Genomic DNA, 144,179 nt, shown 5'->3' with positions numbered 1-144,179 from the left:
CTCGATACCCACATCTAGGACATAAATCAGAATAATAATTAGAAGGGAGGATCGGAGGGAGGGGCATGAAGTCACAAACACTTAAGATAACAAACTTATCTTCATTTCTTGCCCATCCAAACAAAAAAGCCTTTGACTTCATACCTCAAGCTGAAACCTCACAAATAATACCATAAACTTAAATGCTTTTTGGTTTACAGACATTTTAAACGGGATGAAAAAATTGACTTTTTATTATTATATTATATACTATACTTAAGTCTAGAAAAGATTTATGACCTTTTTTAATAGCCATGTAAAAGGACATATATCACATCATGGAGCTTATATCACGATGTGCATATTGCATTGTGATGTACCCAACCCTAACATCTAGTAATAGTAGTAATATTGTTTTTTTTGCGCAGCATCTGAATGAAGTGAACCGGATCCTGAAGAAGGTCTTCCTGATCTTCCCTCACTTCTGCCTGGGCCGAGGACTCATCGACATGGCCAAGAACCAGGCCATCGCCGACGCCTTCAACAGACTCGGTACAACTGCTGATCATGTCAAACTGTCTCCAGCTGGTTATACTTGCTTTAAAAGAACAGGACATACAGTTTGTAGAAGGGCTCAAGAGATAAAGAAGGTCTTCCTGATCTTTCAACCTTCTGCTTGGGCCGAAGACTCAATTAAATTAAATTACATTTATTTTTGTAACGCCCAAAATTACAACAGTTGTTGCCTCGAGGGCCAACAGTGAAAAACAGATGTTCATGGGGACAGTGAAGGTGAGATCAGACTCCCTCGGACGGTGGAGCTGGACACACTCAAGAGGAGATCCAGTTCTTTGAGGCAGATGAAGAACCGTTCATATGGAGTAGAGACAGTTGAGGAGCATCTGGATCCACAGGTCATCGATGCCTGTTCCACTCACGGAGAGGACGTGGGAGAAGAAGAAGGAAAAGTAATGATCAGATTTGCAAGAGAAATTAAATATTGAATATTGTTTGATATTAAAAGTAGTCAGAGGATAGTGCTCACTCTGCCAGCATAGTTGCTCCTAGGACGGTTAGTTTTAACCAATAACGAAAAAATGTCACAAGTTAATTCGGCCAAACCTGAGAACGCGCCATAGCAACCGCCTTGGTAACCGATGCTTTAACCGCTGTCACAAAATCAGTGACGTCAGACCAGTAACATGCTCTCATTGTTCTCGTTAAAGAGGCCGGAGAGTAGGATTTTAAATTTGATTCTAAACTCGACAGGAGCCAGTGAAGAGACTCCAGCACCTGCGTAATGTGCTCTCTTCTTTTAGTTCCTGCATATCATATTTTCTTATAATATTTTGTACACTGGGGAGGTTTCTAAAAGTGGAGATTGTAGAGAAGGCACAAGTTTTAATTGTGGACATATTTTCACTTGGTGAAAAAGAGGAGGGTTGGTCCCAAGAGGAAAGAAAGAAGTGTTTCCCATTTTTGAAATATCATAAACTACCAGTGTGTGGGCCCCTGGCTGTGTGAGTGCGTGAAAAGCTACTTTAATCAATATATAGAATGTTTAGACCGTGAGGCACAAATATGGACACTGGCTACACGGCTAAAATGAAACTATACTTAACATTCAAATAAAAACGTATGATAAACATCGATGTACTAAAGAAAAGGTGGATGTGTGTTTCAGGAGCCAAGCCACAGCTGAACCCTCTGGACTGGGACTTTGTGGGAAAGAACATGTTTGCGATGGCGGCTGAGGGACTCTTCTTCTTCATCTTCACCATCCTGCTGCAGTACAAGTTCTTCATCTGTTTCAGGTCAGCTTCAGTGTACTACCAAGTGTCTCCTAAAGCTGACATGTACTGAGTGTCCTTGTGCTCTTCAGGCCGTGGTGGTGGTGGTGGTCTGAGGTGGAGCTGCCTCCCCTGGGCCCAGAAGATGAGGACGTCTCCAGGGAGAGGGAAAGGATTAAGGCTGGGAAAGCTCAGAATGACACGCTCACCATGATCGACCTCAGCAAGGTACTCACAAGTGGTGGTACTCACTGGTGGTGGTACTCACTGGTGGTGGTACTCACTGGTGGTGGTACTCACAAGTGGTGGTACTCACTGGTGGTGGTACTCACTGGTGGTGGTACTCACTGGTGGTGGTACTCACTGGTGGTGGTACTCACAAGTGGTGGCTGGTGCATTATGGGCGATGGGGAGGCGCCCCTCTTATCAATCATGTAGATTTGTACAATTATACTAACATTAACATTGGGAATGTTACCACGGCTACATAACTGCTTCACTAATACATGAATGTGTCTGTCAACAGTACATTTCACAAAAACACAGCCTTCTTTGTTAGTTTCTGCTTTTAAACTCTGGGCCCCATTCAAACACTATTAAACAAACTCTCCAATCAAATCTTAAAGGAATTATAGAGGATTTTTGGCATGTAATCTGAGTCTCATTTCCTCGTGGCTTTGAAGGCTGAGTTGTTCTCCCACATGTCAATCATTCCTTGCGTCCTACTGCACACCTGCAGCCTACAGTTCCCAGGACAGCAGCAGGTTTCTCTGGCTGTGCATGTGTGGTTGGTGCGGTGTGTTTTTAGCGAGTTCCTTCAGTTACAGAACAAACATGACGACAGAGAAAGACTGTGCTTCAGCTCAGAAGAGACGTAACTCTGTGGAGACGAGAGATGATGCGGCGATCTGTTGTGCTAATGAACAAACGCACGTGTAGCAGCAAGGCTGTTGGGAGGCGGCCTCTCTGGAAGAACAGGAGGGTGGGGTTGATGCGCATTTTTAAAAAAGGTCGCTTGAGTTCTCAAATCGGCCAAAAATCTTCAATTATTCCTTTAAGATAATACGTCCTGATTCACCTTTCAGAATGTCTCTCAGTGATGTGCATGAGCTATTTATTATTTTACAGCCCATTTATGAACGTGTTACTCCTCTGCAGCTCACACTGTGCTGTTAACACCTGAGCGGCTACAAACTCCTGCTCCAGCTCCAGAATCACATGAAAACACAGACAAACAAAAGAAACAGCTTCAATAACGTCTGACAGGAGGTGAAAGAGATTTGTTTTTGTACTAGGAGAGTTTTGATGAACTTTTACTGTAAGAACCAGACGTTATGGGATTTTGCTGTTGTAGCATTGTTATGAGCTCATCTAATTCCCTGCTCAATAAAAATATCAGGACAGTCTGCGATGGCTTTGACTAAGATGTATTCTTGGACAATCAACTTTCAACAGAGAAAATAAGAATAACACAAACAATGGACTGAGCTTTCAGCAAATTACGCCTCGTGCAGTTCATCTCCCTCCAGCACCTCCAGATATCAATTAGTCCTATATTTTTCTTATATATATATATATATATATATATATATATATATATATATTCACGATTCAAGAACACTCCAGCGTAGATACATTGATTCCAATAATGTCAAGGTCCCTCCCTTGAAATAAGGGAATAAAGGGACGATGTCACATTGCTCAGGATCTTGCAGCTGTGAAAGCTGATGCCTCATCCATGTGCTATTTTTATTTTACCATCCAGTTTGAGCCTCAGTGTAGGGGGTTTAGCAAGCACATCAAGTCTATCCATGGCCTAGCACCAAAGTATATCTCTGAAATGTTACTGGCACATGAACCATCTATGAGGACCTCAGGGACCGGCCGGTGCCCGGGGTCAGGACCTAACATGGGGAATTAACATTTCAGTTTTACACAGTTGTTTGCGCTTCAAGGCAACTGCTCCATTTTGGGCATTAAAAAAATGTATTCAATTGAATAATTCTGGAACAATCTTCCTGAAGAAGTGACAGGTCTTTACTCTGAAAATCTTAAAATCTAGACTAAAACAGTTCTGTGCGTGAATGAAAGGATTTTTACCTGCACTCTTCTCTTTTGAAGTACATTTTATAATGACTATTTGAAATGTTCTATCTGTTTTTATTGCTTTGAATTTCTTGCATTGCCTCATGTCATTTTAAAATGTACAATTCCTTTGCATAAGTATCCAAAAGTATTTCAAAAGCAAGTCTTAGTTTATTTTTGTTTTTGCTTATTTAAATGGTCCCTTCTTTGCACTTTGCATTTTGAATCCTTTAGTTCATGTATTTCATGCCTTTTGCAGGTTTATAAAATGGGAAAGAAGCCTGCGGTGGATCGCCTGTGCTTGGGAATCCCACGTGGCGAGGTGAGACTTCTACAGTGTTCAGACTTTGCTGGTCCAGTACAGATCCTGAAGCTTCTGTTCTTCAGTGTTTCGGGCTCCTGGGGGTGAACGGAGCGGGGAAGACCTCCACCTTCCGGATGTTGACAGGAGACACAGCCATTACATCTGGAGAAGCCTTCCTTGACCAGCACAGGTATGAGGGCGGGGCCAGGGCGGGGCCAGCCCGTCACTCCCATCAAACACGTGTTGACAAATGTCTAATGTCATTGGTTTGGACATCCTTCTGAGTTTTCTAAAGTATTTGTCCTGTAGAAGAGCAGGGACAGGGAGCATGTGATCATGTGACTGTGAATGATCGCTGGAGCCAGGGCGGAGCTAATGTCAGGACTGGGGAGTGGAGTCATGAATTGATAATAATATTACATCGAAAGGCACCAGAATTCAGGACATTGTTGTTCAAAAGAAATTAATAAACGTGTAAAGCAGGAGTCTCCAACCTTTTTGCCCGTGTGAGCTACTTTCAGTAGAACAAAACAGAGGAAGTAGAAACCTCTGGGAGAACCACAGAGACGGAGAAATCACACTCCTTCAAAGGGAGATAGATAGATAGATAGATAGATATATATATATATATATATATATATATATATATTCATGTGCTAAAATGTGCACAAAAGTATTTGATCTAGTATTTGATTGTGTGACTTTGAATGATAATGAACATGTTCTCATTTGCAGTGTGCAGAGTGAGATGGAGCGGGTGCACCAGCTGATGGGCTACTGTCCTCAGTTTGATGCCATCAGTGACCTGCTGACAGGGCGGGAGCACCTGGAGCTGTACGCCCGGCTCCGGGGCGTGCACGAGGAGCAGGTGCCCAAGGTACGCACTCTACTTCCACTTCTACTGCAAACTACTATCATCATGAAGAATGTAACACATGTGGAGGGAAAGGGCCACATTACAAGAACCAATCAGTCTCATAACAATATTTGACATGCTGCTCAAATAAAGGGTCTACAGCAGGCGTGCCCAGTGTGTCAATCACAATCTACCAAAGACCTGTCTGTTTTTACTTTGAAGCCTGTTTTTAGTTTATAGTGAGAGCTCGACAGCAGCACGAGTGGACTGAGAGCTACAATCAGCATCTTATTATTTTGCCGCTTCCATGACTTTCAGCAAGAACACAACACCACTGTAGGCTCTACGCAGTGTTCCCATCCGCCTGCCACAGCTTCAATTGGCTGGACGAGTATGACATCCCCACATACACTCACTTCACCCTGGAGCATCTCAGACTCATTTAACAAGCTTATTACATGGTTATTGGCCCTCAGACCCCGGCAGAAGACGTTACAATTATGGACCTGCCATAATAGAATAGAATAAAAACTGATCCTTAAAACCAGGAAGTGGAAGAGGCTGAACTTACGGGAATGGAACGGCAGCGATGCTGTGACCTCATGATGAAGATGTCTTTGATGCTGTCACTGAGGCTCATGTGACCGTTTCTGCAACTGCTCCTGTCTATGCTCCTGTCACTGCTCTTGTCACTGCTCCTGTCTATGCTCCTGTCACTGAGGCTCCTGTGACCGTTTCTGCAACTGCTCCTGTCACTGAGGCTCATGTGACCGTTTCTGCAACTGCTCCTGTCTATGCTCCTGTCACTGCTCTTGTCACTGCTCCTGTCTATGCTCCTGTCACTGAGGCTCCTGTGACCGTTTCTGCAACTGCTCCTGTCACTGAGGCTCCTGTGACCGTTTCTGCAACTGCTCCTGTCTATGCTCCTGTCACTGCTCCTGTCTATGCTCCTGTCTATGCTCCTGTCACTGCTCCTCTCACTGCTCCTGTCTATGCTCCTGTCTATGCTCCTGCTCCTGTCTATGCTCCTGTCTATGCTCCTGTCTATGCTCCTGTCACTGCTCCTGTCTATACTTCTGTTACTGCTCCTGTCTATGCTCCTGTCTATGCTCCTGTCACTGCTCCTGTCTATACTTCTGTTACTGCTCCTGTCTGTACTCCTCTCACTGCTCCTGTCTGTGCTCCTCTCACTGCTCCTGTCCATGCTCCTGTCACTGCTCCTGTCTGTGCTCCTCTCACTGCTCCTGTCCATGCTCCTGTCACTGCTCCTGTCTGTATGCAGGTGGCAGACTGGGGCATCAGAAAGCTGGGCCTGCTGCAGTACTCGGAGCGAGAGGCCGGGGGCTACAGCGGAGGCAACAAGAGGAAACTGTCCACCGCCATCTCCCTCATCGGATCTCCTCCCGTCATCTTCCTGGTGAGTCTAATAATACTGGACATGAGACACTTAAGACATGTTAGATTACATGCACCCTGTAGTCCTCTGTAGCACCCTGTAGTCTTCTGTAGCACCCTGTAGCACCCTGTAGTCCTCTGTAGCACCCTGTAGTCTTCTGTAGCACCCTGTAGCACCCTGTTGTCCTCTGTAGCACCCTGTAGTCCTCTGTAGCACCCTGTAGTCCTATGTAGCACCCTGTAGTCCTCTGTAGCACCCTGTAGCACCCTGTAGTCCTCTGTAGCACCCTGTAGCACCCTGTAGTCCTCTGTAGCACCCTGTAGTCCTCTGTAGCTCCCTGTAGTCCTCTGTAGCACCCTGTAGTCCTCTGTAGCACCCTGTAGTCCTCTGTAGCTCCCTGTAGTCCTCTGTAGCACCCTGTAGTCCTCTGTTGCACCCTGTAGTCCTCTGTAGGACCCTGTAGTCCTCTGTAGCACCCTGTAGTCCTCTGTAGCTCCCTGTAGTCCTCTGTAGCACCCTGTAGTCCTCTGTAGCACCCTGTAGTCCTCTGTAGGACCCTGTAGTCCTCTGTAGCACCGTGTAGTCCTCTGTAGGCAAGGCAAGGCAAGTCAAGTTTATTTGTAGAGCACATTTCATACACAGGGCAATTCAATGTGCTTCACAGCAGGAACAATGCATTAAAGAAATTACAGAAACAGAAATACAATAAAGTTAACTAAATAAAAAATAAAAAAAACACCTAGCCACAAAGGGTAACGTGTTTTCGGAGTGCAACTCCTTTTTAAATCATTTTTAAATCAGTCCAACTGATTGTACATACTTTTATACGTCCAACGTGTTTCGGAGTCCAACTCCCTTTTAAATCAGTCCAACTGATTGTCTAAGCTAATGAAATCACAAACATAAAAGAGAAGAGTGCAAAGAAAAATCCTTTCAGTCATATGTGCAGCTAAACAAAACTGTTTTTAGCTTAGATTTGAACATTGTCAGAGTAGAAGCCTGTCTCACATCTTCAGGAAGACTGTTCCAGATTTTAGCTGCAGAAAACTGAAACGCAGATTCCCCATGTTTTGTCCTGACTCTGGGCACCAGCAGGAGGCCGGTCCATGTTTAGTCCTGACTCTGGGCACCAGCCGGAGGCCGGTCCGAGGTCCTCAGAGTCCGAGATGGTTCATATGGCACTAACATATCCAAGATGTACTTTGGTGCTAGGCCATGGAGAGACTTGTACACAAGCAGAGCTGCTTTAAAGTCTATTCTTTGAGCCACAGGGAGCCAGCGCAGAGACCTGAGAACAGGACTAATGTGATGGTACTTCCTGGTTCTGGTCAGGACCCGAGCAGCAGCGTTCTGGATGTACTGCAGCTGTTTTACAGCTCGTTTGGAGAGAACAGGCCGTTACAATCTAATCTACTGGAGACAAACGCATGGATAAGTCTCTCTAAATCTGGTTTAGTTAATGTTTTTTAGATGGTAAAAGGCTGCTGATGTTATTGATTTGATGTGGCTATTAAAGTTCAAGTCTGAGTCCATTATTACCCCCAGATTTCTAACTTGGTTTGTAGGTTTTAGAGCGAGACTCTGGAGGTGACCGCTAACACTTTCTCTTTGTTTCTGTGGCCAAAAACGATTATTTCAGTCTTGTCTGAGTTCAGCTGGAGAAAGTTGTTTTGCATCCACAAACTGATCTGTTGGATGCAGTGACAGAGTGAATCTACTGGTCCATATTCACCTGCCGACAGTGAAACATAGATCTGAGTGTCGTCTGCATAATTGTGATAGGACACATTTTCACTGCGTATCAACTGACCTAATGGCAGCATGTAGAGGGTGAACAGAGGGCACTCCACAGGTGTTGTCCTCTGTAGCACCTTGTAGTCCTCTGTAGCACCGTGTAGTCCTCTGTAGCACCCTGTAGTCCTCTGTAGCACCCTGTAGTCCTCTGTAGCACACAAAAGTGTCTCCCAAATTCTTATTCTAGTCTGATCTGACTTGGTGTCCCGCCCTCTCTAGGACGAGCCCACCACGGGAATGGACCCAAAGGCCAAGAGGTTTCTTTGGAACTGCATCCTGAGCGTGACCAGAGAAGGACGCGCTGTGGTGCTCACCTCCCACAGGTAGGGGGCGCTCTGTGGGGGCGCTCTGTTCTTCATGTTCTCCTTTTCCACGTGTTCACACAGGGTTCTCTCCATGTGTCCAGCATGGAGGAGTGTGAGGCCCTGTGCTCCAGGATGGCTATCATGGTCAACGGACGCTTCCGCTGTCTGGGCTCAGTCCAGCATCTGAAGAACAGGTGACTGTGACACTCCCCCTTTTACTCCCCCGAGCTCCCTCCCTCACTCTCTCCCTCACTCTCTCCCTCACACTCCTCCTCACTCTCCCCCTCACTCTCTCCCTCACACTCCCCCTCACTCTCCCCCTCACACTCCCCCTCACTCTCCCCCTCACTCTCTCCCCCACACTCCCCCTCACTCTCCCCCTCACTCTCTCCCTCACACTCCCCCTCACTCTCCCCCTCACTCTCTCCCTCACACTCCCCCTCACTCTCTCCCTCACACTCCCCCTCACTCTCCCCCTCACTCTCCCCCTCACACTCCCCCTCACTCTCTCCCTCACACTCCCCCTCACTCTCTCCCTCACATTCCCCCTCACACTCCCCCTCACTCTCTCCCTCACACTCCCCCTCACTCTCTCCCTCACACTCCCCCTCACTCTCCCCCTCAATCTCCCCCTCACTCTCCCCCTCACACTCCCCCTCACTCTCTCCCTCACTCTCCCCCTCAATCTCCCCCTCACTCTCCCCCTCACTCTCCCCCTCACTCTCTCCCTCACTCTCTCCCTCACTCTCCCCCTCACTCTCCCCCTCACACTCCCCCTAACTCTCCCCCTCACTCTGTGTGGATACAATGAAGTGTACCTGGTCTTTAAACCTCTGTGTGTGACTCATTACAGCCTGTTGTGTTGTTGTGTTGTTGTGTCAGGTTTGGTGACGGTTACACCATCGTCCTGCGCCTGGTGGAGTTCACCCCGGCCCAGGACCAGTGTCCTGTGGACAGGTACATGAGGACGTGCTTCCCCCACATCCAGCTGACGGAGCGGCACCAGAACGTGCTGCAGTATCAGATGCCCTCCCACGCATGCTGTCTGGCTCAGGTCTTCCACACACTGTCCAACAACTACGAGGAGCTGGGCATCCAGGACTTCTCTGTGTCTCAGACCACTCTAGACCAGGTGAGCAGCTTCAGCATCACACAAGCTTCAGCAAGAAATAGAACAGCCATAATTAGGATTTTTGAGGCCAATTATTAAAGCCAGCTTCATATTTTGCTAGTGAAGTTTTTCCCCGATGCAGGCGTGGCTTAGGGAGTGTGGGACATGTCCGGTCGAGTTGAAGGCCGGTCCATGAGCGACCTCAAACACCTTTGTATAGTATAACATATATCGATTGCCCTGAATATGATTTTTTTCAAAATTTTTTTTATCATATTTCCTCGTGGCGTGGATAAATCATTTGTCCTGCCACGTATCAATCATAAAACGCACCTATCGCTCACCTGCAGCCGCGTCAGGCTCGTCCCCACGTTTCCGCGTGCCTAAGCGCATGGTTCTATCATAATATAGTTCCCTCAGTGTACGGGGCAAAATGAAGACGGAGAAAGACAGTTCGACCTGACGCAGAAGTGGACAGAAATCTACGGGAGACGAGCGATGCGATGCGCTCCGTTGCGCTAATAAACAAACGCACGTGTGTGTTGTATCAGTCCGCACGGGGGAGTGCGCATGCGCACTTCCGCCTGCGTTCTCAAATCGCCGAAAAATCGTCCATACTGCCTTTAAGTGGATTAGAACGGCACCGACGCACATCAATAGAACACACTTGTTTTAGCGCTAAAGTTTATTTAAATCAAACTCACATCGCTGTTTCCAACAGTTATTACAGTTATTACAGTTATTAGTTATTGCAGTTATTACAGTTATTAGTTATTACAGCTATTACAGTTATTACAGTTATTACAGCTATTACAGCTATTACAGTTATTACAGTTATTACAGTTATTGCAGTTACTGCAGTTATTACAGTTATTACAGCATTACAGTTATTACAGTTATTGCAGTATTACAGTTATTACAGTTATTACAACTATTACAGTTATTACAGTTATTGCAGTTATTACAGATTACAGTTATTACAGCTATTACAGCTATTGCAGTTATTGCAGTTATTACAGTTATTACAGTTATTGCAGTTATTGCGGTTATTGCTGTTATTGCAGTTATTAGTTATTGCAGTTATTGCAGTTATTACAGTTATTACAGCTATTAGTTATTACAGTTATTACAGTTATTGCAGTTATTACAGCTATTACAGTTATTACAGTTATTGCAGTTATTACAGTTATTACAGCTATTACAGCTATTACAGTTATTGCAGTTATTACAGTTATTGCAGTTATTGCAGTTATTACAGTTATTACAGTTATTGCAGTTATTACAGTTATTACAGTTATTGCAGTTATTGCAGTTGTTAGTTATTGCAGTTATTATAGCTATTACAGTTATTACAGTTATTACAGTTATTGCAGTTATTACAGTTATTACAGTTATTGCAGTGGTTGCAGTTGTTACAGTTGTTGCAGTTATTACAGTTATTGCAGTTATTACAGTTATTACAGTATTTGCAGTTATTGCAGTTATTGCAGTTATTACAGTTATTACAGCTATTACAGTTATTACAGTTATTGCAGTTACTGCAGTTATTACAGTTATTACAGCATTACAGTTATTACAGTTATTACAGTTATTGCAGTATTACAGTTATTACAGTTATTACAACTATTACAGTTATTACAGTTATTGACGTTATTGCAGTTATTAGTTATTGCAGTTATTACAGCTATAACAGTTATTACAGTTATTGCAGTTATTGCAGTTATTGCAGTTATGACAGTTATTGCAGTTGTTACAGTTGTTGCAGTTGTTACAGTTGTTGCAGTTATTACAGTTATTACAGTTATTGCAGTTATTACAGTTATTACAGTATTTGCAGTTATTGCAGTTATTGCAGTTATTACAGTTATTACAGCTATTACAGTTATTACAGTTATTGCAGTTACTGCAGTTATTACAGTTATTACAGCATTACAGTTATTACAGTTATTACAGTTATTGCAGTATTACAGTTATTACAGTTATTACAACTATTACAGTTATTACAGTTATTGCCGTTATTGCAGTTATTACAGCTATTACAGCTATTGCAGTTATTGCAGTTGTTACAGTTGTTGCAGTTATTACAGTTATTGCAGTTATTGCAGTTATTACAGTTATTGCAGTTATTGCAGTTATTACAGTATTTGCAGTTATTGCAGTTATTGCAGTTATTGCAGTTATTGCGGTTATTGCGGTTATTGCAGTTATTGCAGTTATTGCAGTTATTACAGTTATTACAGCTATTAGTTATTACAGTTATTACAGTTATTGCAGTTATTACAGCTATTACAGTTATTACAGTTATTGCAGTTATTGCAGTTATTACAGTTATTACAGTTGTTGCAGTTGTTGCAGTTATTACAGTTATTGCAGTTATTGCAGTTATTGCAGTTATTAGTTATTGCAGTTATTAGTTATTGCAGTTATTAGTTATTGCAGTTATTACAGCTATTACAGTTATTACAGTTATTACAGTTATTGCAGTTATTGCAGTTATTAGTTATTGCAGTTATTACAGCTATTACAGTTATTACAGTTATTACAGTTATTGCAGTTATTACAGTTATTACAGTTATTGCAGTTATTGCAGTTATTGCAGTTGTTACAGTTGTTGCAGTTGTTACAGTTGTTGCAGTTATTACAGTTATTGCAGTTATTACAGTTATTACAGTATTTGCAGAAATTGCAGTTATTACAGTTATTACAGCTATTACAGTTATTACAGTTATTGCAGTTACTGCAGTTATTAGTTATTACAGCATTACAGTTATTACAATTATTACCGTTATTGCAGTATTACAGTTATTACAGTTATTACAACTATTACAGTTATTACAGTTATTGCAGTTATTACAGTTATTACAGTATTTGCAGTTATTGCAGTTATTGCGGTTATTGCGGTTATTGCAGTTATTAGTTATTGCAGTTATTACAGTTATTACAGCTATTAGTTATTACAGTTATTACAGTTATTACAGCTATTACAGTTATTACAGTTATTGCAGTTATTACAGCTATTACAGTTATTACAGTTATTACAGTTATTAGTTATTGCAGCTATTGCAGTTGTTGCAGTTGTTGCAGTTGTTGCAGTTGTTGCAGTTGTTGCAGTTATTAGTTATTACAGTTATTACAGTTATTAAAATTATTGCAGTTATTACAGTTATTAAAATTATTGCTGTTATTACAGTTATTGCAGTTATTACAGTTATTGCAGTTATTGCAGTTATTACAGCTATTACAGCTATTACAGCTATTGCAGTTGTTGCAGTTGTTGCAGTTGTTGCAGTTGTTACAGTTGTTACAGTTATTACTCAGCTACAAAATACTGGTTATAATGAGTTTTTCAAAATGTGCATCTGAAAGTTTATTTCTCTTTGGCCTACAACATGCGACATGCAACATACAACATACAAAACATGCAACATACAAAACATGCAACATACAAAACATGCAACATACAAAACATGCAACATACAAAACATGCAACATACAAAACATGCAACATGCAACATTGCGGCATGCAAAACATGCAACATGCAACATACAAAACATGCAACATGCAAAACATGTAACATGCAACATACAAAACATTCAACATTGCGGCATGCGACATGCAACATGCAGCATGCAAAACATGCAACATGCAACATACAAAACATGCGACATACAAAACATGCAACATACAAAACATGCGACATGCAGCATGCAAAACATGCAACATGCAACATACAAAACATGCAACATACAAAACATGCAACATACAAAACATGCAACATACAAAACATACGCAACATGCAACATACAAAACATACGCAACATGCAACATACAAAACATACGCAACATGCAACATACAAAACATACGCAACATGCAACATACAAAACATATGCAACATGCATACCATATGCAACATGCAACATACAAAACATGCAACATTAAAAACATGCAACATACAAAACATGCAACATTGCGACCTGCAGCATGCAAAACATGCAACATACAAAACATATGCAACATGCAACATACAAAACATACGCAACATGCAACATACAAAACATACGCAACATGCAACATTCAAAACATACGCAACATGCAACACATGCGGCATGCAACATGCAGCATACAAAACATATGCAAAATGCAACACATGCAACATGCAAAACATGCTGCATGAAACATACAAAACATGCAACATATGCAACATGCAAAACATATGCAACATGCAAAACATGCAAAACATGCTGCATGAAACATACAAAACATGCAACATGCAACATATGCAACATGCAAAACTAATGCAACATGCAAAACATATGCAACATGCAAAACATATGCAACATGCAAAACATATGCAACATGCAACACATGCAGCATGTTTGCTTCTCTGCTCGCCATGTGCGTGTTTGTAGTGGATCCTGTGAAGCTGGAATTATCAAAAGAGACCACGAGAATGGACTGTTGAGCAAGCTTTATTCGAGAGTTATTTGGCGCTCAGACCCCGGGGGAAGACGTTGCAATCATGGGCACTCCATGATCTATTTGTATTAGATGTCTCCCCCCGGAGCCTGGAGACTGGTGGTGGTAGATGTTAAGAGGAGGTAGAGGATGAGGGGAATGTAGAGGAGGAGCTGGGGAGGTGGTGGGTCGCAGTACGGTTTGAGCGGCCGAGCCATCAGCCTGAGGGCTTAAATGTGACCGCCTGGTGCCGATTGGAGCGGGGAGGAGTCACTTGAGAGCGTTGATTGGGGATGAGGAGCAGGTGCGAGGGCCATGATGCAGACGCCCCCTGACCTTTCACCCTGCTTCTTTGGCCAGGAAAAACTGCATAACCTCTTTGGGATAAGCGCAGAAACCTGGGAGAGTCCATGGTGAAGTGAGGGATCTGACTCTCACAGACGGACAGGCGGGCGCCCGCTTGAGTGCGATGATGGCGCTGGGGAGAGGGGTCCTTCCATGGTGGCCTTGATGTAGATGGGTGGAGTTAGGTCTTCCAGGCTGAATTTACGCAGGCTTCATTTCAGAACTATTTCACCCTGAGAGACTCAGACTGAAAGGATCATTTATCAAGCTTTATTACGGCGCTCACATCCCGGCAGAAGATATTGCTTTTGGGCGCTCCATAATCTGTATTAGATGTCTCCCCCCAAAACCCCCCGAGCCTCACGTCCACCCAGCCCCCTCCTCACACCAGCGAGGGACAGCACCCTCCTCACATCAGGGACAGCCCCCTCCTCACATCAGGGACAGCCCCCTCCTCACATCAGTGAGGGACAGCCCCCTCCTCACATCAGGGACAGCCCCCTCTTCACACCAGCGAGGGACAGCCCCCTCCTCATATCAGGGACAGCCCCCTCCATCAGGGACAGCCCCCTCCTCACATCAGGGACAGCCCCCTTCATCAGGGACAGCCCCCTCCTCACATCAGGGACAGCCCCCTTCATCAGGGACAGCCCCCTCCTCACATCAGGGACAGCCCCCTCCTCACACCAGCGAGGGACAGCCCCCTCCTCACATCAGGGACAGCCCCCTCCTCACATCAGGGACAGCCCCCTCCTCACACCAGTGAGGGACAGCCCCCTCCTCACATCAGGGACAGCCCCCTTCATCAGGGACAGCCCCCTCCTCACATCAGGGACAGCCCCCTCCTCACACCAGCGAGGGACAGCCCCCTCCTCACATCAGGGACAGCCCCCTCCTCACATCAGGGACAGCCCCCTCCTCACACCAGTGAGGGACAGCCCCCTCCTCACATCAGGGACAGCCCCCTCCTCACACCAGTGAGGGACAGCCCCCTCCTCACATCAGGGACAGCCCCCTCCTCACACCAGTGAGGGACAGCCCCCTCCTCACATCAGGGACAGCCCCCTCCTCACATGAGCGAGGCCTTTGTCCACTTTATCCCTCATAAGTGTCCAGCAGGTCGTTATTGACCCAGAATGTCAGAAAATTGAACATTTTAATTAATACACATAACATGTAATTGGCCTAAATATAAAATAACATGTTAATAGTTATATATAAGCCTAATTAGACCTAATTGAATAATAACAACACACATCTTTTAGCTTGTTGTAAATTTAAGTGCAGAGTTTTCAGCCTAAAACCTTCATTTTGAAGGGGAGGGGCTAAAGGGAAGGGTCAAGGGGGAGGAGTCAAAATGAGGATTGGGATTGGGCCTTAGAAGTCTCAGAACTTAATTACTCATTATTATTTGATTTTTTATTGTTTGATTTTTTGAACAGTTTTGAGAAATGCTCACGGACGACATTGTTTCATTTGTTAATTTCAAGATTCATTTCAGCATCTGAACTCATAATAAGCATTAGAGTCTAAACGAACGGCTTTTACACAGAATAAGAACCCATGGAAACAAAGGGACATTTAGTTCTGCAGAGGACATTGTATTACCCCAGAGACCGTTGCCTTGGTAACCCTTGGACCCTTGGAGCCTTGTAACAAAATACAAACTTTGTTGTTTTTTATCCTCCAGGTTTTTGTCAACTTCGCCAAAGATCAGACGGACGAGGACTGTCTCACCGATGTGGTTTTGTCCAATGGGACGCCCCGGATTGCTCCCGAGGCCCCGCCCACCGTGACCTTGCCACAGGCCCGTCCCACTTGCATGAGCCTGCCCATTCTAAACTCACAGCCGCCGGTCACGCCCCCTCCTCGCATCAAGACCCCTCAGAAACCCGCAAAGTCCAAGAGCCCAGACCGAGCGGAGCCGGGACGGGGAACCGCCCTGATCCCAGTGTCCCGCCCAGAGTCCAGCCCAGAGTCCCGCCCAGAGTCCAGCGGTGAAGACAGCTCCAGCGACCAGCAGGAGGGGCCCGCTCAGACCCGGAGGAAACCACGGACAAAACGCTCCCCCAAAGACCCCACCAAAGACCCCACCACACTCTTCTCTGTGGGCCCCAGATCCAGGGAGAGTTCACTCTAGACAATGTAAACCAAAGGCTGGATTGAGTCAGTCGGTCGGGTGTCGCTACATCTAGGTTTGATTCAGCTTCAACTTGAAAAGATTAAGAAATGTGAAGACTTGTATCTCAGGAGGTTCTGTTACTGCAGTGGTTCTGTTACTGCAGTGGTTCTGTTACTGCTGAGGTTCTGTTACTGCAGTGGTTCTGTTACTGCTGTGGTTCTGTTACTGCTGTGGTTCTGTTACTGCAGTGGTTCTGTTACTGCTGTGGTTCTGTTACTGCAGTGGTTCTGTTACTGCTGAGGTTCTGTTACTGCAGTGGTTCTGTTACTGCTGTGGTTCTGTTACTGCTGTGGTTCTGTTTGTCACGACTACAACAGGTCGACTCAGGACGACTCATTCAACTTAAATGTATTTCTTAAAATTATGCAAATTCTCTCTCAGAACAGCTAAATCTTCCTGTTTGTAATTGATGACATCACCGAGCGACCACTGGGCCAAAACTATAAACTAATCGAATGTCACAAATACAAATATGAGCACTTTTATTTTGTTGAATTATTGTAAATAGCTACTTTATTGTTGTAAAAATATAGATTATATTTGCAACAGGTTTAATTACATCAAATAAAGTCAAAGTTGGAAAATCGTACTTTAAAGTGACGTTTGACAGAAGTTACATAAAGTGCCTCCAAACGTGTTGGAAATGTTCACTTTGAAAACTGTTACAAAATATCAGCTGTCGATGCATTTGGAATCACTCTTGCATATATTTATTTTATTATTTGCATAAATGTGTCGATGACGTGAAGCCATAACATTTATAGTTATGAAGATAGAAAGCTTGAAATGGATATATTTCCACAATATGTGGAGTACTGTAACTTAAAGATATTTATGTTGTTATTGTCCACAGATCATGAGGGCCCCTGGTAAAGATGGGTCGGGGCCCCTATCTTTAGACCTTGATGCTTGTTCTGTCGGAGCTGATGTTATTGTGACGGTGTCATTGTTCTGTAGGACGAAGGACAGTGATATTTACTGTGCACGATTGAATAAAGACAAACTGTTTCTTTATTTCTTGTGAATAATTTACAGAAATTCCTCAACAGCACGAATCTGAAAAATAGAAAATCAAACCATGTTATTGCTCACGTCTCATTGGCTGAATATGAGTCCATGACTGTAAACATCACTCACACATGTGGTGCCACAGTTCTCTGTCATTGGTTCAAACACTATCACCATATATGGACTGGCACCTCCCACTCCAGCCTCCAGCGGCCAAGTCCCGCCTCTTCTTGCTAGCATTAAAGTGGGGAATGCTATCGCTAACTCCGGGGCCAAAATACGGCCCCGGTTCTGAGCTCAAAGACGATCCTTAACTTAACTTAATCAAACCAGTTTAAAGAGAAATGTGCTCTGTAGCGTAATGTGATGTAGTGTTGTGCCCTCACTATTCCAATAGGGGGCGCTACATGCATGTCAACTACAGGCTTCCAGGCCGGTGGCTCTCACGTCCCATCTGATGAAGACACTGGAGCGGCTGGTCCTGGACCACCTCCGCTCCACCGTGAGCTCAGCCATGGACCCGCTGCAGTTTGCATATCGGCCTGGCATCGGAGTGGAGGACGCCGTCATCTCCCTGCTGCACCGCTCTCTCTCTCACCTGTAGTCTGGGGGACCTGCAGTGTGGGGGACCTGCAGTGTGGGGGACCTGCAGTGTGGGGGGCCTGCAGTGTGGGGGGGCTGCAGTGTGGGGGCGCCCCAGGGCACTGTCCTCGCGCCCTTTCTCTTCACCCTCTACACTGCAGACTTCAGACATGACACGGACAGCTGTGTCCTGCAGAAGTTCTCTGACCACTCTGCCATCATCGGACTCATCACGGACGACGATGATGTGGAGGGCAGGGGACTGACGCAGGACTTTGTGGACTGGTGTCAGCGGAACCAGCTCCTCATCAACGCGGGGAAGACCAAGGAGATGGTGGTGGACTTCCATAGACGCCACTCTATTGCCCCCTCACCAGTGAACATCCAGGGACGGGACATTGAGAGAGTGAACTCATACAAGTACCTGGGTGTTCATCTGAACCACAAACTGGACTGGAACACAGACGCACTGTACAGGAAGAGCCAGAGTCGGCTCTACCTCCTGAGGAGACTCAGGTCTTTTGGAGTGACAGGGCCACTCCAAAAGCTGGACAAAGTCATCAAAAAGTCCAGCTCCGTCCTGGGCTGTGCTCTGGACTCGGTGCAGGAGGTGGGGGACAGAAGGGTCCTGGCTAGATTCACATCTATGCTTGACCATGAGTGTCGCCCCCTGCAGGACACTCTGTCCGCTCTGGAGAGCAGCTTCAGTGACAGACTGATCCACCCTCGCTGTGTGAAGGGAAAGTTCAGGAAAATGTAGAATATTATTGTGCTTATTATGCAATCTAGATACACATATAATTTTGAGGAGGAAATGGTTAAATAATCATAAATATCACTAAAATAGACTCATTAATGTAAAACCCAACATGAGGAGCCTGTTCAACTCTTTAAGTTCAGCCACGACTCTGTAAAACTGATCAACTTTGTGGACGACACCACCCTCATCGCCATGACATCGCCATGACATCGCCATAACATCACCATGACGACACCACCCTCATCGCCATGACGACACCACCCTCATCGCCATGACGACATCACCCTCATCGCCATGACATTGCCATGACATTGCCATGACGACACCACCCTCATCGCCATGACATCGCCATGACATCGCCATGACGACACCACCCTCATCAAGAGGAGGGAGGTGGAGCGGCTGGTGTCCTGGTGCAGCAGTAACAACCTGGAGAAGACAGTGGAGATGATCGTGGACTTCAGGAAAGTCAAAGCCCCCCAGCCCCCCCTCACCATCACAGACTCCCCCATTTCCACTGTGGACTCCCTCCACTTCCTCTGCTCCACCATCACCAGGACCTCAAGTGGGAGCCACCATCACCAGGACCTCAAGTGGGAGCCACCATCACCAGGACCTCAAGTGCCTCAAGTGGAGCCACCATCACCAGGACCTCAAGTGGGAGCCACCATCACTAGGACCTCAAGTGGGAGCCACCATCACTAGGACCTCAAGTGGAGCCACCATCACCAGGACCTCAAGTGGAGCCACCATCACTAGGACCTCAAGTGGAGCCACCATCACCAGGACCTCAAGTGGGAGCCACCATCACTAGGACCTCAAGTGGAGCCACCATCACCAGGACCTCAAGTGGGAGCCACCATCACTAGGACCTCAAGTGGGAGCCACCATCACTAGGACCTCAAGTGGAGCCACCATCACTAGGACCTCAAGTGGGAGCCACCATCACTAGGACCTCAAGTGGAGCCACCATCACTAGGACCTCAAGTGGGAGCCACCATCACTAGGACCTCAAGTGGAGCCACCATCACCAGGACCTCAAGTGGGAGCCACCATCACTAGGACCTCAAGTGGAGCCACCATCACCAGGACCTCAAGTGGGAGCCACCATCACCAGGACCTCAAGTGGAGCCACCATCAGCTCCTCATCAAGAAGGACCAGCAGAGGATGTACTTCCTGCAGCAGCTGAGGAAAGACAAGATGATGATGGTGCAGTTCTATCCTCACACAGGCCATCCTCACACTGCCACGCCCCAATCCTCCACCTTTTATTTCACATACTGATGGTTCTGTGGAGCTATTGCGCATTCTCCTCTCCTTTGCTTTACAAACATAAGCATTATTGTGTACTGACATTTTCAATACTCAGGGGCAAAGACCTAAAATAAATGATGTCCCTCTCCTCAAGATGAGTCACTGGGAGTTTGTCAAAGTATAAAGTGTAAACTCGTTCAACTTTCAGAGATTTGGTGACTTTATCATTGGAATAACACGGGAGGTTTTGTCATCGCTATGGTTACGTCGTAAGAATATAACATGGGCCTCATTACTATTTTGATCTCACTTCAAGTAGGTTTAGGGCAAGTTAAACAGCTCATTCAAATTTGACCTAAATTTGACCTAAATTTGACGACTTTTTATGTGCAAATCGCAGCAAATTTAATATTTGAGATTCATTTTGTGGCTTTGCAATGTTTGTATAATGTTTAAAAGCTTAAGACAAAAACAGAGAAGACAACAGCGTCTCTCTTGGACAAATGTCCATCTCCAGTGGAGACTTTACAGAACCTCTGGCAGCAGATTATTCTCTGTAGTAGTATTTACCAGATATGTAATATTCTTGAGTAATGAATAACACATTGTGCCTTTGGGTGAACTTTGAGTTGATGTCGAAAACAATGCTTTATCTTTAGCTCTGACCTCTGACCTCAGGGTCATGAACCAAAGCGTTTAGATATCACATGTGAGTAAACACAACTGACACAGCAATAATTTATTCAATGTATAAAGGTAAAGATGATAAATTACAAGGAACATTTCCACACACAGACACTAGTGGTGAAAAGGAGGAACTGAGGAGGCTGAGGAGGTGATGCTAATGCTGCTGGTGAATGTCTTTCATTATCTGCCTCAAACTTCTCTTTCTAATCAATGAGACTCTAATTAAATCCATTCATGACGTGTGCTTAATGTTCACAGCTTCAAACTGGGCTGTGCTGGTTTTAAGGTTCTGACTTTCACAGAATCAATTTGCCAATCAAAAAGTAAAAAAGAAAGTTAAAAAAAAAACATAAAATATTGCTGTAAATATTCCAAAAAATATATATATATACATAGATACAAATATAAAGACATGTCTCTGGACTTCTCCTGACTCTGTGTCTTAAACTGTAGGATTATTTCACATTGTTTATTCCATTTTATATATATATACTATATATATATATATATATATATATATATATATATATATATATATATATATATATATATATATATATACGAAACAGCCTCTACACAAGAGGCTTTATCAGCACAGAAGAAATACAAGTTCAGGACCTCAGAGTGCCGTGCATCTCCACCTTGAAGCCTCTAATCACTCGTTTGAAGACGGTGAGGTGAAGGTTTTAAGCAGGGAGAAAAGATGGTTTGAAAGAGGAGTCGAGGAAGCTATTTTTGTTAAAAAAGAAAGACCTTCTTTAAACAGAAATGGAGGGCTAAGGTTTAATCTTCCTGTTATTTATAATGGGTTACTGAACCCCTGGAAAGGTAGAGGACCAGGACCAGGACATTTAGATGCTAATCAGGTACTCAGGGTGGTTGAGCCAGGGTCTCACAAAGACAAAGAGGATTCTAATAGCCCATTAAGATTCTGAATAGGCTAGCTTGGTAGATACAAGGGGGAGTTTCTGTTGAAACAAACAACTCTTTCTACTTCAGGAAGGCTCCTCCCAATGGGCGGGTCTTACCACAGAACAGTATTAATATCGGAGTTCTCGACCTAAATTCTGTTATTGACAATGACTCTTGGATGAGAGTCGAAACGTCTATTTTTTCAAACTGAGTCCAGATGACTACAACTGAAGCTTTTTCTAATATATATATATATATATATGTGCATGTGATATATTTTCTGTTGGAATATTATGCAACACTGAAGCAGCTTTATTGACCACACAGTGACCAGCAGTGACCACACAGTGACCACACAGTGACGTGACCACACAGTGACCACACAGTGACCTCACAGTGACGTGACCAGCAGTGACCAGCAGTGACCACACAGTGACCACACAGTGACCACACAGTGACGTGACCACACAGTGACCACACAGTGACCACACAGTGACGTGACCACACAGTGACCAGCAGTGACCAGCAGTGACCACACAGTGACCTCACAGTGACCACACAGTGACCACACAGTGACGTGACCACACAGTGACCAGCAGTGACCAGCAGTGACCACACAGTGACCACACAGTGACCACACAGTGACCTCACAGTGACCACACAGTGACCACACAGTGACCAGCAGTGACCAGCAGTGACCACACAGTGACGTGACCACACAGTGACCACACAGTGACCACACAGTGACGTGACCACACAGTGACCAGCAGTGACCAGCAGTGACCAGCAGTGATCACACAGTGACCACACAGTGACCACACAGTGACCACACAGTGACCAGCAGTGACCAGCAGTGACCACACAGTGACGTGACCACACAGTGACCACACAGTGACCACACAGTGACGTGACCACACAGTGACCAGCAGTGACCAGCAGTGACCAGCAGTGATCACACAGTGACCACACAGTGACCACACAGTGACCTCACAGTGACCACACAGTGACCACACAGTGACCACACAGTGACGTGACCACACAGTGACCAGCAGTGACCAGCAGTGACCACACAGTGACCACACAGTGACCACACAGTGACGTGACCACACAGTGACCAGCAGTGACCACAGTGACCACACAGTGACCACACAGTGACCACACAGTGACGTGACCACACAGTGACCACACAGTGACCACACAGTGACCACACAGTGACCACACAGTGACCAGCAGTGACCAGCAGTGACCACACAGTGACCAACAGTGACCACACGAGGACTTTAACATATTGAGCCTGATCATGTGCTTCACCTTTGCTCTTTTGTCATTCTGTTTCAAGTGTTTTATAAAAGTGTTTTTTACATTTAAACAGGAGAAAGTGAAACTAGAAAACATGAACTTAAAGCACCAGAAGAGGACATTAAAGAGACATCAATGTGTCAGGACCAGGTTTCTCCCCCGTGTGGTGCTCCTGCTTTGTCCTGCTTTGTCCTGCTTTGTCCTGCTTTATCCTGCTTTGTCCTGCTTTGTCCTGCTTTGTCCTGCTTTGTCCTGCTTTGTCCTGCTTTATCCTGCTTTATCCTACTTTGTCCTGCTTTGTCCTACTTTGTCCTGCTTTGTCCTACTTTGTCCTGCTTTGTCCTGCTTTGTCCTGCTTTGTCCTGCTTTGTCCTACTTTATCCTGCTTTGTCCTGTTTTGTCCTGCTTTGTCCTGTTTTGTCCTGCTTTGTCCTGCTTTGTCCTGCTTTGTCCTACTTTATCCTACTTTGTCCTGCTTTGTCCTACTTTGTCCTGCTTTGTCCTACTTTATCCTGCTTTGTCCTGTTTTGTCCTGCTTTGTCCTACTTTGTCCTGCTTTGTCCTGCTTTGTCCTACTTTGTCCTGCTTTATCCTGCTTTGTCCTGTTTTGTCCTGCTTTGTCCTACTTTGTCCTGCTTTATCCTGCTTTGTCCTGTTTTGTCCTGTTTTGTCCTACTTTGTCCTACTTTGTCCTGCTTTATCCTGCTTTGTCCTGTTTTGTCCTGCTTTGTCCTGCTTTGTCCTGCTTTGTCCTGCTTTGTCCTGTTTTGTCCTACTTTGTCCTGCTTTGTCCTGCTTTGTCCTACTTTGTCCTACTTTGTCCTGCTTTGTCCTGTTTTGTCCTCCTGGTTGTTGTGGCGGTTGATATTTCGGGACAGTTTTTGTGGAATGTTGGCATCACTTTGATGATGTAAAACACAGTGACGAGCGGTGACACCAGAAAGTCAAGTTGTCGTGACGCAACACTTTCAAACTCGATACAAAGGAAAAGAGTTGATTCTCTAGATTTAAAATGCTCTTTTTATCTGAGGTTCAGGGGCCGTAGTCTGAGCAGGGCCTCCCAGACGTCCACCTCCCTCCAGTGTGTCCTGGATCTTCCCTTTGGCCTTTTCCCGGGGGGACATGCTCGAGCCTCCGGAACAGATGCCCGAGCCACCTCAGCTGGCTCCCCTCAACATGGAGGAGCAGTGGCTCAACTCCGAGCTCCCCCCGTGTGGCCGAGCTCCTCCCCCTATCTCTAAGGGAGCGCCCAGCCACACGGCGGAGGAAACTCATTTCGACCGCTTGTATCCGCGATCTTGTTCTTTCGGCCACTACCCAAAGCTCATGACCATAGGTGAGGGTAGGAACGTAGACCGACCAGTAGACAGAGAGCTTTGCCTTTCGGCTCAGCTCCCTCTTTACCACAACGGTCCGATGCAGCGACTGCATCACTGCAGCCGCTGCATCGATCCGCCTGTCGATCTCACGCTCCATCCTTCCCTCACTCGTGAACAAGACCCCGAGATACTTGAACTTCTTCACTTGGGGCAAGGATTCCCCACCCACCTGAAGAGGGCAAGACACCTTTTTCCGGTCGAGAACCATGGCCTCTGATTTGGAGCTGATTCTCATCCCAGACGCTTCCCTCTCGTCCCAGTGCAGCTGCAGGTCCGGGTTTGATGGAACCATCAGGACAAACAGCAGAGATGAGATCCTGTGGTCCCCAAACCGGACACCCTCCGACCCCTGACCACACCCTCCGACCCCCCCGGACGTCCTCAGACTCATGCGCAGAGCTCTAAAGAAGCTGCTCGACGCTCTGGTCATAAAAGAAGACATGAACCTCTGAATAAAGTCATGGAATGTGTGTTTTCTTTCTTTATTCTTCTTTTTAAAAAAAATACAGAACATAAAACAATGAGCATGACCAGAGACAAAGCCCATGAGGTCATGATATGTCTTTGTGACTAGAATAGTTGTTGTTGTTGTTGTTATTCCAGGGAGACTCTTCTTCATCTTCCTCTCCTTCTTTGACGTTCGGTGCTTCCACCGTACAGCGTTAGGCTTCATTCTATAGGCTTTAATATGTCCACTGATGTCGCTGCTTGGTAGCCGTGCGTCTACGAGACTGGGCGAGGACAGGAGACCACCCCCACCCCCATCTCGTCACTCTGATCACTCTGACTCCCCACAAGCAGACCCCCATCACTCCGACTCCCATTTAGCGCCTTTAGCCTGTTTTCTATATCTGCCCAATCAAGCTCCTTTGTTCCAAGGAATCTCCCTGCAGCTTTAGCAATGATCCTGATCCTTTCAGTTCTGCTTTGAGTCTGAGCAGCACAGTTTACAACATCCACCATAAAGAGTACAAAATCTTCTCTATCCACAACCAGGGTATTCTCATTAATTCTGGAACCTGCACACTTGGGACCTCCACTCTTGAAACCTTCACACTTCTTGGGAGCCACGCTGGCCTTTCTCATTTCGCCCTGGCTGGGAGCAGCGCTGGCTCCTCTCTCTGTATTTACTCTAAACTCGTTACTTGAAACTTTCTTGACTGCATCTGCATAGGATATACCTTGAGAGACCTTTATTTTCTGCACCTCAGCAGCTCTTTTGCTAAACCTGCATCCCCCGAAGGCAGAGCTATGTTCTTCCCCACAGTTACAGCACTTCAGTTTTGCACCCACGTCACACTTCCCATACTCGTGGTCTCCTGCACATTTACCACATCTTTGCTTCCCTCTACAGACCGCTGCAATATGCCCAAAGCGCTGGCACTTAAAGCAACGCAGGGGCGGCGGAACATATGGCCTGACGCTATAGCACATGTACCCAATGAACACCTTACTAGGCAGGCACCTGCCTTCAAGTGTTACCATTACCGACAAGCTGTCACATCTTACCCCAAACCGGGTCACCTTCAAACGCCTAGCGTCCACCACCGTAACTCCAGTCAAATTCTCCTTAACTTCATCCACAGACGTCGCCGTAGGGACACCTACGATAACTCCTCTGACCGTGTTTCTTTCAGCATCAGACACAAGAATGTCCTTTCCACCCAGACGTTTAGCTCCAATCGCCTTCCGTTGCTGAGCCGCGTCCTTGCACACGACCAGCAGCGAGCCATCTCTAAGGACACTCGCACTCTTGATCACTCCCACAGCTACAGTTAGGCTCTTTGACAATGCCACTGAATTCCACTCCTTAAAGGATGCACTATCCTGTGCAAGCTTTATGATCACCTTACAGTCTCTGCTCTCACCCCGGATATCAATAGCTTCAGCCTCATCCTGCTGCTCATTCCCAGAACCCTCGGACGAGCTAAGGGACTTTTTACGTTTCCGGGCACGTGCAGGCAGAAAAGGCTGCTCCTCCACGCCGTCCAGAACGTCTTCCATCCCCGATCCACTCTCCTCCGCCATCTCCCGTCTCTCCAGACCGGGAAGTCTGAGGAATAAAGTCTGGCGGTAATGCAACACTTGGATGCCAACCGCCATAAAACAACAACAACAACAACAACAACAACAGAGATTGAAGCAACCATTATTGTACAAAACTGTGAGGGGACCTTGCTCAACACCCGGTCTGGAGAGACGGGAGATGGCGGAGGAGAGTGGATCGGGGATGGAAGACGTTCTGGACGGCGTGGAGGAGCAGCCTTTTCTGCCTGTACGTGCCCGGAAACGTAAAAAGTCCCTTAGCTCGTCCGAGGGTTCTGGGAATGAGCAGCAGGATGAGGCTGAAGCTATTGATGTCCGGGGTGAGAGCAGAGACTGTAAGGTGATCATAAAGCTTGCACAGGATAGTGCATCCTTTAAGGAGTGGAATTCAGTGGCATTGTCAAAGAGCCTAACTGTAGCTGTGGGAGTGATCAAGAGAGCGAGTGTCCTTAGAGATGGCTCGCTGCTGGTCGTGTGCAAGGACGCGGCTCAGCAACGGAAGGCGATTGGAACTAAACGTCTGGGTGGAAAGGACATTCTTGTGTCTAATGCTGAAAGAAACACGGTCAGAGGAGTTATCGTAGGTGTCCCTACGGCGACGTCTGTGGATGAAGTTAAGGAGAATTTGACGGGAGTTACGGTGGTGGACGCTAGGCGTTTGAAGGTGACCCGGTTTGGGGTAAGATGTGACAGCTTGTCGGTAATGGTAACACTTGAAGGGAGGTGCCTGCCTAGTAAGGTGTTCATTGGGTACATGTGCTATAGCGTCAGGCCATATGTTCCACCGCCCCTGCGTTGCTTTAAGTGCCAGCGCTCTGGGCATATTGCAGCGGTCTGTAGAGGGAGGCAAAGGTGTGGTAAATGTGCAGGAGATCATGAGTATGGGAAGTGTGACGTGGGTGCAAAACTGAAGTGCTGTAACTGTGGGGAAGAACATAGCTCTGCCTACGGGGATGCAGGTTTAGCAAAAGAGCTGCTGAGGTGCAGAAAATAAAGGTCTCTCAAGGTATATCCTATGCAGATGCAGTCAAGAAAGTTTCAAGTAACGAGTTTAGAGTAAATACAGAGAGAGGAGCCAGCGCTGCTCCCAGCCAGGGCGAAATGAGAAAGGCCAGCGTGGCTCCCAAGAAGTGTGAAGGTTTCAAGAGTGGAGGTCCCAAGTGTGCAGGTTCCAGAATTAATGAGAATACCCTGGTTGTGGATAGAGAGGATTTTGTACTCTTTATGGTGGATGTTGTAAACTGTGCTGCTCAGACTCAAAGCAGAACTGAAAGGATCAGGATCATTGCTAAAGCTGCAGGGAGATTCCTTGGAACAAAGGAGCTTGATTGGGCAGATATAGAAAACAGGCTAAAGGCGCTAAATGGGAGTCGGAGTGATGGGGGTCTGCTTGTGGGGAGTCAGAGTGATCAGAGTGACGAGATGGGGGTGGGGGTGGTCTCCTGTCCTCGCCCAGTCTCGTAGACGCACGGCTACCAAGCAGCGACATCAGTGGACATATTAAAGCCTATAGAATGAAGCCTAAAGAATAAAGCTGTACGGTGGAAGCACCGAACGTCAAAGAAGGAGAGGAAGATGAAGAAGAGTCTCCCTGGAATAAAGCCGGTTGGTCTCTGAAACAACAACAACTATTCTAGTCACAAAGACATATCATGACCTCATGGGCTTTGTAACACCAAAGCAATGGAAGGAGTACTTTTACGGACTACGACAGAGTCTGAGGACTACGAACGTCAAAGAAGGAGAGGAAGGTGAAGAAGAGTCTCCCTGGAATAAAGCCGGTCACAAAGACATATCATGACCTCATGGGCTTTGTAACACCAAAGCAATGGAAGGAGTACTTTTACGGACTACGACAGAGTCTGAGGACTACGACAAAGTCTGAGGAATAAAGTCTGGCGGTAATGCAACACCTGGATGCCAACCGCCATAAAACAACAACAACAACAACAACAACAACTACGACAAAGTCTGAGGAATAAAGTCTGGCGGTAATGCAACACCTGGATGCCAACCGCCATAAAACAACAACAACAACAACAACAACAACTACGACAAAGTCTGAGGAATAAAGTCTGGCGGTAATGCAACACTTGGATGCCAACCGCCATAAAACAACAACAACAACAACAACAACAACAGAGATTGAAGCAGTTGTGAACATGTGCAATACTGATGTAACCATGTGCAATACCATCATATTCATGTGCAATACTGAATTAACCATGTGCAATACCTGTAAATAAGAGTGTTCTATTTTGTTTTTATTCGGTTTACTTACCTGCTAATAGTATTACCTAGTCTTGTGCTAACTATTTTTACTTTATTTTAATTTTATTCTATCATCATTATTTTATTATCTTATTTTTATCTTTATCGTTTTATTTGTATCTATTTTATTTTATTTCCCCCCCTCCATTCCCTATTAAGATAGGAGAGGAGTTTTGTTAATAAGAGTTTTTTGTTTTTGTTCATAAGAGTTCTAAGTGTGTTTTTGAAACTTCCTATAATCTGTCCTTTCCTCCTGTTTTCCTGCAGTGGAACAACCACATTTCCCCTTGTGTGGACATTAAAGGATTATCTTATCTTATAGTAATAAGTATTGTGTATAACGACATTTTCAAATTGGGCTCTTCTTCCCAGCAAAATCCAGGCAAATGTCTCAAATAAATGGAGCCAAATAAGATGTATGACTGTGTAGGTTATGGTGATTATCATTATGTTGATATCAAGTCATCAAATAACGAGAAAAAGTCATTAAGAAAAACTCATAATTTATTTAAAGAGAATAAAGGCCGATACTTTGACCAGGGTCAGGACGCACACGGCGCTTGACTTTGACGGGTTAAAAGTGAATACTTTATAATACTTTATGATTCTGGCCTTTTAGACATGACAAACAGAAGCACGTTTATTCTTCTCATCTGGTGAAAGAAGTTAAATATGTGCAGCTTTGAGGAGAATTGTTACAAATAAATACATTTGATAATTCACACCATTTGTGCTGAGAAGAAGGCAGCTGGAGTAGGTGAAGTGCATTGTGGGAAGTCTCTGATCCTCTGACGCGGCAGAGCAAGTTCTCATGACGTCACTACTTTGTGTTTGTGTTTCACGCGGGCCATAGACACGTGGCGCTGGCACGTGGGTTGAGAATTAGCCAATAGGAATAGAGATAAAGGCAAAAGCATCTCCTCCTCCCACGTGACATTCCCGAGTGAGTCTTCATCTTATCTCGAGATGATCTTTGGCCACAGCCCTTCCCCCTTGTGCGCATGTGCGCGGCTGCTCCGCGCGCGTGTGCGTGCTTTGACCCGTTAGTCTTTCATGTCCCGTCAGCACTTTCGCCTGGATAAAGTTGCTCTCTTCTGCCGCGTGTCTCTCTTTCTCTCTCGCTCCCGTCCGCACCACACCTCCGCAGCAGCATGACCACCGCCGCACAGCCCATCTTCTCCAAAGGCGAGGACTGCAAGGCGTCATGGCACGACGCGAGCGCGGGCTACAACGCGGCGGACACGCACCTGGAGATCCTGGGCAAGCCCGTCATGGAGCGCTGGGAGACGCCGTATATGCACTCACTGGCCACCGTGGCCGCGTCCAAAGGTGCGTCACGTCACGTCAGGACACGCGGCTCAGACACGCGCGGGGAGCAGCGTGTCACGCGCGTGAAGATTACATACATTATAATGCAACATATTTGACGCGATCATAGGCGCGTGTCACGGTCAATATAAAGTATGTGTCATTTGTCATCACTGTCCCGGGACAGGTTCAGACCCTGTCACAGGGTCACAGGTCCATAATGTCATGCACCTTCTAATCTCCCTAAACTTCACTGTGTGTATTTTAGTTTATATAAAGTATAAATACCATAATTCTAAATGAAGCTTCATAATCGACACAAACCTTTGAGTCTCAGTTTTCTGCAGGAATCATCTCTTTGATAATGTTATAAAGACATAACTTTATAAAGACATAACTTTATAAAGACATAACTTTAGACATGCAGCAGTCTTCATGCTGAAATGTTCTATTGAAATACAAATACTTTGATCTTAACAAAACATACTTCAGATGCATGTTTTTGTGGGATAGCTGTCATATTAATGTCCCTGTAAAGTTATAAAACTAATGTTGTTATATGTTAATAAGCTGATTTACAGCTTTAAGCCTTAACCTGTTACAACTGTTCTTTAAGAGCCTCAGAGGAAACACATGTTTCATGGTAAATATTGACTTCCTATCGATTCGATCTGTGCATTATATTTATATTTCAACATTTCAACACAAATCGTGTGTGTGTGTGTGTGTGTGTGTGTGTGTGTGTGTGTGTGTGTGTGTGTGTGTGTGTGTGTGTGTGTGTGTGTGTGTGTGTGTGTGTGTGTGTGTGTGTGTGTGTGTGTGTGTGTGTGTGTGTGTGTGTGTGTGTGTGTGTGTGTGTGTGTGTGTGTGTGTGTGTGTGTGTGTGTGTGTGTGTGTGTGTGTGTGTGTGTGTGTGTGTGTGTGTGTGTGTGTGTGTGTGTGTGTGTGTGTGTGTGTGTGTGTGTGTGTGTGTCTGCAGCTGTCGGCTCCTCTCACGACTCTCAGAATCCTGCCGAGAAACAGTCCATCTGTGTCTTTGAAAACAGACACCAGCAAGAGACATGTGTGAGAACAGCACCCTATGTGTGAGAACAGCACCCAATGTGTGAGAACAGCACCCAATGTGTGAGAACAGCACCCTATGTGAGAACGAACAGCACCCAATGTGTGAGAACAGCGAGAGAACAGCACCCTATGTGAGAGAACAGCACCCTATGTGTGAGAACAGCACCCTATATGTGAGAACGAACAGCACCCAATGTGTGAGAACAGCACCCAATGTGTGAGAACAGCGAGAGAACAGCACCCTATGTGAGAGAACAGCACCCTATGTGAGAGAACAGCACCCTGTGACAAGTGCATTGAAACCAAGCCCCCGGAAGCTAAGATGGCCGCCATCGATACCTATGGAGTTGCTCATTGGCGCATGGTTCCAAAAAAGTTTTTTAGTTCCGCATTACTTCCTGAATACTGTCTCATTTACGCCCACTTTTGTGACGTCATCGCCGTGAGGCTTTGGCGTCGGGAGCGCGCACGTCACAGCAGCGCGACAGACTGAGAAGAGTCAACACGGACTTTTGGAATAATTTGGCTTGAAATAGTCTATTTACGTAACGTATAATGATGAATTGTTATATCCATCTATAAATATACATGTATCATGTTGCAAAGCTCTGATATTTAAGAGAATTATAAAGAAGTGTTAAGATAAAAAGTCCGGTTTAATGACAATTTAGAGGTGTAATAACGTCCTCATCATTTTCTGTAGTTTTTGGTTTGGGTATTAATTTTGTTATTAACTTTTCAGTTATTAATTTACATAACATAATTTGGCCAATATGCATTTTTTTTAATCAGATGAGAAGAAATATAAAATATAATCATCGATTCTGTTACATAATTGAGTTAAGCAGTATTTAATTATATTCAGTTTCCTTTTGTGTCGTTTTTGTGTCATGTCAATCTTTAATAAATACAAAACACATTTGTTTATTAATGTATTTAATAAGAATAATGAACATGAATGAACTTGTTCAATAAATGCAAATCTGATTATAACTACAAATGATAAATTGATTTTAGCCAGTTTTAGTTGAGTTTTAAAGCTACAATGTGGGAGTCCCTTATTAAGGAGTTTGAGTCTGTGTACTGTTCATTATTATCATCATCATTAATAGAATCAGAAAAGGTTTATTGCAATTGTCAAAGAACAGAATTCACAAACAGTGGAACTTGCTTTGGTGATTCAGTGCAACACAAAAATATTAACATTGATAAAACAACCTGTATAAGTCAAAAAGAACATACTGAATAAGATAAAATATTCCTTTATTGTCCACACATGAGGAAATTTTGTTGTTGCAACGCAGAGGAAAAGTACAGAAAACTTATAGGAAGTTTAAAAAACACTCTTAATAGATCGATCTTAATAGAAGAACTCTTATAAACAAAAACTCCTATAGACAGAACCTCTCATACCTTAATAAGGAATGGAGGGGGAAAATAAAGATAAAGATAAAATAAAAACAGCGTAAGACAAAATAATACTACTAATAATGGTAAAATAAACACTATTTACATCAGTTATATGCACATGAATGTGACATTATTGCGTTAAATACTGAATATCTCAGTATTTAACAAGACTTTGTTTCCATGGCTACGCAGTCTTCTGTACTTCAGTAACTGCACCGTTCAGCTCCATCGTATGACTGAGAGACAAACAGAACATGTCACAGCTTTAGATTATACAAGTCACATAACATACACTTCATATGTTTTAGATTATACAAGTCACATAACATACACTTCATATGTTTTAGATTTATACAAGTCATAGAACATACACTTCACATGTTTGTCCTGAAGCTGCTTTACAGACACATGTGACAAAGGAGTGTCTCTTTTGAAGAACAATTATCATTTATTTTTTTTGGTCATAACAAAACAGACATTTTATAAATTCAAAGTACTGATTCGAGGCACAAGTTATTATCAAAATACCTTTTGCTTTGGAGTCGTCAGGAGTTTACTTGAGATCACTCTGTGTCTATAGTGACCTGTAGTGACCTGTAGTGACCTGCAGTGACCTGTAGAGCTCTGGACAGCACAGACAGACTAAACTCACTGGTCAGCACTGAAGATGAGAAAGATACTCATTAGAACATTGATATATTATGCATATGTTATTGACAGATTTACATTTCGCTCTGTAACACAAAAGTTCCTCTTTTCACATTAATTTCTAAAGCTAGAACCAAAAGTCATTTACTTATGCATAAGTTTAAACCTTAGAAGTTAGAACATAACTGACATGTTTGCTAAATCTCTACATATTCCATGGAAGTAAATCCATGACATTCCTATAGAAAACAAGCGTGTGCTTTGCTGTTTAAACACAGCACACTTCATTATTAAATGGGTAATAAAACCTTAAATGTCGTCTCAGCCCCTGTAAGTACAGCACTTTCACTTTTACATACGTTTACATTTATATATGTAAGATATGACCCATTTCAGCAGGTTATATTTGAATTATTGGTTGTTTTTTTATAGCACATAATACAAACATCACTTTATTTCCCTTCTTTTTCTAGTTTTCCTTGATCTGTGCATAACCTCTTGTCTCAGAACATTTAGTAGGAGAAATAATTAGTTATTTATTTGCAGAAGCACGAGCCATCATGACGTGTTGTTGTATCTTTGTGTAGCTAAACTTTAGCTTACGTTAGCTCGTGTTAGCTCGTGTTAACTTGTGTTAACTTGTGTTAACTGTGTAATCGTTGTTTTACACTTCATATGGAACGATGTGTGAAACGTGAGGAATGACATACAAACACAACTTACGTGTATCGTGGTCTCGTCTCGTCACTTTCTTCTGCTTGTGTTTCGTTTCCGTCACATGTTCTCCTGAGGCTCGTTCATGAGGGTCACGTGCGCGCTCGGTGCGCGTACACCATTCACCGGAAGATTAAAAATGTATTTTTAAAGTATTTTAGAAACAGTTAAAGAGTGAAATTCCTTCTATTTTATTTTTAGACTAAAAACAATTTAGCATGTTTGGTAATTTTAGAGGCCGAACTCCTGAAATGGTCCGACCAAAAGGCTGCATTCTACGGAGTGGCCACTACTCAATTTGGAGCCAGAGGCAGAGGGGGCGTACCCTATCCAGATATTATAATAGATCCATGATTGAAATGTGTCCCCTGCTGGACAAGTGCAGTGAAGATGGGGAGCAGGTGCGAGGGGCGATGTCCTGTCCTTAGACCCTCCTTCTGTCCTTAGACCCTCCCTCTGTCCTTAGACCCTCCCTCTGTCCTTAGACCCTCCTTCTGTCCTTAGACCCTCCCTCTGTCCTTAGACCCTCCTTCTGTCCTTAGACCCTCCTTCTGTCCTTAGACCCTCCTTCTCGGCCAGGGAAAACTACAAAAACCTCCATGGGAAAAAGTAGAAACCTGGAGGAGTTCCGTGGTGAAGGAGGATCTGACTCTCACAGAGGGACAGGAGGACAGGAGGACTGGAGGACTGGAGGACTGGGTGCGTTGGTGGAGCAGGTGCCTTGACGTAGCAGGTGGAGTTAGGTCTTCCAGGCTGAATTTACGCAGGCTTCATTTCTCCCTGAGCCAGTCAAACACCAGCTCAGCTCTAGAATACACTTCATGTCTCCAGATCCATATGTTCTCCTGCATTAGAACTCCAGCCTCTTCTTTCAGCTCTTGGGCTGCTTCACTTCCTTCTCGTGAACTTTGACCCCTCAAACAGCTGCTTGGAAATGGTATTCTTTACATTTAAACTTGTTTCTGTGAGGATGATCTGCTAAACCTTGTTCTCCTCACGTATGATCGCTGTGGTTGTTGTAGCCTTGGTGAATAGTCGTAGTCATGCTGTGATTGGTGCTGTGCAGGTGGGCGGGTCCTGGAGATTGGGTTTGGAATGGCCATCGCTGCCACTAAAGTGGAGTCGTTCCCCATCGAGGAGCACTGGATCGTGGAGTGCAACGATGGCGTGTTTGCTCGCCTGGAGAACTGGGCCAAAGCCCAACCTCACAAGGTAACGCGGTCTCCCTGTGCGTACAGACCCTTTAAAACCTCTGACCCTTTAAAACCTGGGACCCTTTAAAACCTCTGACCCTTTAAAACCTCTGACCCTTTAAAACCTGGGACCCTTCAAAACCTGGGACCCTTCAAAACCTGGGACCCTTCAAAACCTGGGACCCTTCAAAACCTGGGACCCTTTCAAACCTGGGACCCTTAACGAGCTCTTACCCATAAGTCTCAGGGCGTGGTCATAACGAGCTCTTACCCATAAGTCTCAGGGCGTGGTCATAACGAGCTCTTACCCATAAGTCTCAGGGCGTGGTCATAACGAGCTCTTACCCATAAGTCTCAGGGCGTGGTCATAACGAGCTCTTACCCATAAGTCTCAGGGCGTGGTCATAACGAGCTCTTACCAAAGCAGCAATTTTATATGTAGAAAAATCCTTGAAAATACTCCTTCCCGCTTGTTTTTAATGTATTGTGTAGAGTATTTGTCCAGATTAGAAATGCATTGATATCATTTCGATATTATTCCCCTTGAAAGTTCAGATTTAAGCCTTGATAAACGTCTCAGGGGCCACACTGGTCATCACCCCCTTTAATTTCTTGGTTATTTGTAAAAAACTATAAAAGTCCTGTTTCTCAAAGCCAAAGGATTCTTTCAGGATCATTCTATCTCAATTATGTAATACTACGAGCAAAACTCTGATCATAAGCCAGTTTAAGATTTTAACATCTTTCTTTAGGTTATATGTTTTGATTAGTTATTTCCAGGTCGTAAGAACAGATTTCACCCAGGGATTTTCCACTTCCTCCAAATGTTTCAACCGTTGATCACAGCCTGTCCTGGAACCACTGACACGACACGCTTTTGTGATCCAAACCTTGTGCTTGTGCGTCTTCATTAGCTCCTTCCATGTTGTAAGCACAGATTTGACAGCGTTTTAAATTGAATTTGAGGTTTCCTGCTTTGCCACACAAATCTTGAGATAGTTTTATTCCGCTCTTCAAACGGCCGGTTGAAGATGGAAATCTGGGCAACATATTCATTTTTATAGTTTCAATCCTTTGACTTAGATTTAAGTCTGGGATAAAATATGTTTTTCAATATCTTTTTTCATTCAACACTCCCTGTGTTTATTTGTTTAATGTCATGTTACTTTACTGTTACATGTTTCTTTTGTCACATTCCCACAAACGAGAGGGTCCGTGGTTCAGTATAACACTTCTTTTACCTGCAGGTCGTCCCCCTTAAAGGCCTTTGGGAGGAGGTCGTTCCCACTCTGGCAGACAACCACTTCGACGGTACGACCACTGTGTCACACACACTGCATCAAACCAGGGCTAAACCGGGGCTAAACCAGGCTAAACCAGGCTAAACCAGGCTAAACCAGGCTAAACCAGGTCTAAACCAGGACAAGATTAAATATAGCCTTAATTTACAATAGCCACATCATTGACTCGCATCACTCTTTTTAGGAAGTAACATTTCTCTTTCTTGACTAGGCAGGGTTCAGAATAAGCGGTATCGCAAAATGCCACGCAATTTCTCTCAAATGCGATGCATTCGTCAGAAGAAAGTGTTTTTTTGTCAGAAAAAAGCGCCTAAAAGTACTGATCACTCGTCAATCGATCATCAACAACGGCATGACACATGTAGGACGCTGTGTTGTCATGACGAGTCCCGCTGCTGTCTCAGATCGAGTCTGAAAGTGGGAGGAGCCACGTGCTGTAAAGTTAGCGTCACAGATTCGGAGGTCAATAGCTCCTAAACGCAAAAGTCTTTGCAGATCATTGTACTGTATTGGTCAACAGTACCTGCCAAAAAATTTGGCAGGTACTGGTATACTCATATTTACAAGTGACTACAACCTCGTTTTTTAAAATCAGATGCATATTTTGGGCGCAGCGAATTACACCAATCCGAATGTGCAGACGGAGCCGAGACGAGTTCTTGGGGACCGTCATCTAATAGCAAAACCAAAAATGGAAACGTTTTAGCTGGAATGGAACGTCAAATAGAGCAATACAATTTGAATCCGTCCAAAGACATTCATGTGTTAGGTAAACATTGGCAACTCTAAATTGGCCCTATGGACAGGTGTTGGAAATGAGCTAATTTTATTTGCAGGTTTTCTGTTTAATTTTGAAAAAATGTTTAAAAAGTGTTTAAAATTTAATTTGTTAAGAGTTTTTTAAAGAATGTTTACAAATACATTAGAAATAAATAATCTTGTCATATCAGTGGAAAATATTGATTGTTAGTCACTTTCGTGTTTTGCTATGCAATTATCAAATTGCTAAACAAATCTGAAAAAAATAACGGATTGTTTAGCAGCTGCTGCTGTACAAGTGAAAATCCTTCATCTCAGCCCTGCCAGGGTTTAGTTTTGGCTTCTCAACCTGTCTCTGCACTTGGATATAATGCAGATGTTGCTTATGAGTTATAAATGCTCAAATGCATATTTCTTACAGGAATCCTGTATGACACGTACCCTCTGACAGAAGGCACGTGGCACACACATCAGTTTGACTTCATCAAGGTAAAACTTACTCAAGATGGCAGTTTGAATACTCATACTTCACTTGTGCTGCACGTTGGTCGCTCCATGTGAATCAACAGAAACTAAACCTCTTTGTTTACTAGCTGTCATTTCATGAGGACCTGATTAGCATCCAAATGCTCTGGGCGTCTACCTCCTGTTATAAACAACAGGAAGGTTAAATCTTAAGCCTTGTCCACACCGCCGCGGCCGAAGCGTCCAGTTTACATTCAAAGTCTATGGTAAACGTGCGTCGAGCACGTAGTGCGTTATCCGCAGCGCGTTTTCTTCGTTTTTGCGGCGCGATTGGTGCATTTTTTTTACGCTCTCGGCGCTTTGAGCGCGCGTATGAGCCGGCCGAGGCGACGAAAGCGGCTACGCGACGCGTTCAGATATGTTGAGGTCTCCTGCAGCTGAAGCGTAGCAGCCGCCGCAGCAGCCAATCAGAGCTGACGCTCCAGTGACGTACGTGCGTACGTATTGCCCCTCGCATTTCCGGTATTCCCCGTGGAATTCCTCAAGAAGCGCCACTTTTTCCTTGCTCGTCAACAATGGCAGACGAAAGACTGATTGTGGCTGTTTGTGGGAGAAAGGAGCTGTACGATGTATTCACGGTGGAATACAGAGACAGGCGCCTCCGTGTGAGGGTTTTGAAAACCAAAAACGCTCTCGATATCCGCCATTTTACACAATGAACAAACAACTCCACTGCTCATGCGACAACACCTCTACTGCGCATGTGCGCAGAGAGCTCAAGCGCGCCATACGCGCGCCTGTGTACAGTGGCCGGGGCGTCGATAGCGCGCGTCCGGAGCGTAAACCTTTCAAATGTACACGCGCTCAAATTCTGCGTGGGGCGCGATTAGGCCGCGGCGGTCTGTACGTAGCTTTAGCTTACGCATTAGCATTAGCTTTTTTAACAAAAACAAAAAACTCTTTCAAACCATCTTTTCCCTGCTTAGAATCTTCACCTCACCGTCTTCAAAGAGTGCTTAGAGGCTTTAAGATGCAGATGCACGGCGCTCTGTGGTCCTGAACCAGCATGTCTTCTGTGCTGTGGCTGTTAAGTCTCTCCTAAACAGTGGGCAGGGCTTTCCCAGAGTTCCTGTTCCTGATTCGCAGATTGAAAATGACTCTTGGATGAGACAATCTTTATTTATAACGGAACTTTCCTGGACAAATGAGGGCGAACACGACACTTCCTAAACACAGTCACTTTAACTAGAATTGAATCACTCACTGTTCACTTTCTGCACTAGATATGAACACTCAACTTATTTTTCATCTCATAGCTTATTGTTATTTTCATCCCACTGTTCATTGTTTTATGTTGCCCCAAATCACCAAGACAAGTTCCTGTTTGTGAATTCTGTTCATTAACGAGGGAAATAAACCTTTCTGATTCTGACAAACATGTTTCGATATAGATGGGAGTCTTTCAGTCTTACGACATCTCTCATTTAAACTCCTAGTTGACTGTATAAAATGTACTGCTTAACTGAATCTGAAGTTTAAAAATGTATAGCAAATCTACACACTCAAAAATAATTACAATACTTGTGTTGTGTTTACACTCTGTTATTACTGGTATATTCAACGTCTTGTCAGCGAAAAATGCACAAAAATGACATTACTTTTTCTCAGAAAGTGATGCTATTTAACTACAAAGACATGATTGTTGTTGAGGAATGAAAGGAATTAAAGTGATAAGTTAATATGACGTTTATAGAGACAAATCCCAAATATATAAAATTATCCAATTATACCTATTTGTTTCCTCATTGATTGATCAAAATGTACAATTAAAAGTTTAAGTTTTTACATTTCAAACATATAAACAAAAACATAGACTCAGCGATTTAAAAGAAAAAATAGTCCTCAAAGTCTGGACTCGGCTCCAAACCCCCACGCTGGGAACGGGGCCCTGCACATAACCTGCACATGACCCGCACATGACCCGCACATAACCGCCACATGACCCGCACATAACCTCCACATGACCCGCACATGACCCGCACATGACCTCCACATGACCCGCACATGACCCGCACATGACCTCCACATAACCGCCACATGACCCGCACATAACCTCCACATGACCCGCACATGACCCGCACATAACCTCCACATGACCCGCACATGACCCGCACATGACCTCCACATGACCCGCACATGACCCGCACATAACCTCCACATGACCCGCACATGACCCGCACATAACCTCCACATGACCCGCACATGACCTCCACATGACCCGCACATAACCTCCACATGACCCGCACATGACCCGCACATGACCTCCACATGACCCGCACATAACCTCCACATGACCCGCACATGACCCGCACATGACCTCCACATGACCCGCACATGACCCGCACATAACCTGCACATAACAGAATGCCTCCTGCTGTATCATGTACATGTATAAGAGTGCTTTATAAGGTACAAATGTCTTGGCGTGTGTGGTTCCAGGGCCATGCTCATAGGCTGCTGAAGCCCGGGGGCGTGCTCACTTACTGTAACCTCACGTCCTGGGGAGAACTGCTCAAGAACAAGTACGACAACATCGACAAGATGTTTGAGGTGAGTCTGCTCCTCCTCGTGTCGGCACAAGCTGCATGTCTGTAAGAACCTCATTTAAAAGTCATATTCTGATTATGTATGTATTTAAAAATGGTTGTGAACAAATTAAATATGGTGCAAAAACTGAACAAAAAAAGCATAGGTAGACCACGCCCTATCTCCACCTACATTTGCATGGCCACACCTGAAAAGTGAAGTGAACGCGGGGGCTGGGGTGGGCGTGGTCCATGGTGCACTGCAGACCGATGGCTGAGACGTGAGATCCAGGGCGGGGTCTGTTAGAAGACTGGAGGCTGAAGAAAGCTTATTTGAAGGAGGTGACTCCATTGATATGATTCATGTTTAACCTGTGAGTACAGTAAGAAATACATGGATGAGCTGGACTGGGACGGCTTTTGACATTGTTAAATTTGTCCATGTTTAAGTTCAAAATAAAAGTGAGTTGCGACATACATGCCTGACTGACATGTTATTGCCAATGTCACTGGTCTTATTTAGATTTAGTTTATTTATTCTGGACGTGGACAGTGGACAGTGGACAGTACATTAACTTTAGCAGGAGAGATGCATTTGACCCGGACATGCTCAGGTTTGACTTGTACCTTTAACCATGGAAAGAAGCAGGTTCCATAGTGTACTTTGTTACTTTGCTTTACTTTGAGCTACTTTGCCAGGAATGTTTCACAAAGTAGCATAGAGATGGTACGTGTGGAAACTTTCAGTTAAAGCAAAAACCTCTGCTCCCTGAAGGTGGCAAACCATTCTCAAGAAAAGTTACACAGTAATAATAACTCGCTCCTCTGAATGATTCCAGGAGACGCAGGTCCCACATCTGCTCCAGGCCGGCTTCAAGAAGGACAGAATCAGCACCAGCACCATGGACATTGCCCCCCCGAGCGAGTGCAAGTACTACTCCTTCCACAAGATGATCACTCCCACCATCCTCAAGGACTGATACACCACGCCCCTGAGGCGCCACGCCCCTGAGATGCCACGCCCCTGAGATGCCACACCCCTGAGACCCCAGGGGGGCCTTTTTTACAGCACAATGTCCACTCTGCCCTGACCTCATCACATTTGCTCAATAAAACATCCGTCCAGTTGGAGAGATTTTGTGTTCTTTTTTTATTTTATTTTGTATAGAATCTGGTGATCTTGATGCAGATTCAGAGTAAGAGTAGTGTCTTATCTGGGCGCGGAGGCGTGGCTTAAGGTCACTGCCACTTTAACTGTCAATCTTATTGTTTCTAATTTGGACAATTTGAACTTAAACCAGATGTAACATAACAAACTATTACGTCATTGTCAATGAATACACACATTATTAACAGGTAATGAGGAAATGTTTATTATAGCAAATATGGCATAAACATTTCAACACATTTCAAACACAGATCTTAAAGGTCCCATAACATGTAAAATCCACTTTTCAGAGCTTTTAACCTTCTTACATTGTTATTTGTGCTTCATACATGTACCCAGAGTGTTTTCTTGATCGATTCCCGCAGTTTTAGCTATATTACAGACTATCTCCTTTCCTCGGATCTACAAACTGACGGGCGGTGGCTGCAAGACCGCGTCATAACCATAGGCACGCGTCACCACCCCCCCTCACCTTCTCCCGCCAGTCGTCGTGGTACTTCTACTGAGTGTGGTACTTCTACTGTGTGGTGCTTCTACTGTGTGGTACTTCTACTGCGTGTGGTACTTCTACTGTGTGGTGCTTCTACTGTGTGGTACTTCTACTGCGTGTGGTACTTCTACTGTGTGGTACTTCTACTGCGTGCCCTTCAAACTCTGGGTCTCACTCTGGGTCCAGAACATAAGGCTCAGGTCTACGCACCGCCATGATAAATAGAATGTTGATTCTCGCATGCGGCTGTCTCCACGCTGTCACCTCTGTCTCTGTTTACACCCCCACCGTCTCCGGGGTGGGCGGGGCACACACGCGCTCTCTGAGACTACGTCACGGGTGGGCGGGGCACACACGCTCTCGCTGAGACTACGTCACGGGTGGGCGGGGCACACACGCACTCTGAGACTACGTCACAGGTTGGGCGGGCGGGCCAGATCGCTCTTTGCAAGGGTGGGGGCGAATATCAAACCAAGCAGTTTGCATTTCGGGGTTGGTGAGGGGGTCCAAGGTCTGGGTGATATTTCTTAACTATTATTATCAATTATACACTTAGGATAGACTACGAAACATGAAAAAAGCATGTTATGGCACCTTTAAGCATCTGTTTAACAAACATGCTTTAGATTTAGACCCATTGTGAAATATGGAGTCAGTTTAAATGTGAAATATAGTAATTTAATAACTTTGTTCGTCTTCCCTGGAAGCTTCTCAAAGACAAAGGGGTCATTCTAGAGGTGTTGACAGGGGGAAGGGCTCATAAATGCAGAGTGCCTTCAGTGCCTGGTTCACTTTGCATCCAAACTCTTTTTGCTTTGTTCTGACGTATCACAGTTGTGAATTAGGAAAAGGTCATGTTTTGTAAAGATCTTCATACTACAAAATGTTTTTTTAATCTATCAATATCACGTTCTTTATACCGAAGGGGAAACTTCAAGCATATTGAGCAGTTAAAACAATAACGCAAAAGCTCAAACAAAAGGTCTCGCTCGGGCAGCTCAAAGGTCAGGTGTAGGTCAGGTCATTCCCTGCAGCCTCCAGGGGGAGCCAGAGGAAACAAGACTATTACATTCATTGTATTTTGTAAAGCCCAAAGTGAAAACAGCAGCTGCCTCAGACCACGGTTGAAGTTAGTTTCACGTTGGACGTTGGACATTCGCCTCCGCAACTAGAGCGGGAGCTTCCTCTGAGTGTGCCCCGCCTGCAGTGGCTCGTGGCGGGGAGCTGCGCGCTGAAGTGCCGCTTGGTGCGCCAGTTAGGGACCGTCTCTAAAGTACCGTTTGTTATGTCGGTGTAATCCCTCATTCGTCCAGGCGTGTTCCATAGTAGAAAAAGCTTCAGTTGTAGTCATCTGGACTCAGTTTGAAAAAAATAGACGTTTCGACTCTCATCCAAGAGTCATTGTCAATAAAAGAATTTAGATCGAGAACTCCGATATTAATACTGTTCTGTGGTAAGACCCGCCCATTGGGAGGAGCCTTCCTGAAGTAGAAAGAGTTGTTTGTTTCAACAGAGTCGAAACGTCTATTTTTTCAAACTGAGTCCAGATGACTACAACTGAAGCTTTTTCTACTACCGTTTGTTATCTTAAAAAATATTAAACATATTTATAAAAAAAAAAAAAAATACCAACATTGAGCATGAATCCAAGTTGATAATCCTAGATGCCATAGTCCTTTTGGGCTAAAAAATTTACCCTTTGTAGATGTTTAAAGAATATTTTCTGTCAAAAAACAAGGATTCTTTTCAATAGCTCCTAAGTCAGCTGACCTAGATAGTAAATGCTAAGTGATTATAGTAGTTGTGGTCTCCAGGTATCACGCACACCTCGGGGTGCACGGTGGCAAAGGCGGTTAGCGCTCTTGCCTCCCAAGAAGGAGATCATGGGTTCGATTCCCGGACCAGACCAACATCACATGATCTCTCTGGGTGGAGTCTGCATGTTCTCCCCGTGTTACCGTGGGTTCTCTGGCTTCCTCCCACTGTCCAAAGACATGCCTGTGTTAGGTAAAGATTGGTAAGTCTAAATTGGCCCTAGTGAATGAATGATGAGTGAACTGTCTGTAGTCTCTGTGTCAGCCCTGCGACAAGTTGGCCACTGTCCAGGATGTACCCCGCCTAAGGCCCAAAGTCACTGGGATAGGCTCCAGTCACCCGCGACCCCGAAAGGGAACAAGCGGTAGAAAATGGATGGAATTTAACCCTTTGTAGATTTTTAAGGAATATTTTTCATCAAAAATCAAGGATTCTTTTCAATAGCTCCTAAGTCAGCTGCCTAGAAACCCAAGTTATTATAATAGTAGGCGAAATAAGAACAAAATAGGGACAAAACAGGAAAAAAACAGGAACAAAACGGGACGGCAAAATAGGCACAATAGAGGAGCAGAACAGAGCAGGAACAAAACAAAAAGAACCCAAGAAGGAACAAAACAGCAGAGGGGGGCGTGCCAAAGCCGCTGCGGACCACCACAGGAGACCTGCAATATTACCAGTGGAATTACTACATTCAATCGAAACTGATCTAAATAAATTCACGGCACATACCGTGACGTGGTTGACGGAGTAGCGCACGATACTTCCATAGCTGCTCAATGGGATCACTCCACACCACAGGCTGCGTCCAAACTGAGTGGACCAGCACACGCAACGTTGGCCAGCTGTTGCTGCACAACAGCGCCTTCGCCGCAATCTGCGGCGCGTGGTCACGGACAATGCGTTAAAAGCCAAACGGGTGTACTTGACCGGTGTATCTGCGGCAAACCGGGATTTAGGAGCGTTAAAACTGAAGGACTGAGGAGAATTGGGCGTTCATTACCTGCGAGGTGATTTGCCAGAGCCCCGGACTGGATTATGGGTGCCTGTGGCACTGCAGCGGTACTACCGGAAGAATTTAATTCATGAATTTGTGAAATGAATGAATCGAAGCCGCGGGATTGTCATTACCTGGAATGGAGGACGGAGTGGCCAACAACCAAGGCCCGGAAGAGCGTGTGGGCGAAACGAGAGGCGGATGAGGAGGGCGCGCTTAAATAGTCTGCCAGCTGAGCGCCACGGAGCGGCAGGTAAGTGTACCCTCAGCACAGGCCTCCACAGCCCATCTTGCCACATTTCCCCCCCCCCCCCGAAATGCATCGTCGCCCCGACGATGAAACACAACTTAACACCTAGGCCTAAAAACTGCTTGTGTCAGCCTGGAGGATGACACAGGAGCACCTTGGCCGGATGGTTGTTTAACTAGGGACCTTGGAATACGGTGGGGATTTAGGTGTTGGCTAGTGGTCGTGCGAGTGGACTGGCATACAGATGCCTCGCTGAAGCCAGGATTGGCCACAGGGTCAATTGCTGGCGGAGCCTGGTCAGTGACCACGGTGGGGAGAGCAACTAATGGTTCTTGAGCACTTGGCACGTGTAATGGGACGTGGGAGGAGTTTTGGGGCACAACTGTTGGCTGCCGCACCGGCGTCTGTAAAAACAAATCATCCTCAAATGACTGTTCATCTTCTACGATTGGTGCTACAGGTGCATCCGGAGGATTCACACCAGGGACAGTGGCAGGGGAGTCACTGCAACGCAGGGCCTTCAACAGGGATCGGTGGACCCTTTTTACCTTGGTTTGTTGATCCACAGGAGCCACCGTGTACACCACACCATCTTCCTTTGGGGCTTGCAGGACAACAAAGGTTGAGGGCCCCACAGGTCTTGGGTCTTCCCACGACCCCTAGCACTGTAATCACGAAGTAGCACCAGCTGGCCTTCCTTAAATGGCACATCTCTGACCCGTTGGTCATGATTTGCCTTTCTGCGTGAGGCCGCCAGACGGAATCTTTCTCTTGCCCCGTCGAAAGCCACCTGAGGACGCGTCTGGTGCTCTTTTCACCCACTCTTGCACCGTACCAAACAAGAAATCAATAGGCAGACGTGGTTCTTGCCCAAACATCAGGAAGAATGGAGACCCACCCGTGGACTGATGGGGAGTGGTGTTATATGCGTAGAGCACCTGGGGTAAGCAACCACTTCAGTCCCTCTTACGGGATGCAGGAAGAGCACGCAACATATTGTGAAGCGTTCGATTGAACCGCTCACACTGCCCATTTCCTGCTGGGTGGTATGGAGTAGTACGAGACTTTGTAATCTCATACAGCTTACACAACTGCTGGATGAGAGTGCTCTCAAAGTTTCGTCCCTGGTCCAAGTGTATGCGTGCCGGCACACCGAACTTTGCGAACCACTCTGTGACCAGGACTTGCGCCACAGTGGAAGCGTGCTGGTTGCGTGTTGGAACTACAAGTGTGTATTTGCTGAAAACGCCAGTCATGACCAGCACGTTTTCCAGGGTAAAGTCGATTGCAAGGATCTTGTTTGGCTGTGAAGCCAGTAAGTGGCCCATAAAGGCGTGAGGAACCGATTGGTTGTCCTTTGCATGCTGACATCTCTCGCAAGCCTGGCACCATTGGGCTACCTCCCGTGACATACCTGGCCAATAGCACCGGGAACGCAGCAAGGCCAGAGTCCTCTCTATTCCTTGGTGTCCATGCTCCTGATGGACCTGGGTGAGGACATTCTGGACCAAGGCTTTAGGCAGAAGGAGTTGATACACCTCAGGACGAAACACCTGCCGATACAGCAGCCCCTCTAGCTCTACCAAGCGGTCCCACCGGGCCAGCACTAAGAGGGCAGTCGAAGAGAGGGCTCGTTGCTCTTCACGAGTGGGCTGTCGATTTTGTGGCCAAAAGGTCAGGATCTCCTGTATGGCGGGGTCAGACTGCTGAAGCTCGCGGAGGTCAGCAGGGGTAACTTGCGGTAGAAAAATCTCAAGGGACTGTGTTGCCTGTGTAACCACTCCTTGTAGGGCTTGTTTTAACTGCCTAGGCAGACATGTGCCCCAAGTACCCGGTGCCACTTCCTATAAGGAAGTGCCAGGCTGGCGAGACAAAGCGTCAGCATTTTGGTTACACTTACCTGAACGATATTTTAATTCCAAATCAAAAGAGGCCAACTGGGCGACCCAGTGCTGCTCAACAGCTCCAAGTTTGGCTGAGGAGAGATGACTCAGGGGATTGTTGTCCATATAGACCACGCATTTGTGGCCTAGCATGTACTCCCTGAATTTCTCAGTCAGGGCCCACTTAAGGGCCAACAACTCTAGCTTCATGGAGCTGTAGTTGGACATGTTGCGCTCAGTCGGGCGCAGCCCTCGACTGGCGTACGCAAGAGGTCGCACCTTCCCTTCTTGCTCCTGGGAGAGCACTGCCCCCAATCCAGCATGACTTGCACCAACCTCCAGAATGAATGGGAGGGAGAAGTCAGCGTAGGCAAAGTACCGGGGCCGTGGTTAGCTTGGCTTTTAAGGCCTCAAAGCTCTGCTGACATTCTGTGGTCCAGGGTCCAGTAGCACAGGCCGTTTCCGTGACCGTTTAGTTCAGCAACTCTACGGTGTTTGCTAACTGCTAAAAGAATCCTTGATTTTGGGCGAAAAATATTCCTTAAAATTCAAAAAGGGTTAATTTGAAAGAGTAAAAGGTGTGCGTGATACCTGGAGACTCAAACTACTATAATCACTTAGCGTTTACTATCTAGGTTTGCTAACTTAGGAGCTATTGAAAATAATCCTTGATTTTTGGCGAAAAATATTCCTTAAAAATCTACAAAGGGTTAATTTTTTAGGACCAAAAGGACTATGGCATCTAGGATTAGCAACTTGGATTCATGCTCAATATTATTTTTTTTTTAAATATAAATACGTTTGATATTTTTTAAGATAACACATTTTTAAACAAACGGTACTTTAGAGACGGTCCCTAACTGGCGCTCCAAGCAGCACTTCAGCGCGCAGCTTCCCGCGTCGAGCTACTGCAGGCGGGGCACACTCAGAGTAAGCTCCCGCTCTAGTTGCGGAGGCGAATGTCCAACGTCCAACGTGAAACTAACTTCACCGCGGTCTGCCTCAGGGGCTGAACATGGATGACTTTAGAAAATCAAACAATGAGACGGTCATTGGTCAATAATAGAGAAACAGATTAACCAACGTTCACAGGAATTAAGCAAATGGATTACTGTCCCAGATGGACCCTCCCCGGCATGGACAAACTACAAAAAACCCAGCTGGAAAAGGTAGAAACCTCTGAACCAGTGAATGAGAGAAAGGACGTCCAGGTTGTAGATGGATGTGTGTCAGTCCTGGACCATTTGCAGACAGTGAGTAAATGACAAGAGGCTTTATTATAAGGAGATTACTACATTTACAGCAGATACACAAACACACAATCACAATCACTTCCGATACCAAATCCTCATCTTCTTCTCTCGCTTTATTTTCTTCTGGAGCTGTAGAGTTCCATAGAGAAGAGCCTCAGCGGTGGGAGGACAACCTAAAGAGCAGAAGAGCAGAGGGAAACCACGCCCTCAATGTTAAAGAACAGCCAAATGACCAGCACAGAAGACAGAGTGTGTGTGTGAGTGTGTGTGTTGCACTTGTGTTGCAATAGTCTAGGAAAACGTCACAACTCTCCACTTTGTACCTGGAACATAAATATCGACTGGGACGATGCGGTCACAGCCTCTGACCACAGAGTAGGAGTAGTGGTAGTATCCGCCTCCGTTGGCACAACTGCAAAGACCAAAACAACAGATGACTTTTACATTCCATACTTTTTTTTTTTATATTGTCCCATTAAGAGATGTTTTGTACATGAATTGGTAAAAAGGTCATTATTTGCTCTGTACATGATTATTTCAATTTCAATATTCAACAAGGATGTGTATGTGCCTGATGTCCAGCCCTATGTATGACTCGTGTGGCCTTTTATGGAGCGTTAGAAGTGGCTTTAATGACCAACTGTTATTTTCCCCGATCCCTGTTCAGAAGCTACAATAAGTACAACTAGATAAAGGGATCATCTCAAAATGGGTTGAAGCTGAAAAGACTTAATATTTTTCGTCTTGAACCTACATTTCGTCTTTTTGTTGCTTTGAAGCTTCAATACATCGTTGTGGCAGTAATTGTTTTGAAATGCTAAAAAACTCTCAGCAACGAGAATTAGGCCAACATTAGGCGGCGAGTGCGTGCACGGAGCACGGGGAGCGCTCACGGCGACCGCTGCCGCGAGCGCTGTGCTCATGGCGAGCGCTGCGCCGCGGCGCGCCGTGGCCAGCGGGGGGAGCGGAGCGGGCGTCGCCAACGCGGCTGGTGCAGAAAAGTTGGAAAAGCTTTTTTGCTCTAGTAGATTTCGCTCTAGTAGATTTCGCTCTAGTAACGTGCTACGCACTGACCGGAAGAAGGAAACAAAATAAACCGCATGAGGTTTCGGCCAATCACAGAAGACGTGAGATTCTGCTTCTGTCATTCTGACATGTCTAAGGTCTAAATGCAGGCAATTGACAATTACAGGTTTTGACAAGAAACATGAGTTTCTCACTCTCTCATCTCAATGTGGTCATCTCAGAGTTTCGGTTGAATGGGATGTGCCGTAGGGCCCCTAGGGCCCGTGGACCATGTGGATTAAGTAAACAAACATGAGCGACAGGTGACATTATTTGGAGAGTTCATAACTTCTAAATATAAACTTACCAAAGGATGTTCAGGGACTAAAGGTGAGCATGGTCCATCAAGCTACTATCGTTTTATCAACGTTTAAAATTTTATGTGAAGCCAGTCTTAAGTCTTTTGGGGGGGGAGGGGGTCCAGAGAGAGACGAAAAAAATTAAGTCTTTTCAGCTTCAACCCATTTTGAGATGAACCCTAATATGCAATGGCTGAAGCCATTGCGAGTGTCTGCGTTCTTGCGTAAAAGTACATGTGTGTAAGAGTACTACATGTGTGTAAGCCTAAAGAATAAAGTCTAAAGAATAATAATTCTAATGCCCCATTAATTTCAATGGGGAAGAAGTACTTTTGAAAATACTGGAAAAAGTACAAGTTGTTCAAATGTCAAAAGCAATAACACACGCAAGACTGTGAAAGTGATCGTAATGAGGTATAACTTGTTGAAATCGGTTAAAGCGTTAAGGAGTGGAAACGCGCGTCATTACGCAGACACTCAATTAAGAACAGTACAGCATATGGCACGGTTTATAATCTAGTACATGTTTTATTTAGTTGGACAGGGTTAGGGCCATTATAACACCCAAGAATCTGTTTTCATGAACCTTTTGAATCTGAACAGCATAAATTATTAAAGCCAAATTATTCATATAAAACCATACAAAATATATACATTTTATTTAGATAAAGAAACAAATGCTGGTGACAGGCCTCAACACTACGGGGGAAACGATGAATCCAAAATCCTAAATATTCATGTCAAAATATTCTAAAAGTTTATGAAAGTTGAAACACAGTAAACGTGAGAAGAGATGACGTGACCAAAAGGAACACGCGAGTTCTCTCAGCAGCTTCACCCGGCTCTGGTCACATGACATTTACCCCCCCGGCTCTGGTCACATGACATTTACCCCCCCGGCTCTGTCACATGACATTTACCCCACCTCTGCATAGATCTTATGTGGGTTGGAAATGTGTATATTTGCAGACATTAAGATTCATATCGATCATCCCAACATGATGTAAAATACATTGTAAAATATTGAGTGTTCTGGTCTCCTGGAAATAAACTTCCCAAAGTGGGGGTCACGAAGCATGAGCTGGGGGGGTCATGAGGCGGGGTCATGAGCCAGGGGGGTCATGAGGCGACTTTGAAGATGTTGATTTTATAATTATGAACCTATTTAATGATTTTTTTTTAATTGAAAACTGTATATTTGATCGTCATCTTGACTTGTAAAGTAATTTGACACAATTTCAAATTCCTCCCGTCCCGGATCAGTTGCGGAGTTATTATTTGTATGTGTCAATAATAAGCACTCTGTCCAGATATGCAGGTGTTTGACAGGTGTGACTGGAACGCACCTGCCCATAGAGATGACGTAGCGTGGCTCTGGCATCTGGTCATAAACCTGTGGGAGAAACATGATTCAGTTTGAGCTCAGATATTGTAAACGTCAATGTCTAATTTGAAAGTAAAATATGCCAACGGGCCAATGTGTAAAAGCAGTGTGAGGGAAATGATCTCACAATAATGGACATAAGGCTCGTATGAGACGTCCTGAGGTCAAGACATTCTGAACATACTGGAGACATGAGCGTGGTCAGACCTTACGGAGCGCAGGGGCCATCTTGTTGGTGAGAGTCCCAGCCACGATCATGACGTCGGCCTGTCGAGGACTCGCTCTGAACACCACTCCAAACCGGTCCATGTCGTATCGAGGCGCAGCCATGTGCATCATCTCCACTGCACAGCAGGCCAGGCCAAAGGTCATGGGCCACAGGGAGCTCTGCAGAACACGCATCATGAACACATGACCTGATCCAACACTTCCTCCAGCTCCTGCTCTTCCCCCGGAACCTCTCTATTCCCCCGGAACCTCTTCCCGGTGTTTTTTCTTTCCAAAAACAAAATAAAAATGGTAAAAGCCAAAACAATAGGTTCTTGTTGCGATTAAAGTTTTATTCCGCCACCATTTCGACCGCTTGTATCCACGATCTTGTCCTTTGGGTCATTACCCAAAGCTCATGACCATAGGTGAGGTCAGGAACGTAGATTGACCGGTAAATCGAGAGCTTTGCCTTTCAAGTCAGCTCCTTCTTGACCACAACAGCAGCAGTAGCTCGCTGGTGAACAAGACCCCGACATACTTGAACTTGGAGGTGAATTTGGAGGTGCAGCTCTAAAGACCTCAGAGGGCCCCACTCACCCTGCGGGCCCCCACTCACCCTGCGGGCCCCCACTCACCCTGCGGGCCCCCACTCACCCTGCGGGCCCCCACTCACCCTGCGGGGCCCCACTCACCCTGCGGGCCCAGTTGACCAAGTCGTCCAGCTTGGTGATGACATACTCTCCTTTGCTGCTGACCGCTGTGGGCTTCACTGCAGCCACCGCCGTGCTCTTCTCTCTTACGGCCAACACACTGCCAAACAGACACACACACAAGCTAAAAACTATCATTCAAATATTTGTAGAATTATCATAAGACAGTGCGTCTCAAACTTTTTCTGGTGCCGCCGCTTAGAGAATAAAAACGTATCCACAGCCTGAAGAAGAAATTAATATTATAACTACCATTTATATTTATAGACAGACTCATGGCTCTGTAAGGATAGTGGTGCTCCTCCTCCTCCTGCACATTTCTCTTAAAAAGTGCAGAGAATCAAAGCGAAAAGGAGGTGATAGCATGAACAATAAACTTCAGAGATGAGGGCGCAGACACAGGCTGTCAAGCTGGGGGTGCTGCTTTCTCCCCCTCCACTATGGGCCCCCCACTTTGAGACGCTCTGCCATAAGAACATGATCAAAAGTACCCTAACGTGGAGCAGGGGTCTTTTCCCTTCCCGTTGCGCTGCTGCAGACTCCTCGGCTGCACCGCGAGCACCGACTGCAGCCTAAAGGAGACATAGGGCGTATATTAGTTTCCTCTTGTTGGTTATTGGCACATGCAAGTCTCTGCGTGACATATGAAGTGTATGTAGCTTTATTCATATATAGAAAAGGTTTTATTGCAAATGTCAGAGAAAAATTCACAAACGTGGATCTTTCTTTGGTCGTGAAGTGCAACATAAAACAATGATAGTGATTATAATGAATAATAAATAAAACTATAATGGGCTTAAATACAAAATATATACTGCAAGATCAGAACCACAGTAGATCCAATAGATTACATTATGTTGGTATGAATTATATAACACTAACCAACTGCACGTCTGTGGGTTCATTAATCATAAGCTACAGATAACTGCTGTTTAATGCCAACATAGAGGAATAACAGAATACATGCTGAAGACTCGACATATGTCACTCTCTGAGCTCAACACAGGCATCGACTCGTTTGACCCATCGCTAATAAGAACATCTTACATAAATCATGATAAAAAATAAGAATAAACTGGGATCTTGTGTAGAGTGAATCTCACCTTGATAAGTTGCCGAACACGGCCAGGCGGGGCGCTGCCGAGTCACATTACACAAGTGAGTTACAGCCTTTTATAACAGCACAAATCAGACATAAAACCACATGTTCACAACAGTTCATCCTCCTGAGACACATTCTTAATGCGGAACCGCGTGTCTCCTCAGTTTGTCCTGAGAAGTGCATCATTCTGAGTAGACTCTGGGTCACATAAGCAGCGACATCACACGAGCCGGTCCGCTAACACAAGGTCAGTGCGAACAAACGCGGCCTTTAGCGGCACAAAGTGAGGAACACGCGGCTCGAGGCTCGCGCTGAGGTTTTACTTTAGCAGAACACGTCATTTACAGCTGTTCAAACCCGGGAAAGATGAGAAGAGCGAAAGAAACTGAGCCAAAACATCACTCACCGACCAACGCCGCCATCTTTGAGTGTGATGATGACGTCGTCTGCTTCTTCTTCTTCTTCTTGTGTATTTCCGGCAGACTGCTCTCTGCTGCCGCTCACTGGTGATAGTTTGTTATGACACTTTACTAGAGTCTACTGTGCAGTTCACTTTAATCAGCTCCATCATTGCTCTGTGACCCTTCCGCTGATGCAAACAGGGGTCTTCATCGACACAGATTCAAACCTCAAATAAAAAGGCGGGAAAGTAATCTCCTTTGGACTGCAAACCTGTTACACTCCATTAAAACACGGGGGGGCGTTTCTTCTTTTCCACAGTGTTGCATCGTGGCCGAAATAAAGAAGAACATCTCAAATCCCAGTCTTTACTTTACTCGAACTGTAGGTGCAGGTACATGCTCAGCACCAGGACAAGTGCGCCCTCTAGAGGTGAACACGATAACAACAACAACAACAACAACAACAACAACAACTCCTACAACAACGTTCACATCAGGAGCAGAATACAGTATACAGTATAACAAATACAATACAATATTCTATTTCAAGATACCACAGCTCCCCCACATTTAAGCGAACAACACGTAACTTCAAATAATTAAAGGTCATGACATAACACTTCAAGTACACATTTGCAAACAACTTAAAATGACTGAAACGTCAATTCACTTTTTTTTTATGCTTTACTTTAGTTAACAAAATATTTCATCTGAACAGGCGTATGTCTCTCTCTGACTCAACCAGACTGTCTGGGGCATGAAGTCATTCTGCAACACTCTCTTGACCAGAAGTCATCAGTTCTAACATGGATTTGTTTTGTTTCTCCCGTTCTCAACAGTTAGCTCTGGATCTGGTCATCTAGATCTGACCTGATCTACATGTCTTTTCATAACTTGACCACTACCAACACTGACCGTAGAAGAAAGAGGTCCTGAACACACCAGGAATCCATTTTGGTCCTTAGGAATAATTCCAGATGAATAACATCTCGATTTGCTGTGGCTGTTGTGATTTTCTTTTTGTTTCAGTTGTTTTTGTTGAACTTTGGTTTTCATGTCCGGCAAAACCAAATCCAGGGCGGATCTCAGTCTGCGTGACATCATCAACTCTGCAGGTGACAAACCTGTCGTGGCATGAGGTGTAATTCTGTGACCAAACAAGAATATAGAAACTCTTGTTTGTATTGTTCCTTCTTTCATCTTTTTCTTTAAAGGTTTGAACCGCTCTCTCCGCGAGCCCATTGGAGGACGGGTCGAGTGGACCTCACGTGACGGATGCCATTTTGATTCATGAACGTCTCAAGCTCTGCACTTGTGAAACAGGTCCCTTTGTTGGACACGAGCATTTTTGGTAGATCAAAAACACAAAAACTCTGTCTAAGTTTCTCTATGGTCACTTGTGAAGTGCAAGTTTTTGTTGGATAAATGTCCAGCCACTTGGAACGTGCATCCACAATCACCAGAAATATCGCTCCAAGGAAAGCTCCAGCGTAGTCCACATGAATCCTTGAATATGGAGGCCATTCCCACGGGTGCAATGGTGCAGGAGCTGGCGCTTTTTGGTGAGATTGACACTCATGACACGCCTGAACAGTTCTTTCTACATCCTGGTCCATTCCTGGCCCACCACATGTATGATCTTGCCAGACCTTTCATTTTTGTCATTCCACTGTGAGTTTGAAGTAGAAGTTTGAGCATATACTCTCTCCCTTTTGTCGGAATAACAACTCAAGCTCCCCAGAGAACACAGCCTTCTTTTACGCTGAGCTCCATTCTTCTCTGGTGGAAATGTTTAAGACTCGGTTCTGTGTCTGCAGGTCGACCCTTTAGGATGTATCCATGGACGTGAGCTAGTATTTCGTCATGTGCATCAACCAATGTCTCATGGAACAAGTCCATCATCAGAACTTGCTCTCCTCTTCCTTTAGTTTGACAGGAACTGGCAATCTGCTCAGGGCGTCGGCATTAGCATGGTTTTTGCCTGGTTTGTACACAATGTTATACTTGTACGCACTGAGTTTAACTGCCCACCTTTGAACTCTTGGAGAATGGCTTCTTTTCACTGAACAGAAAAATAAGTGGCTTGTGATCTGTGTAAATGGTGAAGGTACGTCTATATATGTATTTGTAACATTTTTTATCACCAAATATGACGGCCACTCCTTTGTCTAGTTGTGAGTATCTTGTCTCTGCAGGTTGCAAAGTGCACCTGTCATCTTCCATGACGTGTGATAGCACTGCACCTGCTCCATAAGGCATCACAGGACAGTATCAGCTCTCGATCAGCTGCACCAGAACATCAGGTGTGTTTAACAAGTCTTTAGAGCTTTGAAAAGCTTGTTCCTGTTCTTTGTTCCATTTCTCAACAGTTTGTGGAACGGAGCCGACCTTGTTGCCAAGTTGGGAAGGAACTTGTAGCAGTTTAACAGTCCCAGGAACGATTTTAACTCTGACATTTGCAGGTGCTGGAGCGTCTTGGATTGCTTAGACTTTTTTACACACTAGATGTAATCCCTGTGGATCCACTCGGTACCCTAGATACTCCACTTCATCCTGAAGAAAGATGCACTTATTTCTCCGGAGACGTAATCCAGCTTTTTTTTAGTGATCAGCCTTGTCCACCCCACTGACCAAAATATCATCCAGACAACACAGACGAAGGGCTTTAGCCTGGATCACATCCAACTTGATCAGATTTGTTTTTACTGCATTCCCATAAACAATATTACCATAATCTAACGCTGACCGGACCATAGATCTATACATCATTAGCAAAGTGGTTTTGTCTGTCCCCCAGTTACTACCAGAAAGACCCCACATTATATTAATTATTTGTATTACATTTATCTGCCACTTCCCCAATGTGTACTCTCCATGTCATCTTTTCATCAAGATGGACCCCAAACATTTTAATGATTTCCATTCCAACCATTTCCAGTGCTTTGTCCTCCAGCAGCAGGCCTACATTTACCATCTTTCTTTTCCCCCCAAAAAACATTCACTTTGATTTCTCCACAGAAATGTTAAGACCCCACTGGCTTCCCCATCCCATAATACTAGTCAATGCCCTTTGCAACTTATTAAAAACTTATCTGACATTCCTCCCTCTCTTCCACACAGCCCCATCATCCGCAAACAGCCCCACTCCTACATTTATAAAAATATCGTTGACTATCACATTAAACAGAACTGCACTAATTACACTCCATTGGGGTGTGCCATTTGCTCTGACTCTGACTTGAACACTATGGTCTTGTAAAAATGCCCTGATCCAATTTAAAGTGCAACCTCGAATGCCTGCATCATACAGTTTAATGATCAGCCCCGCCCTCCACAGCATGTCAAAGGCCTTCTCAATATCCAAGAACACAGCAACAAGAACCTCTTGCATATGCTTTTTAATGTCACAGTCTAGAGATAATATTGACTCCATGGTGCTTCTCCCCTTCCTAAAGCAGTTCTGATAGGGGACAAACCAGTTCTACAACTTATAGACGAGTCTTTCTGTCACCATCCTCTCCATGATCTTACAAAGGACTGATGTAAGAGCTATGGGCCTATGTGAACCTGCTTTCTTTACCTCCTTTCCTGGTCCTGGTTTCAAAATGGGGATAACCACAGCCTGCATCAAAGCATCCGGAACACGCCCTTCTGCCCACACATTATTTACCAATGTAAGAACTTCCAGCAGTACATCCTCTTTTTGGTTTCAAAAAATGTCATACATCAGCTCATCTTTTCCTGGAGCAGTTGGACCGCCCCTATTTATAGCCTTCACCAGCTCTTTCATGGAGAAAAATAAATTAATAGGATGAGAATTATCCATTTATTAGGCCCGAGTGCGAAAGTGCGCACATAGTGCGCACGAAATCGAGCGCGAAGCGCTCGCCCACTTCCAAACACTCACTAACGCACTCCTTCACTCATGCACCCCCCGTGCATACTAATTAGTAGTAGGAAAATGGAACATTACCGTTGTAAACGGGCGAAGCCCGTGCAAAAGTGCGCACTAAACGAGCACTTTACATATAAAGCACTCATTTGCCCTAAGTAGCTCACGAATACGTTCCCCATCTCTTGCATGTTCCGTGCATATAAGCATGTAATGCAAAAATTGAACATTATTACTGTATAGAGGGCCAAAAGCACAAAGTGGGCGGAGCCCACTCAAAATTAACGAAAGTACCCGTCAGTGACCAGGGACCCACACCATGGAAAATGTATAGTTTATGATATTTGAAAAATGGGAAACATTGTTTTCGCATCGGAATATTATTCTTCTTTCTTTCTTCTTCTTCTTCTTTCTTTCTTTCTTCCTTTCTTCTCGGGACCAACCCCCCTATTTTTCACCCAGTGAACATTGACGAAACGTCACAAAAATTTGCACACCTCTAAAAATCGTGCCTCTCTACATTCTGGCTATTTCCCTTTTCAAAAATAAAAAAATTGGCGCGTCAGCGCCCCCAAATGTACCAAAAATGCATTGAGAGATAGGAAATGACCCCAAAAAAATCTGATCGTAGAATCATGAAATTTGGCGCAGAGGTAGATGGTGATAAGAGAAGTAAAAAATATTATTACAGCAACGCCGTCCACCCAACCAAATGTCGGCCATATTGGTTAAAAAATGGCTAAGCAGGACTGGAGTTTTTCCAAACGTCGTACTTTTACGAACTCCTCCCAGGGCGTTGGCTCTAAAAGGCTGAAATTTGGTGAAAATGGTACTGAGGAGTGGGACATCAAAAGTTATTCAAATTACATTGATACCTGTCACGGTCTCTGAGCGGCGAAGCCGCAAACTTTAGCTAGAATTTCAGAAATCTCCCAAATTTAACATTTCTGCCGTTTGCGCAGATAAAGTCCGAATTGCGTCAAATTAGAATCAGTTGTTAAACTCTTTGCGCTAAACGTACTTGAAGTGAAATAAATTAATTTGTCACCACAGCGCCCCCTACAGATTTTATATGGAGGTTAAATGTTTAGTTTTGCGAAATTTTATGAAATTTGACACACAACTCAATTTTGGCCCCATCAAAAAAGTCAATGAGACCCATGCCATAATTGTTATGGTTTTGCCGTAGCGATGACCAAAACCTCCCATGTTATTCCAATGGGGAAATCGCCAGAACATGTTTACACTTTAGACTTTCACAAACTCCTCCCAGGGCGTTAGCCCTATTAACCTGAAATTTGGTGAGACTCATCTTCAGGGGTGGACCATCAAAAGTGATCCACATTTTATTCAAAGAGTCACGGTGTCTGTGCGGCAAAGCCGCACATTTTGCCAAGAATTCAAAATAAAATAGCTTTTTGATGGTAAAACAAAGGGGAGAAGATGTGACAGCGTCACAGATTCAGCAGTAGGCGTAATAAAAGGACAATTGGGGCGCGTTAGCGCCCCCTCCTCTTGCGGCGTGGCGGCGGCGTGGCGAGGGCCGATCATTGCCGCTTGCGGCTATATTTACCCCTATTTTTATTTCAAGTTTGTACCGCTGATTATCCAACATTGTCTTCCTCCTACTGACCAGTCATTCCCAACACGTTTTAACAGACTACTTTACAAAACAGTGAGGGTCTGGGATCCAACCCAGTCGCTCCAATTTCCAAAGGGAGTGATTGACAGGCGGATTAACCAATCAGACAAACGCATTGTCCGTTCGGGTCTAAACAAACATGGAGGATTACGAGGAAAGAATAAAAATAACACAGACTGAGAAACGTTGCCGACTTCTGCTGAGTCAACAAGTGACGCACTAAACTCTGTAAATCTGAGGTAAATGAAGTGATATATTTTGTTCCGAAAATATTTGAGAGATGTGACACAAAGTCTTCCGCATATGAGAGACACGTGACACAAAGTCTTCTGCATGTGAGAGACACGTGACACAAAGTCTTCCGCATGTGAGAGACACGTGACACAAAGTCTTCTGCATGTGAGAGACACGTGACACAAAGTCTTCTGCATGTGAGAGACACGTGACACAAAGTCTTCTGCATGTGAGAGACACGTGACACAAATTAGCGGCGGTGGTTGGACCCTTCTGCATTTGAACATAATGTGGGAGGGACTGGCTGGTCAGGTAAACTGATCCCTGCATCACCCAAGTTTGCTCCACTGTGGACTAGCTGAAAAGCTCAGGCTAAAAGAACTGCCTTCTGCCTATCGGTGACTGCTACAAATCCATCACTTTATAAAACCAGAATAGATCTCATGCGTTTAATCCCTGCCAACTGAAGTTTCGAAACTTCTGTTTCCGCACCCATCTTACCACAGTATTTCCTCCAACATGCTTTCTTTGCACTCTTAATGACTCTCCTTGCAACACCTCTTATATTGTACTGCATTTTGCTCAATTGGCTGCCTCCTTAGTCTCTTGCTTTATTCCTATTTCTAATTGCCTCGCTACACTCCTTGTTCCACCATGGCACACATACCCTTTCTTTTGGGCCTTTCCTTTCTGGAATATATAACTGAACATTACAAGCAATAATTTCACTCAAACTGTTGTTCCACTCATCTACTGCACCTTCATTAACCTTATCTAGGTCTTTGCAACATGCCTCTACAAATGTATCCCACTTTGTTCTACTAAAATCTAAAAGCCAACGCCAGACTAAACCTCATCAATATGGGGAAATGGTCACTACCTATGGTGTACCCCTCCAAGGTGTCCCACCTTTCCCTTCTAGCCGGCTGAGCTGAAGCTAATGACAAATCTATACCCGACACATTCCGTTCTCATATCAAACTTAGTAGGTCTATTGTCATTAAACATCCCTTCACCATTAGAGTCCTTGTCCCTACTTCCCTACAATGGATTGTGCCCCCACCCAAACTACCGGACACTCGACTGCCTCCATCACCACCTCCAAATCTCCAAAACATAAGTTCAAACATGGGCTATAAAAGTTTACAACACTCACCCTTCGCTGGCTTCCCCTCCCGACCTGTCATCACAAACCTTCCATACACCCTCATACCCAGGAATAACAAAAGCTAGACATGATTTCAGCCGAGTCTCCTGAAATGAAGGTGTTCTGGGAAAACGGACATACCCAGGAATTTACCTACCTCCTTAGCTATCATAGCTTCAATTGCTGACAACGCACTAACCTGACAGGCAGCCCACAATATTTCAACAAGGAATGCCAAAAAGGATGTTTTATCCACAATCAGCGAGTTTTCTGGAATTTTAACTCCTATTGAAGAGCTTGTCGCCACAAGAGGGCGGGCCGTCTCGGGCCTATTAGTTACACTGACTCACTTAACAGCTTCCGTATAAATAATATTTTCTTGCACTTTGATTGCCTCAACCTGTTGAGCTCTCGTGACATAGCCACAACCACGAAAGGCAGCCATGAAGTGAAATGTGGCAGTTGCAACATTTCACGTCATCATTATTACATTGCACACCCTGGTCCTGGTTAGGCTCAGGGATGTGACTTTTTACTGCTTTTGGGCTACAGTATTACAGAAAATCAAGATATTCCCATTGGACAGAATGTTTGCATGGAGGAAGTCACCTATCTTGCCCTTAATAGTTGAGGAAAGTTTCAAAGGGTTAGGGGCTCTATCTGAACCATCTTTAAACGTCATGATTTCTTTAAACTCTTCATCACCATTTGGGGCCAACGTGGTCACCCTAACCTCCGCTACTAGTCTCGGTCTCTCTCTCTCTTCTTCCCACCCTGGGAGCTTTCTCCCCTCCTCTGAGGTCCTCAGAGTCCGAGATGGTTCATATGACACTAACATGTCTGAGATGTACTTTGGTGCTAGGCCATGGAGAGACTTGTACACAAGCAGAGCTGCTTTAAAGTCTCTTCTCTGAGCCACAGGGGGCAGTGCAGAGACCTGAGAACAGGACTAATGTGATGGTACTTCCTGGTTCTGGTCAGGACCTCGAGCAGCAGCGTTTTACAGCTCGTTTGGAGAGGTCAGTGAACAGGCCGTTACAGTCTAACCTACTGGAGACAAACGCATGGATAAGTCTCTCCAAATCTGGGTTAGACACTATATTTCTGATTTTAGATTGAAGTTCTCAATGTAGTGTAGTCCTCTCGGTGCACACTCTTTGGACAGCCATGTGTTCAACTGAAGCTAAACTTGTTAATCTTCCTGTCGATGTTTGGAAGAGATCCACTTATGAATGTTTGGATTTCCGTTTTATCAAGCACGTCGAATAACTTAATAAAGAGTCTGTTTCCCTTCATCTTCCGGACATGTCACTGGGCTCAGATATGTTGTTAAAACTTTAAAACATATTCCTAAAATTCTTGGTTTACTTAAAAAAGTCATATCCAAAAATGTTTGGAAGACACAAACTTATTAGCAAAAATAAATAAGGAAAGCATCTATAACAAGCTGGAGCAGTCAGGAAAGCGTCTGTACTCTTCGGAAGCAGGAAATAAATTAACTAAAAAACAACAATTCTAAATTGAACATTTAATTTTCAAATGGAAAATTGGGTCTAAAAATGTCCATAGGTTTTATCTGTCTATGTTGATATTTTCCTGGCAGAGTGGCATGTAAATCCATTTTTGAGGGACCAATATTGAGCAATCTTTAAATATTTTTTCTCAGGGTAGTCACCCAAATAGCCAGGACAGAAGGGTCCTGGCTAAATTCACATCTATGCTGGACCATGAGTGTCGCCCCCTGCAGGACACTCTGTCCGCTCTAGCGAGCAGCTTCAGTGAGGGACTGATCCACCCTTGCTGTGTGAAGGAAAGGTTTCGCCGATCTTTCCTTCCTGCTGCTGTCAGACTCTACAGCAAACACTGCTAGCCCTGAACATGTGCAATACTGATGTAACCATGTGCAATACCATCATATACATGTGCAATACTGAATGAACCATGTGCAATACCTGTAAATAAGAGTGTTCTATTTTGTTTTTCTATACGGTTTACTTACCTGCTAATAGTATTACCTAGTCTTGTGCTAGCTATTTTTACTTTATTTTATTTTGTTTTAATTTTATTCTATTATCATTATTTTATTATTGTTATCTTTATTTTTATTTATTTATCTATTTTATTTTATTTCCCCCCTCCATTCCCTATTAAGATAGGAGAGGAGTTTTGTTAATAAGAGTTTTTGTTGTTGTTGTTGTTCATAAGAGTTCTTTTAAGAGTGTGTTTTGAAACTTCCTATAATCTGTCCTTTCCTCCTGTTCTACTGTGTTGTAACAACGAAATTTCCCCTTGTGTGGATATTAAAGGATTATCTTATCTTATCTTAAATAAGAACTCAATGAACTCCATTATTTGCACATTGTTATTGTGAGTGTTTTCCTCTTTACATTGACAGTTCTATAGAGCCTTCCTGGCCCTAATCACGCTGCTTTGTAGTTGGTTGCCCATGTTTCTGAGCAAAGTGACCGTGTTTCTGAGCAAAGTGAGTGCGGTCCCTCTCCAGCCTCACGCTCGCGCCGTGACTCCAGCCAATGAGAGCCGGAGTGTGTGCGGTGTAAAGCCCGCGTGCCCCGCGTCACTGCGCAGTGCGCACACGGAGCCAGTTTAAACCCGGAGCGGAGTGACCTTTTCTCGGCTTCAGTCCGAGTCTCCGCCGGTCCCACCGACACCGTTCCAGCCTCAGACATGAACAACTTAGTGGGAGATGAAGTCGGGTAAGACGCGTTTATTCACGCGCATTACACACGCGCACACTCATTGTAAATGCAGTGATTTAAACTTCGCCTACTCTTGTCTGGCATTTGACAGCTAACGTGAAGCGCTTCAGACAGAGCTATGCTAGCCTGCGTTATCCCGGGGACAGAGGGACAAGTAGCTAAACTTGTCCCAAGTGGCTGAGCGGACGGTGACAGTGCGCGGTGTCCCGGACACAGACACTTTGACTCTTTATTCTGCTCCTGAGCTCAAAGCCGAGCTGTGCGGATGTGGACTGACCTCCTACACTTATATTTCAGTTAGCTCCTGCGCTAGGCTAGCCTAGCCTCGGTTTGCCGTAAATGTCTCTTGACTTGTGCCGAATGAGGACGTTTAGCGGGCACCGCTGAAGGATGCTGCGTCCCGCAGCCTCACACCGCGCTTCGCCTCCTGCTCCTCTGCGTGACCGGACACTGCTCCTTTGCGTGACCGGACACTGCTCCTCTGCGTGACCGGACACGGATGTGCACTGGGACTGTTTAAAGTCCCGTCTAACTCCTCGTCCCTCTCCGCGCCTCAACGCGCTGTCTCCCGCTGCGGAGGATGGAATCTGAGCGGCGGGACGTCCTGAGATCACAACGCTTGAACCGGACACGCACACGCACACGCACACGCACACGCACACGGACACGGACACGGACACTGACACTGACACTGACACTGACACTGACACTGACACGGACACTGACACTGACACTGACACTGACACTGACACTGACACGGACACGGACACGGACACGGACACGGACACGGACACGGACACTGACACTGACACTGACACTGACACTGACACTGACACTGACACTGACACTGACACTGACACTGACACTGACACTGACACTGACACGCGCACGGGCACGCGCACGGGCACGGACACGGGCACGCGCACGCGCACGCGCACGGGCACGGGCACGCACACGGACACGCACACGGACACGCACACGGACACGCACACGGACACTGACACGCAGACGCAGAGAGACACGCAGATGGACATTACCTTGACTCGCTTTAGAGGTCGGCTTTAGGGTCGTTGTTCTGCTGGGTCTGAACCATGTGCGTGAGTCGCGCTGTTTGTCAGAAAAGCTTTTGAAGTTGAGCTTGTGTTTACCAAGGTTAATGTGTCAAACCTGTGACATAAAGACTTGAGCAACTTCCTCTTACTTTCCTGTGCCTAGTGTCCTAGTGATAACATCGTTACTTTCCTGTGCCTAGTGTCCTAGTGATAACATCGTTACTTTCCTGTGACCAGTGTCCTAGTGATAACATCGTTACTTTCCTGTGCCTAGTGTCCTAGTGATAACATCGTTACTTTCCTGTGACCAGTGTCCTAGTGATAACATTGTTACTTTCCTGTGACCAGTGTCCTAGTGATAACATCGTTACTTTCCTGTGCCTAGTGTCCTAGTGATAACATCGTTACTTTCCTGTGACCAGTGTCCTAGTGATAACATCGTTACTTTCCTGTGCCTAGTGTCCTAGTGATAACATCGTTACTTTCCTGTGACCAGTGTCCTAGTGATAACATCGTTACTTTCCTGTGACCAGTGTCCTAGTGATAACATCGTTACTTTCCTGTGCCTAGTGTCCTAGTGATAACATCGTTACTTTCCTGTGACCAGTGTCCTAGTGATAACATCGTTACTTTCCTGTGCCTAGTGTCCTAGTGATAACATCGTTACTTTCCTGTGCCTAGTGTCCTAGTGATAACATCGTTACTTTCCTGTGCCTAGTGTCCTAGTGATAACATCGTTACTTTCCTGTGACCAGTGTCCTAGTGATAACATCGTTACTTTCCTGTGCCTAGTGTCCTAGTGATAACATCGTTACTTTCCTGTGCCTAGTGTCCTAGTGATAACATCGTTACTTTCCTGTGACCAGTGTCCTAGTGATAACATCGTTACCTTCCTGTGCCTAGTGTCCTAGTGATAACATCGTTACTTTCCTGTGACCAGTGTCCTAGTGATAACTTTGTTACTTTCCTGTGACCAGTGTCCTAGTGATAACATCGTTACTTTCCTGTGCCTAGTGTCCTAGTGATAACATCGTTACTTTCCTGTGACCAGTGTCCTAGTGATAACATCGTTACTTTCCTGTGACCAGTGTCCTAGTGATAACATTGTTACTTTCCTGTGACCAGTGTCCTAGTGATAACATCGTTACTTTCCTGTGCCTAGTGTCCTAGTGATAACATGGTCCCAGTCCTTTTAAAACAAGCGTAATAGCATTATGTCTCATTCATTTCTCTTTTCAGGAAACTTTTTGTTGGAGGCTTGGACTGGAGTACAACACAAGGTGAGCTCATCACTGCTTTAGTTCCAGTGGTTGTCTGTCTTGTCAGTTGCACCCGAAAATAATGAGTTTGTTAAAATGTCATTTTTCTAGTGTAGAGCGCTTGACTCCATGAAATATACTGAAATATATATTCATACATTTATTAGTCGCTATTGGTGGGTTTGACATCACAACATGCTTTGAACCATGAGCAATAATTTATATTGTTAAAATGCATTTAATCCAAGAAGATTGTAGTGGGAGTCTAGTCACTAATAGAAATAATGAGATTAAACATGAGTTTAACTTTTTGATATTTCACAGCAATGTAATATAATGTAATTAACAGGGACTTTTGGCTCTTGTCTCTCATCTGAGTGTAGGACATCACATTCTAGAATCTGAAAACAACCAATTGTTGTTTTTGGAGATTTGCAAAGTAAGAATATGTAACGTATCATCTCTCATTTAAAACGATAAACTAATACCTCAAAAGGAAACCGAAACATCCAGTGTAATCTCCAATAACAATACTATAAAGTCATATTTTTGCTCTTTTGAGGATCATTTTATGGTCCATTGACGTTTTGTGTGATACTTCAATCTCAGACGTTTCAGACACATTGAACACATTCTGATGAGGTGTGAAAATATCCTCTGAATATTCTTCTCAATATTCCTCATGATACTCAAAACTACCCAGCCATGAGAGGATGGTGTGCGGTTTGTTGTTGGGACTTGCTCTGGTCTCTGGGGACCTTTTCAGACCTGCAGCACTGAGCCTGGACTGGGCCTTTTATAACTAATAGTCCACTGTGCAAGACCCTATTGTAACTAAGGGTATAAAGAATTATAAAAAGAGTCCGTTGATCTCTAATTTTGAGTGAATACCCCAAGAGAAAATATTAAAATACAGCTCAGTAGTGCCGACCAGAAAAATCGATTTACATGACAGAAACGGGAGCTCTGACTGGAAAAATATCTACGTAGCAGACAAAACTTGACATAAAAGATAGGTCACGTCAGAGCATGTAAAGACTGATATGACTCCGCCCTGAAATGCATTACGCCAATGGAGGACCCGTCCTAAACCACACAGGGCGTCGGCCATTTTGGTTCAAACTTGACATGACCAAAATCCTGTCCCTGTAGTTTAACCAGGGTTTTTATCTTATTGTCTCCAAACTGAGACATCATCAGGTCAAACGCTGTTGAATCATATGCATAGGTCTCAGGGTGTGGTCATAACGAGCAATTTTCAAACCAGAAAAAAAATCCATCCTTGTAACTTGTTTAAACATGTTTGTATCTGGAGGCATTTTGACGGCCCTGTGTGCTACCTCCTTCTGTTGCCTTAACCTTTCTTTAGAATTATTGACAAATCTTTATCAGGAACGAAAAGCCAAATAATTCAGAGATTCCATTTGTCATTTAAATTGATAGGTCTTTCTAAAAGTCAAAGTGGGTTGCCAGTAACAAAGTCTTTTAGTTTTTTCGCATATTCGTATCCGGAGGTTGGACCAATCTTATTAAGGAAATGCATCACACATTAGATATCGCCGTTTTGGGTTTGGTAAAAAAAAATCGATCTCATCAATTGTTACAACACAGAATTTTTTTGATTGTCTAATTTTGGTTCCAAGTACAGAGTGAACAAGAAAGAGACCAATCACAGCCCTGTCTCAAACCTGCCTCAAGAATCTTTAATTATGTTTTTTATTAAAGGGGAAATATTACGCATTATTTGTATTGTTATTAGACTCTAAACATGCTCTTGAGGACCGGAATTTGGCATCTTATGTTTTAGGACAAACAAAAAAAAAATCTATATTTATAACAAACAAATTACATTTGGATTTCTGCTGTTTGCCATTGGACTAGCTGAGTTTTGGCACCATATACTGGCTGCAGAGGGTATTAGACACTAGGGCTGGGTATTGCCAAGACACTCACGCTACGATACGTATCCCGATACAGGGGTCACAATACGATACGTATCTCGATACTTGTATATTCCGATACAATTCCCTCATTACGATACGTATCCCAATACATTTGAAAAAAAAGGGTCTTAAAAATTTACCAAATGTGTAATATTTTTACTCTGAATAAGAAAATGTATGAAATTTCATGTTTACCCACAAAGCACTTATTTATAAACCCATTATGCATCCAACTGATCCAAATAGAGATATATGGAACACATTCTAGTAAAGTATTGTCATGGTCTTCGGCACAGAGGAGCTTCTGATCAGGTCCACAGCTCCTTCTCACCTCGGCCGAGAGGAGCAGCACAAACAGCTGATCAAAAGTACTACTCCACCTCGTTTAAAGCCTATTGGGCACAAAAAAAAATAATATATATATCTATAGTGTGCCTCAGTATCGATACGCGTATCAATATTTTGAACACAGCCCTATTAGACACAGTTAATCAAAAATATTTCAACACACGTTTCAAGCTGGCTTGTCACTTCGGGGCAGTACGCAGTTGTACTGATCGTGATTAAATGGAAAAAGGGAGAGTCTGGCGATAATTTATGGACTTAAAACGGCAGAGAAGATTTTCGGAGCCACAGATCGAAAAAACGCCTTTTATTACAAAAGGTGTTTTTTTCATTGTCATCTAAGATAGTGGTATACAAGCAATATATATACCATCTGACATATTATCAGATGTTCAGATGTTTGACGGATCTATCAGATTGACCACGCCTGTCTCCGTGTGGTGGTCTCTGGAGAAATGAGTCCCATGTATGGTGAGGAACATAAGTATTTGAAAACCCTGCGGTTTTGCAAGTTCTCCCACTTAAAAATTGTAGAGGGGTCTGAAATTTTCATCGTAGGTGCATTTCCACTGTGAGAAAATAATCTAAACATTTTTACAATTTCCAAACTAATTCATTTGTATGTTATTGCTGCAAATATTTGAACACCGTAGAAAAAGCAATGTTGATATTTGTTACAGAAGCCTTTGTTAACAATTACAGAGGTCAAACATTTCCTTGTCCAGGTTTGCACACACTCGAGCAGGATTTTTTGCCCACTCTTCCAGACAGATCTTCTCTAGATCAGTTAGGTTTTGGGGCTGTCGTTAAGCAACAGGGAGTTTCAGCTACATCCAAATATTTTCTATGGGATTTATAGTCTGAAGACTGGCTAAGCCACTCCAGAACCTGCTTCTCATGGGACATTCCTTGGTTATCCTGCCCTTTCCGTGGTCATTGTCATGTTGGAAGACTCAGCCACGACCCATCTTCAATGCTCTGACTGAGGGAAGGAGGTTGTTTCCCAAAATCTTGCAATACATGGCCCCATTCATTCTCTTCTTAATACAGTGCAGTTGTTCTGTCCCCTGTGCACCCCCAAAGCCTGATGTTTCCTACCCCAAAGCCTGATGTTTCCTACCCCAAAGCATGATGTTTCCTACCCCAAAGCGTGATGTTTCCTCCCCCAAAGCATGATGTTTCCTACCCCAAAGCGTGATGTTTCCACCCCCATGCTTCACAGTAGAGATGGTGTTCCTGGGATGGTACTCTCAACACGGCAAGTGTTTATACCAAAAAGTTCTGTTTTGGTCTCATATGACCACATGACTTTTGCCCATGACTCCTCTGCATCATCCAGATGGTCATTGGCGAACTTCAGATGGGCCTGGACATGTGACTTAAGCAGGGGAACCTTGCCTGCGATGCATGATTTTAAACTATGACGGTTTGGTATTACTTTGAAACTGTGTTCCCAGCTCTCTTTAGGTCATTGACCAGTGCCTCCCATGTAGTTCTGAGCTGATTCCTCACCTTTCTTATCATCATTGATACCCTGATACTGATTTTGCCTCGAGGGAGATTGACAGTCATCTTTAGCGTCTTCCATTTTCTAACAATTGCTCCAACAGTTGTTTTACCAAGTTGCCTGCCAATTGCCACGTAGCACTTTCCAGCCTTGTGGAGGTCTGCAATTTAGCCTCTGGTGTCTTTTGTCAGCTCTTTGGTTTTGTGTCTTTTATGTATCTAACGAGCTCAAATGGGTAAAACTAATTTAGATTAATAAGTGGAGTAAAGGTGGACTTTTTAAATGCTCTTAAAGACGTCAGGTCTTTGAGAGCCAGAATTGTTGCTATTATTTAAAATTCATACAATGTGATTTACAGATTTGTTTTTAAAGATTCCCTCTCTCCGTGGAAATGTACCTATGATGAAAATGTCAGACCCCTCCATAAGTTCTGAGTAAGAACTTGCAAAATCGCAGCGTGTTCAATTACTTATTTTCCTCTATGTATGTTTGGTGTCCTGGGTTTTCTCATTTGTTAGAAAATCCTGTGAGAGTATTTGTTCCATCCTTTTGTAGGGCTGGGTACCTTTTATATTTTTCTTTCTTTATATTTTTTAACAATATCGTTACCGGTTCCTGAACAGTTCTTTTTTTCATTGCCTGCATTTTTTAGAGTCTAAATGAATAGCCAGAATGGTTCACAAACATATTTTAAAACATACATTCATAACTCAAAATCAATATGCTATCAAATGAAAGAGACGTATAGCTCGCAGAAGCTCACGTGTACTCATGTGTTTCATGTTGCTTTTCTCCGCATGTAACATTTTGTATCAGTCAGCTCTGCACTGCACCTGCTTTTGACACATTCGTTAATTTTTTTTTGGTCCCAGTACAGTGTTCTCCCCAGAACGTTTCAAAGGGAGTGTAAATATGCCTCATATGAGGTCGCATTTTCCTCCAAGGATGGTTTAATGTACCTTCATTATTTCCAAAGGAACATGTACCATAAACATACTATTACATAGTGCATAGGCCTAAACACACTATTACATGGTGTATAAGCCTAAACATACTATTACATGGTGTATAAGCCTAAACACACTATTACATGGTGTATAAGCCTAAGCACACTATTACATGGTGTATAAGCCTAAACACACTATTACATGGTGTATAAGCCTAAACACACTATTACATGGTGTATAAGCCTAAACACACTATTACATGGTGTATAAGCCTAAACATACTATTACATGGTGTATAAGCCTTAACACACTATTACATGGTGTATAAGCCTAAACATACTACTACATGGTGTATAAGCCTAAACATACTACTACATGGTGTATAAGCCTAAACATACTATTACATGGTGTATAGGCCTAAACATACTATTACATGGTGTATAAGCCTAAACACACTATTACATGGTGTATAAGCCTAAACACACTATTACATGGTGTATAAGCCTAAACACACTATTACATGGTGTATAAGTCTAAACATACTATTACATGGTGTATAAGTCTAAACATACTATTACATGGTGTATAAGTCTAAACATACTATTACATGGTGTATAAGCCTAAACACACTATTACATGGTGTATAAGCCTAAACACACTATTACATGGTGTATAAGCCTAAACACACTATTACATGGTGTATAAGCCTAAACATACTACTACATGGTGTATAAGCCTAAACATACTATTACATGGTGTATAAGCCTAAACATACTATTACATGGTGTATAGGCCTAAACACACTATTACATGGTGTATAAGCCTAAACACACTATTACATGGTGTATAAGCCTAAACACACTATTACATGGTGTATAAGCCTAAACACACTATTACATGGTGTATAAGTCTAAACATACTATTACATGGTGTATAAGTCTAAACATACTATTACATGGTGTATAAGTCTAAACATACTATTACATGGTGTATAAGTCTAAACATACTATTACATGGTGTATAAGTCTAAACACACTATTACATGGTGTATAAGCCTAAACATACTATTACATGGTGTATAAGTCTAAACATACTACTACATGGTGTATAAGTCTAAACACACTATTACATGGTGTATAAGCCTAAACATACTATTACATGGTGTATAAGTCTAAACATACTATTACATGGTGTATAAGCCTAAACACACTATTACATGGTGTATAGTTCTATCCACCATCAAGAAATTTGAATATTGGCTAAACAAAACTTAATGCAATAATGGAAATGATAAATAAACATAAATACATAGTCATTTAAATGTATTACCAGTGAGCACTGTATCATAATACACAATTGTATTCACAATTATGGTATGTAATGAAAATGTGTACAGTTTTAGCTCATGACAGTATTATAATGCTGAAATAATTTAGACACATCAACTCTTCTTTTCCTTTTCCTCCATTGGACACAGCCTCAGAGTCAGGATCATAGAAGATCAGAGTCAGACACTTTAGGGCTGGGCAGAGTTTAGTCAATATCTTTATTTGCTCCAAGAGCTGCATCTTGAGGCTTTAAATTAATTAATTTATTTCATTGTTGGGCTTTTTTAGGGCCTTTGTCCGGGTCGTGCGTAGCACGTCACTAGAGCGTAATCTCTGATGGGTTGCTGTGCCGCGTCTGCTGCAAAAGTAACGCTCGCCGCTAACGCTCGCCGATAACGCGGGGGCGCCATCCCTGAATATATGTAGTGAGACCCCTGCAATTCCTGTTGACCATCTGTCAATTCCTATCATATGGAAGCGAGTAATAGTGACCAGCCCTATTCTTTTGTCATGATTGAGGTGTACATGTACGATGGCCCATATTCAGGATTGAGATACGCAGTCCAGTCAATCCTTCCCTTCTTTAGGTGTTATAGACATGATTGCTTCTTTTCCAAGTTGGAGGAATCTGAACTCTTTTAAGTACTCAGTTAAAGTTGTTCAAAGCAGAGGATTTAAGCTTTATACCGCTCTGTGGTGAACCTAGTGCTCTCTGGAGATGTAATTGTTATTTAATTTGTTAATTGCACCCGTTATTTCTCAAATTGTTATTTCAGGTCATAATTGTTTTCTTCTTTATGACCTGAAATTTCAGTGTTTGGAGATTGTCATAAGGCGCTGGTACAGCTGGCAGCCCGGTGTAAACGCTCTCTCTTCTTTCTCACACTAATTGTGCTTTATCTCCTATATTTTGTAAATATAGTTAGTATATTTTTTCTATTTTACTGTACGATAGGGACACGCGCTGGAATAGTTTTTTAATTCAACTGTTTTTGACTTTTTTCGGCTGGATTTGAGCGTTTTTCGTTGCGTTCGTTGTGTTGTTGTGACGTGAGCTAGCTCCGAGCGAGCCCACCAGCCCCCTCCCCGCGCCCTCCGGCCGCGCTAAAGTACGGCGTGTCGTCGGTACACGTTTATATACACGTTTATATGAAAGAGGAACTTCACGAACGATCGGGACACGCACTGGAATCGCTTTAAATTAACTTGTTTTGACTTTATTCGGCTGGATTGAGTGTTTTCGTCGTGTCGTTGCGATGTGTCTTGGCTCTGAGTCCCCCGGCTCCGGCCCCGCCCCCGCCCGGCGCCGTACCGCGTTTACACAAAGGAAGAACTAATGAAACTGCGGAGAACTGTCGTCTTACCCGGAGATCGTCACGTTATCCCGGCGGACATCCTAAGGAAAACGCAACGAAGCAGACGGGCTGGACCTAAACTCCGAGAGAAGAGAGGGACAAACGGGAAGTCGGTTCCCGCCGTAGTCATGGGTAACGTGAGTTCCCTTCAAAATAAAATGACGGAAATAGCGAGCCTCATGCGGTCCCAGAGGATTTATAGGGACAGCAGCGTCTTGATTTTCACAGAGACCTGGTTAACAGCAGAAATGCCAGACTCTATTGTAGGTTTGGACAATTTTCATCTGCTGCGGGCGGACAGAACGAGAGAATCCGGGAAGAAAAGAGGTGGAGGTCTGGCGGTGTATGTGAACACGAGCTGGTCCAAACCCGAACACTGCACAGTGAGGGAGCAGCTATGTAACAAGGATATTGAACTATTGGCTATTGGCATGAGGCCATATTATCTGCCCCGGGACTTCTCACATGTGATTTTGATCGCAGTCTATGTGGCCCCGTCTGCCAATGCTGAAGATGCTTGTGAAGCACTGCTCTCCTGCACTTGTAGGCTGCAAACACAGCATCCACAGGCTCTCTACCTCATCTCTGGTGACTTTAACCACGCTTCTCCCTCTTCTGTTCTACCAACATACACCCAGTATGTTACCTGCCCCACCAGAGAGAATAGAACATTGGACTTGTTTTTTGCCAACACCAAGGAGGCTTATTCTTCTTCCCCCCTCCCTCCCCTGGGCAGCTCGGACCACAACCTTGTACATCTGAGGCCTGTGTATGAACCCATCGTGCGCAGGCAGCCTGTGGTGTCCCGTGAGGTGAGGATGTGGTCTGCTGAGAGCGAGGAGGCTCTGAGGGACTGCTTCAGCACCACTGTCTGGACTGAGCTTTATGACCCACATGGGGAGGATATCAACACCATCACAGAGTGCATCACGGACTACATCAACTTCTGTTTTGAGAACATTGTTCCCTCCCGGACGGTGCGGTGTTTTCCAAACAACAAGCCGTGGATTAACCGTGAACTGAAGGCTCTGCTGAAGGAGAAGAAGAGAGCCTTCAGGTCAGGGAACAAGGAGGAGCTGAGGACTGTGCAGAAGGAGCTGAGGAGGAAGATCAGGCAGGCTGAGGCCGGCTACAAGAGGAGGATAGAGGAGCAGCTGCAGCAAAAGAACATTCAGGGAGTGTGGAGGAGCCTGAAAACCATCTCGGGCTTCAAAATCCCCCCTGCCCAGACAGAGGGGGATCTACAGTGGGTGGATGATTTAAATGCTCACTTCTTGAGGTTTGATCGGTCACCCGCCCCTCCCCCTGCACAGCTGCATGCTCCCTCTTCCACAGCTGGACAATGCCCTGCATCTGTTCCTCTTCACTTCTCTGCCCCGGACCATCAGCTCCCCACTTCGCCTGGACTCACCCATCCCCCCAGCACACGGTCCCCCTGCCAACCACTGACTGTCACAGCAGCACAGGTGAGGAGTGAGCTGAAGAGGATTAAAGTGAGGAAGGCAGCAGGACCTGATGGCATCAGCCCCAGGCTCCTTAAGTCCTGCGCAGATGAACTGTGTGGAGTTATGGAGCATGTCTTCAACATGAGCCTGAAGCTGAGGGTGGTACCACAGGTCTGGAAGACCTCCTGTCTGGTACCTGTGCCTAAGACACCGCGCCCCAAAGACCTCAACAGCTTCAGGCCAGTGGCTCTCACGTCCCACCTGATGAAGACACTGGAGCGGCTGGTCCTGGACCACCTCCGCTCCACCGTGAGCTCAGCCATGGACCCGCTGCAGTTTGCATATCGGTCTGGCATCGGAGTGGAGGACGCCGTCATCTCCCTGCTGCACCGCTCTCTCTCTCACCTGGAAAAGCCTGGCAGCTCTGTGAGGATTCTGTTCTTCGATCTTTCCAGCGCCTTCAACACCATCCAGCCGCTGCTCCTGAGGGACAAGCTGGAGACGGCTGGTGTGGAGTATGACCTGGCAGAGTGGATCCTGGACTACCTCACAGACCGACCCCAGTTTGTGAGAGCCCGGAACTGTGTGTCTGACACTCGGACCTGCAGTGTGGGGGCGCCCCAGGGCACTGTCCTCGCGCCCTTTCTCTTCACCCTTTACACTGCAGACTTCAGACATGACACGGACAGCTGTGTCCTGCAGAAGTTCTCTGACGACTCTGCCATCATCGGACTCATCACGGACGACGATGATGTGGAGGGCAGAGGACTGGCGCAGGACTTTGTGGACTGGTGTCAGCGGAACCACCTCCTCATCAACGCGGGGAAGACCAAGGAGATGGTGGTGGATTTCCGCAGACGCCACCCCACTGCCCCCTCACCAGTGAACATCCAGGGACGGGACATTGAGAGAGTGGACTCATACAAGTACCTGGGTGTTCATCTGAACCACAAACTGGACTGGACTCATAACACAGACGCACTGTACAGGAAGAGCCAGAGTCGGCTCTACCTCCTGAGGAGACTCAGGTCTTTTGGAGTGACAGGGCCACTCCTGAAGACCTTCTACGACTCTGTGGTGGCATCGGCCCTCCTGTATGGTGTGGCCTGCTGGAGCAGCAGCATCACAGAGAGGGAGAGGAAGAGGCTGGACAGAGTCATCAAGAAGTCCAGCTCCGTCCTGGGCTGTGCTCTGGACTCGGTGCAGGAGGTGGGGGACAGGAGGGTCCTGGCTAGATTCACATCTATGCTGGACCATGAGTGTCACCCCCTGCAGGACACTCTCTCCGCTCTGGAGAGCAGCTTCAGTGAGAGACTGATCCACCCTCGATGTGTGAAGGAAAGGTTCCGTAGGTTTTTCCTTCCTGCTGCTGTCAGACTTTATAACAAAAACTGTTAGTACTGAACACTCGCAATACTGACCTAACCTAATACTGATGTGCAATTCTGTCATATGTGCAATCTATGTGCTGTCGTGACACATATTCATGTGCAATTACTGTCGGGATCACATGCAATGGTATTTATTTATTTATTTATTTGTCTATGGGAGTTTTTATTTATTTATAGGAGATCTTCTACTGAAAGTGTTTTTCAGACTTCCTATAAGTGATCTGTTCTTCTGTATCTACCTCTGTATCTACCTGCGTTGCACCAATGAAATTTCCCCATGTGGGACAATAAAGGAATATCTTATCTTATCTTATCTTGTACAGTCTTATATTTTTTAAATGTCTCGTTCAACTTGTTGTTTTCTGTTTCCAAGACGAATGTATCCACTCTCATAATATGAGAGCATTTTGTTTTTGTTATTTCTCATGATTCATCATCTAATCTTTTACATTTCTTGTAGTACTTGAGGATTATTATTCTTGGTATGTTCAACCTCCAACAGTTTTAGCTTGTCCTGCGGCTCATACCGTTTTTTCAGTCTTTTTTGGGGGGCCGAGGTGATAACAATACCTTTTATCCCTCAAAACTGCATACCAGTTTCACCATGGTCATTTTCCTCTACATCATAAGTTCATAAGGTGGTCCACCTTCTGAACTTCAGTCAATGATTAACAATCATTAATTACGTTTCACTAGCAAGAAACATGCCACAACAATGGAATATGAGAGAATGTTTGAATTTGTTTGATGATCTGAAACTTTTAATTGTGACAAATGCAGAAAAACAAGAAATCAGGAACGGGGCAAACGTTATTTCACGCCCTGTAACGGTTCACAGCTCGACCTGACCTTGACCTCAGACTCTCTGTGGATGTATAAGCCCCTTATTTCTGAAACACACCATTTTCTTTTCTTTTTCTTTTTACAGAAACTCTCCGAAACTACTTCTCTCAGTATGGAGAGGTGGTAGACTGTGTCATCATGAAGGACAAAACAACAAATCAGTCACGGGGCTTTGGGTTTGTTAAATTTAAAGACCCAAGCTGTGTGCGCAACGTGCTGGAGACCAAACCACACAGTCTGGACGGTAGAAATGTAAGTACATTATTCAGCTTGTGTGGTGACTTCTTTGACCACGTATGTTGTTCAGATGTCTATGAATCAGAGAAACGTGGTTTTATCCACTTGTAACTTTACTTCATATTATGCAAAAAAGATTGAAGTGACATGTTCACACTTCTTGTCTTGAGGACTTGTTGTAAAATACACACCAGAGCTCATGATTGCATGATTTAGAAATTGGGGAGACAGGAAATGATTTCAGACCAAAACGTCTGTATAACCTGGTCTTGGCTGGTCAGGCAACAATTTCCCACCTTAGTCTTTAGGTTGGCCTTAGTGCACTCAGGAGTGCCCCATCCGAGGGATGCAGGGCTGAAGTTACTGCACTTAGAATCTGGTTTGACAGACGAAGCGCACTTAGCCAGAAGAGTTCTAGATTTCACTTCAATTGGATCAAGTGTGAAAACATCCCAAAGGTTAAGTTGTCAAAAGCCCCATAATAAGGCCAAAAAAAAAAGTTGGATTTCAAAATAAAGAAAACCCGACCGTATACATTTTATCGCATATTTACGTTTCGAGAATGTCAAATTGTGAGATTGTGTGGGGATCGTAATGAATCGTGATCGGGATCGTGATTGGAAATATTTGTGGAAACTACAAAACCTAACAATCCCGTGTTTGCTCATTTCCTCATCGGAGCCACGGAGTGAATAGAAGCCAAAGACCCGCCCCGTCTCCCGCATCCGGCGAGTTAATCTAACCGGTGGGATAAACGCCGACAGAGCGGGCGACAGAGCGGGCGACAGAGCGGGCGACAGAGCGGGCGACAGAGCGGGCGACAGAGCGGGCGACAGAGCGGGCGACAGAGCGGGCGACAGAGCGGGCGACAGGAGCGGGCGACAGGAGCGGGCGACAGGAGCGGGCGACAGGAGTGGGCGACAGGAGCGGGCGACAGGAGCGGGCGACAGGAGCGGGCGACAGGAGCGGGCGACAGGAGCGGGCGACAGGAGCGGGCGACAAGAGCGGTGATCACTAGATCACTATTTTATTCAACATCTGCACCAACAAGGCCACTTCAATGTGAAGCGCTCACTTCTGAGAAAAGAAAACTGTCTGCAAAACATGTGCAAGGATTTTAAAATATAAAAAAAGAAAATAATCTGACCTACCTACCTGGATTTTTGTTTTTTCTTTAGTGTTACCAGAAACACACTATTTGATTTGGCCTCACATGGATGAAATCTAAATAGTTATTAGTATAAACATGTGTGGTGTTTGTGTTTGGCTGATGGTAGGTGAACTCCTGTGTGACATGTCAAACCCTAGATGTCCAGACTGTGACATCAGCGCTTTGGTAAAGCTTTGACACTCATCAGTTTACTCCACTACAATGAGGGCTGAAAACATTACTTTTATCTCTCTAGAGCACTCTTTAGTATTGTAATGAGCATTTAGTGGCATTTGTTTATTCACAAAAAGGGCAAAGAGTCTGTGTAGCTTGTTGTTACCACACTGATGCAATAAAACAATGCATTTTGACTAGAGCTTTCTTTTTGATTTAAAATGATCACAATATGGCCACTAGTACATGCACACCGCTCTAGTATGTAACGTGATGTCATTGAATGAATAAATAGTGTTCCACTTTGAGCCTGGGTTTGAGACCTCAATATTCTAATATATGTGCATATCCTAATTGCCCCATTTAGAGCTGTGAGCCACTCTGAAGGTGCCTTTGATTCCAGTCTAATGTTAGGCGTTTGTGTCTTTCTCGTCAGATCGACCCAAAGCCATGCACTCCCAGAGGAATGCAGCCTGAAAAGTCTCGCACTAAGGAGGGCTGGGTAAGACATGCTTCTCCTGCTGCTGCAGGAAACGCTCACCTTTCTGCCTTTTCTACTTTTATTCGGGTTGTGATTGACTAAAAGTTGTAAAGTTCAGTTCCACAGCTATTCACACAATTCTACAATACAGTTCACAGGATAAAAGCTGAAATGTATATTTGATGTCATTTTATGTTAGAATATTATTGTTGTAGTATTCCACTAGTAGGTAATAATCAGTATAATCAGTTTTGTGTAAAGATGCAAGTAACAAAGCGGAGCTCCTCTAAGACCTGTTAACAAACCAGATGTAAAAATGTGATGATCAGGACAACTATAGCAGCTCCTATGCTAAAGCTAAACTACAACAACTAAATTATGCATATGTCTGTGTAATAAACTACTTATTAGGGCTGCAGCTATTGATCATTTTAGTAATCGAGTAATCTATTGATTCCTTTCTTCGATTAATCGGTACATTTTTTGAAAACATATTAAATCCTTTTTTAAATAAGGCTTCCCCAAAAAATATGTCAGTTTTCCGTAACCCGACCAACATGGTAAAAAAAATTGCCGGCTAGAAAAAAAATATCAGCAACTGTCAAAGTGATGCCAAATATCTTTTTTTTCTCTTATATCTCACCGACCGTTTTTCAAAAAGCGCTGTGTTGAATATTTTTTGGGTGGCTGCCCACAAGTCCGAAGGTTTGGTAGTCCGAAACTGTGAGCCCGCGCAGCTCTCCTTGCGGCCCGTGCACCAGTTAGGGACCGTCTCTAAAGTACGTAAAGTGTTTGTTAAAATAATAATATTTTTTTAAAAAAGAAAAGAAAAGAAAAAGTAAAAGGTGTGCGTGATACCTAGAGACTCAAACTACCATTATAACTTAGCGTTGTCTATCTAGGTTGGCTGACTTGGGAGCTATTGAAAAGAATCCTTGATTTTTTAAAGAAAAATATTCTTTAAAATCTACAAAGGGTTACATTTTTTAACCCAAAAGGACTATGGCACCTAGGATTAGCAACTTGGATTCTTGCTCAATGTTGTTGTTTTTAGTATATGTTTGGTATTTTTTAAGATAACACATTTTTAAACAAACACTTGTGCAATTGGAATTTAGAGACGGTCCCTAACTGGCGAACCAATGGCACTTCGGACTAGCGAACCTTCGGACTAGCGGCCCTTCGGACTAGCGACCCTTCGGACTAGCGACCCTTCGGACTAGCGACCCTTCGGACTAGCGAACCTTCGGACTAGCGAGCCTTCGGACTAGCGAGCCTTCGGACTAGCGAGCCTTCGGACTAGCGATACCTTCGGACTCAGACTGATACGTGGCGTGATGTGCTAGTGGACTTGGTAGGTGAAAATTATGAGATTGATCGCTATTCTGAGCGCTATTCGACAGAGGCTTGAAATATGCAGACTTTGTCATGTATGTGACCAAGACGTGGAGAATGAGGATTCTACGACAGAGGAGAATGCCATAACGTTGATGATGCTGCTCAAGTTAAGACCTATTATTCTGTCTTTTAGATTTTAAAACAAAGTTCTTTTTTTACATACACCCATGCAGTGTATTTTGATTTATTGTGCCTTCTGAAGAGATCCTCTCAAGCATATCTCCACAATTTGTGTTCCTTGGATAAAAAGTTCATTTATTGTAAAAATGGACAAAAAATAAAATTGTTTGTTTTATGTCCAAAAATAGTTTATTGGCTGGACTTTTTCATTTTTTGTTTTGTACCTTTGTGGTATTATCTCTCCTGATAAATGATATTATTAACTTAATTAGGTGGATTTTATATACGAATTTTTATTTTTTTTATGCCTTCAAAGTTGAAAATAATAAATAAAAAAAAATTACCTACCTACCTACTTTAAAAATTTTAGTAGGGTTACAGCAAACATACAATTAATTTGGGGCAGCCTAAACATTATAGTTTATAATAATAAATAAATGCTAATGCTGCAAAATGTCTGCAGTTACAAAACTCTTCCCAGTCACTCGTGAGTTTAAAACGCGCCGCTCTCTGATCTTTAGCTCCTGCAGGTCTGGAACAAGCTCCATATGAAACAAAAGCGCCACAAGTCGTTCCGTGCGCGCTGCGTGGCACAGATTCACGTGTTTTTGATTTAATATGTAAATTAAACGAATCATCGAGCCAATGAAATAATGAAGCTTTTTTGTAATCAAATTGCTCTATTTACTCGAGTAATTGTTGTAGCCCTGCTACTTATTGCAAGTAATTGCACCTAAGACATTAAGGTAGTGCAACTCTTGCATATTAACTTGCTGAGCTACTATACGACAGAGAAGGTCCTAAATACTGCAGTAGGAAAGCTCTTATTGTGCTCCTCAGTAGAGCGGCAGTGTGTTGGATAGTAATAGTGAGTAAATGGCTGGAGCGTGCTCTGTGATCTGTGGAGACGTGTCTGTACTAACGTGTTAATGTCATGTCAGTCCAGGGCCAAAACAGAGCCTGCTTTCTGCTACTTGGGCTGAATAGATGTGGGCTCAGTGGCCTTTTCCCTGAGTGATCATTTAACAGCCTTCCAAATCCATCCACTCCCTGTTCTCTTTCAGAAGGGCAGCAAAACTGATAGCAATAAGTCTAAGAAGATATTTGTAGGCGGCATCCCCCATAACTGCGGAGAGCCCGAACTCAGGGACTATTTCAATCGATTCGGAGTGGTAAGTATGGATAAAGCACCACACAAGCCTTATTTTGTCATTGGCCTCGTTTCCGTTGGAGCGCTATGGCAGAGGTCAAGTCACTGCATCACCAAAGGACTCTGCCATGCTAACCCAGCGCTAACCTGAGCCACACGATCCCCAGCCATGCCAACTCAACTTGAGCGGTGCTAACTTGAACCGTGCAATAGCGCTCCAGTAGAAACCAGAGTATGTATTCTATTTCAGTCAAATGAACAGTGGTCTGAGGGGGATATGAGTCGGGATGTTTAATTTCTTTATGGTGCTCGGTGCATGTCCGACTGCGCTCACTGTTTTCTTTTGTCCTGTCTCAAGGTCACAGAGGTGGTAATGATCTATGACGCGGAGAAGCAGAGGCCCCGAGGTAAAAGCTGATCCCACATTCACTCCCTCACCCCCTCTCCATCTAAATCACATGACAAACTATTATGGCCCAAAAGCATACCTCCTGTTTGGTTTATTGTTAATGACCTTGGAATACACAATAGACACTATCACTTGGGGGTAACATACTTTGTGCAATATACAGGCTTAGATGAGCACAGCAGGCAGGTTATCAGCCAAATGGAAGTCGATTTTTTTTCAACTCATTAGATTAATAAGGTCTTTAGGTTTCTATTTCAATTTACAAGCTTAACAAACTCCTCTTTTTAGGAATCCATTATTTATTACTCCGCAGCTTGTGTTTGTAAGTTACTTCTGAGGTCACAGAGTCAGGTGAGGTGTCTTGTCCAACTGTCACTTTATCACCTGAACAAAGTGGTCACCTTAACCCTTTATTGCCCCCATTATGTATAAAGTGGAAAAACAATGAATTTCATGTAAGAAAAAAGTTTAAAAACGTATATAAAAATAGCAAATTGTACATGTTGTCTATGAAATTAGATTGGTGATCAATAAAAATGTTTTTAGTTTATTTAGTTTATCTATTATTATTAGATATTTGAAAATGAAGCAAAAATCAGAGGAAACAAAATGCCCCATTATAATCAAAGGGAAAATAACAAACATGTAAAACATGCCAGTAATTGGTCAAATATATATTTGAGTGATAAACTGCATAAATGATAAATTTAGCAAAAATGAAACTATATATAAATAAAACATTTGTTATATTTAATTGTTATTAAGATGGTTGTATAAAAAGCTTTTTCTCCATCTTCATCAGAAGGTTCAATTAAAATCAATCAGAAGGTCATCACAACCGATTGTTATCTAATTCTACACAACTAAAAATTCCCTGTGATACTTTTGCTTCAGTTTGGACATTTTTGAAAAATGTTCAAAACTGGGATTTAAAGTGTTAAAGTTTGATTTTATATTTGGGATCTTTCATGAGGCAAGGATAGATCTTTAGATTTAGCCAAAACAAGCTAAAATATTATTCTTAGCTGTTTTTCTGTTTTTATAACCGTTTTTGTTTGTGGACATTAATTACTATTGTTGTGAGAAGAAATTTCATAATTTAACAATTATTCACAATTATTGTTGTACAGTATACAGTATTGTCTCATTCAAGTTATTCTAGATTCCAATTCCTCTTGTATGTGATTAGCTTAATGAAATCAAATTATAAAGTTATGCTAATAGGTTATTAGTATACTTAAAATAATATGTTTGAATAAGTTAACGTAATCAGCCAAATATAATGGCTTTATACATTCAGGTTTACTTTTTTTAGTATAGATTGAACTGAAATTACTTTTCAGTTAAGTTGTCAACAGTTAACATGACAATTTTACTGCATGTGTGAAATCCAAGTTTTCAAACTGGCATTTAAAGGATTTAAGTAGTATTTTTATTTATTTTCTGATGATGAAAATATATTAAAATTGAGAATACATTGTTTTTTTTAGCCGTTTTTGTGCATGTACATTTTTGTATTTAGGGTTCAGAGTGTGTCCTATTAAAGGGAAGCCTTGGTTTATTTTATATGGATTTTATACTAATGTTTAAAAAAGTTGACAAGCCTCTTTAGATGAAGGGGAAAAAACACACATCACAGCGAGGAAAGTATTCAAAAATGTATTGTTCAATATATTCATCCCACTTATACCAAGTGAAGAGAAGAGAGTGAAGAGAACCAAAAAGCAGGACAAAAGGGACAAAAGGGAAACAGAAGAGAGAAGGACGGGTGTTTCTATCCCTTATGTCTCGGGACTGTCTGACATGAAATCCCTGTTTATTTTAAACCACGCAACACTTTAAGACAAAAACTAGTTCACCCTAAGGACAAGATGCCGACGCAAAACAGAGCAATGTAGTTTATTCTGTCCAATGCACTGAAGAAAATTGTGAAGAGCGTTACATAGAAGAAACTAAACAGCCTTTGCTGCACAAGAGGCTTTATCAGCACAGAAGACACTGGCGTTCAGGACCACAGAGCGCCGTGCATCTTCATCTTAAAGCCACAAACCACTCTATCAAAGACAGTGAGGAGAAGATTCTAAGCAGGGAAAAAAGATGGTTTGAAAGAGGAGTTAAAGAGGCAAACTGTGTTAAAAAAGAAAAAAACATCATTAAATGGAAACGGGGGTTAAGATTCAAGTCGTTTATTATAGAATTTTGAATCCCTGCAGAGGTAGACGCCCAGGGAATTCGGATGCTAATCAATTACACAGGGAGGTGAGAGAGTGAGCCAGGGATAATAGGAGGCTTAATGCCCATTAAAGGACAGATAGTAAACAAAGAGGCTAGTTTGATAGGAAACAAAGAGGTTTAGTTTCTGGTGAAACCAATAACACCTTTTCATCAGGAGGTCCTGAGTACCTAGAGTAGGATAAATATCTGAGTTCCCGGTCCCGGCACGGGAGGAACAATAAATAAGTTAATAAATTCATGAAGAATATAGGACTGATTGACATCTGGAGGGAGATGAATCATAATGCACGCCAATATACCCATATTTCTAATCCACATGCAACTATTCCAGAATAGACTATTTTATAAAAATCAAAAACCACGGAGGCAGATTCTGACGTAATAGACTTAAGGGACCATGCTAATATCTATATCACTCTAGACTTGGAGGAAAGACAAAAAAACACAATATGGACGTTCAATGTCACTCTGCTTGATGACCCCTTGTTTAAAGAAAAAAAATTAAAAACGATATTAAGACTTTTCTGGAGGAATACACTTCCCTGCCCATCCTCTGGAATGCTTCTAAAGCAGTTTTGAGAGGAAAAATCATAGCCATAGCCTCTGCAAAAAAGGAAAAAAGGGAGAAAAAGCTAAATGATCTGCAAGAACGACTAAAATTGCTAGAGTTAGATAATGCCAAGAAGGGGAGTCCTCAAATGCCACAGGAATTTAAAAAGATACGAGGAGATAACTTGACCTCACAAGAAATGGTTAAGAAAATGCTTTTTACCAAACAAAGATATTATGAGAGTGGATCAACATTGTCTGAAATATTATCCTGGAAACTGAAAGCCTCAAGCTGAAAGATCTATTTTTAAAAATACGGGATAAAGAAGATTATATAAATTCCTTTATGGACACCCTCAATTTGCACGTTTTTCATGAGGGGAAAATAAAAAATTAGGAAGTGAAATAACAGAATCTGAAATACAAGGTGCATCAAAAGATTAAAGAACAATAAATCTCTGGGGAGTGATTGGTTCACCTCAGAGTGGTACAAAGCTCTTAAAGAAAGACATAACCTTGTGCTTTCAACAACATTTAACTGGGCACTTAAAAATACTGATCCCTCCAAGTTGGAAAGAAGCCATCATATCTCTAATACCTAAAGAGGGGAAGGCCTCATATAGGCCCATTTCTATTCTGAATGGGGACTATTGTATAGACCCCTCAATTATGTCCAAAATAATGGAACAAATATTCCCAAATTGAACTTGCAAGGATCAGACAGGATTTAGTAGCAGACGACAAACACAAGACAACATAAGACAATCTCTACACATAATGAACCACATACAAAAACAGCAAGACAAGGCTGTGATCATTAGTTAGAAAGCTTTAGATCCTGTAAGATGGTCTTATTTATCTAAGTTGCTAAACAAATTTCAAATTGACTTGATTGTAAAAAATATTGGGGCTCTTTATCATCAAGAATTAGAATCAATGGCCACTTGATGGACCCTTAAGAGAGGGGTCAGATAGGGCTGTGCCTGGTCTCCTCTCCTGTTTATGTTATATATTGGGCCAGTGGTTCCAGATGTAAAGCAATCAAAAACATAAGGGTGTCACAATGGATGGGATGGAACATGAAATTGCCTGTTACGCACACAATGTTAAAATCTTAAACTGGATGGCCTATGACCCAGGTTTTGCACCTAACGGCACACGTTTTTCATCAGATTGTAAAATATAATCATATGAAAAGTATTGACATATTTAAAGAATTATAGGACTTCGAGAAACAGAACTTTTATAGATTTGAACAAATATGGAGTTATTGTAACCAAGAAATGAAACAAAGCAAGAGCACCGAAAAACGACATTCAGACTTAATTTGGAAATAGACAAATTAGAATGACTTTGGACCAAATAGGGCTAGTATTTTTATGCAAATAAACCTTGATTTTGTTTGTATTTATGTTTAGTTGATGTTTACTTGTGTTTTTCATTTTGTGTTTTGTTATATTTAAGTTATGTTCTATATGTTTATCAAATTGGAACTGGATGTAAATGTTAATAAAGAGACTGTGCAGTGCTTTATTAATTTCAGCCCAATATTTATGAACAGTTGAACAACTCCAAAATGCATAAATTAGTAGTGAGTAGCTTTCACTTAATGATACATTTTCCAAACTAATTCATTCAAAACCTGAGATTATTTATGAGTTTTGAAAAGTTTTTGTCATTTACAAAGGTTGAGCAGAGGAGGAAGAGTTTTATTAAAATGGTTAAAATCTCAGTTTAATAGGGATTCAATGCTGGTCAATTTCCCAGGTTACAGAAAATAGGTGGCCTCTGCAAGTAACAATGCACTTCATCACACGTTCACTTGCTGCTCGCATTTTGAGAGCAGTTTGAATATCTCGAGGAGGCAAACGTTTGTCTTGTGAAAGGAAATTGCTCAGGAAATCACTTACAAACCTGAGCAGCCACTATGAGATCTGTCCACTTCAAAGTCCACTCTAATGAGCTAGGCCTCCCTGTAAACTGGCAACTCCACTCATGTGTAAGTAGAATGCATCCAAATAGTTTGTCATGTGGCTTTAACATGACCTTTGCACTCTCCAAACCTAGATTGTTATTGTGTATTGAACTAAAGTTGACTTTAGCTTTAACCTGATGCTCTTACATAAGAAGTATAGTATGTGTTCTCCCACATAGTTTGTTAAGTATTTGTAAGTTTTCTGTTTTCTTTCTCCTGTGCCCTGCTCCCTGTGAATGTTTTGTTTTGGATGTGATTTACCGTGTCTCTTCAAGATATGTCTTTTCTTCTTTAGGTCACTGCATTGACCAGTGCCACAGAGATACAGGCTAAAGCCCTCATTTGTCATTCCATCCATTACATTGGCCAGAGGCTGTGCACAAAACTGAGTTGGCCTCTTTTGTTGACTATAGTGTTGCCAAACTGTCATAGTTTCTACAATCCAATTTCACAAATAACTCAATATAATTTAAATGTAATTAGAACATTTTACATTATATCTGGTCACATTATGCTGTGGTTGACGCTATTGGAAACTAAAACGTGACGTCTCTAATATATACTGCATAGCTAATACAATATTAAATTTGTTTTATATTGAAGTTCTGCGCAGCCCTAGATGCATGTGTGCTCGGCTTATAGAGAATTTGTCAGTGTAAGCGCACAGTCTCATATTTGGATGTAGGACAGCTCATTGACTGATCTCTGTACGGGACTCTTCTCTGAGGAGGTTTAATTGGATTCAGGTTAAGTCCCTGGGTTGAGTAGCTCTCAACCCAGTTCTACCATAGAGCAAACTTCCCCCAATCACAAGGAGATTGCTGCGGAGCAGGACATACAATGCCAATGACTTGAGCTTTCATTTGGCCTTAATATTATTGTGTATCCAAACAACAATCTGATGTATTTTAAATTGCCCTGTATTTACACTCCTAAAACTTAAATCTCACTGTTTTGCCTTTATCTCTGTGTTTCTGTTTGTATATCTGTAATATTTTTATTGTCCATTGTTCTACTGACTCAAAGTAAATGTACTATAAAAACACAAAAAAAATTTCATAATTTGTTATGCATTAACAATGGCTGCTGCAAGTGTGCGTCACAGCAATTTACCAAAGGGCAGGTTCAGGTGGGGTTCACATGAGATGACACAAGGACCTGCACACCATTCTGAACACGGCACCTAACATTTAAAGCTGGGGTACCCCAACTTACTTTCCCTCATAATTAGTCAATTCTGTGTCAAAAAGTGTTTTGTAAAAGCTTCAACACGCTTTCTTCATCTAATTAGAAAACATGTTATCTTTTCAAACTTGAAAGAACTATGTTAAGTCACTTTGATGCTTTGATGCTGATCGGCGCTGCAGGATTATCACCTGCTTCAATTACATGTCTGAAAAAGCCGTTTCAAAGGTGTTCTAGTGGCCAAAGGTTTTGTTGGAGCTAAGAATGAGTTCGACATGTTAATACCAACCTTCTTATTTCACTGTTTGAAAATTAGGCACCTCAGCTTTAAGCACCAAATGCTAAAATGTGCACCAAATACATTAATATTAGATTAAGTTCAATCTGGTAAAAATAGTGAAAACTAAACCCATTTGTACCAAGTGTGTGCTATTTGCATCGTCATCTGAACGTCACTTGCCGCCCTCACTGCTGAAGCCTGATACTGTTTCATCTTGTGTTGTCACAACCCCTGCTACCTTGATTCACTCTTGGTCGTTGGCTAGGTTTTGGATTTATTACATTCGAGGCTGAACAATCAGTGGACCAGGCTGTCAACATGCATTTTCACGACATCATGGGCAAAAAAGTGTGTAGTTGTAGTTTTATTTTACCCTTCAAACTGAACAAAGGCTTGAGCGATGAGAAGTTTCCAATCATTGTTCATCTATCCATCAAAATATAATCCCATATTGCTATTGCTTTAGCATTTTTAGAGTATTTCTATAACGTGTGTATAGAATAATTGATGTATATATCAAAGTCGCTCAAGCCTTTGTTTAACTTGACCTCTCCTTTAGGATGTTATTGGGCGTACAAAACAACTATGAACATATTTCGGTCTTGAGATAATTACATGAAATAAATGCAATAAAATGTACAATACTGATTCTAACTAGTCACCTACAGGATTGGTCTAAGTACTTTGTTTCTTACGTGTTTTCTAATTTCTTTACATATCAACATTCTTTTCTCTATTTTTTTTTTTTTAAATCCCGGTGACCTCAGTTTAAGAATCTCCATACTGTGTTTGCTCATCAGGAATCACATTTACATTTGAGAAAACGTTCCAAATGCTGCTGCGTCTGACACATGCTTCAGTCAGAATATTGGGCTGTGAGGTGACATATGGGTGTTTGGGGCCTGACTCCAGCTGTAGAGGCTTAAAGTGAGCTGCTGACCAGAAGAAACACGTTAGTTAAGTTTACTGTTGCTGTAAACTGCGTAACAAACCATTCAGGATTGACCTTCCATCCATATGTGGACAGTGGGTTGAGTTAGACACAGGTGGACTTTGGACAAATACATTTAACTGGTTTGTCTGGATTGTTCTGCTAAAGAATATTCTCTTCAACGTAAGTGAGCAGCTTTTCTCCATTGAGAGCTCTAGGTGTGTTCTCTTCTCTCTCTCCAAAGAAAAGGACACTTGAATGACATTACGACATAATCTGGTTTCTGTATTGTCCTTTTTTGACTCTTCAACTAGCATTTTAGATGGGACCTGTCTCCTATCACAATATATATCTAATCTGACTGATCTTCTAGTAATGATGAGTAAATCTTCATCATTACTAGTGGAAAGGCTTGTGTCCTTGGGTCTGGGTTAACATGTTCAGAGGTCGTCTGAAACTGGTCATTTGGGGAATAAAGAAACCCAGATATAGATTGATGATGAAATTCATATATTTCATGTTACTTCCTTGAACATGATTGAATGTTGACCTCGTGATTAAAAATACTAAAAACTCATCAGTGACTATTTGAAAAGCTCAGATCTTGATTTGATTAAAAATGGATTATTTGCCCAGCTCTATCTGAGTTATCAGAATAGAGCTCTTGACTGAACATTACTTTACACTGGGACTTAAAGGAGACGGGGAGATCTGAGTTACAAAATTAGAAATTGGAGCACATCAAACTGTGTCACAAGTCCCAGTTCAGTTGTTGGGGACTGAACAAAAGTCATGTTATCCATCAGTGCAAGGCGTGATGCCCACGGGACAGGGGCCAGGTAGCTGCCGGAAGCATGTGCGTGTATTTAGGTCAACAGAGAAGGAGGACAGCCTACACCTTAAAGCGCCCAGGAATTTGAGATTCATTTTCCTCCTGCAAGGTGACCCCAATAGCTCAACCCTAAGTCTATTTCTGGTTGGCTCCCTCAGTAGCAGGCTGTTTCTTTGCTCTGGTTAATGGCAGGAAGCTTCGCCTAGTTACTTTCTTACTGAAGCCATTTATTTTAAAGCATGAATTGTCCGTGCAGCTTTACAGGACTAAACTCCTGTTAGAACGCATTAATGGATAATTTGCTGGACTAGTCAAAGGTCCATTGTAATAACACATGTAAGGTGAAAAGACATTCACCAGAATTGACTCTACTAATTTGAAGTAAATTCAATTGTATTTTGTCCATGCATGACACAGTATGAAGATGATTACTTTACCGTTTTATGAAACCCTGCATGTTTGATATTCTATCAGATGTGAGACACAAATTTGTCTCTATTGTCCATTCCCTGCTAAAACTGAAGTAAAAGTCATAATTGCCTTTTTGAAAAGTGTTAGCTAAAGAAAGGTAAGTGTTGACCTTTTTAGATGCCTTTTAAACAAATAGTGTAGATGTCACATATCCAACCTGTGTTTCTCAGGTACAGCTTGCTTAAAAATATGTTTGGAGAATAATTATTTGCTCAATGGTAATATCAGTTCTCTCCTAATATACTTCCATAGTACCTGCAAAACACAGTTTTAGACTCCTTGTTAGTCAGAAATAAAATTAGCATTGTTGACTTTTGCCACAGAAATATATAAAGATAAAGGGAAATCTTGGCCCAATGTTGAAGATTATAAAGGAAGGTGCTCGTGTGTTTGTTCTGCAGTGATACCAAATGTGCTCTGCATTTCCTTTGTCCAGGTGGAAGTAAAAAAAGCCGAACCTCGTGACTGCAAAGCTCCAGGGCAGCTTGGCCCAGGCCAGTGGGCCCCCAGGGGCATCCTGAGTGCAGCTAACGGCTGGGCCACACAGCCAACCCAGGGTTGGACACAGGCCTATGGCCCACCGGGTGAGTGGTTCAAAGGGGGGTGGGACACAGGCCTATGGCCCACAGGGTGAGTGGTTCAAAGGGGGGTGGGACACAGGCCTATGGCCCACAGGGTGAGTGGGTCAAAGGGGGGTGGGACACAGGCCTATGGCCCACAGGGTGAGTGGTTCAAAGGGGGGTGGGACACAGGCCTATGGCCCACAGGGTGAGTGGTTCAAAGGGGGGTGGGACACAGGCCTATGGCCACAGGGTGAGTGGGTCAAAGGGGGGTGGGACACAAGCCTGTGGACCACAGGATTTGTGGAACTTTATTTGACAGTCATAACGTGAAAAGAGAGTGGTAAAGACAGTTGGCAAATGTCGAGGGCTCCTTAAACCCAAACTAGATTTTATCAGGAGGTTCAGAAAAATGACCCGTTTTTTCGGTTTCTGTTTATGGAACTCAGGACATTTGGCCCAATTAAACTGATGATGAACTTAAAAATCCTATCAAAACAAAACTATGGTTCTATGAGTCCTGAATGACCACCAGAAACCCATTACTCCTACCAGTCAGTAAGGATGACCCAATATTTTAATAGATAGGATAAACTGGAACAAAGAATAAATTGTGAAAAAGTGTTGTGTCTACATGGAAAAAAATGATTTTTATATATTTCTTTCTGTTAGAAGGGATGTTTTTAAGGTTAAGATTAAGGGATACTTAATTAATCTTTCCTGAGGGAAATTCATTCTCTGTATTTGAGCCATCCTTTAATGCTGCTGGTAAAGCCTGTCAGGAGCAATGTGCAACTGCTGTACAACGCTCAGTGACCCATCTTCAGGCTTGCTCAGGACGACCAAAGCTGGAGGATTTGATCTAGTGCATGTTATAGGTTACTGAGGGTAACAGGTGGGCCAGACCTGTTTGCCATGTGCCAATATCATCAGCTCTTGGAAGCTAAGCAGGGTTAGTACTTGGGAGACCGGTGAAACACAGCGGGATGGTCAGAGGAAACTTCGTTGTGTCCTTGGGAATGACACTTCACCTACATCCCTCGTGAAGTGGTTTGAGTGCCTTGAATGTGGAATAAAAAATAATATGGGTTGATTGGGGAAACCGCAGTGCCCACCCAGACAAAAGGAGGCAAGAGTGCTCGCCATTCTGCAACTGTGCCGAGTGCAGGCCTTTTTCACATGGCGTCTGTGGTCAGGAAATAGCAGAATTTAAGCCTAATTGGTCCCTGTCATTTTGAAATGGAAAATACAAAATTGGAAACAAACCAATTTTCATTTCACGCTGTAAATCAAGCACCATGGCAAGTGCCCAGCAAATCTCTTCCTGGGAGTCAGAGGCAGCACAGAGGCAAACCCGCTGAGAGGTGCAGGGTCTGGGCATGTGCGGTGTGCCTCTCGGGCTCAGCTGGACTTCTGACTGCCCTGGCATCCTGTGAAAAGCAGCACTTCCCTCTCCACTTCTCCTGATGCTGTTGCCCCGTAACAGACGGGGGGATTTTGAGCAAGATTTGGATTATTTTATTTGCACTTGCGAGCAAACGGAGATTTGAGCATGTCCTGCCCTCTTGGTTCAATCTGTTCAGTCTACGAGGTTAGAGCTGGTGACTGTCCTCGTCCTCGATCTGTCCTCTCAAAAATACGGAGCTGGAAGATGAAGATGTCTGGGCAGGCTGTCTTTTCTGAGCTGTCATACACAGATCTCAAACTACCAACTTAGACCTCCACTTGGGTTTCTGTTGTTTCCTCTTCGTCTCAGCAACAAAACTCCTTGTTAAAGACTTCTTATAAAAACTTTGGGCACTCATCATAGAAGTTAAAGATGCCATGCGAAACACCAGCTCCATCCTCCAAAAGCCCTGCACCGATGGTGGCAACGGATCACGAAGATGCCATGGAAATAACAGCGCTGACAACCAAACCAGCCACTATACACCCACAATGTCGTTATTTCAAACAAGAACTATCAGAGCTGGCAGTCCTCACTTCAGCCATTCATAAACTGACTTCCAGATTTGATGAGTTCGAAGAGAAACTTTGGGACAGCTTGGTAATACTCGGCAACCTGACCAAGATCACTGAAGTGAACTCTGCTGAAATAAAGAAGTGTAAAACCAACTCCGTGTTCTGGAGAAGGCTGTCCCTGGTTCAAGAGAAAGCTGATTTGAAATAAAGGGTTTTTGAAATTGTCCGCTATAATGCTGTGTTAAAGTTCTGAGGTCAGATCCGATTGCTTACTGTCCCCCCTGTCGTGGCACCCTCCGCCCCATGATCATGGTCCTGTCGTCCGTTCGCCAACTCTCTGGCAATATCAGGCTAAATGTGCCTAAACTGCTAAGTTGTACACAGACTAATGTTGATTAAGTGATTAAATACTTTTACAAAATACAAATTTAGCTTGTAATGTATTTGGAAAGGCTAAACTACCTGCTAATGCTAGGCTGATTGAGTTATTAGCTGGGAGCTAATTTACCTTAAAGGGGGTGTGGCTATGTTAAAAGGGATTCATCTTGAAGAGTTGTTGATCGATTTACAGATTCTACTCAGGCAGTTCATCAAAGGCAAACACCTCTTGCAAACAAATTGAACACTAGGGCTATGAAAGAATGACCTAAGATTTATATCCCAACAAAAATAATCAGCTAAAATTGATGCAAAAAAAAATCTAAAACCTAAGCATTGACTGTCTGTTGTTCAGAGTCGCAGTCGTACTGAAAGCAGTAACCTCAGTGAAAGGAGAAGCGTGCACGGGAATGAAAGGTTTAAAACAGAAATTGGTAGGAAGTATAAATGGCTCCCTCTTGTGGTTAAAGAAGGGATTGTTGTTGCTCGTGGCGACCCTGAAGTGTTTGTGGGTTTAAATTCTGTCATCATTTTCTCTAAGGACATGACTAACCCTGTTTTGTGTCCATTTACAAAACAGAACCTGTGTGTCTCATGTTTTATATGCTGGACATTCATTGTTTCAGGTCTTGGAGTCAGTTCAGAAAACTGATATTTTTACCTGGCAAAAATACTATGCTATGCTGATTTTGTTTAGGCAAGTATTTGGTTTTCCCGCTTTTGCAGATTTTTCTGCTTGTTTTCAGTCTTATTTTTGGGTTTCACATATTTTGATGGCAATTTGAAGATTGGTATTTGCTACAGGTGCACCTTTTTCTTGTGTCTTTTATCACATTCACTTTTGGATGTGGTCAGCAGGGTCCTTATGTTTGAGTGCCTTAGGGACCTGACAGTGAGGTTCAGTTACTCCCCCCTGTGGTTTGGATATATCTTGAGGGCATGCGAATTTAACACATTCAAGTGGACAATAAGGCCTGTGGGCTGAATGTGTGCATTAAGGTAAAATCATAAGTGGTTTTGTCAGCAATGATAAGGGAGGAGGAATCAGAGGTGACCACCGAGGCCAATGGACTTGTGGACTTGGATTCTGAATAAGCCTGAAAAGAGTCATAAGTGACACACGGCTGTGCCAAAAACAATTCATTCTGAGATTAATTTTGTCCATTAGACATTTTGTGTTATGCATCAATGTGTTGGCTCTTGTAGAGTTGTGTTGCTGCACAAAGCATTGAGTTAAGCTCTCAAAGACATGTTTGGAGTCACTTTAAGGCCTGTTTTTCTGTGTTTGTGATAAAATAACAGGATCCAGAATTCAGAATTAATTTGTGTGGTTCATTTTTCGGATAATCAAATCAGCAGTGTTCAAAACAGCATTAAAATACCCAACAAGTCAATTTAATGGACCAAATCCTGTTGTTACATTTGAATTAATATTAAGTTAGTAAGTTTATCCTATTGAACAAATCAGTAAAAATAAATAATTTAAAATCACTCGCAGTCATGGTCCCATAGGGAGCGGCCCAGAACAAAAAGTCCAAGGTTTTTATTCTCCCATTAGCGGGGTTCAGAGGCCATCACAAAGACATGGATGACACCGACCTCACCAACGACCAAGGACTGGATTAACATATCATAACTGACATCAGACAAATGGAACCTGGGCGATAATTCAAGCCTGGAACACGACCTGAGGCTTCATTACTTCATTTTTGCCTTACTTCTCACCTGTGCAGTGGCAGGTCACTCCCTCGGCTCACACACCCCCCAGCAGCAAACCAAAGCCCAGCTCGCCTTATTTAAACCCCACGACCCAAGTCCTCCTCATTATCCTGGGCCTTCTCGACCACCACCAGTGTCCAGGCCCCGGGGGGGAGGCATCTCATAAATGCTCATCAATCCCAGAATGCTCATGTCTTCTGCCTGGGTCTGAGAGCCAAAGAACATAATAATACAATAATGCTCGTCGATTTAGTCTGAGTCTCTCCAGGTTGAATTGGTAAAACAGACTTTATTTTCAAATGTACAAATTTGACCAATTTTGAACTAAATGTGACTTTTATTTTAAGTTAAATGTCCTGTGATTTTGTTGCTTTTGATGCTTAGTTGAGATTAGTCTGTTTGTGTTCAGATTTAGATTTTCACTCTCTGGTCTTGGTGTGTTCTGGTTTGTGATGTTATGTGTTCCACGTTTATTCTTTAAAACATTTTTTTTTTGAGAGACAGATTCTGTAAGTTATTGCTGGAAATAAGTATTTGAACACCTGAGAAAATCAGTGTTATTATTGGTACAGAAGCCCTTGTTTATAATTACAGAGGTCATGAGTTCCCTGTAGATCTTTTCACGGAGCCTCTCCTTGGTTATCCTGGCTGTGTGCTTTGGTTCATTGTGATGTCGGAAGACCTACCCACACAACCGATCTTCATGGGTTTCAACATACAAATACATGAATTGCAAAATTGTACAATGTGATTTCGGAATGAAAAAAAATAAATATGGGAAGGCATCATGGATCTATTAAAATAATGCATTGCACATGAACCAGACATTGCTGATTCATGTGTAGAGTTGCTCCGATCAGGATATTTGGGCCGATCACGATAATCTGACATTTTTATCTGCCGATACCGATCATGGCCGAGATGATCACACTGACTTTGTGTCCATTTTTTCCTAATCATATAAATAATAAGTATATGTTTATATTAAATATACATAATTTCTTATTAAAAGGCTGTTGATCATATGAAATTCTACCAAATCTATCGACTTTATTAGATCAACAGTGTTTCCTTGGCAATTTTAGGCTTTTTTAACTGCTCATCAATTCACCTCGTGGGTTGAATACTTGTGGCGTTCACGTCCGCATCGTGCAGCGGTGTATCTGGCGCTGCTCGCAGCCAAACAAAGTGAATGTAGGAGCAGGCTTTCATCCTCTGAGCAGTTTGGACAGTTTGAGGGAGGAAAATGTGCAGAAAAGAGCAGTGAGGACTACAGTGTTTCAAACGTGACTTTGACAAAACCATGATGTGCTTTCACTTTCCATACGCAGCCATTTGGTAACTGCAGCTTCAAAAAGCACATTTTCTCAGCTAAATAAGACAGGACAACTTTCACAGGGCCATGGCTGTTGTATATCTACGACACGCATGAAATTATCGTTTTTGTTGAGTAAATCACCAGCTTGTTTGTACTTGAATTTCGGGCGTTCTGTGGATGCAGTGGGAAATCATTTGGCTCAGTCTGAGTCAGTCACTTGCTGATGGACGACACATTTGGCTCTGAACCTCTATTATGTTTTGCACTAAAAGAGCAGTTCCGTGTGTGTTTACAGAAACACTTGGCTACTCGGTGTTGTTGTCCGCTCCGGGAGCAGGCAAGGTTTGAACAGGGAGCTGACGGTGGATGCATCAGAACTTAAAGGACCCCATCAGAGCGCGGTTTAACCAAGAGGATTCCATAAGGAGCTTTAAGCGACACTACTGCAATAACTTACGGATCATCTACCTCAAGGCAAATGTGATGACGACTTAAAGCCTGAGCGGCCCATTTTGCAGATCACGATCATGTGATTTTTGCGTCATCGGCCGTGTGCGTGTGCGTGCGTGTGTGTGTGTATGTGTAAAGTGAAGCTGAGCACTACTGCTGTGCTTCTTAAGCAAAGGGAATTACAACAGTGACCTTCTTTGTGTTTTTGCTCTATATTTGATGTATGCTGATCATAATGTAAGAGTCACATGACACGGCAGTAAATACAAGCATCATCAACACTGGTGCAACTGAGGCCAATCAGATATCAAAACAAGGCAGATTTGGGAAAATGTGTGGCCCATCAGTTTAAAGGGGGTGTAAGAGATGTTGTGCCCGTCGGCTTTATTGACAGGAAAGTACAGTGTGAAATGGGGGTTGAGAAAGAAGCAAGGACATGCAGTAAATAGTCGGAGTCAGGAATAGAACTCACGACATGTGTGCTATGCCTTAACCACTCAACCACTGTGCAGCACAGATCTTACTTTTTCATGGATAAAGATGGGCAGCAGTTCTAAGAAATCCTTCATGTTCCTACTTCAACTGATATATTAACAGTGTTTTTCTTTTCTCTAAAGGAGTGTGGGTATCGACCACAGGCCAGCCCATTGGTGAGTCTTCTAATGACTTAATTGTACTGTTGGTTAAGCATGCATTGATGTTGGTGTCGATGTGCTGGCTTCAGTGTTGTGCGTTTATCTAGACGTGCTTGTGTCAGACCGATGTGCAGACAGTTAACGTGTTCTCACTGAGGCTGCTGATGCTGTGCTTCAGAGACAGATCACAGTCTTGAATGGATCCTGCTCTGCAATTGGTCAAGCTCTGCTTCATAACAGCACCTCCAGGTCAACCTGCAGCCCGGTTGTGCAGGGTCAGCCCGCTCGCAAACACAGTTAAATACATACAGCACTCTTATTTTGACTTTCAATATGGTCCTCCGCTTTTTCAATAAAATGACAATATGTTCCAACAAGTTTGATTCAATTAGCTTCTTGTTGACATGCATTTTTAGGCCAGGTTACAAAAGAATTTCTGCAGCACTCAAGGTTCCTAAGAGCACAATGGTCTCCATAATTCTTAAATGGAAGAAGTTTGGGACGACCAGCCGTCCAGCCAAACTGGGAGAAGAGCATAGTTCCTCCCAGGGCAGCGTAGCTTAAACTGTAGGTTTTTATTTCTGTTCCTGGCCTGACCATAAGCCATTTAAATTTCTTCAATGTCCTATTGGAACTATTATGTTTGTTTATACATTGTTATCTAAGTAATCACAGCTTATTATTATTATAGCACCGCTTGTATATTATTGTTAGTAGGTTACTATACATATATATATTCACACGCACACACACGCACGTGCGCGCACACACACACACACACACACACACACACAGCCCGCGGAATAAAGCGCTTATAAAAATTCACCATACCTAAAAACTCCTGCAGGGGACACGGAAAAGCTGAAATAGTTTCGGTTTTAGTAGGAAGTTCTTTTTGCTCTCCATTAGCTTCCCGTTTCTTTTAGAATTGATTTAAACATTTTACTTTTTGTTTTTAAAGCTCTAAATGGCCTGGCACCTCCTTATCTGGCCGAGCTACTGTCTGTCCCAAACCCAAGCAGGGCTTTAAGGTCAACGCATCAGCTTCTGCTGGACGTCCCCAGAGCCAGACCTAAACACTGGGGTGATCGAGCCTTCTCTGTCGTTGGCCCCAGACTCTGGAACAAACTGTCCCCGACATGCGCACATCACAGATTTTAACCTTTTTTAATCCAGGCTTAAAACATATTTATTCAGACTGGCTTTTACCACTCTGTAATGTAGTGACATTTTATTGTATTATTTTTAGTATAGTTTGTTTTTACTTAGTTTTATGTTTTGTATTGCCTTGATTATTTTTGTTTTAATTGTGAAGCACTTTGGTCTCTTTGAGTGTTGTAAAGGACTCTATAAATATAGGTTGATTGATACCTTACCCTTAACAGGATACACAATTCAAACAAGGATCAACGTCAGTTATAATGCAAGCTATTTAATGGAAACCGGAGTAACTGGAGGAAAGCTCTGCAGACCCTGTGCCACCTGTTTGTGTTTGACATGGAGGATGATTCTGTGTCATAAGCTTAAGTGTCCCCACTCTTGTTTTGTCAGGTGGCTACGCTCCTGCCCTGACAGCTGCTCGGACCCCCACACAGCCCCCTTCACCTTTCAATGCCTTCCTGGTGACCACTCCAGCGGCCGGCTTCCCACCTCAGGGCTATTCTCACCAGGGTTACGGCACAACGCCACACTTTGGTGAGTACTCTGGTCATTACTGTGCATATTTCAGAGGACATTACATTATCTACTAAATCTGTAGTCGTGTGAGAAGGGAGGGTCCACCATCTCATCCCTGAGTGACAGCTAGAACTATATTAGTATAAAATCATATAATCATAATCAACAACCATATAAATGGGTCAGAATTTGACCTGCTCTTGAAAATTCAGTTTTGTGTTCTGAATCTTTTTTTATTATTATACTTGCGGCAATTCAAACTGTTGAGTGTTCTGTTGAGATAAAAACTATTAAAGGATTTTTTGGCCTGGTAACTTTATTAAGCCCCTTTCACACATGCAACCTTACCTGGGAAGCAGCAACATGTGTAAATGAAGACATAACTGAATTCCCTGCATTTTTTATGTGGCAAGTTCCCTGGTAAATTGCCAGCACTAATGGAGGTGAAGGTACATTATGTGCCATGGCTGCAAAAGAGTCCTGCACAGAGTCCCGCGCCTCTGATGACGTCAGAACCAAGAAGATGAACAGTTTTTACTATGGTTGTGATGGTTAGCCGAAACAAGTTTTAACTTTTGAAATGAACTGCTTACCTTCGTAATATGATCCAAAAGACAATCTTCCAACAGAAACATCAGTGTAAGCTACAGTAGAGCAGCAATTCCTGGTAAGAAATTCTCATCAAGTTGTGTATTAATAAATTAAAAGTTCAAACTTGTGGACCTCCGGTCATGGTGACGCACCTGACAACACTGCTGCAAAACCTGGTTTTAAAATCATCGTTTGACCCACCTAATCCCAAAGAACAAGGACGAGAGATGAGTAAACAAGGAAGACACAATCCGGTAGCGCCACGGGACCAAAACAAACAAAGCTGATGGCCCACGGCTCCATTGGAAAACAGTCCGCATCACAAGCTAACGAGGCTATTGAGGCTAACGAGTCTAACATGGCCAACAAACCTGAGAGCCACACTGCCGCCCCGCTGGAGACGCAGAGTTCCACCAGTGCGGATGGAGACTCTCGCCACTTGTTTGCGTCGGAAGGGGGAGAGAATGTAATTGTGGCTCAAGCCGAGTCGAGTTGTTAGCTCCCATAGCTCCGGCAGCGTCAGAGGCAGTAACCACTGAATTGAAAGCTGATGGAATAACCGGAGCATTGATGAAGTTGAGCAGTGTGTTTCGGACAATATGGACGATCTGCAGACAGTAAGGTCCGAGATGGAGGCTCCAGGACAAAGGCAAGCGTGTCTTCTTTGCTCCAGATATTCCAAAGAGGTGCTTTGTTAAGATATGACTTCACTCCCTTTACGATCTTTTTTGATCAGGTTTTGGGTTCGATACCCATTACCAGCATGAACCCTTTTGTTTTATTTTTTACCTTTTCAGTTGCTCTGTGTTCCTATGGTTCTTGTGTATGTTTGTTGTTTTCGACCAGAGAGATTAAAAATATTCAAAAGTTGTCAACGGTGGGATCAATACAATCAACCCAATGGCATCGGAATTGTTTCAAGTAGCATCAAGTTGCACCCAATCAAACGAACAAACATTTTATATTTACAAGAGACACTTGAATGACACTGAACGTCTAAAACTTGTAAAATTCTGTTATAAAAAATCCTATTATCCATCATACAGAGGCAAACATAAGAGGGGAGTTGCTATATTGATCTAAAACCGAATAGTTTCTGAACAGAGTTTTGAACGTAAGGATACAGAGTGTACTGGTTAAGGGGAATATTGATTAATTAACCCTAACCCTAATTTGTGGTGGCGATTGGAATCTTCGCATTCAGCCTATATTAGACATAGACATTCTTTAGCTATTGAGCAACATCTCTCCCTTTCCTCGGATGTGCAGACGGACAGGGCCTACCTACAGGGACGCGTCACACCTACAGGGACGCGTCACACCTACAGGGACACGTCATACCTACAGGGACACCTACAGGGACACGTCATACCTACAGGGACGCGTCATACCTACAGGGACGCGTCATACCTACAGGGACGTGTCATACCTACAGGGACACGTCATACCTACAGGGACACCTACAGGGACATGTCATACCTACAGGGACGCGTCATACCTACAGGGACGCGTCATACCTACAGGGACGCGTCATACCTACAGGGACACGTCATACCTACATACTTTACATTCCCACCGTCTCCAAGCTAGGCATTGTGGAGTGGGCGGGGAACGCGCGCTCTCGCTGAGATTACGTTATTCCGGGTGGGTGGGGGAGGCAGATCGCTCTTGGCGAGGGTGGGGGCAAATCTCAAACTAAGCTGTCTGCATTTCCGGGTTTGTGAGCGGGGTCCAAGATATGGGTGATATTTTATAAGATGTTATGGGTGTTGCACAACACTTATTATTATTAAATATACCCTTAGGGTAGACTACGAAACGGCCAGTATACTCATTTTTCTAATCCGCATACAATCTATTCCAGAATAGACTCCTTTTTTTTTCTCAATAAAGATCTAAAATCACTATAGTCCTAAGTGACCATCCTAAAAATCTACATTTCTGTAGATTTGTAGAAAAGACAAAAGAACACACTGTGGAGGTTCAAAGCCAGTCTGCTTAACGACCCTTTGTTTAAGGACAAAATGTCCAACAACATTTGGACTTATCTGGGGGATGCTTCCAAAGCGGTCTTGGAAAGCGGCTACAGCCAAATACCTACGCGAGTGAGGCAAGTCCTCAGAAGCAGCTCAATGGTAAGAACAAGTCCCGGGCAATAAACAGCTACGCCCTGCCAGTGATCCGACCCTGCAGGAATAATCAGTTGGCCAAAGGAGGAGATACAGACCACAGATGTTAAGACACGAAAGCTCCTGACCATGGAGGGTTCCATCCCAAATCCAGCACCCTGAGACTGGACACTAGCCGTGAGGAAGGAGGCCTCAGGCCGAGGACTAGTGAGCGCCACTATCAGGACAAAACGTCCAAGATCCAGAAGTACATCAAGGACCCTACAGATGAAGTGCTCAGTGAATGTCTCAGACAATGGGTAACAGAGGATAATGAGGTGCTGGAGGGACCATCATGGGAGGACACGCCCCTACATGGGATGTACCACCGGAACATAACTGAAGTGGCTGATATCACGAAATCCTACCAATGGTTAGAAAGAGCCGGTCTGAAGGACAGAGGCCCTGATCATGGCAGCACAGGAGCAGGACCTGAACACCAGATCTACCACACCAGACAAGACCCAAGGTGTAGGCTGTACAAAGGGGGCCCTGAGACCATCCCACACATAACTGCAGGTGTAAGATGCTGCAGGGACAGAATACATGGAGCTCCATCACCAGGAGCTGGCATAGTGAACAGAAACATCTGTGCAGAGTACGGGCTGGAGACCCCAAGGACAAAGTGGGAAACACCTCCAAAGGTGGTGGAGAACGACCGAGCTAAGGTCCTCTGGGACTTCCAGATACAGACAGACATTATGGTGATGGAGAACCAACCGGACATAGTGGTGGTCTCAGGGGTCAGAGGAAAGCCGTGGTGGTGGACATCGCAGTGCATCATGGGATGGAAACATCCGGAAAAAGGAACATGAGAAACTAGAGAAATACCAAGGCCTCAGAGAGGAGCTGGAGAAGGTCTGGAGCGTGAAGGTATCGGTGGTGCCAGTAGTGACCGGGGCACTTGGGGCAGTGACCCCCAAACTGGAGGAATGACCCCCAAACTGGAGGAGGGGCTTGAGCAGATCCAGGAAAAACATCTCGGTCCAGAAAAGTGCAGTGCGAGGCCCTCAAGCTCCCTGGCCTCTGGTAGAGGACCCGAGCTTGAGCTTGAAGGCGGATAAATAGAGACCGCCCGCAGAGGGTGAGGAAGAGTTTTTATATATATTTATATGACAAATTAAATCAAAACTATAATTTTAATTTCAATACGTAAGTGAGATCATATGTAATATGATATATTACTATAGCTATATCATGTAAAGAATTCAACAATGATTAAATACACACCTAAAAAAAACAACACCTTTTTGTTTTATTGCAGCACAGTCTTTTTGGACAGGAGACTATCAGCACGGCAAATACCGACTCCTGCAGCACTTTAATGTTGCTGTAGGTCAGCTTCCCTGACCAGTTTCCTTCTCGTCTTTTCATATATTTTGGAGGGACGTCCTGTTCTTGGTAGTGTTCCATTGTATATCCAAAGCCTTGAAAATTATTTTGTAGTGGTTGAGCCACGCAGTAATATGTAAACTAGTATTAGCCATATGCTACCTACCTGAAACAAACAGCTCACCGCTCAGTCCGAAGTGATTTCTATAAGTACACTGGTCCCTTCTGAGGACAGTTATCCATTTCTGCTGCCAAACGGGCTCTTTCGAGATGTTAACCAAGAGGAATCCTTTGTTTTGAGACTTTTTGTTGGCACAGCCCACAGTGCAGCATGCGGCTTTTGTCCTCAAGATGGCCCCTGCAACAAATGTGTCACGTCACTTGAATAGAAATGCTTCTCCTGTTGCCACACAGCATTCATAAGTGTGTGTTTGTTTGTTCCAGCAGGTTACAGTTTTGCCACAGCACAGGCCGAGCAGTTTGCCACACAGGTCCCCCCTCCCCCCACCACTCCTGTTAGTGCTCCTCTCGGCTTCGCTCCAGCCACAACTCCAACTCAGGACCTCAGCAAGGCTTCAACTGGGCAGCCTGACTTCTCCTACAGTCAATATGGTGAGCACTGCACTGTGGATACACCAGACATTAGGCCCATGGTTTTCCATGCCCACAGCTTCTGCAGTCATCCCCACATGCACAGGCTGGTGCTTACTGTATAATATACAGTGTATATGCACCAAGACATTGCTGTGATGCTGCTTCAGTGCTCTGTGGACATTCTACATCGTTGTGTTAAATTAGAGCAGCCTTTGCAGGTTTTAATCTGTTTGTGATATTAGCTTTTCCTGGATTAACTCCATTCCACTGCAGCATGAGAGCTCTTCCTCAAAGCCTCTATATCTTTGTGAGCTCTAACCAGCCATTTCTCCTAATTGCAAACAATATTCCCACTCAACCTGAACAATATTTTTTACTTTTCAATTAGAACTAGTTTAAAACATTCTTTTCACCAAAAATGTTAACTCTTCATTTGTCAATTTTGTTTTAATTCAGCATCATTGTTTTTCATCAGAACAAGCTGGACCTCAGTTATCTGTTTTTCCAGAGAACTCTTTTTTTCCTCCAGATTTTTAAAAACGGAACACAGAGACACAATGAGAATATATAATATGTAGTCCAGCGTAATTGTCCCATTTGAAACCAAAGTTTTATCATATGTGCCCTTTTTCAAATTGAAGGAATAATAGAGGATTTTTGGCGACCTGAGTTTAATTTCCTCCTGGCGTGGACAGCCGAGTAGTTCTCCCATTCCCTGCGTGCTACTGCACACCTGCAGGCTCGTTCCCAGCAGCACATTTCCCTGGCTGCGCATGTGTGGTTGATATGCCGGTATGTGTTTAGCGAGTTCTTTCAGTGTACAGTACAAAAATGGCTGAGGGACGACAGAGAAAGACTGTGTTTGAGCTGGCTCCGAAGAGTCGAAAATCTGCAGAGACAAAAGATGCGATACGATCCGTTGCGCCAATAAACAAATGCACGTGTGGCAGGGGAGCTGTCGCGTGCTCACGCACAAGGTTTGATGACAGGCGTCCTCTTGAAAAGAACAGGAGGGTGAGTGTGCTCATGCGCATTTAAAAAAAATGGACAGTCGCTTAAGTTCTCAAATCGGCGGAAAATCCTCTATTATTCTTTTAAGTCTGAATGTAATTTGTTCCATGTATCCATCGCAGGAGTTTTGAGGCCCAAAATTCATACGGTAGTTCTGTAGTCAAGTGGGATGCAGTTTGCAGTTCTTTGTTACTCTCAGTCCAATTGAATGAGAAATGGGACAGTCCCAAAACGCATGATGATGGTGGTCCAATTTCTCTAGCAACCTGTATTTCCCTGTGAGTCGGGCGTTACTTTGACATGATGTTATTAAAACCACTGTGTGTTAAAGATGAGCGGGTTTTAAGGAGCAGTTTCAGACAAATTTAATTCAAAGCTTTCCTTCACGACCCGTCTTGCGTCAGATTGCAGCGAGGTTGGAGAAAGTTTTTACAGCAAAATCATTCTTAATGTCTTTTATAGAAGCGACTGATGAGAGTTCGCTTCACAATACTTATCTATTCCGCTAGGGCTGGGAATCACCTCACGATACGATACACGGCTCACGATACGATAATATCACGATATGGCAATACTGCGATTAAAGATATATTGTCTATAATAACTGGCGATATATCATATTTTTAAAGAAATACTTTTTTTGTTGTAAATTTATCTCAATTTATTTTTTGTTGAAACAATGATAACTAAACTTGTATCCCATTTGTTAAAAAGGTTCTATGAGAGACTGTCATGCTGGCCCTTTAAGGGGCGGAGCCTAGACCACCGGCGAGCGGAGCGAGGGAGAGATAGTTTGGTGCGTCGGAGTTTGCATCACAGTTTAAATTAGCAGTTGGTTTGCGTCCCCAGTGTAGCAGTGTGTGCGTTATGTAAGAACACACACCCACATCATGTGAGACGCCAGACCTGGATCTGTAATATAATAGATCATGGTCTCGCCTCTTTTGTTTTCCTCATCTGACGGCATTTCCGTGTCCGTGTACGACTTCTTCTTTCTTTCCCTAGCTAACTCTAAAGAAGTGTTTCAACAAAGCAACGGGGAATAAAGCATTTATAGCGGCTTTTTACAACGTTAAAAGATCGATACTTGACAAGAAAGCATCAAGAATCGATTGCGGAAGTATATATTGCGATAGATCGCCATATCGATAATTTGGCGCACCCCTATATTCCGCTCACAAAAGCAACAAAAGGAATGAACTGATATACCTGCTGCTGTATGTGTGCACTGCAACAGGCAGCTAGGCTCATGTAACACCAACACCATCGCTGCATTCAGTGAAGTTTCATAATCATAATCATAATCATAATGAGAATGAGAATGAGAGTCAGAAGCAGAAGCAGAAGCAGAAGCAGAAAGGTGTTTATTGTGTTTTGGTGATTTGGTGCAACGTAAAGCAATGAAATAAAACAGTAAAGAATGAAACACCATCCTGCTCCACAGCATGTCAGCTTTATATTCTACCTCAAATCAACTTAAAAATATGTGTTTCAACTCATACATTTAAAAAAACATAACTCACTATTTGCTATTTGAAAATATAATAATATTATAAATTTGTATATTTTTGGTGAAAAAACTAGGCCTATTATAATACTCTTTATATTATAATATAAAAGAGATGCCATGAAGTTCTTGAAACTGGACCGTGGTAAAAGTTTAACGATCCCTGTTCTACGTGTTTACATTGTTCATCTGTCAGAACCAACTTAGCTACCATATTACAATACACATGGTATTGTTTATTTATCAGTTCATATTGCAGTCTTTTCACATGTAAATGCCTCTGGAGTTCTTTAAAAAATATATATGTATTCACATATAATGTATATTCACATATTCACGTATACATACACACATACTAAGTCTCTTATGCTTATATAATAATCATAATAAGAAGAATAAGAATCCATCCATCCATCCATCTTCTGCCGCTTTATCCGGGGCCGGGTCGCGGGGGCAGCAGTCTGAGCAGGGACTCCCAGACTTCCTCCTCCCCAGACACTTCCTCTAACTCCTCCGGGGGGATCCCGAGGCGTTCCCAGGCCAGCCGAGAGACATAGTCTCTCCAGCGTGTCCTGGGTCTTCCCCGGGGCCTCTTCCCGGTGGGACATGCCTGAAACACCTCCCGAGGGAGGCGCCCAGGAGGCATCCGGAACAGATGCCCGAGCCACCTCAGCTGGCTCCTCTCGACGTGGAGGAGCAGCGGCTCTACTCCGAGCTCCCCCCGTGTGGCCGAGCTCCTCACCCTATCTCTAAGGGAGCGCCTAGCCACACGGCGGAGGAAACTCATTTTGACCGCTTGTATCCGCGATCTTGTTCTTTCGGTCACTACCCAAAGCTCATGACCATAGGTGAGGGTAGGAACGTAGACCGACCGGTAAACAGAGAGCTTTGCCTTTCGGCTCAGCTCCCTCTTCACCACAACGGTCCGATGCAGCGACTGCATCACTGCAGCCGCTGCACCGATCCGCCTGTCAATCTCACGCTCCATCCTTCCCTCACTCGTGAACAAGACCCCGAGATACTTGAACTCCTCCACTTGGGGCAAGGACACCCCACCCACCTGGAGAGGGCAAGCCACCTTTTTCCGGTCGAGAACCATGGCCTCGGATTTGGAGGTGCTGATTCTCATCCCAGCCGCTTCACACTCAGCTGCAAACCGTCCCAGTGTATGTTGCAGGTCCGGGTTTGATGGAGCCATCAGGACAACATTGTCTGCAAACAGCAGAGATGAGATCCTGTGGTCCCCAAACCGGACACCCTCCGACCCCCGACTGCGCCTAGAAATTCTGTCCATAAAAATTATGAACAGAACCGGTGACAAAGGGCAGCCCTGGCGGAGTCCAACATGCACTGGGAACAGGTCTGACTTACTGCCGGCAATGCGAACACAGCTCCTGCTCCGGTCATACAGGGACCGGACAGCCCTGAGCAAAGGGCCCCGGACCCCATACTCCCGGAGCACCCCCCAAAGGACACCCCGAGGGACACGGTCAAAAGCCTTCTCCAGATCCACAAACACATGTGGACCGGTTGGGCAAACTCCCATGAACCCTCGAGCACCCGATGGAGGGTATAGAGCTGGTCCAGTGTTCCACGACCGGGACGAAAACCACTCTGCTCCTCCTGAATCCGAGGTTCGACTATCGGTCGGATTCTCCTCTCCAGTACCTTGGAATAGACCTTACCTGGGAGGCTGAGGAGTGTGATCCCTCTGTAATTGGAACACACCCTCCGGTCCCCCTTCTTGAACAGAGGGACCACCACCCCGGTCTGCCAGTCCAGAGGCACGGTCCCCGAACGCCACGCGATGTTGCAGAGACGTGTCAACCAAGACAGTCCTACAACATCCAGATACTTTAGGTACTCAGGGCGGATCTCATCCACCCCCGGAGCCCTGCCACCGAGGAGTTTGCGAACAACCTCAGTGACTTCAGCTTGGGTGATGGATGAGCCAGCCTCCGAGTCCCCGGTCTCTACTTCCTCTTCGGAAGACGTGACTGAGGGATTAAGGAGATCCTCAAAGTATTCCTTCCACCGTCCGACGACATCCCCAGTCGAGGTCAGCAGGCCTCCACCCGCACCGTAAACGGTGTTGGTGAGACACTGCTTCGGGGGTTGCCGCCACGACAGGCACCGGAGACCTTGCGACCACAGCTCCGAGCAGCCGCATCAACAATGGAGGCGGAGAACATGGTCCACTCGGACTCAATGTCCCCAGCCTCCCCCGGGACATGGGAGAAGCTCTCCCGGAGGTACGAGTTGAATACCCTACTGACAGAGGGCTCCACTAGACGTTCCCAACAGACCCTCACAATGCGCTTGGGTCTGCCAAGTCTGTCCGGCTTCCTCCTCCGCCAGCGGATCCAACTCACCACCAGGTGGTGATCGGTTGACAACTCTGCCCCTCTCTTCACCCGAGTGTCCAAGACACGCGGCCGGAGGTCTGATGACACGACAACAAAGTCGATCATTGACCTCCGGCCTAGGGTGTCCTGGTGCCATGTGCACTGATGGACACCCTTGTGCTTGAACATGGTGTTCGTTATGGACAATCCGTGGCTAGCACAGAAGTCCAATAACTGAACACCACTCGGGTTCAGATCGGGGAAGCCGTTCTTCCCGATCACCCCTCTCCAGGTGTCACTGTCATTGGCCACATGGGCGTTGAAGTCCCCCAGTAGAACAACGGAGTCCCCGGTCGGTGCACTGTCCAGTACCCCTCCCGAGGACTCCAAGAAGGCCGGGTACTCTGCACTGCTGTTCGGCCCGTAGGCCGCCACAACAGTGAGAGACCTGTCCCCCACCCGAAGGCGGAGGGACAGGTCTCATTCACCGGGGTAAACTCCAACACGTGGCGGCTGAGCTGAGGGGCTATAAGCAAGCCCACACCAGCCCCGCCTCTCCCCGCGGGCAACACCAGAGAAGTGGAGCGTCCAGCCCCTCTCGAGGAGATGGGTTCCAGAGCCCAAACTGTGCGTGGAGGTGAGGCCGACTATATCTAGTCGGTATCGCTCAACCTCCCGCACAAGCTCAGGCTCTTTCCCCCCCAGCGAGGTGTAGAATAAGAATCATCTAATGTAGCGTAGCCCATTCACTAATTGTTGACAACAGCAGCGCGAAGCGCTGCATTCCTCCAAAAACCCTCCTGGCATCGTCCCGTACGCGAGAATCCATGTCGCAGGCATGGGCCATGCTTGTATCTGCTCAAATCAATGGAAGTCTATGGGGAGTGGGCGGGGCATCCCGACGGAATAGGGAGTGACGAGCGCGTAAGCGCTCGTAATGATGATTACACCCCATGGCGGCATCGGGAAGGCTTAGAGCTTTCAAACGATGTATAATTTGTTGTTATAGTGGAAACAGCTATATTGTTTTTGCTAAAAATATTATTATTTTTATTTTTATTATTTTTCTTGTTCTTCTGCTTTTTGAGCTCTAATTTGACCCCCTGAACATGCTCAAAAACTCACCAAACTTTGCCCAAAATTCAGAATCGGCGAAAAATTTGATTTTTTCAGGGCCATTTTTTTTTTCGTCAAAAAATGGCGCGACAGCGCCACCGACAAAAGTCAAAATACATTGCGCCTATGGGAGACGCCCCGAGGTCAACTTTGTCGTAAAGCTACGAAATTCGGGACACGCATTCCTCTCGTGAGGACAAAAAAAAAAAATCATTGTGACCACGCCCCCAGACTTACCCTATGGCCGCCATCTTCCTTTGAAAATGAAAACACGCTGTGTTAGCCATTTTGTTCACGTCAAACTTTGACGAACTCCTCCTAGGGCGTTTTGCCCACCGACTTCAAAATCGGCGTACGTCCTCTGGACAAGTGGGGCATCTAAAGTTATTCAATTTTTTGAGATACCTTTAACGGTCTGTGTGCGGCGCAGCCGCAAAGTTGGACAACTTATTTTGGAATATTGCAGATCTAAAAATTGCTCCCATTTGATCAAAACCAGTCCGATTAGGACCAAATTTGAATCAGTTGTTAAACTTTCTAGTTTGGACCAGTTTAGGCTGACAAAATTGAAATGGCCGCGATAGCGCCCCCTACAGAGTGACCTTTAAATTAACATTGAAGGTCAAAAATTAGTTTTACCAAAATTGTCTAAACTTTACCCAAAATTCTATTTTGCCGTCCCGATCACAAAAGCCAATCACAAAAATGCCTAAATTTTTACGGCGTAGTCGTAGCGATGACAGAAACCTCCCATGTTATCCCTATGGGAAAACCGCAAAATCTCTCAAATTACCACATTTTTATGTTTTACACCTCAACCTCAAAATCGGTGTACGTCCTCTAGACAAGTGGTGCATCTAAAGTTATCCAAATTTTAAGGATAACTTTTACGGTCTCTGTGCGACGGAGCCGCAAACGTTTCCCAGAATTCTGACTATTTGGCCTTCAGAGTGGCCTATAAACAATAGAGTTTTTCCAAATGACATGACATTTTGCACTAAATTCTAATTTGCCATCCTGATCATACAAGTATGAGAGCCAAAGTCATATTTTGTACGGCGTAACCGTAGCGTTGACAGAAACATCCCATGTTATCCTTATGGGAAAATCGTAGAATCGCTCAAATCACCACATTTTTACACTTCACACTTTAACAAACTCCTCCTAGGGCGATTGTCCGATCAAGCTCATATTTGGGGAAAATCATCTACACAAGCGGGCCATCAAAACTTATCCATATTTTGATTCTAAGTGCTACGGTCTCTGTGTGGCGGACCCGCAAATATATGTCAGAAATGGGAAAACAGCGAAATCTCCAAAATGACCACATTTTCACGCTTCACACTTTCACCAACTCCTCCTAGGCCGATTGCCCGATCAAGCTCATATTTGGGGAAATCATCTACACAAATGGGGCATCAAAAGTTATCCATATTTTGATTTTAAGTGCTACGGTCTCTGTGCCGTGGAGCTGCAAATATACTGTCACAAATGGGAAAAACGCCAAATCCTTGAAATGTTCACATTTATGCTTCACACTTTAATGAACTCCTCTGTGGGCAATAGCTCGATCAAGCTCATATTTGGGAAAAATAATCTACACAAGCGGAGCATCAAAAGTTATCCATATTTTTATTCCAAGTGTCACGGTCTCTGTGCGCTGGAGCTGCACATTTGACCGACATTTGTGTTAATTTGCACTGGTTAAGCACAGCATTGTACATGTCCAATGTGTCGCTGTCTTAGTTCTTAGACAATTGCGTTAGCGCCATCTCTGTAAAATGCAGAGAGCAGAGTCGGAAGGCCGGCGGCCCGCGAGGGCCGTTGGATGCCGCTTGCGGCTTTAATTCTTTCTTCTTTCTTCTTCTCAGGACCAACCCCCCTATTTTCCACCCAGTGAACATTGACGAAAAGTCACAAAAATGTTCACACCTCTAAAAATCGTGCCTCTCTACATTCTGGCTATTTCCCTTTTCTAAAATAAAAAAATTGGCGCGTCAGCGCCCCCAAATGTACCAAAAATGCATTGAGAGATGGGAAATGACCCAAAAAAAATCTGATCGTAGAATCATGAAATTTGGCGCCGAGGTAGATGGTGACAAGAGAAGTAAAAAATATTATTACGGCAACGCCGTCCGCCCAACCAAATGTCGGCCATATTGCTTCAAAAATGGCTAAACATGACTTCGGAGTTTTTCCAAACGTGGTACTTTTACGAACTCCTCCCAGGGCGTTGGCCCTAAAAAGCTGAAATTTGGTGAAAATGCTACTGAGGAGTGGGACATCAAAAGTTATCCAAATTACATTGATACCTGTCACGGTCTCTGTGCGGCGAAGCCGCAAACTGTAGCAAGAATTTCAGAAATCTCCCAAATTTTACATTTCTGCCGTTTGCGCAGATAAAGTCCGAATTGCGTCAAATTAGAATCAGTTGTTAAACTCTTTGCCCTAAACCTACTTGAAGTGAAATAAATTAATTTGGCATCACAGCGCCCCCTACAGATTTTATATGGTGGTTAAATGTTTAGTTTTGCGAAATTATATGAAATTTGACACACAACTCAATTTTAGCATGCCCATCAAAAAAGTCAATGAGACCCATGTCATAATTGTTATGGCGTTGCCGTAACGATGACCGAAACCTTCCATGTTATTCCAATGGGGAAATCGCCAGAACATGTTTACACTTTAGACTTTCACAAACTCCTCTTAGGGCGTCAGCCCTATTAACCTGAAATTTGGTGAGACTCATCTTCATGGGTGGACCATCAAAAGTTATCCACATTTTTATTCAAAGAGTCACGGTGTCTGTGCGGCAAAGCCGCACATTTTGCCAAGAATTCAAAATAAAATTGCTTTTTGATGGTAAAACAAAGGGGAGAAGATGTGACAGCGTCACAGATTCAGCAGTAGGCGTAATAAAAGGACAATTGGGGCGCGTTAGCGGCGGCGTGGCGGCGGCGTGGCGAGGGCCGATCATTGCCGCTTGCGGCTATATTTATTATTAGGCCCGAGCCCCAGCAGGGCGGAGGGCCTATTGCTCCCGCAACGCAGCCCGCATGTTTGGTACCCCGTCGCCCCTGGCAAGTACAGTGAACTAGCCCATGCCGAAGGCATGGATCATGCATACTTACTCCTGCTATGACAGAAATAGTCAACAATTAGTGAATGGGCGTAGCCCATTCACTAATTGTTGACAACAGCAGCGCGAAGCGCTGCATTCCTCCAAAAACCCTCCTGGCATCGTCCCGTACGCGAGAATCCATGCCGCAGGCATGGGCCATGCTTGTATCTGCTCAAATCAATGGAAGTCTATGGGGAGTGGGCGGGGCATCCCGACGGAATAGGGAGTGACGAGCGCGTAAGCGCTCGTAATGATGATTCCACCCCATGGCGGCATCGGGAAGGCTTAGAGCTTTCAAACGATGTATCATTTGTTGTTATAGTGGAAACGGCTATATTGTTTTTGCTAAAAATATTATTATTTTTATTTTTTTTATTGTTCTTCTTCTGCGCTTTGAGCTCTAATTTGACCCCCTGAACATGCTCAAAAACTCACCAAACTTTGCCCAAAATTCAGAATCGGCGAAAAATTAGATTTTTTCTGGGCCATTTTTTTTTTCGTCAAAAAATGGCGCGACAGCGCCACCGACAAAAGTCAAAATACATTGCGCCTATGGGAGACGCCCCGAGGTCAACTTTGTCGTAGAGCTACGAAATTCGGGACACGCATTCCTCTCGTGAGGACAAAAAAAATATATCATTGTGGCCACGCCCCCAGACTTACCCTATGCCCGCCATCTTCCTTTGAAAATGAAAACAAGCTGAGTTAGCCATTTTGTTCACGTCAAACTTTGACGAACTCCTCCTAGGGCGTTTTGCCCACCAACTTCAAAATCGGCGTACGTCCTCTGGACAACTGGGGCATCTAAAGTTATCCAAATTTTTGGTATACCTTTTACGCTCTGTGTGCGGCGCAGCCGCAAAGTTGGACCACTTATTGCTAATCTAAAAATTGCTCCCATTTGATCAAAACGAGTCCGATTAGGACCATATTTGAATCAGTTGTTAAACTTTCTAGTTTGGACCAGTTTATGATGACAAAATTGAAATGGGCGCGATAGCGCCCCCTACAGAGTGACCTTTAAATTAACATTGAAGGTCAAAAATTAGTTTTACCAAAATTTTCTAAACTTTACCCAAAATTCTATTTTGGCGTCCCGATCAAAAAAGCCAATCAGACAAATGCCTTAATTTTTACGGCGTAGTCGTAGCGATGACATAAACCTCCCATGTTATCCCTATGGGAAAACCGCTAAATCTCTCGAATATCCACATTTTTATGTTTTACACTTTAACGAAGTCCTCCTAGTGCGTTTTGCCCACCGACCTCAAAATCGGTGTACGTCCTCTAGATAAGTGGGGCATCTAAAGTTATCAAAATTTTAAGGATAGCTTTTACGGTCTCTGTGCGACGGAGCCGCAAACGTTTCCCAGAATTCTGACTATTTGGCCTTCAGAGTGGCCTATAAACAATAGAGTTTTTCCAAATGACATGATATTTTGAACAAAATTCTAATTTGCCATCCTGATCACAAAAGTATGAGAGCCAAAGTCATATTTTGTACGGCGTAACCGTAGCGATGACAGAAACATCCCATGTTATCCTTATGGGAAAATCATAGAATTGCTCAAATCACCACATTTTTACGCTTCACACTTTAACGAACTCCTCCTAGGGCGATTGTCCGATCAAGTTCATATTTGGAGAATATCATCTACACAAGCGGGGCATCAAAACTTATCCATATTTTGATTCTAAGTGCTACGGTCTCTGTGTGGCGGACCCGCAAATATATGTCAGAAATGGGAAAACAGCGAAATCTCTGAAATGTTCATATTTACGCTTCACACTTTAATGAACTCCTCTGTGGGCAATAGCTCGATCAAGCTCATATTTGGGGAAAATCATCTACACAAGCGGGGCATCAAAAGTTATCCATATTTTTATTCCAAGTGCTACGGTCTCTGTGCGGCGGCACAGCAAATTTGACTGACACTTGTGTTGATTTGCACTGGATTGGCCATGTCCAATGTGTCGCCGTCTGTCAAGTTCTTTTTTTATTCAACACACAATAAGGGCGCCATCTTTCTCAAGTCGAAAGCGCAGAGTCGGAAGGCCGGCGGCCCGCGAGGGCCGTTGGATGCCGCTTGCGGCTTTAATTAGGCCCGAGCCCCAGCAGGGCGGAGGGCCTATTGCTCCCGCAACGCTGCCGAAGGCAGCGTTGCAACTGTCTTACCAAACATGCGGGCGCAGCCCGCATGTTTGGTGCCCCGTCGCCCCTGGCAAGTACAGTGAACTAGCCCATGCCGAAGGCATGGATCATGCATACTTACTCCTGCTATGACAGAAATAGTCAACAATTAGTGAATGGGCGTAGCCCATTCACTAATTGTTGACAACAGCAGCGCGAAGCGCTGCATTCCTCCAAAAACCCTCCTGGCATCGTCCCGTACGCGAGAATCCATGCCGCAGGCATGGGCCATGCTTGTATCTGCTCAAATCAATGGAAGTCTATGGGGAGTGGGCGGGGCATCTCGACGGAATAGGGACTGACGAGCGCGTAAGCGCTCGTAATGATGATTCCACCCCATGGCGGCATCGGGAAGGCTTAGAGCTTTCAAACGATGTATAATTTGTTGTTATAGTGAAAACGGCTATATTGTTTTTGCTAAAAATATTATTATTATTATTATTATTATTATTTTTCTTGTTCTTCTTCAGCGCTTTGAACTCTAATTTGACCCCCTGAACATGCTCAAAAACTCACCAAACTTTGCCCAAAATTCAAAATCGGCGAAAAATTTTGTTTTTTCTGGGCCATTTTTTTTTTCGTTAAAAAATGGCGCGACAGCGCCACCGACAAAAGTCAAAATACATTGCGCCTATGGGAGACGCCCCGAGGTCAACTTTGTCGTAAAGCTACGAAATTCGGGACACGCATTCCTCTCGTGAGGACAAAAAAAAAAAATCATTGTGGCCACGCCCCCAGACTTACCCTATGGCTGCCATCTTCCTTTGAAAATGAAAACACGCTGTGTTAGCCATTTTGTTCACGTCAAACTTTGACGAACTCCTCCTAGGGCGTTTTGCCCACCGACTTCAAAATCGGCGTACGTCCTCTGGACAAGTGGGGCATCTAAAGTTATTCAATTTTTTGAGATACCTTTTACGGTCTGTGTGCGGCGCAGCCGCAAAGTTGGACAACTTATTTTGGAATATTGCAGATCTAAAAATTGCTCCCATTTGATCAAAAAGAGTCCGATTAGGACCAAATTTGAATCAGTTCTTAAACTTTCTAGTTTGGACCAGTTTATGATGACAAAATTGAAATGGGCGCGATAGCGCCCCCTACAGAGTGACCTTTAAATTAACATTGAAGGTCAAAAATTAGTTTTACCAAAATTGTCTAAACTTTACCCAAAATTCTATTTTGCCGTCCCGATCACAAAAGCCAATCACAAAAATGCCTTATTTTTTACGGCGTAGTCGTAGCGATGACAGAAACCTTCCATGTTATCCCTATGGGAAAACCACCAAATCTCTCAAATTACCACATTTTTATGTTTTACACTTTAACGAAGTCCTCCTAGTGCGTTTTGCCCACCAACCTCAAAATCGGTGTACGTCCTCTAGACAAGTAGTGCATCTAAAGTTATCCAAATTTTAAGGATAACTTTTACGGTCTCTGTGCGACGGAGCCGCAAACGTTTCCCAGAATTCTGACTATTTGGCCTTCAGAGTGGCCTATAAACAATAGAGTTTTTCCAAATGACATGATATTTTGAACAAAATTCTAATTTGCCATCCTGATCATAAAAGTATGAGAGCCAAAGTCATATTTTGTACGGCGTAACCGTAGCGATGACAGAAACATCCCATGTTATCCTTATGGGAAAATCGTAGAATCGCTCAAATCACCACATTTTTACGCTTCACACTTTAACAAACTCCTCCTAGGGCGATTGTCCGATCAAGTTCATATTTGGAGAATATCATCTACACAAGCGGGGCATCAAAACTTACCCATATTTTGATTCTAAGTGCTACGGTCTCTGTGTGGCGGACCCGCAAATATATGTCAGAAATGGGAAAACAGCGAAATCTCTGAAATGTTCACATTTACGCTTCACACTTTAATGAACTCCTCTGTGGGCAATAGCTCGATCAAGCTCATATTTGGGGAAAATCATCTACACAAGCGCGGCATCAAAAGTTATCCATATTTTTATTCCAAGTGCTACGGTCTCTGTGCGGCGGCGCAGCAAATTTGACTGACACTTGTGTTCATTTGCACTGGATTGGCCATGTCCAATGTGTCGCCGTCTGTCAAGTTCTTTTTTTATTCAACACACAATAAGGGCGCCATCTTTATCAAGTCAAAAGCGCAGAGTCGGAAGGCCGGCGGCCCGCGAGGGCCGTTGGATGCCGCTTGCGGCTTTAATTTTTCTTGTTCTTCATCGCTTTGAACTCTAATTTGACCCCCTGAACATGCTTAAAAACTCACCAAACTTTATCCAAAATTCAGAATCGGCGAAAAATTTTGTTTTTTCTGGGCCATTTTTTTTTTTCAAAAAAAATGGCGCGACAGCGCCACCGACAAAAGTCAAAATACATTGCGCCTATGGGAGACGCCCCGAGGTCAACTTTGGCGTAAAGCTACGAAATTCGGGACACGCATTCCTCTCGTGAGGACAAACAAAAAAAATCATTGTGGCCACGCCCCCAGACTTACCCTATGGCCGCCATCTTCCTTTGAAAATGAAAACAGGCTGTGTTAGCCATTTTGTTCACGTCAAACTTTGACGAACTCCTCCTAGGGCGTTTTGCCCACCGACTTCAAAATCGGCGTACGTCCTCTGGACGAGTGGGGCATCTAAAGTTATCCAATTTTTTGAGATACCTTTTACGGTCTGTGTGCGGCGCAGCCGCAAAGTTGGACAACTTATTTTGGAATATTGCAGATCTAAAAATTGCTCCCATTTGATCAAAACCAGTCCGATTAGGACCAAATTTGAATCAGTTGTTAAACTTTCTAGTTTGGACCAGTTTAGGCTGACAAAATTGAAATGGCCGCGATAGCGCCCCCTACAGAGTGACCTTTAAATTAACATTGAAGGTCAAAAATTAGTTTTACCAAAATTGTCTAAACTTTACCCAAAATTCTATTTTGCCGTCCCGATCACAAAAGCCAATCAGACAAATGCCTTAATTTTTATGGTGTAGTCGTAGCGATGACAGAAACATCCCATGTTATCCCTATGGGAAAACCACAAAATCTCTCAAATTACCACATTTTTATGTTTCACACTTTAACGAACTCCTCCTAGTGCGTTTTGCCCACCAACCTCAAAATCGGTGTACGTCCTCTAGACAAGTGGGGCATCTAAAGTTATCCAAATTTTAAGGATAACTTTTACGGTCTCTGTGCGACGGAGCCGCAAATGTTTCCCAGAATTCTGACTATTTGGCCTTCAGAGTAGCCTATAAACAATAGAGTTTTTCCAAATGACATGATATTTTGCACAAAATTCTAATTTGCCATCCTGATCATACAAGTATGAGAGCCAAAGTCATATTTTGTACGGCGTAACCGTAGCGATGACAGAAACATCCCATGTTATCCTTATGAGAAAATCGTAGAATCGCTCAAATCACCACATTTTTACGCTTCACACTTTAACGAACTCCTCCTAGGGCGATTGTCCGATCAAACTCATATTTGGGGAAAATCATCTACACAAGCGGGGCATCAAAACTTATCCATATTTTTATTCCAAGTGTCACGGTCTCTGTGCGGCGGACCCGCACATTTGACCGACATTTGTGTTCATTTCCACTGGATTGGCCATGTCCAATGTGTCGCCGTCTGTCAAGTTCTTTTTTAATTCAACACACAATAAGGGCGCCATCTTTATCAAGTCGAAAGCGCAGAGTCGGAAGGCCGGCGGCCCGCGAGGGCCGTTGGATGCCGCTTGCGGCTTTAATTTTTATTGTTCTTCTTTAGCGCTTTGAACTCTAATTTGACCCCCTGAACATGCTCAAAAACTCACCAAACTTTGCCCAAAATTCAGAATCGGCGAAAAATGTTGTTTTTTCTGGGCCATTTTTTTTTTTTCGGTAAAAAATGGCGCGACAGCGCCACCGACAAAAGTCAAAATACATTGCGCCTATGGGAGACGCCCCGAGGTCAACTTTGTCGTAAAGCTACGAAATTCGGGACACGCATTCCTCTCGTGAGGACAAAAAAAAAATCATTGTGGCCACGCCCCCAGACTTACCCTATGGCCGCCATCTTCCTTTGAAAATGAAAACACGCTGTGTTAGCCATTTTGTTCACGTCAAACTTTGACGAACTCCTCCTAGGGCGTTTTGCCCACCGACTTCAAAATCGGCGTACGTCCTCTGGACAAGTGGGGGATCTAAAGTTATCCAATTTTTTGATATACCTTTTACGGTCTGTGTGCGGCGCAGCCGCAAAGTTGGACAACTTATTTTGGAATATTGCAGATCTAAAAATTGCTCCCATTTGATCAAAACGAGTCCGATTAGGACCAAATTTAAATCAGTTGTTAAACTTTCTAGTTTGGACCAGTTCATGATGACAAAATTGAAATGGGCGCGATAGCGCCCCCTACAGAGTGACCTTTAAATTAACATTGAAGGTCAAAAATTAGTTTTACCAAAATGTTCTAAACTTTACCCAAAATTCTATTTTGGCGTCCCGATCAAAAAAAACACTCAGACAAATGCCTTATTTTTTACGGCGTAGTCGTAGCGATGACAGAAACCTCCCATGTTATCCCTATGGGAAAACCGCAACATCGCTCAAATCACCACAGTTTTACGCTTCACACTTTAACAAACTCCTCCTAGGGCGATTGTCCGATCAAACTCATATTTGGGGAAAATCATCTACACAAGCGGGGCATCAAAAGTTATCCATATTTTGATTCTAAGTGCTACGGTCTCTGTGTGGCGGACCCGCAAATATATGTCACAAATGGGAAAACAGCGAAATCTCTAAAATGACCACGTTTTCACGCTTCACACTTTAACCAACTCCTCCCAGGGCGATTGCCCGATCAAGCTCATATTTGGGGAAATCATCTACACAAATGGGGCATCAAAAGTTATCCATATTTTGATTTTAAGTGCTACGGTCTCTGTGTGGCGGACCCGCAAATATATGTCACAAATGGGAAAAACGCCAAATCCTTGAAATGTTCACATTTATGCTTCACACTTTAATGAACTCCTCTGTGGGCAATAGCTCGATCAAGCTCATATTTGGGGAAAATAATCTACACAAGCGGAGCATCAAAAGTTATCCATATTTTTATTCCAAGTGTCACGGTCTCTGTGCGCTGGAGCTGCACATTTGACCGACATTTGTGTTCATTTGCACTGGTTAAGCACAGCTTTGTACATGTCCAATGTGTCGCTGTCTTAGTTCTTAGACAATTGCGTTAGCGCCAACTCTGTAAAATGCAGAGAGCAGAGTCGGAAGGCCGGCGGCCCGCGAGGGCCGTTGGATGCCGCTTGCGGCTTTAATTCTTTCTTTCTTCTTCTCGGGACCAACCCCCCTATTTTTCACCCAGTGAACATTGACGAAAAGTCACAAAAATGTTCACACCTCTAAAAATCGTGCCTCTCTACATTCTGGCTATTTCCCTTTTCTAAAATAAAAAAAATTGGCGCGTCAGCGCCCCCAAATGTACCAACAATGCATTGAGAGATGGGAAATGACCCAAAAAAAATCTGATCGTAGAATCATGAAATTTGGCGCAGAGGTAGATGGTGACAAGAGAAGTAAAAAATATTATTACGGCAACGCCGTCCGCCCAACCAAATGTCGGCCATATTGCTTCAAAAATGGCTAAACATGACTTCGGAGTTTTTCCAAACGTCGTACTTTTACGAACTCCTCCCAGGGCGTTGGCCCTAAAAAGCTGAAATTTGGTGAAAATGCTACTGAGGAGTGGGACATCAAAAGTTATCCAAATTACATTGATACCTCTCACTGTCTCTGTGTGGCGAAGCCGCAAACTGTAGCTAGAATTTCAGAAATCTCCCATATTTAAAATTTCTGCCGTTTGCGCAGATAAAGTCCGAATTGCGTCAAATTAGAATCAGTTGTTAAACTCTTTGCCCTAAACCTACTTGAAGTGAAATAAATTAATTTGGTGCCACAGCGCCCCCTACAGATTTTATATGGAGGTTAAATGTTTAGTTTTGCGAAATTTTATGAAATTTGACACACAACTCAATTTTGGCCTCCCCATCAAAAAAGTCAATGAGACCCATGTCATAATTATTACGGCTTAGCCGTAGCGATGACCAAAACCTCCCTTGTTATTCCAATGGGGAAATCGCCAGAACATGTTTACACTTTAGACTTTCACAAACTCCTCCCAGCGCTTTAGCCCTATTAACCTGAAATTTGGTGAGACTCATCTTCAGGGGTGAACCATCAAAAGTTATCCACATTTTTATTCAAAGAGTCACGGTGTCTGTGCGGCAAAGCCGCACATTTTGCCAAGAATTCAAAATAAAATTGCTTTTTGATGGTAAAACAAAGTGAGAAGATGTGACAGCGTCACAGATTCAGCAGTAGGCGTAATAAAAGGACAATTGGGGCGCGTTAGCGCCCCCTCCTCTTGCGGCGTGGCGGCGGCGTGGCGAGGGCCGATCATTGCCGCTTGCGGCTATATTTTTCTTTCTTTTCTTTATATGTAACTAAATACTTTTTTTTTTTTTAAATGTCAATAAAAAAAAGAAAAAGAAAACTTCACAAAAATCTCCCTGACTTTGAGAACGGTGGTGAAATGCACTGCCTGCCCAGCACATATTTGCTGTGGCATAGTTTCAGTAAAGCTTTTATAATATTAAAAGATTTGTTTCCATCCAGTGTTGCATTATTTTTCACCGATCTTGTGTTGATGTGGGAGAGAGTGACCACCACAGTGACCACCACAGTGACCACGCCTTAAGCCTCTGTCAAGCATTACAAAGGTGAGACTTCCTTTGTAATGCTTTTAGAAAAGTGGTTAAAATAAAGTCTATAGTTTAGCCCTGGACATTAAATGCTTCCCTGGTGTTCATTAATTCATTTTATTTATTTATTCAGGGAATACCCAATGAGAACACAGGATACTAAAACACAAATAAAACATTGAATAAAATACATAAAAACACAAATAAAACATTCAATAAAATACATAAAAACACATTTACACATAAAATATGAAATAAAATTATATAAAACAAGTGCATTGGCAGTTCTCTAAAATCAATAAAAGGCATAAAATGATTTAATTTAAAAAGTCTCTGTTTTGTTCCACCCTGAGGGAGCAAAGTTGATGAAAGTGTTTTTTCCTGTCTGTATTGATACGATGGGATTGTAAGATAAAAATGTCCTGAGTCCTCAAACGGTGAATACCTGAGCTGATGTGCAATAAACTGGATAAATAATCAGGCAAAATGCCAACTAGAGCCTTATTCACAAACAAAAGGCAGTGCTGTTCTCTTCTTGCATCCAATGATTGACATTCTACTTAACAATAAAATTTACAGTGATGAGTTCTGTGTCCTCCTGTAATGAACCTTTTTCCTGAATGATAAACCGAGTTCAGAGGTTTTAACACTACTGCTGTAGAATTCATATATATAATATCACCATTATATCACAGCCTGTTCTTCCTTTGATAAAGCACTCCCATTTTTATGGTGCAGCGAGTGGCTTTTGCTGAGACGTGCTGTGTATTCAGGCAGGATTAAGAGTTTGAGACCAGGCTGTGCGCACACATGGAGCCTGGAGGCTTCAGCTCGGAGAAAGAGCACAGTATAGATCTTGTCCTTTTTTTAAAATGATAGATTAATTCATTCATTCTCTCATTCATTCTCTCAATCATTCTCTCATTCATTCTCTCATTCATTCTCTCATTCATTCTCTCCCAGATCAGAAGTATAGGTCGACCCTCTGAGATGTGTGTAAGTAATAATACACAAGATATAGATGATTTTGGTTTTGTGGCTCTGCCGTATATTAACAGTGAATTTGACAAACAACATAAAACCCAATCTTTATTTTTGGCCGATATTATTGTCCATTTAATGAAGTGCTAATAATCGCCAACAGAATAAACTACATTGCAAAATCTAGAGTGTCTTGAATCAAACTGAAAGTTAATGCAATGTCCAAAAGCACACAAACTACCACAGTGCAATTTTCAACCTTAACCAGGTTGAAAATTGCACGTTTGATGGTACAGTTTGTGTGGGAGCGGACTTGGCTGTACACGGCCCCTACCAGACCGCAGGAGACTAATGTGGAAGATTTGTGTTGTTTAGTATTCAGGTTCTGGTTCCAGGCGGGTTCTTTGCTCACCATCCGTTATTTTCTTTTGTACCAGACTAGGCACTGGCCGGCATTGAACAGACAGGACCTGACATCAGTATCACTGTTAAATATTAGCTGGCTATTCATCTATATTTACATTCAGTTAAACAATAATCAAGTTACTTTTGTACATAAAATAGTCCTTTAATACTTTTGGTAAAAGTAAGATATCAGCATTTCAATATGTTATCAATGACAGTAAAATGCTAACACTGCATGTGGCTAATGCTGTAGCACAACAAAAACAAGACCGACAGACTCACCAAATTCCATTTTATATTCTGCGCGCTAGAACTCAGTGTTAGTGGTTGGTAATGGGACTTCTACAAAGTTACTATACACTTTAATTTAAGGTGCATTAAATGTAATAGAATTGACTTGTAGCTTTGATGAGACTAACCTGGTGCAGCGTCCTGTGGCCTCTCCCCACGCAGTGAATGGAGAGACGCACGGGAAGCTTGTATCGGCTGCGGCAAAGCGCGTGATTGGCTGAAGTGACGGTGTTTGCGTCACTTCAGAATGCGTAAACCACGTTACCGGATGTTACATTCACGGACATGAAATGATCTTCTTCACCTATATCACCACTTTTAATGTTCATTTTGAAGAATCCCTAAGGACTAGCTAGCAAGTGATCACATGACACTGTTCAAGCAATGAAAAGTCAGGAAACGGGACTTCCGGGATGATGGCAGCCTAGTTGGGTATGTCGGTATGTCGGTATGTCGGTATGTCGGTATGTCGGTATGTCGGTATGTCGGGCTGCGGTCGAATCTGTTGGATTTATCCATTTATATTATGAGTTCACCTGGGGAGATTTGATATTTTTTGGAGGGGGCAGTATTAAAATGAGTAGTATTATAGCTAGAAATGCGTGACTTAAAATCCAAGTCTAACAAACTGGGTAGCCGAGCCACACCTGCCTGAAATTCTAGTGTTGCAACACAGATTAAGAGGGTGGATCATTCTCTCACTGAAGCTGCTCTCCAGAGCGGACAGAGTGTCCTGCAGGGGGTGAGACTCATGGTCCAGCATAGATGTGAGTTTAGCCAAGACCCTTCTGTTCTCCACCTCCTGCACCGAGTCCAGAGCACAGCCCAGGACGGAGCTGGACTTGTGAATTTGTCCAGCTTCTTCCAGCTCTCTCCCTCTCTGTGATGCTGCTGCTCCAGCAGACCACACCGTACAGGAGCTGATGCCACCACAGAGTCGTAGAAGGTCTTCAGGAGTGGCCCTGTCACTCCAAAAGACCCAAGTCTCCTCAGGAGGTAGAACCGACTCAAAGTCCTGTGCTAGTCCTCTGTACGCCGCATCGTCGTCATCCGTGATGAGTCCGATGATGGCAGAGTTGTCAGAGAACTTCTGCAGGACACAGCTGTCAGTTTCATGTCTGAGATCTGCAGTGTAGAGGGTGAAGAGAAAAGGCGGAAGGATTGTGCCCCCGGGCGCCCCCACACTGCAGGTCCGAGTGTCAGACACACAGCGGCAGGAGCAGCGCCTGGATGGTGTTGAAGGTGCTGAAGAGATCAAAGAACAGGATCCTCACAGAGCTGCCAGGCTTCTCCTGGTGAGAGAGAGAGCGGTGCAGCAGGGAGATGGCGGCGTCCTCCACTCCAATGCCAGGCCGGTATGCAAACTGCAGCGGGTCCATGGCTGGGGTTAACCACGTCTCCGTAAAAAGCATGACGCTGCTGTCCCTGTACTCCTGCTGGGGCCGTTTGAGTCCACTAGCTCCACTGTCTTGTTCTGGAGAGATCTCACGTTTGACGATGGCGGGGAGAGCAGGTCTGAAGCATCTCTTCCTTTCCCGGAGTTTGTGTCTGCGCGCCGGCCTCTGCCTGTCTTGTGAAGCCCCTCCGCTGGAATCCTGTGTCGGTCCCGGGGGAAACCACCGACGTCATACTCAAAGAGGCAATCTGTGGCTTGTCGGTCTTCCAGAGGACACTGTAGGGAAAGACGTGGTCAAATTTATAGAGGTTTGGATCCCTTAATATCTAAAACTTCGAACAAAATCTGCCAAAGCTTGACTGTGCACATTGCTCCTTGACTCCAAAGCCGGCCCCGAACCAGCATCCAAGACCTATTATACTTAAGTTCCATAACTTGAGTGATAAACAGCGTGTCTAGATGTCTCGCTGCAGACCAGACCAGACCAAACGAGCTCCATGCCTCATTCTTCAATAACTACTCGAGAGTGGTAAAGAAGTGCAAAGCATTTGATCAAGTGAAGTCTCGCCTGAGACAGAAGAAAGTGTATTAGACTCTGCTTTATCCGACAACGGTGAGGCTCAACGCGGATGGAAAACCACACCGTAGGAGGCATCGGAATTCAAAAGATATGCTGCCAGATCCGTAAGCAATTTGACATTCCCCCTGGACTTTCTTGAAGACATGGAAGTATTTGCCCGATGTATCCCAGTGTGTTCCACCATTTGTTTGTATATATCCAAGTGAAAATTATGGAGGGGTCAGAAATGTTCATCGTAGGTGCATTTCCACTGTGAGAGAGTCTGTACAGTATCCACTGTCTGTATTTAAAAAGTCCACCTCTATTCCACTTATCAATCTAAATGAGTAGCCCCTGTTTGAGCTCGTTAGCTGCATAAAGACACTTGTTGACCCCACAATCAGTCAAACTCCAACTACTACCATGGGCAAGACCAAGGAGCTGTCAAAAGACACCAGAAACAAACTTGTAGACCTCCTCAAGGCTGAAAAGTGTTACGGGGTAATTGGCAAGCAGCTTGATGAAAAAAGATCAACTGTTTGAGCAATTGTTAGAAAAAAGGCTAAAGGTTACTGCCAATCTCCCTCGGACTGGGGTTCCATGCTCAATCTCACCTTATAGGGTATCAATAATGATAAGAAAGGTGAGTAATCATCCAGTACTATACTGGTGGTGCTGGTCCATGACCTTTTTTCAAAGGTTGCTATCAGTAATACACTAAGCTGTCTGGGCATGGAAGTTTCTCCTGCATAAGTCAGCACATGTTCAGGCCCGTCTGAAGTTTTCCAGTGATTATCTTGATGAGCCAGACGAGTCATGGGAGTAAGTCATGTGGTCAAATGAAATCAAAATAGAACCTTTTGGTATAAACTCCCCTCTCCATGTTTGGGGGAAGAAGAAGGATGAGTACCATCCCAAGAACACCATCCAAGCAGGACAGACTTGGCAGACCCAAGCGCATTGTGAGAGTCTGTTGGGAACGTCTTGCGGCGCCCTCTGTCAGGAGGGTATTCAACTCACACCTCCGGGAGAGCATCACCCATAACCCGGGGGAGGCTGGGGACATTGAATCCATCTTCTTCCACTTTTCCGGGGCCGGGTCCCGGGGGCAACGTTCTAAGCAGGGACTCCCAGACCTCCCTCTCCCCAGACACCCATAACTTCTCCGGGGGATCCCGAGGTGTTTCCAGGCCAGCCGAGAGACATAGTCCCTCCAGCGTGTCCTGGGTCTTCCCCGGGGCCTCTTCCCCAGCGAGGTGCCCAAGAGGCATCTGGAACAGATGCCCAAGCCACCTCAGCGCCTCTCAACGTGGAGGAGCTGCGGCTCTATTCCGAGCTCCTCCCGTGTGATTGAGCTCCTCACCCTATCTCCGAGGGAGCGCCCAGCCACCCGACGGAGGAAACTCATTTCGACCAGATCTCTGAACACAGAAACTGACTCTGGGGAAACACACCTACAATGAACATTTCAGACCCTTCCATCATTTCTAAATGGGAGAATTTGCAAAACTGTTTGGAATGTTCAAATACTTATTTTCCTCAGTGTATGTATACTTGCTATACACAATGGCGCAAGAGAGCACCCACGTAAAAAAAATGTGGTGCCTGAGTGAAAGACTATGGACAAAGATGAATCATGCATGAAACTATTGATTTGTTTACCTGCACAAATGGCTAACCTTTGCACTTTAGAGTACTTTAACCACTACAACAGTGCATAAATACAGTGTTTATGAGCTTTCATTCGGCCATGTTGTGCACAACGCTGCTCTTGCACTCTGGGCTAGAATGAAAAGAACAACAAAAGCACTGTGTTAACCTCTTATCGATCGTGAAAGGCTCTAACTAATGGTTAATGACAATTTCTAAATTTCAAAACCTCTTGTGTCTGTGCCCCACATGTTTGTTAGTTTTTTTGAAGGATTTTTGGCATACATGATTGACATGATGTCAACTTGCTTAAGGTTTTTTTTAGCGTTTCGGTTCTCGAGGGGATTCTCCAATCTGAAGCAGAATGAGCCTCATACTGTGGCAGCACTTGGGGCAGTAAGTTTACATATTATATTGACATATTCATTCTTATTTCAGTCTCCTCTGTCTACTCTGTGTTTTACTAGCAAGGATTCTTGGGGCCCCTTCATCCAATCCAAAGTATGGAAATGGATAGACATTTCCATAAAAGCACAGCAGCGAGTTTATCTTCTGTGCAAACGGTGGTGCTTCTGTGTCAGTGACAAGCTAAGGCTCCTTTTGTAAGTCTCGACTGTTCTCCTTTGTTTCCTGATTTGGTGGTTTCTCTGTGAAGGAAAAGAACAATTTACAGAGTATTGTCAAAGTGTGTCGCTGCAATGAATTGCCCTTTAAGGGATTAATCGTCTTCTGACAGCTCCGGCTCCATTTACTATTTCTTCATGTCCTCGCCCTCCAATAATGTGAGGCATCCTTGTGGTGGGTCTGTACCAGCATCAAACCGCAAACACCAACATTTGCATCAGGCCCCAGACTGTTCATTATTTGCTGCGGCTGCTGCAGTTTTTTCTTTAGATACAAGAAGCAAAAATTATTTTCTGCAGTTATTTTGGCCAAAACCTCAATAAAAATAAAAATGTGTTCTGCACCAGCAACTCCGACACCGAGTGAGATCAGAACGTCAGAGCTTTAAAACTCTCGCAACTCACGGCTTCCTAGATCGACCATAGATCCATGAGATCGACCAGTAGATTAACTTAAAGGATACGGGGTGGGCGTGGCTTTGGCTCGGGCTCCCATTCATTGAACTCGTCGTGTTCGAACGAGGAAATGAAGAATACGCGCCTTGACCGATTATATCAGAATCATTTTGTCGTTGTCATTTAAGTAGCACAAGTCGTCCTCATGTGGACATATCCTCCTCATGTGGACATGTCCATCTTGTCTGTGGAGTCACGTGTTCTCTTTTGAAGGCATTGTAAAGACGCTATTTGTCCAGATGAGTTGATCTGAGCTGCACGTCCACGACTCAAGTGTGTGAAGATTCCTACGCCACAGCGTTGGACTGTAGCCAAATTGAAGCTGCTCATTAAGACATTTTCATTCATTGCACACTTTGTGTTCCTGTCAAGACTCAATAAAGTTTATCAAAGCGACTTGTTTGGTCACGGGATGATTCAATTTCTGAGAAGTTGTCAGTCTGGGACTACTTTCTGTCAGTCCGGGACTACTTTCTGTCTGATCACTGTGAGTTCCACCTTCCATTAAACATTTAGTTTATGACATTGCAACGGCAGCGGTCCATCACTGAAACCTATGGAAGGAATGTTTACTTTAAAAACAAAGTTCAATGGATGTAAGTGTGTTAAACATGAACACAGGCCATCATAGCACTCCACAGTAAAGGTGAAGGTCATTCATTCACCAGGCTTAGGGTTAAGGTTAAAGGTGAAGGTCATTCACCAGGCTTAGGGTTAAGGCTAAAGGTGAAGGTCATTCACCAGGCTTAGGGTTAAGGTTAAAGGTGAAGGTCATTCACCAGGCTTAGGGTTAAGGTTAAAGGTGAAGGTCATTCACCAGGCTTAGGGTTAAGGTTAAAGGTCATTCACCAGGCTTAGGGTTAAGGTTAAAGGTGAAGGTCATTCACCAGGCTTAGGGTTAAGGTTAAAGGTCATTCACCAGGCTTAGGGTTAAGGAAAATCACTTTTTGTAGTCTACTTTATTGTGCAGTTGGCCAACATTTAATCTAAATATAGTGAACAGGCTGCACACCAGTGGTGCATCTATTATATATAATAATATGATCTTACATCATTGACATTTTGCTGGAGCCATCTTTTTTGAAGGCATTTTTGTACCGCTCAGTATAATAAGGGTTATTTTCCATTTCTTGCATTGATAACTATAATTATGTAGATAATGTAGAGAGGTGGTAGTAGGGCCTATATTCTAAGAATCCAAGAAATGTATTTAGAATAACATTTTATTTTTAAATTCAACTCCGGGAGAAAGTCCGTGAAACAACTTATTAAAAAACACTTCTCTTTTTTTTAACAATGATTGACTCTTTAACTCCTCCTTTCCAACCATATTCTCCCTGTTTAGAATCTTCACCTCACTATCTTCGATTGAGTGGTTTGTGGCTCTATAAATATCTGAGGTCCCAGACTCGAGTCGCAGATTGAGAATGACTTTTGGATGAGAATCGGAACGTTTTGTTTTTCTAATACTGAGTCCAGATGATACAAGTGAATCTTTTTCTACAATGGAACACTCCTGGACGAATGAGGATTACACTGACACGCCTTAACCTTTACTTGTGCTTTATGCTCTTGAAACCATATCTTTTATTTCTTAGGATTTCACAGCGCGGTGAACACCGGGCCGTGTGCGTCCACAGCGTCCACAGCGCGGTGAACACCCGGCCGTGTGCGTCCACAGCGCGGTGAACAACGGGCCGTGTGCGTCCACAGCGTCCACAGCGCGGTGAACACCGGGCCGTGTGCGTCCACAGCGCGGTGAACACCGGGCCGTGTGCGTCCACAGCGTCCACAGCGCGGTGAACACCGGGCCGTGTGCGTCCACAGCGCGGTGAACACCGGGCCGTGTGCGTCCGCGGCGCAGCAGTGCAGTGCTTCACATCTCGTGTTATTGCGAGATTCGTCGTGTAAAACGTTAAATTCCGCTCTGTTTAGCACATTTCAGACGAGAACAATGAGGCTCGGCTACAGCATGTTACCGGTCTGATGTCACTGATTTTGTGACAGCGGTTAAAGCATTCGGTTACCAAGGCGGTTGCTATGGCGCGTTCTCGGGTTTGGCCGAATTAACTTGGTTAAAACTAACCGTCCACTTATTAGGCCCGAGCGCCACAAGCTGGCGAGAGGCCTATTAATCTCGTAAGGCCGTGCGAAGCACGGCTGCGAAAGTGCGCACGTAGTGCGCACGAAATCGAGCGCGAAGCGCTCGCCCACTTCCAAACACTCACTAACGCACTCCTTCACTCATGCACGCCCCGTGCATACTAATTAGTAGTAGGAAAATGGAACATTACCGTTGTAAACGGGCGAAGCCCGTGCAAAAGTGCGCACTAAACGAGCACCTTACATAAAGCACTCATTTGCGCTAAGTACCTCACGAATACGTTCCCCATCTCTTGCATGTTCCGTGCATATAAGCATGTAATGCAAAAATTGAACATTATTACTGTATAGAGGGCCAAAAACACAAAGTGGGCGGAGCCCACTCAAAATTAACGAAAGTACCCGTCAGTGACCAGGGACCCACACCATGAGGTAGGAAAGCGCGAGCGCTTTCCGAAAATGTATAGTTTATGATATTTGAAAAATGGGAAACATTGTTTTCGCATCGGAATATTATTAGGCCCGAGCCCCAGCAGGGTGGAGGGCCTATTGCTCCCGCAACACTGCCGAAGGCAGCGTTGCAACTGTCTGACCAAACATGCGGGCGCAGCCCGCATGTTTGGTACCCCGTCGCCCCTGGCAAGTACAGTGAACTAGCCCATGCCGAAGGCATGGATCATGCATACTTACTCCTGCTATGACAGAAATAGTCAACAATTAGTGAATGGGCTACGCCCATTCACTAATTGTTGACAACAGCAGCGCGAAGCGCTGCATTCCTCCAATAACCCTCCTGGCATCGTCCCGTACGCGAGAATCCATGCCGCAGGCATGGGCCATGCTTGTATCTGCTCAAATCAATGGAAGTCTATGGGGAGTGGGCGGGGCATCCCGACGGAATAGGGAGTGACGAGCGCGTAAGCGCTCGTAATGATGATTCCACCCCATGGCGGCATCGGGAAGGCTTAGAGCTTTCAAACGATGTATAATTTGTTGTTATAGTGGAAACGGCTATATTGTTTTTGCTAAAAATATTATTAGGCCCGAGCCCCAGCAGGGCGGAGGGCCTATTGCTCCCGCAACGCTGCCGAAGGCAGCGTTGCAACTGTCTGACCAAACATGCGGGCGCAGCCCGCATGTTTGGTACCCCGTCGCCCCTGGCAAGTACAGTGAACTAGCCCATGCCGAAGGCATGGATCATGCATACTTACTCCTGCTATGACAGAAATAGCCCATTCACAAATTGTTGACAACAGCAGCGCGAAGCGCTGCATTCCTCCAAAAACCCTCCTGGCATCGTCCTGTACGCGAGAATCCATGCCGCAGGCATGGGCCATGCTTGTATCTGCTCAAATCAATGGAAGTCTATGGGGAGTGGGCGGGGCATCCCGACGGAATGGGGAGTGACGAGCGCGTAAGCGCTCGTAATGATGATTCCACCCCATGGCGGCATCGGGAAGGCTTAGAGCTTTCAAACGATGTATCATTTGTTGTTATAGTAAAAACGGCTATATTGTTTTTGCTAAAAATATTATTATTATTATTATTATTATTATTTTTCTTGTTCTTCTTCAGCGCTTTGATCTCTAATTTGACCCCCTGAACATGCTCAAAAACTCACCAAACTTTGCCCAAAATTCAGAATCGGTGAAAAATTTTATTTTTTCTGGGCCATTTTTTTTTTCGTTAAAAAATGGCGCGACAGCGCCACCGACAAAAGTCAAAATACATTGCGCCTATGGGAGACGCCCCGAGGTCAACTTTGGCGTAAAGCTACGAAATTCGGGACACGCATTCCTCTCGTGAGGATAAACAAAAAAAAACATTGTGGCCACGCCCCCAAACTTACCCTATGGCCGCCATCTTCCTTTGAAAATGAAAACAAGCTGAGTTAGCCATTTTGTTTACGTCAAACTTTGACGAACTCCTCCTAGGGCGTTTTGCCCACCGACTTCAAAATCGGCGTACGTCCTCTGGACAAGTGGGGCATCTAAAGTTATTCAATTTTTTGAGATACCTTTTACGGTCTGTGTGCGGCGCAGCCGCAAAGTTGGACAACTTATTTTGGAATATTGCAGGTCTAAAAATTGCTCCCATTTGATCAAAACCAGTCCGATTAGGACCAAATTTGAATCAGTTGTTAAACTTTCTAGTTTGGACCAGTTTAGGCTGACAAAATTGAAATGGCAGTGATAGCGCCCCCTACAGAGTGACCTTTAAATTAACATTGAAGGTCAAAAATTAGTTTTACCAAAATTGTCTAAACTTTACCCAAAATTCTATTTTGCCGTCCCGATCACAAAAGCCAATCACAAAAATGCCTAAATTTTTACGCCGTAGTCGTAGCGATGACAGAAACCTCCCATGTTATCCCTATGGGAAAACCACAAAATCTCTCAAATTACCACATTTTTATGTTTTACACTTTAACGAAGTCCTCCTAGTGCGTTTTGCCCACCAACCTCAAAATCGGTGTACGTCCTCTAGACAAGTGGTGTATCTAAAGTTATCCAAATTTTAAGGATAACTTTTACGGTCTTTGTGCGACGGAGCCGCAAACGTTTCCCAGAATTCTGACTATTTGGCCTTCAGAGTGGCCTATAAACAATAGAGTTTTTCCAAATGACATGATATTTTGAACAAAATTCTAATTTGCCATCCTGATCATAAAAGTATGAGAGCCAAAGTCATATTTTGTACGGCGTAACCGTAGCGTTGACAGAAACATCCCATGTTATCCTTATGGGAAAATCGTAGAATCGCTCAAATCACCACATTTTTACGCTTCACACTTTAACAAACTCCTCCTAGGGCGATTGCCCGATCAAGCCCATATTTGGGGAAAATCATCTTCACAAACGGGGCATCAAAAGTTAGTCATATTTTGATTTTAAGTGGTACGGTCTCTTTGCCGTAGAGCTGCAAATATACTGTCACAAATGGGAAAAACACCAAATCCTTGAAATGTTCACATTTACGCTTCACACTTTAACAAACTCCTCCGTGGGCAATAGCTCGATCAAGCTTTACTTTGGGAAATATCATCTACACAGGCGGGGCATCAAAAGTTATCCATATTTTTATTCCAAGTGCTACGGTCTCTGTGCGGCGGAGCAGCACATTTGACTGACACTTGTGTTGATTTGCACTGGATTGGCCATGTCCAATGTGTCGCCGTCTGTCAAGTTCTTTTTTAATTCAACACACAATAAGGGCGCCATCTTTATCAAGTCGAAAGCGCAGAGTCGGAAGGCCGCGGCGGCCCGCGAGGGCCGTTGGATGTCGCTTGCGGCTTTAATTCTTTCTTCTTTCTTCTTCTTTCTTCTTCTCGGGACCAACCCCCCTATTTTTCACCCAGTGAACATTGACGAAAAGTCACAAAAATGTTCACACCTCTAAAAATCGTGCCTCTCTACATTCTGGCTATTTCCCTTTTCTAAAATAAAAAAAATTGGCGCGTCAGCGCCCCCAAATGTACCAAAAATGCATTGAGAGATGGGAAATGACCCCAAAAAAATCTGATCGTAGAATCATGAAATTTGGCGCAGAGGTAGATGGTGACAAGAGAAGTAAAAAATATTATTACGGCAACGCCGTCCGCCCAACCAGATGTCGGCCATATTGCTTCAAAAATGGCTAAACTTGACTTCGGAGTTTTTCCAAACGTCGTACTTTTACAAACTCCTCCCAGGGCGTTGGCCCTAAAAAGCTGAAATTTGGTGAAAATGCTACTGAGGAGTGGGACATCAAAAGTTATCCAAATTACATTGATACCTGTCATGGTCTCTGTGCGGCGAAGCCGCAAACTGTAGCTAGAATTTCAGAAATCTCCCATATTTAAAATTTCTGCCGTTTGCGCAGATAAAGTCCGAATTGCGTCAAATTAGAATCAGTTGTTAAACTCTTTGCCCTAAACCTACTTGAAGTGAAATAAATTCATTTGGCGCCACAGCGCCCCCTACAGATTTTATATGGAGGTTAAATGTTTAGTTTTGCGAAATTATATGAAATTTGACACACAACTCAATTTTAGCATCCCCATCAAAAAAGTCAATGAGACCCATGTCATAATTGTTATGGCGTTGCCGTAACGATGACCGAAACCTCCCATGTTATTCCAATGGGGAAATCGCCAGAACATGTTTACACTTTAGACTTTCACAAACTCCTCCCAGGGCTTTAGCCCTATTAACCTGAAATTTGGTGAGACTCATCTTCAGGGGTGGACCATCAAAAGTTATCCACATTTTTATTCAAAGAGTCACGGTGTCTGTGCGGCAAAGCCGCACATTTTGCCAAGAATTCAAAATAAAATAGCTTTTTGATGGTAAAACAAAGGGGAGAAGATGTGACAGCGTCACAGATTCAGCAGTAGGCGTAATAAAAGGACAATTGGGGCGCGTTAGCGCCCCCTCCTCTTGCGGCGTGGCGGCGGCGTGGCGGCGGCGTGGCGGCGGCGTGGCGAGGGCCGATCATTGCCGCTTGCGGCTATATTTATTATTATTATTCCACTTATTAATTAACATTGCAGACCATCTTTAAGGAAAAAGCTTGATACTTGATACTTTCGATACCACAATCATAAAAAAGCTCTTCTTTTAGAGAAACTAAAGAGACTTTTTCAACTGTGAATAATCTAGTCCTGAGTTCTGTTCTTTCTATTTCTGACGATGCTCAAGAGAAAACACAAGATCAACATTTCAAAGATAATTTCCCAGATATTCTTATGAGATCTTGCTCCATCGCTACAATGAGTCATTCATGCCTCTGAGCTTAAATTTAGAGAAGCTAAAACTCTTTATTTGTTTTTCCACATATTGAATTATTTACAGACATTTGCAAATGACATGAATTAGGCTGAGCAAAATAATATGTCTGTTTGCCGTAACCCGACCGACCCGCTATGAAACTAGCCGACTGAAAAATAAATATCAGCATTTTGCTGAAAAAACGCCAAAATCTTTTATTTTTCAATTATTTCGCAGACTCACCGACCAATCTGTCCTGAACCACTGTGTCAAATATTATTATCACGCTTGTTAACTTGACTTTCATCTCAAAGGACTGATAACGCACTGCGTAACACATGCGCATCATCATTTTCAGTCCTCCATGTGCATCTGTTACTAAACGGATCGCGCATAGGAATCATAATATTGCCTTTTTAAAGTAGTAGAAAAAGCTTCAGTTGTAGTCATCTGGACTCAGTTTGAAAAAATAGACGTTTCGACTCTCATCCAAGAGTCATTGTCAATAACAGAATTTATGTCGAGAACTCCGATATTAATACTGTTCTGTGGTAAGACCCGCCCATTGGGAGGAGCTTTCCTGAAGTAGAAAGAGTTGTTTGTTTCAACAGAAACTCCCCCTTGTATCTACCGAGCTAGCCTATTCAGAATCTTAATGGGCTATTAGAAACCTCTTTGTCTTTGTGAGACCCTGGCTCAACCACCCTGAGTACCTGATTAGCATCTGAATGTCCTTTACCTTTCCAGGGGTTCAGAATGGAAAGGTAAAGGACATTCAGATGCTAATCAGGTACTCAGGGTGGTTGAGCCAGGGTCTCACAAAGACAAAGAGGTTTCTAATAGCCCATTAAGATTCTGAATAGGCTAGCTCGGTAGATACAAGGGGGAGTTTCTGTTGAAACAAACAACTCTTTCTACTTCAGGAAGGCTCCTCCCAATGGGCGGGTCTTACCACAGAACAGTATTAATATCGGAGTTCTCGACCTAAATTCTGTTATTGACAATGACTCTTGGATGAGAGTCGAAACGTCTATTTTTTCAAAGTGAGTCCAGATGACTACAACTGAAGCTTTTTCTACTATGGAACACGCCTGGACGAATGAGGGATTACACCGACACTTTTTAAAGTAGGTTTACCCTTGTCGGCGCCACTGACATGTCCAGAGTAATGCCAGGCTCAGTCAGGGTGTTAAATTTGACTTATGCAAATGCATTCTGGGATTAAAACACGCCCAGTAGCGTCATCACAACAAACATGGCGGCGCCCGTGTCCCCCGCATGTTCCCCCCACTCGCCTTAGCTACCAAAATGAAGGATAGCGGCGTACAAAAGGTCGATTGAAATATCTTAAAATCGTGAGATTTAGTCTCCCGATCGGGTTGATAGAGACGTTTTCCATCATTGACTGTTGAAGCCTGACCCCTGGTGGTCACTCTGAATCAAAAAATGACTAAATTTGGATATTTTTTTTGCCTTCAAAGTGAAAAAAAAATAAGAATTTGCCTACCGACCGAGCCAGATGAAAAATGTTGACTCGGGTTACAGCAAACAGACAATTTATTTGGGGTAGCCTTATCATTATTATTTTATATTGTCCCATATGATTAGTGAATGGGAACCCTGTATAATCAATACAGTACAATACAGGTGTTAAATCACAGTTAGCCATGAGTTAGCTACAGTTAGCTTGGCTGGTAGTGTCTGGTCAGTGACAGTAGTTGGTCGGGTCCAGTCATCCTTGGTTTGCTCGTCTTGTCCCGATAGGCCTTGGTAACTACCCCCAGGACCTCTCGGCCTTTGGACCCACACGCCCCACTCACACTTATGGTCAGGAAAAGCAGGCAGGAGGCGTTAGTGCAGGTAGGTCTTCTATGAACTCTAGACTCTCCTCTCTCTGCTTCAGAGCTGCACTAGACTTTGGCTCATGTCTCATTACTTTGTGATGTTGTGCATGTACATTCTGCATGTACATCCTGAGGGCGTGGCCTGCTGCTGCAGTGAGCCACAGCCAGAGGAAGCCTTTCCGCTCCAGAGGATTTGAAAAAGAAATGAGCCTTGAAGTGTGCTCTCAAAGGCTGTGGTTTGCTGCACTCAGACATGTCCTCCTTTTCCACATTTCTGTTGCTTTGCTGATTTTAAACTAAAGGATGATCTAATTGTCAGACACTTTTTCATGGTTGAGTTGTCAATCCATCATCACCCATTGTGTTCTTTCCTTGCTGTCTCCACATGTTTAGCTCAAAGGCTAAAGAAGTCTTTAGAAGGCTAAGATAAGAGTCAAATCTACCTTTTCCCTTGTATTCTCCACTTCTTGGTCCTGTTGTGACCACTCGATCTGTTTTATTGTGAAACTACAAGCACATTGTCTTTGGCAGACTTTGCCTTCCTGGAGCTGTTTCCATGGAGAAGTACTGGAATGTGAACAGGCGCCTCGAGATAAATTTAGCTTATAATAAGTTTGTAAATGACATTAAATACCTTACATTTGATTAAAATAAGTATAAATGTACAGTACCTTAAGCCCAAATTAAGATTTCCTCTCTTAAATCATTTAAGTTCTCATCATCCTGCTCCCAAAAGAATTGGTATGAATTTAGCCTTTGGACAATAAATGGTTACAATAAATAATTATAAATCCTAGCATTTAATGTACAATAAAAACATTACATTTGACGTAATTATAACAAGATAAACTACCAACACTGGTTCTCAACTTTATATTTAATGGAACATAAAATGTAAGACTACATTTAAATCAAAACTAAACTTTGAATGAGCATCTTAAAAACAGACCAGAGCTGTGGACCATTTCGCTCATCAAACACTTATATAGTTTTAAATATGCAGTGTTATAATTGAACTTGTTTTCTTGATAATCACATTATGTTTATCGTTACCGTGACAATGACTGAACCTGGTCTGAACTGACTCGACTCGTACAAACTGCTCTGTGACGCTCCCTGTGTCTTTCAGGAGAATACCACCATCTAATGTTCATAGACAGTCGTTAGATTTACTTTTCCCTCATGGACTCATCGAATTAAGAAGAAAAATCCACCATAATGCAGCATGTTGAGCCTTTTGCAAATTCAAGCCTGGCCGGCCATCTGACTTCCTCCCGTGTTCAACAGGGACGATTGAATGGGATTTCACAGTTGTCAATCAGATAAAGATAAATGTGTATGTGTAAAGACGGCTGTATAAAACTGTTTTTTATGCTTAAATATTCTTGGAGGAGAACCACTTTTAGCTTCTACTGTCTGTAGTGTTAAAGCCAATGGGTGATTAGCTGCAGCGGCCATCTTGTTTCTGAAATCATTTTGGCCTTGGATACATCACGTCTCTAGTCCCGCCTCCTGGCTGTGATTGGTTCAGTGTTCTTGCAGAGGAACTCAAACCTGAAAGAAGAACCAGTTCCTCCTTCCTCATCCACACTTCCACCGCTCTCCGTTTCAGCTTTGGCTTTGGCTTCTTAACCACGCCCCCTCAATCAGACTGAACCGACAGGCATGGCCCGTTACCGGGAGAGCACTGCCCACTAATGTCGCCGATAAAGTTTTACATTAAATATTCATTGTAAGGCTGAGCAAAATAATATGTCTGTTTGCTGTAACCCGAACCAACATTTTTCAAGTGGGTTGGTCGGCAAATTCTTATTTTTTTTACTTTGAAGGCAAAAAAAAAGGTCCAAATTTTGCAATTTTTTGACTCGGAGTGACCACCAGGGGTCAGGCTTCAACAGTCCAGGGGTCATGCTTCAACAGTTCAGGGGTCATGCTTCAACAATCCAGGGGTCAGGCTTCAACAGTCCAGGGGTCAAGTTTCAACAGTCCAGGGGTCAGGCTTCAACAGTCCAGGGGTCGGGCTTCAACAGTCCAGGGGTCGGGCTTCAACAGTCAAGGGGTCGGGCTTCAACAGTTCAGGGGATGGGCTTCAACAGTCCAGGCGTCGGGCTTCAACAGTCCAGGGGTCAGGCTTCAACAGTCCAGGGGTTGGGCTTCAACAGTCCAGGGGTCGGGCTTCAACAGTCCAGGGGTCGGGCTTCAACAGTCCAGGGGTCAGGCTTCAACAGTCCAGGGGTCGGGCTTCAACAGTCCAGGGGTCGGGCTTCAACAGTCCAGGGGTCGGGCTTCAACAGTCCAGGCGTCGGGCTTCAACAGTCCAGGGGTCGGGTTTCAACAGTCCAGGGGTCGGGCTTCAACAGTCCAGGGGTCGGGCTTCAACAGTCAAGGGGTCGGGCTTCAACAGTCCAGGGGACGGGCTTCAACAGTCCAGGGGTCGGGCTTCAACAGTCCAGGGGTCGGGCTTCAACAGTCCAGGGGTCAGGCTTCAACAGTCCAGGGGTCAGAGGCTTCAACTGTCCAGGGGCCAGAGGCTTCAACAGTCCAGGGGTCAGGCTTCAACAGTCCAGGGGTCGGGCTTCAACAGTCCAGGGGTCAGAGGCTTCAACTGTCCAGGGGCCAGAGGCTTCAACTGTCCAGGGGTCAGGCTTCAACAGTCCAGGGGTCAGGCTTCAACAATCCAGGGGTCAGGCTTCAACAGTCCAGGGGTCAGGCTTCAACAGTCCAGGGGTCGGGCTTCAACAGTCCAGGGGTCGGGCTTCAACAGTCCAGGGGTCAGACTTCAACATTCCAGGGGTCAGGCTTCAACAGTCCAGGGGTCGGGCTTCAACAGTCCAGGGGTCAGGCTTCAACTGTCCAGGGGTCAGTCCAGGGGTCAGGCTTCAACAGTCCAGGGGTCAGGCTTCAACAGTCCAGGGGTCAGGCTTCAACAGTCCACGGGTCAGGGTTCAACAGTCCAGGGGTCGGGCTTCAACAGTCCAGGGGTCAGGCTTCAACAGTCCAGGGGTCAGGGTTCAACAGTCCAGGGGTCAGGCTTCAACAGTCCAGGGGTCAGGCTTCAACAGTCCAGGGGTCAGGCTTCAACAGTTCAGGGGTCAGGCTTCAACAGTCCAGGGGTCGGGCTTCAACAGTCTAGGGGTCAGACTTCAACATTCCAGGGGTCGGGCTTCAACAGTCCAGGGGTCAGACTTCAACATTCCAGGGGTCAGGCTTCAACAGTCCAGGGGTCAGGCTTTAACAGTCCAGGGGTCAGGCTTCAACAGTCCAGGGGTCAGGCTTCAACAGTTCAGCGGTCAGGTTTCAACAGTTCAGGGGTCGGGCTTCAACCCGATCCGGAGACTAAATCTCCCCAATTTAAGATACTTCAATCGACCTTTTGTACGCCGTTATCCTTTATTTTGGTAGCGAAGGCGAGCGGGGGGAACATGCGGGGGACACGGGCGCCGCCACGTTTGTTGTGATGACGCTGCTGGGCGTGTTTCAATCCCAGAATGCATTTTGTAAGTCACTTCAGTGGCGCCGACAGGGGCCAATCAACCTGTAAATGAAAATATAGCATTCGTCTTGCATGTTCTGTTTTGTTACAGAAACATGTGGGGGACCAAATATGAAGTCGCACATGCAAGATAGGTTTACCAGCGTGAAAAAAATATTCAACACGGCGGTTTAGGAAAGACCGGTCGGTGAGTCGGCAAAATAATTGAAAAATAAAAGATTTTGACGTTTTTTCAACAAAATGCTGATATTTTTTCTTCAGTCGGCTAGTTTCACACCGGGTCGGTCGGGTTACAGCAAACAGACATATTATTCTGCTCAGCCTAACTAATACTCTTTTCATGTTAATCGACATCCTCATGCTCTCTTTTCTATGTGACTGAAGGAACTGGTTTGGACTAAAACCATGAGCATTAATAAAAGTTACTCGTGTGGTGGATTTTCTTCCTTCATCTTTAGATAAGAAACTTGTTCCATGTTTATGTGATAATACAAAAGCTCCTCTTGTGTCTTGTGTCTGGTCCCGTGCAGGTTATGGCCAGGAGCTGACCGCGTTCACCCACACTTTCGCTGACCCCACGCAGCCTCCCGCCTCTTACGGGACCCACACAGCACAGGCCCCGGCCCCGGCCCCTCAGCCCGCTCCAAGTGCCTTTGGACGGGGACAGAACCACAACGTACAGGGCTTCCACCCGTACAGGCGCTGACCACACGCCCGAGCCACAGGAACCAGAGCGTCAGAGTCAGGGACATGTTTTACAAATGTGGATTGTTCTTTGCAACCGCTGAATGCACACGTTTTGTCACGCAGGGACCCAGGACATTTTAGTGGGCTCAAAAAAGAAGAAAGGGTCAGCAAAAGAAGCTTTTATCCCCGCCCCACCTCCATGTTTTATAGTAGAACTACTTTGCAATAACTTTGATTGTCTGGTCAAACACTAGCACAGAGAATATATGTGAAGAGACTTGTATGTACAGTATATTTATGGTGGACTTAAGTCAAAACAGGGTCTCGACTTTTCTCAGCTTTAAATTCATGGGAAAATGTTTTTATTTTTCATTTGATGAATTTTGTTTACTTTCTGAGTCTTTAAAATTTGTTTAAAATGGAGATGATGAATATATATTATACACAAACTGTGCAATTTAAAAAAATCACTTTTGTACTATAAATGTACACTTTGCTTGTTTTTTATTTAAATATGTAGACTTCCCTCAGGTGGCTGTTTGGGTGCATTTTGCACTAATGCAAAAAGAAAAAAGGAGAATTAAAAATAAATGTTTTAACAAAGTTAAGTTCCCCTTTATTTTCATGTTTAGAAATGACACATCTCTGTTCTGGGCTTGTCACAAGTAAGTGCTGCTTTAAGGTTTTGTCTGGCGCGTCATGGGGAGGTCACTTTAGGACCAACCATGGGCGGAGCCAAGCCCTGGCTTTGGGGCTTGAGCCCTGGATCTTTGTCCAAAAGCCCATGATCTTTTAAAAATGCATCATGACGGCACTAAGTAGTTAGCGCTTACAGGTCGAGTGTAGACAGACACACTCCACACAAACACAACACACAGACACACACACTCACACACACTCCTCACAAACACACACACACTCACACACACATGACACACACACTCACACACACGCACTCCTCACAAACACACACACTCCTCACAAACACGCACACACACACACACAGACACTCACTCACTCACACACACTCCTCACAAACACACACAGACACATACACACACGCCTCACAAACACAGACACACACACACACACACACAGACAGACACACACACACTCCTCACAAACACACACAGACACACACACACACACTCACACACACTCCTCACAAACACACACAGACACACACACACAGACAGACACACACACACTCCTCACAAACACACACAGACACACACACACACACTCACACACACTCCTCACAAACACACACAAACATACACACACACACAGACACACACACACACACACACACACACACTCACACACACTCCTCACAAACACACACAAACACACACAGACACACACACACACACACACACACTCACACACACTCCTCACAAACACACACAAACACACACAGACACACACACACACACACACACACTCCTCACAAACTGAGCTGGTGCAAATGATGTGTCGCTCTCTCTCCCTGTTTATAACAGATAAAACCCCCTGACCACGAGCTTTGTGCTTCCATATTCTCGATAATGTATGACATGTATTTCTGAATCACAGAGTCGTTATAAAACTGTAGTAAAAGTTCACTCAGCGAGGCAACAGTACGTGTGCCTCATGGAAGAGGGCGCTCCTGAGCCCGGCCGTGCGTGGACAGGTGCTGACAGGTGCTCGTGCGTGGACAGGTCTCTATCTTCTTTGTCAATATTGTGTATGTAGAATCCGGACAATCTGGACGATTACATTTCAAAATCTGGATTTTCAATCAAAGCAAGAGGTTAGAACTAAAGGAGCTGCACCGGAGCTGAACAGGTTTGTTCAGACGGAGTTATATCTCTAAAAATGCTCAATCCCTCAAAACGCTTGCCTCAAATAACTTTAGTTTTGGGATGAGTTATGTCAGAGATGAACAGAGGCAATGGTTCTTTAACATTTTTGATAACATCAGTGTCAGATTAAAGTCAGGTTTGATCATTTTAGCTTTCCTTGGTTTAAACTTTAGTGGATGCACAACATTTTGTAAAATCCCAACATTTTGATGACACAAAAGTGTCAAAATATGCAAGTTTTTTTGTCTTTGTGAGACTAAGGGCGGAGCTAGTGAGACTAAGGGCGGAGCTAGTGAGACATGGGTTAGGGTTGGGGATAGGTGTCAAACTCTGGCCCGCGGGCCAGATTCGGCCCTTCAGACATTTTAATCCGGCCCGCCGAACATTTCAAATTTATATTTAAAGAAATGTTTTTTTAAGAAACAATATATTTTAAAATCGATTCATAGAACTGTAATTACATCTGTAACCGTTTTTTCTTATTTTATTTCTTATATTTTTAATAGTTTTATGTTTTACGTTATGTTCGGCCCGCGACCCAGCCTGAGCGTCGAAATTCGGCCCGCGGCCCAAATGAGTTTGACACCCCTGCTCTATAGCATGTTTAGGGCACACGTAAGACGATCTTTTTGTTAGCTATTATTATTTTTTCTGCTGATTTAATTACTTGGTGAATAAACCACTTAAAATAATTCTAGTTTCTGAATTTTATGGTTATTTTATACGAGTCAGTAAAACCGTTAATCTTCCTTCAGAATGAACAGCCAGTGAATAAAACATGTTTATACTGAACTCTCTGGTGCATCGTTTTATTGTTATAGTGTTAATTAACAATCCTAGATAATTAACTTATAAACTCTCATTTAGAGACACAACACCCCCCAAACCAAAAGGCAAAATCTTTATCCAAAGTCTTGTGGGAACATTTCATTGTTATAAAAGGATCAAAGTGCTTAGCGACCTGGCCAGGATCCAGAAAGTCTGATTTTGACTTGATCTATATTATTGAAATGATTTGTGCTTTAAATGAAAGCTCCTGGTCAAATAAGACTGAGGTTTCTTGCAGTAGAACTGGAGGCGACACTGACATTGCTCAGAAGCAAGCTTCACACAAGCTCTACGTCTGTCTACTCAATCACTCTGATCTGGTTTCATTGATAAATACAGCTGAGTGTCATCTGCAGAGCAGTGGAAGTTAATGGCATGTGACGTGATCATGTGACCTAACGGCAGCATATGAAGAGGAAACAGAACTGGACCCAGTACTGACCCCTGTGGAATACCGTAGGTTACTTTAGGTGAGGAGCTCTGGTTTACATGAACAAACTGGTACATATCAGATAAATAGGATGTAAAGCAGTTGAGGATGGGACCTCTGAGGGTGGGACCTCTGAGGGTGGGGCCTCTGAGGGCGGGGCCTCTGAGGGCTGGGCCTCTTGGTGTCAAACGCTGAATTTGAGTCATTTAGATGTGTCATATAATATGTCATAAGCAAAAAGGCCTTGAAAATAATGATTCAGGTTGAAAGAAAAACACTGAACAAAAATTTCAATTTTGACAAAATATTCTTGATTATTATATGTTCTATAACGGAACAGCCCTAATTCAAACTGGTACTTTGACTCGAATGTTCACATGTGGCCACTAGATGGAGACACAGGAGCTGATATGCGTTAAACATAAGTACTGTTTTTTAAAAATATCAAAATAAATATACATTAACATGAAAGATTATACAATTATAAGAAACACCAAAGTCTCCTCATAATATCACAAACA

At 43.9% G+C, this 144,179-nt stretch overlaps 4 protein-coding genes across 8 annotated transcripts in view; 3 read left to right on the top strand and 1 right to left on the bottom strand.

Annotated features, from left to right (window-relative positions):
* Positions 1-16,690, top strand: part of abca7 (ATP-binding cassette, sub-family A (ABC1), member 7) — a 74,499-nt gene extending 57,809 nt beyond the window's left edge. Inside the window, exons 39-49 of the mRNA XM_072439311.1 lie at positions 408-531; positions 1,664-1,793; positions 1,862-1,997; positions 4,114-4,176; positions 4,242-4,348; positions 4,894-5,035; positions 6,297-6,431; positions 8,424-8,527; positions 8,611-8,703; positions 9,392-9,641; positions 16,113-16,690. Coding sequence (XP_072295412.1) covers positions 408-531; positions 1,664-1,793; positions 1,862-1,997; positions 4,114-4,176; positions 4,242-4,348; positions 4,894-5,035; positions 6,297-6,431; positions 8,424-8,527; positions 8,611-8,703; positions 9,392-9,641; positions 16,113-16,562 — 1,734 coding nt within the window. The 3' untranslated portion in view covers positions 16,563-16,690. The remainder of the gene's footprint in view (positions 1-407; positions 532-1,663; positions 1,794-1,861; positions 1,998-4,113; positions 4,177-4,241; positions 4,349-4,893; positions 5,036-6,296; positions 6,432-8,423; positions 8,528-8,610; positions 8,704-9,391; positions 9,642-16,112) is intronic.
* Positions 16,691-29,889: 13,199 nt separating this feature from the next.
* gamt (guanidinoacetate N-methyltransferase) lies at positions 29,890-41,382 on the top strand. The gene is made up of 6 exons (XM_072438856.1): positions 29,890-30,132; positions 35,015-35,160; positions 36,389-36,452; positions 37,623-37,690; positions 40,166-40,276; positions 41,091-41,382. Exons 1-6 carry the CDS (start codon positions 29,955-29,957, stop codon positions 41,229-41,231), a joined length of 708 nt encoding a protein of 235 aa, XP_072294957.1. The 5' UTR covers positions 29,890-29,954; the 3' UTR covers positions 41,232-41,382.
* Positions 41,383-48,109: 6,727 nt separating this feature from the next.
* Positions 48,110-53,344, bottom strand: ndufs7 (NADH:ubiquinone oxidoreductase core subunit S7). Its single transcript, XM_072438869.1, has 8 exons — positions 53,281-53,344; positions 52,876-52,909; positions 52,264-52,344; positions 51,755-51,872; positions 51,060-51,239; positions 50,815-50,861; positions 48,428-48,516; positions 48,110-48,277 (listed from the first exon to the last, which is right to left on the bottom strand). The coding sequence occupies exons 1-8, from the start codon at positions 53,294-53,296 to the stop codon at positions 48,180-48,182; spliced, it is 663 nt and encodes a 220-aa protein (XP_072294970.1). The 5' UTR covers positions 53,297-53,344; the 3' UTR covers positions 48,110-48,179.
* A 9,424-nt stretch (positions 53,345-62,768) lies between these two features.
* On the top strand, positions 62,769-141,159 carry dazap1 (DAZ associated protein 1). Of its 5 annotated transcripts, none has more exons than XM_072439487.1 (13): positions 62,769-62,904; positions 65,199-65,239; positions 76,408-76,574; positions 78,320-78,385; positions 80,950-81,054; positions 81,391-81,439; positions 87,931-88,013; positions 90,336-90,483; positions 96,904-96,936; positions 98,473-98,616; positions 103,134-103,301; positions 136,297-136,392; positions 140,400-141,159. In XM_072439487.1, exons 1-13 carry the CDS (start codon positions 62,876-62,878, stop codon positions 140,573-140,575), a joined length of 1,305 nt encoding a protein of 434 aa, XP_072295588.1. In that variant the 5' UTR covers positions 62,769-62,875; the 3' UTR covers positions 140,576-141,159. The 5 variants fall into 5 exon arrangements, with proteins under 5 accessions (XP_072295588.1, XP_072295585.1, XP_072295584.1 ...); XM_072439484.1 differs by having other exon boundaries at positions 80,947-81,054; positions 103,137-103,301; XM_072439483.1 differs by having other exon boundaries at positions 80,947-81,054.
* Positions 141,160-144,179: the final 3,020 nt, after the last annotated feature.

The sequence above is a fragment of the Eucyclogobius newberryi genome, unplaced genomic scaffold, assembly GCF_026437365.1.
Source record: "Eucyclogobius newberryi isolate DKJ021-1_F unplaced genomic scaffold, fEucNew1.0.hap1 SCAF_9, whole genome shotgun sequence".
In the NCBI taxonomy this organism is placed as follows: domain Eukaryota; kingdom Metazoa; phylum Chordata; class Actinopteri; order Gobiiformes; family Gobiidae; genus Eucyclogobius; species Eucyclogobius newberryi.
This window is presented reverse-complemented; position numbering and strand designations above follow the sequence as displayed.

Coding starts and splice junctions, on each gene's coding strand:
- gamt (XM_072438856.1), top strand. CDS start 29,955: ATGACCACCGCCGCACAGCCCATCTTCTCCAAAGGCGAGGACTGCAAG. Junction 35,161..36,388: donor CCAAAGCCCAACCTCACAAG/GTAACGCGGTCT, acceptor TTTTACCTGCAG/GTCGTCCCCCTTAAAGGCCT. Junction 37,691..40,165: donor ATCAGTTTGACTTCATCAAG/GTAAAACTTACT, acceptor GTGTGGTTCCAG/GGCCATGCTCATAGGCTGCT.
- ndufs7 (XM_072438869.1), bottom strand. Junction 48,517..50,814: donor TACGTCATCTCTATGGGCAG/GTGCGTTCCAGT, acceptor TGGTCTTTGCAG/TTGTGCCAACGGAGGCGGAT. Junction 48,278..48,427: donor AGTCGATATTTATGTTCCAG/GTACAAAGTGGA, acceptor TCTGCTCTTTAG/GTTGTCCTCCCACCGCTGAG.
- dazap1 (XM_072439483.1), top strand. CDS start 62,876: ATGAACAACTTAGTGGGAGATGAAGTCGG. Junction 62,905..65,198: donor TTAGTGGGAGATGAAGTCGG/GTAAGACGCGTT, acceptor TTCTCTTTTCAG/GAAACTTTTTGTTGGAGGCT. Junction 76,575..78,319: donor ACAGTCTGGACGGTAGAAAT/GTAAGTACATTA, acceptor CTTTCTCGTCAG/ATCGACCCAAAGCCATGCAC.